The 121,896-nt window shown below is 40.3% G+C and overlaps 2 protein-coding genes across 12 annotated transcripts; both read right to left on the bottom strand.

Moving 5' to 3' along the window:
- Nucleotides 1–3,330: 3,330 nt before the first annotated feature.
- LOC138941113 (large ribosomal subunit protein eL34) lies at nucleotides 3,331–4,506 on the bottom strand. 2 transcript variants are annotated; one of them, XM_070310477.1, is made up of 4 exons: nucleotides 4,456–4,506; nucleotides 4,220–4,291; nucleotides 3,657–3,854; nucleotides 3,331–3,475 (listed from the first exon to the last, which is right to left on the bottom strand). In XM_070310477.1, the coding sequence occupies exons 2-4, from the start codon at nucleotides 4,282–4,284 to the stop codon at nucleotides 3,379–3,381; spliced, it is 360 nt and encodes a 119-aa protein (XP_070166578.1). In that variant the 5' UTR covers nucleotides 4,285–4,291; nucleotides 4,456–4,506; the 3' UTR covers nucleotides 3,331–3,378. The 2 variants fall into 2 exon arrangements, with proteins under 2 accessions (XP_070166578.1, XP_070166577.1); XM_070310476.1 differs by having other exon boundaries at nucleotides 4,417–4,488.
- Nucleotides 4,507–8,125: 3,619 nt separating this feature from the next.
- Nucleotides 8,126–118,710, bottom strand: Eph (Eph receptor tyrosine kinase). 10 transcript variants are annotated; one of them, XM_070311046.1, is made up of 16 exons: nucleotides 117,642–118,709; nucleotides 78,444–79,085; nucleotides 50,714–50,793; nucleotides 22,240–22,525; nucleotides 21,460–21,996; nucleotides 21,079–21,239; nucleotides 20,687–20,951; nucleotides 20,377–20,565; nucleotides 20,191–20,302; nucleotides 19,910–20,013; nucleotides 19,352–19,369; nucleotides 18,607–18,672; nucleotides 17,481–17,657; nucleotides 16,868–17,337; nucleotides 16,424–16,761; nucleotides 8,126–10,906 (listed from the first exon to the last, which is right to left on the bottom strand). In XM_070311046.1, exons 2-16 carry the CDS (start codon nucleotides 78,577–78,579, stop codon nucleotides 10,642–10,644), a joined length of 3,204 nt encoding a protein of 1,067 aa, XP_070167147.1. In that variant the 5' UTR covers nucleotides 78,580–79,085; nucleotides 117,642–118,709; the 3' UTR covers nucleotides 8,126–10,641. The 10 variants fall into 10 exon arrangements, with proteins under 10 accessions (XP_070167147.1, XP_070167155.1, XP_070167148.1 ...); XM_070311047.1 differs by lacking the exon at nucleotides 8,126–10,906 and adding an exon at nucleotides 12,663–14,663 and having other exon boundaries at nucleotides 19,910–19,980; nucleotides 117,642–118,710; XM_070311048.1 differs by lacking the exon at nucleotides 8,126–10,906 and adding an exon at nucleotides 12,663–14,663 and having other exon boundaries at nucleotides 19,910–19,977.
- Nucleotides 118,711–121,896: the final 3,186 nt, after the last annotated feature.

Raw genomic sequence — 121,896 nt, 5'->3', positions numbered from 1 at the left:
AAAGTTATAGGGGTATGATGGCCAAAAGTTTAATAATTTACGAGATATTTTATACTTTATTTTATTACTTCACTTCGACATAATTTTACATAAACTATGAAATATCTCATAAAATTATTTATTCTGCAATAATGTTACCTTAATATTTTAAGCTCAAGAAATGAGGGACATCAATTGGTAAAGAAAATAAAACAAGATTGACATTGAAATCTCCGAAGCGTCTCCACCCAAGATCAAACTAATGGCACTATCTTATGACCCCCTTAGAACCGAATAACTTTTGTCCGAAACATTTCTTTCTATTTTGCTTTATTTTTTAGATATTTAGGTGTCTCAAATGCCCCACCCTGTATATATATATAAATTTTATTAGTATTATATAATATATATTATATGCGTCAAAATATTCATCGAAAAAGAAATTCATGATTGTAACAATTTTATTTTATCCGTAAATCTGAGATGTATTATATTTCAAGTGACAGAGAGAGAATTTTCCCGCGAATAATAATGATAATTCGACATAATGGGAAAGCACAGTCGATCTAATAATGTCGCGAAATGACAGGGATGCGTAGATTACGACACCTACCCACTTGTCGTTTCGCTAAACACGAATCCAGAAAATTATAGGAATCATGTGATGCGGCGCATCTCCTCTCCGAGAGCCGGCTCGCGCCAAATTATTCTCGATTGCACACTCGTGCTACGTTTTATAACCGTCAATTAAACACAATGACAGCGGACAATTGTTGTTTGTGACCGATATCTTCCCCTAATTCCGTGTGAAGGCGCAAAGTTTAACGGCCGCTTCCCCCTATGACGCGCATTGTTATTTATCGTGTATGCAATTTCAATCAAATCTTCTCGTCCGTTATTACTATTGATTAATTAAAAGAGTCAATCCTATTATATACTCAAAAAACATTCCATTCTTTTTCGAGACTGAACGATTACGTAAAACGTTATTTAAAATTTATATAGGAAAAAAAGATCTTCTTCCTCTTATAAACGCGTCTTCCGTCTTCGTGAAAAAGCGATTCAGCTTGATAGCCGTGATTCGTTTTAGAGCGATCAGAGGAATCGAAAAGTGCAATGCGCGTGAGTAGATAGGTATTCCAATCTCATGTATTACTCGCAGCTGCGGTGGTTGTAACGATTCCGTGGCAATTGAACCGAGACGAAATGCTATGCCGACCACGGCGGCTAACCGCAGTCGTTATTTTCGATATAGGCTCGAAGGATGGATGCTGTCAGTAAGAAAGATTCTGTGGAAAATCATGGTTGATGTGCGCGCGAACCCCATGAGATCTCGTCCCATGAAATTGGATTAGCTTCACGGCGTCTGACTTTTCGTTGTTTTTGCACGACCGTCCTCGTATTCCCCGTATTCCTTTTCGTCCTTCTCGTCGCGGCAATTTTTAACTCGGAAAGGAAACACCGAGGTAATCACGTTCCAGAGTCGATCGAAACGAGATCGCAGAGATTGATCGCTCGATGATTGCGAAAAACTCGATTTCGGCCCTTTTTAAGATAACGTTCGAAGCGTTAAGCATTTCTCGTTTTTGTACCTTTTTTATTTCCATGGATCATTTCCATGAACGTTTGTTAAAGTTAATTAAATTTATGCACTTTTCTCCACTCTCTCTCTCTATGTTTCGATCTATTTGAATATACGAGATGTTCCACTTCTATCGCGTCATATATTTATGATAGATATTATAAAATCAATATGGAATCGATTCTTTTCAATGAAAACGTTCAAACAAGCATTATTTACAACGATTTTCTTCAATGTTACACATCTCTATATCAAAACATGAAAATATTCTGTTAAAATTAACTGTAGAATTATAATGAGATTTAATTGGCGCGCAAGGAATTTATCATTATAATATGAAAGAGTGAGATATGCGAAATATATAAGCATTCGAAAGTATATAATTTACAGCAATTTTTTTTTCTATCCGCAAACGGGTTAATGCCAAGCAAAAATCTGGCGAGTTCTTAGCCGCAATATTTTTCAGAAATAGCGATCGCTGTAAACGATAGGCATGGCGTAGCACGAGGAACGCAGGTATTTAATGCCAAGTCTCACTGGGCTGTCCGCATTCTCAGGTGACAAGCCCCTATATAGCTCTCACCGTAAGCGCGCGTTCTCCGGTGCGACGTTTCTGCGCCACCGTGGAAACCGATAGTGTGGTCCCAGTACGTATATGTCCATGTATAGTAGATATCGAGGTGTATTCAACAAATAAGGCACTTGTTAGACGCTCCGAGGCTAGCGACTCGCAATGGACATCCATATGGGACAAGTTTTGCGCGCAGTCCTTTTTTGGCAGCGCAATACTTGTCTGATAATAAGGCTGCACCAAAGTCATCGTTTTTGCAAATATATTGTCATATTCGATGAGCATACTCGAACGAATGCAATTAATGTCGATTCTTCTCAAATTTGTGAAGCAATCTAAAAACTGTCATAACTTCAATATTTAATATTTTGACAATTCAATAATATTATAAAATATAATAATATAATATTAAAATATAAATATCGATAAACGGTTGATATACATAAATATATGTACAATGTATCTATCAACCTTTTATTTATTAGCTAAAAACTATTCGTACTCTGATATTTTAAATAAAGTATTGATCTCACATTCAAATTACGTAAAGTTGTGAAGTATGCCCTTTTTCTTTAACTCGGTCATCAATAATTTTATAAGGAATAAAATGGCATTGACACGTGCGCCTGTCGGATGCAGCCACGTATGCACACATCTGGGATATATGCTTGTTTTGTATCCATGTGTAATTATTCCTACTCCTGCGTGTATTCGCATGTATTACGTTAAACTTTATCGCGCTTAATAATTTTTTCTAGGATAGTGATGTTTAATTGAATTAGAATTGTAAAAAAGTTCATATACATAAATTTTAAAAAATATGATAGTATCTTGAAAGTTACGCTTAATTTTATATAAGCGATAACGACGGCATTTAGCGAAGATAATTCTACAATCACAAAGTAGTAATTAAATATCTTAAATTCAATCAAACCTGAGCACAAATGAATATATATTATATACAGAAAATTATAGTTTCTCTCTGCACCTGATATTTCATTACATATATAAAATAATGCGTGCACACACATTCATATACAAGCGCGTATACATCTGCGATTAAACTTCTTTTTATACTTGCACGATGTTTAATTATTATAAATAAGATTTCACTATATGAATGTATAGTTCACAAATATGATGTTTCGGTATAATAAGTGGGTCTTGTTATACATAATAATATGAACAGTAATTTAAATTTTTTTTAGATTTATTATTTATTATATTTAATAAAAAGCGCGGAATTTCACTTCTCTGCTTTCTTCGTTTTTGCTGAAGCCTGTTGTGCTTTCATAACTTTATAGACAATCTTTTGTTCTTCGATCAAGAATGCACGTACAATTCTGAAAATTGCATCTTATTGTTAGTAATCTCTAAAGAGAATGAAATTTAATATAAAAATATATAAAATTAATTTGTTTCGTAATTAATAAATGATAATTTTTTTTTAGAAACATTAAATTAATATCTTTAGGCACAGATTATTCAAAGTTTAATTATTTTCAATAAACGTAACCTGCATACCTTTCTTTTACACATTTGTGACAAAGAACACCTCCGTACACACGTTTGACAGTCTTCTTACGTCTGCACATACGCGAACGTTCCATTGGCCTAGCGGGTTGAATACCCCTGAGTTTATCCTTACATTGTCCACATCTCGGAATCTTCTTAGGTTTCTTAAGATATTGGTATACTAACTTGCCACCTGGCGTACGTACACTATTCAACAACATTTCACGAATCAATTAATCTCAAAGTATTAATATTCAAATAGATCTTGTACAGGAAATTTATTCAGGATGAAAGTTTTAGATAATTTCAAGAGTGTAGGCTGACTATTCACCATAATGATAATCAAAAGAATATTCAATATTGATAAAAATAACTTTATTCATGTTTAATAATTATTTTCACTTGTATGTGAAACTTGTGCAACTTGAAACAAGACCAAAATATAACCTCCAAATTCTCAACAACGTTTCGCGATTAATATAAATCACTAAAATAAAAATTTATTGCGGATAAAAACTAATGAGAAAAAATATCTTGTCTAAAATTAATATTATTTGTAATAGCATACTTACACACGCCTCCTGTTGCTTTTTGTGTTGTACGACAAACGTCGTCGATAGGTTAGTCGCTGTACCATCTTGCTTCTGCAAGATAAAAGTTATTTGTTAATGTAAGGAATCAATCTATAATCTATCGCGACGCCTCATAACTTATCGTAGATTTTCATCGAGATTATATTATATTAATGCATTTTACGATTGACACGTACAGCGTGGATTTTATAAAATCTTAGAAAAATGTCACGAACCTTCTTCGGAATCAAACGGAAAAGGAAACGAGCACGCCAAAAAGAAATGTTTCCACGCATGCGTACTCAAGATCGGTGATGTTTGTTACCAGTCGTAGATAATCAAATGAGAGGTTCGAATCTTCGCTAAGTAAAGTTCGAATCTCGACGAAAGGTTTCAATCTCGACTTTTTCGCCACCGTTTTTCGAAACATCAATTGGATCCGTTTTAGAGCCAGCGAAATTACATGAACGGATTCACTTTTCGGTAAAACGGCCGATTGGTGCATATTCGCGTTAAATATATATATAATTGTGAATAAAAAATTCGGAGAAATATTAATGTTTTATTAGCTGCGTAGATGTATTTTTTGTAAAATATTTTGTAGCCTTCTATCATAATTCTATCAATATTTAAAAACAATGTTTGATAAAAATTTTCGACAAAATTGAAATTTGTAAATTACAATTTATAAAGATAAGTGTATTAAAAAGTAAAGATATTAACATAAAAAATTAGAATCATTAAATAAGTTTAATATAAAAGAACGCTTGCTATATAGAGACTAATTTAGAGTTTTTAATTACTAACATGGATTATTACATTTAATATTGATTGTTAAATAATTTTACAATCTAATAGCTTATTTTAGCATTACAAAAAACAAACACATAACGAGAAAGTAACGAATCGTTAACTTTTCAAGTAACGGTAACGGTAACGCGTTACTTTTTAAAATCAGTAACGGTAACGGGTTACTTTTTACAAAAAATAACGGTAACGGTTACTTTTGTAGAGTAACTTATACATAAAATGTATAAAACAATTTTTATACATAAAAATACTTCAATAATAATTTATTGTCGCTGTCCGTACTATATATTAGAATGACAAAACATTACGCATAACTAATAAAACATTAATAAATTTATATTTCGCATTTCATTCAATTTTGATTTACAATTATGAATTTAGTACGGACACGCACCAAACCGGTCATTTTACCGAAAGTGAATCTGATCATGTAGTTCTGCCGGTTCTAAAATGGACTTAGTTGGCGATTCTGCGTTAGCTAGAAAAGCGTCTTATTAAAAATGACAGCGTGATCCCTCTCAGGCTTTTCTCTGCCTATGATATAAATAAAGTAAAAATATAATTTGTCGATTTCAAATTTTAATTCAAACGCCTCGCATTTCTTGAGTTATACTTTCTTTAGAGAGTTTCGTTTATATTTTTATTAGATTATATATATACATATATTTTTGTCAAATGTGGATTGTCATCGAGAGCCTATATATGCATCATTGAAACGCAAGACTTGCAAAGTTCAATAAATAAGCTATGTGAAAGCATTATTAATTTTGCTGTAATTGACTTGGAACAACAAAAGCAATGGGTAAGCTTTTATGATAATTTTTCTGTAAAATTTTATATATTTTATTCAATTATTAATAATAATAATTAATATATAAGATGTTTTATTGGTATAATAAGGCGATGATGGGTAAAAATAAATCTGTTCCGTTTTTTTTTTTTTTTTTACATCGTATAAGGTATATTATTTATTATATCTTATGTACATTCAACATCGTCTTGACAACACCATAGGAAAAATGTTTTAGACATGTTCCAAAATTTGTCGACAGTAACTCTTTGCTTGCTTTTTTTTCTTGCATTTTCCTTTATACAATGAATCGAAGACACACGGAGGCGATTCGCTTAACCAATTTTATTGAAAACTCAGCTCGGCGAGTGTATATAAATTATTGTATGTGTGTATGATAGAGTGCGATGCGTGTATGACTGTGTGCGTGTGAGTGTGGATATGGTATGTACGCATGTTTCTGTGAATTCTGTTTAATATATGGGACGGTACCTGTTTTTAATATGCTTTTCTTTTTTCGCAGATTTTATCGTTTTCGTTTTTTTCGAAGCAGGTACTTTGACAGAGTTCGCTGTAAATAGACTTGTAGAAAATAAGGATAAAAAACAATGCGCTCGCGTAAATCATTTAATTAACGCTTAACTAAATATAATATAATATAATAGCTGCATATACACAAATTCGATACAACGATCGTATTTATCACTGTAGATGTAGCTTCGTTTCTTCTTTTTTACACGACAGAGTTTTCTCGAAAATTCCCAAAATAGGGAAAGAACGCGTCACTCTGCCCCATCCATCTCTCGTCGCTAAATAATAATAGATAATTTACGATATAATTAAAACGTTTTGCAATTTAGTCAGATCTCTAAACAATAAATAAGTTTCTTTTCTTTTAATAAATAGTAATATAATTAAAATTGATTAAAGAATTAAACAAAACGCGAGAGGCGATTTGACGATTTTTCCTGTTATCTTGTTCTCGCTTTCTCTTTATCAGAAGATCGAAAAAAAAAAAATGTATAAAAGAGCGGATAAAAATTCACCGCAACAAGGTGCATATTGAAGTAATTTTGATTTCCCAAGCTTTTTTCTGCCGCTCTTTTCTATTCGATCTCGTCTCACACACTCTTTTTTAATAAAGCTTTACGTGTATACGAGATAACCATAATATATACCAAAATATACGTGACATGTGAAGTACGATCGAAAGCTTTGAAAGTGTAACGCGTATATTTTTATGTAAAAAAATTTAATCTATATATGGTAATCGTGGGAGGGACCTAAGATTTTGGAGGGAAAGTCGACAGAATATAAAAAAAATCGGAGTAGTTGTACACGAGATACTTTCGCTATCGATTGATACATTCTCAGTTTCGCGTATTTTTTTCTCTCGCGCCTACACGTGGCCGTGTGTGTATATGTGTGTGATATTGATAGAGCTCTATGAAATCTAAATATCGATTTGTCGAAATTAACAATATCCTCAAAACTTCAGGTCGCACTCGCAGATTCATCGCTAAAACACAGATAGTTACAGCTTGAAAATTTTTAAGAATCTCGTTCTCTCGTCCGTGGAGTTCCGACCAAACTTTATTACAATTCATCGCGGCACGAATTCGACTTGCGTATAACTTTTTGTCTTCTTCCTCCTTTTCGGTCGGGACTCCGCGCGATCCCATCTTACGTTTTATCGTACTTTTTTCGTTTAATCTTTAATACGAACATTTAGGAAGATAGCGCTATAATTAATATCATCTGAAATTTGTTAACATTCTCTATATAAAAATCTGCATTTGCGTGTATTCACTTATTGCTTCTTAATCGTCGCCATTTTCAGTAGCTTACTCTTTCTCTCTCGCTTTTTTTTTTCCTAAGGGAGATTTTGCTCTCGTCGCACGCGCTTCCGTTTTTCATTTCGGTCTTTTCCTTTTTCGCAAAACGAACGCGGAAGGTGGCACGGCGAACCGAAAGACACTAGGACGTATCTCGGTATTTTTTTTTTAAATGCTACGAGTATGATCTCGAGCAACATTTTATGTACGAGGGAACGATCGAAACATCGTTGGATCGTGCTTCGAGACAGAAGCGAAATCAGACGATTTTAATCGGACCGTTCGGCGCGCTTCGCAGGCGCGACTTTCGTCTCTTTGTGATTAAAGATAGGGAGGGCAATATGGATAGAGAATTGGCGCTGGCGAAGCGCTACGTCGTTCGCTTTGTCGTTGTCCATTTTGTATCCTTGATTGAGCGCGAGATCTCGCCTGTTGAAGCGCGTCTTCCGCTTTTATTCATCGTCGTTTCGACATCGTCGACTATATATTACTAAACACGTTAAATCGATAAATTAAAGAATAAAAAGAATTTCTCCGTGGCTTATCCGTTTCACTTGGAAGCCGTTTTAATCTCACGCGCGATATTTCTGTGTGTGTATATATATTTCTCTCTGCCCTGTTGGTCTCTTTAAGAACAAATAGCCGGTAACATATGTATCCCGGGTACGTATCGTGGCCCGAGAAGCAGTCTTTACGATTAGCAAATACGGATGTAACGAGATACGATGAAGCAAGCTTCTGATTCTCTCTCTTTTTTTCTTTTATTTTCTAAGAAAAAGAAAAAGAAATTCCCATTATGCAAATACATGTATATTGGAATGGACGTTGCTTTGCACGAGGAAACTCCTCAATCGGGCTATGAAAATGAAGAAATAAAATCGTTCGATGAAAATCATCGATGATGCCTTTATTGTGCGCATCGTCTCTCGCGTATACGTATTTTGTCGCATGTCTCATACCGTTTACGCGTTTACGTTCTTTTTTTTACATTCTTCTCTTCTTTTCTTTAGTTTTTCTCTTTCGTCATTCGTTAGAATCCGCTAGGGAAGAATGATGAGAAACGGAGTCACGTCGACTCAAGATCTCGGAGCAACGATAAGTTCGTGTACGCAAGTCCTTTTCTGCTTTGCTCGCTTTGCATTCCGTATAATGTTGATATGTTGACGCATTGCTTGCTATAGTGGGACGCGTTCAAAACTGTTCTTTCATTTTCTCACGTATCGTGCTCTTTGTCTTCTGGAGCGACAGACATCCCTTGCAGTGTCATTAGGCGATTTCTCTTATCGATAGAGAGTATTTCTTCGTTCGTTCTTTCTGGTCGACACGTCTCGCGTATTTATAGTACAATAGATATCTTTATACGTATATAGAATAATTTCTCGTGATCGCACGCTCGTGTACATACGAATATAGCGCGAAGAGTTGTAGATTCTCTCAATTTCATGCACACAACTTACACAAGTTCACTCGCATCCTCTCGTTTACATCATGTCTCGCGCTAAAATAACTCTTGCACACTCGCGTTGGCACATGTTCGTCTTGTTCCTTTCGTCGTTCTTCTTATAATCGAAAGATATATCCCCATATAGGCCGCGTAATACGACATTCTTATATAGGTAACGCGAAGATAAAAAACCGCGTAATTTATCATCCCTCGTAAAGTTACAGTTAATAGACATCTCGCAAACACTCACTCTCATTCGCAATTCGTCCTTGTTCTGTCAATTGTGTGCATTGTCGAGGCGACGTACGATAGTGTAACGTATTCGCTACATTCGCTACACGAAATAATGAATCTCGGAAATTCTATTGCGGTCCGTTTTTGGTACAGTTCATGATACGATTCTCTACTTTTCTAAATCATCGCGTTGTTTCTCTTTATCAGACGCACATTATTATATCGATTGTTACGTAAAGAGAGGCATAACTTTAATGTACTTAGAAAAAGCGAGGCCCAGGAACAGACGTGTTCGAACGATATTTAGGCCGACATGTAGTTCGCCGTTCAATGCTTTATATTGCAAATATATATAATACGTAGTAAAAGGAGCTGCTATTCGATACAAAATGTCATAAAACGCAAGAGCGACGAATAAAAAATGCAGCTGTTAATCTCAGCGGATCTTCGAAGAAAAATATACAGCATATACAATTAAATGGTTTACACAGAGATTTTAAAGTAAAACAAAAGGCTGTTCACATTAGTGATGAAAGATTTAACATGAATTTCACGACGGTGATTACAGAGATGAGTCGCGCATCTCCGTTGTCAGTCTCATCTTACGTATGTCGATCACAAAAACAAAGATCTAGGAAACGAAAGACAAAATCGATGCTCGTTATTCGTACAAGAAAATATGTTACATTGATCCCGCCAAATGTATTTTAGAGCGATTTTTTACGACGTCCTGATCGATCTGAACATAAAAATGACATTATTCGTTATCATAAGTGTGATTCTTTTCACATTTATAGATATTACTTACGCGAAAGTTTCGTAGTAGGTGTACCTACGAGTTTGATAAGTCGTTGTATGTGATTTAAATGCGAGATAACGAATGTATGGTCCTCGTACTCTCTCGTTTCCTCCTGGCTTTGTCGAGGGGAGTTCTAAATGAATCTTTTCGATTCTTATTAACAAGTGGAATGTCTGCAGTACGAGTGTTTGGAATTTCTCGACGAGACGGCGTTTGCGTTGTTTCGAAGGTGTCATTCAGGAAGATTCACCTCAGTCAACCACTGAACTATTTTTACCGGATCTACTTGTGCGCGAAGAGATATTCTCTCGAGGACATTCTCACTCTGACTAGGTAATCACGAGTCCTAGATGATACACGGTTCGTCGTCTCCCGCGGTTCGTCTCACGGGACACCTCGGAGAAGAATGGAAATTCGTGAGATCCATGGGATAGTAAAGTTTTATGCCGATTGACCGATTCTTGCGTACGATCCCTTTAAAGGATTTGAGTAACCCTAATATATGGCCTATTACACGAGGAAACCTTGCGAGGTGGCCGACATTTGCGCCCGTAACGCCGTCACGCTGTTCATAATTTTCTTCTGGTGTCCCACGAGCGTTATGCCAAGAGCCGTGAGCTCCTGGACGGTGACACGCGCCGCAGCCTCCAGCGTCGTCACGCCTGCCTGCTCGAAGCTCTCCGCGTATCGTGACATCTTGATGGAAGCCAGCCATTCGCTGACAGAAGTCAATTGCGTTAGATCCACTGCGTCCGGCGCCAGTGGATTGGTGCCCCTGTCGACAACAACAAGTTAAGAAATGCTTCTTTTTATGAATAAGAAAAATAAATATGAAATGGGGAGATCGTGGGGGATTTGCAAGATTTCAAGCTTGTTTAAATCGTATCCTCTTGCTATGGAAATACATTCACATTCGCACAATTCATATGCATATTTTGTGGATATATTTGTTCATTTGCTATTGACTACATTACAAGTTGATGATAGAAGCTAAGAATGTGAAATAACGAAGATCATTATTGTTCGTCGTCTATAAATATGTATGTTCTATGTTTTTTATCATCATTGATGTATCTTCGCTATTTCGAGGGATATCGAAATACAATATACTATCCATAAACGCGATCTCGTTCTTTTATCGACAATAAACTCCTAAGCAGATCAGAAACAATTGTATCTTACTTCTATATAAATCATATTGTCAATATGTATTAACTTTTATCCGTTGTAAAACGAGACCGAATTGCTTTCTAGTTTTATACATGGGGGAAGATATGTACAATTGTTCGATATATACATATTCTAAGAGACATTTTATATATACGAGATTATTGTTGTCATAATTATTGGGAGAAAAAAAAAATAAATTAATCGAAACACTCGCAACGAGTCTACAGATTTTAAAATATCTATGAGAAACAATTATAAAATAATTATTCAGTTGGTGTAAAGTTTATTTCACAAGTTTATGGGGACATAGAGCAGGGGAACATAAAACGAGGATCTTAACTTAACTAAAAAACTATTTAAATATGTACACTTGACTCGATAAGTCGTTCCTTACGTATATTATATCGATCTGATATAAATTATAAATTATACGAGTTACTTTAAAAAAAATAAAATAAAATAAAATAAACATAATCAGTGTTATTGCGTATATGATTAATTCGTAGGATTTTGTGTATTCTCTTATCAGAGATATTACGTACACGCTAGAATACATTAATACGGATGCAAGCGTACAATTTCTTTTTGCTTCGATAATAGAAATTATAATAATAAATGAAAATAAAAATTAAATAATAATAAGTATCGTGATATAATAAAAATAATATTAATAGAGTAACAATTTGTGTGTATCAGTATAATACAAATAATAATAATACACAAATATTGTGATAAAATTAACATAAATAATAATCATAATAATAATAGTGTTAATACAATAACGACGCGATGACAATAATAAGGGCGGTAATAATGCTAATTATTAATATCGTCAGTAACGTCGTCGTTGATGAACGAGAATGTGCCATATGTAACGCGTTAGTGGTGCATAGTTTACAATTAAGGTGTATATACATGTGAATGGATTACGGTGCGTATGAAAGCAAGCAGTGCAACGCAAACTAAGGTTACTAAGCGCAAGGAATCTGCTATCTACGTGAAAGACGGAAATATTTAATTATCACGTCAAAGAAGCAGAGCAGAACGTGAAAGCACAGTCAATGCAATCGAATCGTCGAAATGTTAAAGGGCGAAGGAGCTTTGTGTTATTTAGGGCGTTGGACGAAACAGAAATGATTGCGCTTTGTTCTTCTGCGCTTCTTTTTTTTTTCGCTCGTATCCTAAAAAAGGAATTCGGTGTGTGGGTGGATGGGAGAATGCTGCGCTTTTGATTCTTTTTTTTCTTTTTCTTTACCTGTTTCTCAAACGCACGTTGGAAGATGCCGACGAGACGGATGGGGGCGGGGTGGTTGGTGCACCCCTTTCCCTGATTCTGACAATTGTTAGCATTTGTTAGTGCGATGGGGATTATTACCGAATGTGTGTTACTATCTGCAGGCTATTGTTTCACCTATATGGCTTTGACTCTCGAGCTTGACTTCTTCCCTAACGCGTTGATGCAAATGCCCCTTCACGTTACCTTTCATAAGCAGCTTTGAGTAATTTGAGTTTTGAATAAATAAAAGATAGTTTATACTCGAACTTAGAGATAAAAAATAAAAAGAATTCTTTCTTCATCAGTATTAAAAAAAAAAAACCACACACACATTTAAAGGAATTTGAACGAATCGTCATTGTTATCGGGTAAATGCTCACCTCCGGCCTTTTGATAAATCTTCACAAAGTTACTAGAAACTTTCAATATGTAGCATAAAATTGATAGAAAGCATAAAGAGAAAGAGTTTAAAATGCGAATCTCTTGCAATCTCGATATGCCAGTACAATATAATGTAAATCGGTCATCCGTTTTAAAATGGCGTGATTTCTTCATCACACTTCGCGGAATATTTTAAAATTTAATATTACGATTATATATATATATATGATCGATTTATCGATGCGGTAATATGAACCGACATCGTGCACGATTAATTATATCGCGTCTTTTTATTTTTCACACACATTACGTATAAAAATACTATTCTAATATGGCGAACCGATTGCACGCGCGTGTATTGTACATATGCTGATAAATCTTTGCCGCTTTTGCTAAGATAAAATCGATGGCTTTAATAAATATTATACGATAAATATTTATATCAATTTTATGTAAATGATATAGAGGGTGTCAAAGAAGCTATGTTCTTTTTTTATTTTTTTTTTATTGCTACAGTTCTTTTTTGAGCAATTTGAGCAAATTATCTTTTTCGTATCAAAAGTTTCATCTTATCGAATTTAAATTGATCAAAGAATTCGCAATTGAAAGAGTAAAATGATATTAATTCCGGGACACCCTCAATAAATTTGAATGTGTATACATATATATGTATATACTTTCTTTGTCATTTCTTCTTTTTTGCGTATATATCCATAAAAGTTATAATCACTAATCTAGAAATATCTGAAAGACTAATTGCTCTCATGCACACCACGTTGAATCGTTTTTTTATTCTCTAAGCTTTGAATCGTGTATATGTATTGCTATATTCGATGATTGAATTTATCTTCTATAAAATTTGGAAATTCTTAAACGCTCAATTTATATATCTCGCTTCAATTTATATATATATATATAAAATTGATAATATATGCTCTAACTTTTTATATGGTAAAATTTATTGCTCAATTATGCAACATAGAAATTCTCTATATTTTCTAATATCTACGCTATTTATTCTCGCGTTTGTCGATAATTTGTAATAGAAAGACTATATAAGAGATTTCTTTACGACGGTACTACTCTCTTGTACATACAGTCTATGTCTATAGCACTCCGATGATATTCCTATCGATACTGCGCCTACCTATATTCGTTACATCCATTATTCCGTCTGACAACTTGGATTACACGCTTCTACTATTTCGCTGGAAGAGCGCCTACAATTTCCCTACGACTAGCGCGATCGTGAAAAGTAATACAATATAAAACCATAGCGATACAGAATGCAGTCTTTTGAGATTCAACGTCCGGCGTTCCAATGCCAAGCGTTAGTTTCGACGGTTAGAAAGACGGGCGGAGAAACGATGCTTTTGCTCGTTCTAATCTTTTACAAACGGGACCCCTCTCTCAGTTAAAATGGGAGAACGGGACCCAATTGGGATAGGCGAGCGGTGATTGTTGATGTGGCAGTGCGTGTGTCGCTGCGTGTGTGTGGTAGTGTAAGCTACGGCCGGCTCCTGGTGGCATTACTGGAACGGCAATCGCTGACTGGGCTTGTTGATGGGCCTGATGGCCGACTATGTCTACGAACGGGCCCGCCGTGCTCGCGGCTGGGCCTGGTGGCATCGCAGCCGCCACCGCAGCCTGGACGGCAGCCGTATGGCTTGTGACATAGTACGGATTGTGTGCAGGCGGCCTCACGCTGTAGTTGGTTGTCGTGGTCGTGGACGATAGTTGTCGCAGTTGCGTTGCAGTTGCAGTAGTTCGCGTGGTCAGGTACCAAAGGACACCACAAAACCAAAAGCACAAAGAATTAGCCCAGGAAAAAGAGGCGGATTGGAAGGAAAAGGAGAGAAACCAACGAGATTTTCCAAATGCAAATACAGCGATCTCATTGCCATAAATCATTTCGCGATATAATTATTTCGTCCATGCCAACGGGATATACTCAGAGATTTTATTATAAGGAGATTTACCCCTTCCCTCCCCTCCCCTCTCCCGATTTTTCATTGCGATTATAAGTTTCGATTCTCGTATTAACGCGAAATTTTAAATTATATTATTATTACAAAACTTGCATTATAAAGAGAAATTTTTGTCTTGTATTTTTTTTATTTTTTTTTTTTTTTTTTAATTTACTTTCGATCTCAGCAAAATTCAATTTTATACAAACCCATGAAAGAAAAGAGCAATACATAGATAAAATTAGCTCTTATTACACATAGCTGCATCTCGTAAGAAATAATTGCGTAAAGTGCGAACCATAGATTGAAGAAGTGTATAAGCGGCGAAAGCGATTGTGAAAGCTCTGCTAAAAACGTCGCGATCTCGAACGTGGTAAAAGGCGCGGTAAAAATATTCTACGCAACTAAGACGTAGACTTTCGTCCATAAATTAATTTTCCCGCCAATTGACGCAGGAAAGTAACTTTTTCGGCCAAGCAGCGTGTTTTTTCGAAATATGCGAATGTGACTCTCTTCGATATAAAGATATCGAAATTTTTTCGTAACAAAAACGTCGAGACATCATGCGGAAAGTGTGTGCTGTTGCAAGAAGCAAGAGAGATTCGAATTCTTCAAAGCGAATCTAATGATCAGCTTGTCCTTTCTCTCGTGCATATATCAGAAAATAAATATCGAAGTAGCGTATATATGATAGAAATAAATTTTGACGATTATTATCTAGAGGGATTATTGCACCAAGAGAACATCAAGAAAAAAAAAAATAAAAAAAAAACAGAAGAAAATACGAGAACAAAAGCAATAATGACAGTCCAGTATGTATATGCTCGCTTCCAGTAATGCCAATCAGGTCGAGGTATCACGACGACACGAGCATGAGTATGCACACATCCCTTTTTTTTTAATCGCATATATGGGCACATAATGTATGTGTACAAGACTGTGTGCTTGTGCGGAACATTATACATCAATGAGCCATAATGTCAAAGCCCATTGTAAGTAGCGTGAAACGGATATAGCACGACATAATCTGTGCGTGAGCGTTTCGGCGAATGAATGAAAATAAGTATTAGCTGTCGAGAGAAATTAATTTATGGACACAATATATATATATATATATATATATAAATATATATAATTCCATAGCATGCGGCGTGATTCTCATTAAGATATTAATAAACAAATGACTCAACAAAGATATAAAAAAGAGAGAGAAAAAAATGGTGATAATGCCAATGAAAACTATTTGCAAACGAAGCACTTAAATAAATTTCATTCGTTGTATACCGATTATAATTTATGTATTCCGTCGTATATGTTTTCTTTACGTTAAATGATGATGATGGTATTGTCCGTTAGACAATTGATTCGCAATATAAATTTTCTAACATTGTTTTTACGATTAATATATCCTAGGGGTATTGTTTCGTAATCTTATCACGTATCAGCATTTGGCGATCACTACTCGTGGATGAAACAATGACAAGTGGGCGCTTCTTACCTGTTCTGAGCAATTTTTCTCAGCGTGTCCGGGCTTCGTATGAGCTTGTCCAAAGTCTGCGTGAGATTGGCGAAGGTTGGTCGATGGGTGCGTTCCTTCTGCCAGCAATCGAGCATCAGCTGGTAGATAGCCTCCGGACAGTCCATTGGCGCTGGAAGCCTGTAGCCCTTCTCGATCGACTTTATCACATCTTGATTCGACCAGTTCCAGTATGGCCTCTCGCCATACGACATTACCTCCCAACACACGATGCCCATACTCCAGACGTCCGAGGCGCTGGTGAATTTACGGAAGGCTATCGCTTCCGGTGCCGTCCACCGTACCGGGATTTTACCGCCCTGAACATAAGATAAATAAAAAATAGATCGATATTAATCATAGTCCGTAAACATATTGATACGTGCCATGCAAATTTTGATTTCGCAATTCGAATCTATCGCTCACCCTGGTCGTGTAAGCTCCCTCCGTGGCGCTCTCGATCTCTCTACTGAGTCCGAAGTCGGCAATCTTGCAAACCAGAGCGGCGTTCACTAACACGTTTCTCGCGGCGAGATCGCGATGCACGTAGTTCATCTCCGCGAGATACTGCATACCGCTGGCAATGCCGCGCAGCATCCCCACCAATTGAAGCACTTGAAACTTGCCGTCGTTAGCGCGCAAGAAAGTGTCCAGGCTGCCGTTTTCCATAAACTCCGTAATGATCATCACCGGATTGCTCTTTGTTACAACGCCTTGCAAGAATATCACGTTGGGATGCTCGAACTGACCCATTATCGACGCCTCTGTCAGGAAATCGTTACGCGCTTTATCTGCAGAGCCCGGCTTCAGCGTTTTTATGGCCACGTCTATTTCCGTACGTCCATCGGGTGGTAGCTTCAGTTTCCCTCGGCAGACGTCGCCGAATTCTCCGCCACCTGTAATGGTAAAAAAAATTATCAAGAGGATCTAATCAAGTACTAAAATTATCTTAAAGATAGATTATCAACATGGTGATATTACATCAATTGCAGTATATGCTGATAATCTCGCTCGTGTGATAATATATAGAATCGCGTACCTATGATTGCCTCTATCGTGATGTATCCGGCGTCGATCTCGCGGGCGAATTCTCGTACAGCCTGATTCGGATCCTCGTAGGTATGAGGATCCACGTAACTCCTCGCACCTGCACCCCCTGCGCCGCCTGCGCCCGCCGCGGCGACCCCCACTGCAGGTGTGAACAGCGGCGTGGTCACTGCAACGTCACGAAAACAGAGTTCATTATATTAACACGAGGGCCGGTGGTGCGAAATTTTGACAGAACTTTAGACCGCGCGTCTCAACATTCTTTCTATCGCGCTCGTCCAACCGTATCAAATACCGTGTGTCAAAGAAGTAACACTCACACATTCTCCCTCGTTAACGAGTTTGAAATTTCCAAAAAACAAGACACAATCAAGAAAGCCAAACGCAGGTGGATTCTAACGATAAGATGTATTCTCCTCTTTCAATCCCACTTTACTCAATCAATAAGAGTCATCTTTTACTTGTACGTGTTTATCTATTTTAAAATCTGGTCTGTTTAAATGTCGAACGGCGGTGTCTATGTACGCTAAAAAAAGAATTTCGCGCGTAGCCACGTGCCAAAGTGCATATTTCTTCATGCCTGCATGTCAAATTATTTCCAAATTATTATTGACACATTCGCAAAGTCTAACGATTAACATTGTTCGTTCTGGATACTTCAAACGATTCAAAAATAACTTTTTCTCACAATATTTCTTTTTTTATTCAAATCAATTTAGCCTCTATTTGAATCGTTCCAAAATATCCAACTTTGCTCATATCGATGCAAGAAGAAGAGCGATCTAAAAAAAAAAAAAAAAAAAAAAACTGGATGCAAGAACTCAATGATGCTGCAATTACGTGCAAGATACGACGAGGCCGCGACATGCTTTTATTACTTCCGTACTTTTCATCCATATCGCATATCATCAGGACAGTGAAGAAAGAATAGAATAGAGTGTAGAGTAACTATAAAGCGAAACTATAATAAACGTGGAGAACTCGGAGTGAGTGTGTGAGAATGTCGATGCGGTTCGGTTATGTCTTCAATATGTCATACGAACGTGTCTGCGCGAATTTCGCGGTCGCGAATAAGAGTTTTGACTTGGAAATCGCTTTGTGGGTAACAAAGGACTTACGCGAGGACTTGCTCTTGTTGTTGGTATGGGTTGTCACAATCGGTGAACTGTCCATTTTGCAGTGCACTGTGAACAACACAACAACCAACACACTAATTGACAAACAGAAAAACGAAAAAAAGCGGCGGGTGTTCAATCATGAATATTTTTTCTTTTTTTTTTCTTTTTTAATGACGTAAAGCGAGAAATGAAATATAGAAAAATCTCGATTCGATCACACAAATGAAGCCATTAAATATGTAATTGAATACAAGTGTGAAAACAATTATTTCCGATATTAGACAATCTGATGTTCTGATTTGGAAAAAAAAAAAATCCTTTCATAATACGTAGTTTTATTTTGTCTCTTATGTTCGTCGGTTATGTTCTTCCTGATTTGTTTTATGAATCAAATATATCATGATGTATAAAAGGCGATAATATAACATCGACATATACTAATAAACAATACGCATGCAATATTGACAAAGGATGCGATACAACATACGCAAGCACAATGCACGCTGAATACACGCACAATGTGTATTTAAGAGAATTAGGTGTCGTGCAAAATTGTTATGTGCGCGCGCGTGTGTGTACGTGTGTCTGTTTTGTATGCGTGCATATATGCGTAATATGTGAGTGCGTGTATGTGCAAAAGCGTAAAAGTCTGAAGGTGTAACGCATGTATAGGGGTTGCAAAAATAATCTACACAAGATTGAGTTCCTAGAAACAAAAAACTTGAGGTGTTTGGAGAAGACTTACTGTAGGTCACAACTAGTCCTGTAGTAGCAGGCGATTGTGTACATTGTTTCATTGGGTTTTTTCATGGATTTTTCATGGAGGCAGGTTCGATAGATTAGGGGAATCGCACATGAAAAGAAAGAATCGAAAGAATTTGGTTAGAATAATCGCATTCGGGCCGCGGGCCAGATCAGTGAGAATTTTGGTACGAAAGCGATCGTTTCTCTTTCTGTTCCATATCGGATGGACGCATTTCAGAGTCCCCGAATGCTTTCTTATTGCACATTTTTTTCTACAGTGTTAATGTATAGCTATCTCTCTTTCGCTCACTTTCATTCGTAAAAAAATCTCTACTAAGGGTACTGTTTAATTGTATTATCGTGAGTCTGTTTGCATACGGGGTATAGCTTCGACACTTGCTGGATCTAAGAGAGGGGCGGGCGGGGCAGTGATTCCAATATATATATTAGTCACAAGACACGAGGGCGCAATGAAACAACTATAAAAGTGACAGGGGGTAGCAGCGATAATAAATCTTTAAAGAGGAAGAGAAACACTTTCAGCAAAATGCGAACGTACCTTCGCCGTTTCGGTACTCCAGAGTATCGCAGTCGCTGGGCTGCTTCTTGTTACACTCGTCCGAGGCCCTGCTGCAACGAAATCGCATGAATCGCATGAATCTGCTGCAACGAAATTGAGCAAAATAATTGAAAAAAAAAAGAAAAGAAAAAAAAAGGTATTTTTTCGCGCAGTAATATCCAATGGTTCGACAATTCGCAAATATTCCTTTTTTAATTATGAAATAGAAAATATATTTTAGAAATATTTTTTTTCTCCAGTATTGAAAATGATTCAATTACCTTCTAAGGATCAAAACGGTCATGATGATAATAATCACAAGAAGTACGACGACAGCGACGATTGCCCCTGCGATTATCCTAACTTGCATGTTGTCGTCCTCGCCGACGTAGTCTGCGCACAGAGTGCTCGTATTAGAGATATACGGTTGCAAAACGCGAATCTGAATGTCGTTCACGCTCGCTTACCTAAACCCATGGCGTGGGGTGTTTTCTTAAATACCACCGGCGTATACTCGCCCCAGCCGCGGGTGGTCTTGGCGCGAACCTGTATCGCGTAATCCGTGGAAGCCTTTAGGCCTTTGAACGTGGCGGACAGCTCAGACGTTTGAATGACGGTTGCATTAGTGGCGTCGTCATAGCGCGGGTAACACCTCACTAGTATCAGATATCGAGACGATTATTAATCCCGTTGCCGCGCGATCGAGTGACAATTTAGAATTGGGATCGCCGCGCATTGCTGGCAGAGCTTTGTATCACAGCTAGACTTTAGCTTTACCTTCGTATCGTTCGACGAGATCGCTGTCCCCGCCGACTTCGATGACTGGCGCGTCCCAGCTGATGCTAAGCTCCGAGCTCTTGACGCTCGTGATCCTGACGTTGCTCACTAGACTCGGCACACTAGCTTCTGTTGTAACAGTAATATCGACGTATTCCTTCTTTTGGGTCAGCAACGATACGCCATTCTGAGCGAATACTTGAAAGCGATAAGTGGTCACCGCGTTCAGACCGGTTATCGTGATTTTTGTGTCGTTGAAGGTTTCCTATTGCAAAATCAAGGCAATTCCGCGTGAAATTTCTAATCAGAGAATAATTTATTCTGTATTTTTATGCAATCTGTGTTTTGCATACAAATGCGTACACACATGTACGGTTTTGAAGAAAACTCACAGTATTAGGAATGTATTTGACATCCGTGCTGCAAGCATCGCAAACCACTTTATAAGTCGTGTCGGACCTGCCACCTTGCATATGCGGCGCGTTCCAGGAAAGGATCACCGTGGACTGATCGACAAAGTTGACGGTCAGGTTTTGCGGTGCCGAAGGTGGTTCTGCAAGAAGTGTATTCTTCAAGATTTTCGCCCTCCCTCAAATTCTCTCAAATCTCCCATAGTTAATAATAAGCAATTATAAAGTGCGGAATTCGAACATATTAACGACAATATTCCGGAGAATCTTCTTTTCAAATGTTTTAAAATAATTTTACATTTCACGATTATATTTAAATGTCGGCACAAAAGACGTTCTATATAAAATTCAATTGATACTTACGCGTACAAGGCATATTCTTGGGATCCTTTTCCGCCCGATAATAGCTCGGGTCGCAACGACACTCCGTAAAGCCGTAATCGGAGGCTTTGCTGTGCTCCGGACATGGTTCGCAGGTGTGGGAGCCCGCCTCGTGCTTGAACTTGCCTATTGGGCACAACTTGCACTGCTGCTTCTCCACGTCAGCTTGATAGCCGGGTTTGCAGTGACATCCACCCGTCGGTAGATACCATTTGCCGTCTCCCTTGCAGAGGAAAGTCGGCTGGGCGATTTTGACGGCATTCTCCACGCAAATACCGAGAGTTTGTTCAATGAGCGCGACTTCGCGACCGGTTGGCGTGGACGGGAAACGGGCAAAATTCACCGAGATCTCGGGACAATTGATGTAGTACACCTTGATGGCCAGGATTGATATGCAGGCGCCCTGATCGCGAAAAGCAAAGTAGACGCCCTTCTTCGTCACCGGAATCGACTTTACCTCTGTGTTTATTACCACCTCGGCGTTCGTATTGAATCTACCTTCACCCGCGGCAATGCGACCTGTAAATATGTCAAGTATGTCAGCACAGAAAAGCAGATATTGAAATCCTCGATCAACTCAGTCAAGGAGGAAGAAATAATCTATATATGTATTTTAAAAAAAAACAAAAAAAAAACGCAACTTATGAATTCTACGATATTTAAATTTTTTTCAGTAACTATTCTTAATTTCTTTTTGCTAAAAAATGCAAGCTTTTAAGCTCAAAGATAAAACTTTCAACAGTTACGCCCCATTGCGCTTACCGATAAGTTTATAACTGTCTGGCTCCCATGGAGGCGGTTCCTTAGTAGCAGCATCAAACTCGTAGTACAGCAGACTGAAGGTCTCTTTACAGCTGAGAGCATTCCCGGGGAATAGTGAGCAGTCGCGGGTCGTGAATTTTATTTCTATGTACATGCGGTTCGCCGGACCCCTCTCCACGAATGGCGTCCACAGCCAATTGTTCACGTTGTTGTACGCTACGTCGCATACAACGTAACTCCGCCAATTGATACCCTTGTCGAAGTTCGTGAAGGATTCCTCTACCCACTGTAAAAGAAATTTTAAGCAAAACGAATGAAGAGAGATCACGTTTTAGATAGTTTTCTTTTTTTCAATTTTTAACTAAAGTTAATGAGACCGATGTATTGTAGATGGAGCAAGGAGGATCCTATTTCAAAAGTATCGAACATCCGTTGTACCCGAAGCTTTAGGTATTCTCCATAGTTAAAATTCGCCATTCTCTTCTAGCCCGGTTCTACGAATTATGCCACGTAATCGCGACGAGAGCGAAAGAGCATCACCCCGTCGCCGTCGTCATTGTCGTCGACATCGGCCGTAGAATCCTCCCTCGGTAAATGATGAGGCGGAGAGGCCAGGTCGTCGACTTGCGACAAACAGACCGCAAGGAATTACCGGCGCGCGTTACCATTAGTTTTATTGCCCCCCTCGGCTCTCGGGCTCGGTCCCGAGAGCGACCGCAAAAAGTTCCGACCGGGGCAAGAAGGATCCATCGTCGTCTTCGTCGTCGTCGTTGTCGCCGTCGTCCTCGTCCTCATCGTCACCGGAACCGTCTTTCCCTTTCCCCTCCCTTTCCTCCATTCTCTCCTCTCTCCTCGTCGCCCTTTGCCCCCTCCCCCCACCCTTTTTTTTTTACGCGCTTCTCCGCTCCCGCGTATTTCATACTCGGACCAGGAAAGACTCGGCAGGTAAGAAATGATAAAAAACGGTAGACCGAGGTGGAGAACCGTGAGCCTCTTATCCAGAAGATTTCCTCACGGACGTGTTTCCGGCAGGCGGGCTGCAATAAATTCAAGCCGCGCCGGCTACCCGGTTGCAAAAGGGAAGATTATTACGGGGACGATGACGAGGTCGAAAAAATTTCATTAAAGCGCTGCCGGGGAAAAAAAGCTTTTTCGGCGATCCGCACGCTCGAAAGTACCCGAGCAGCCGGGGAATCCCGGAGAACCAATAGTTCCGCAATTCGCCGCCGTCCGCGCATCGAATTACGATCCGGTATCCTTCGCACGCCTCCGATCGCAATTAATAGTTTTTAGCGAGGTTTGCGAAACGGGATTTACATCGCTTTTAAAGCGAGCATACCTATCGCGTATATTCCTTTAACGATATCCTAAAAATATATCCTCGATAAGAAATATTAATTAAATCAACGATGCTGTCGTCGCGAATTAAAAATAAAAATTCGCAATCCGCTTTACGTCCTCTCTTTTTATTCGACAATTATTTTTTTCCTCATCCTCAACCTCTCCCCCTGCCAATCGACATTCACGTTTCGCCCGAGGATTATTAATGAAATGAGAGAAAACGCGTTACCGCTATCATGCGCGTGTTTATTCGGATGTCTCCGCCGAGATTTTTTTTTTATCGTCGGGGAAATTTCATTAGAGCTGAAGTGAAATTCAGCCTCCTTTTCGCCCGTCGCTCCATGAGTCTATGTCTATTCCCTGCTGCTTTTATCCCGCTGCGAGCCGCGAGAAAAAGGCGGAGGAGAGGCCGCGCGTCGTTAACGTCGCGCGGCATTTAATTGGATCGCGTCGAGAGATCGCGTCCTCTTTTTAACGCGTTGCGGTCGATTTTTCGGCGAGGCGGATTTTCCGCTCGGTGTGACCGTCCCATGAAATTATTCATCGCATGGAGGGTAAAAAGAAAAGACGATAACCACTGCCGTATCTCATTGCGATCTTACTTGCGGTCGTTTTCGTCAGTCGTGCACGCACAGATGCATCCAAGATGGGAGGAGATATTTTTCTCCCTTTGCCGTACAATCGGTTTAAAGATCGCCAAATTTTGTCGAATGAATATTCTCTTATATGTGCATGTTCGTAAGTCAGATTATATAATTCAAGAAACTCACAAAAGTATATTTGTTGGCGCAATTTATGTTAATCATCTTTAAGAAATCTTCATATTTTGATAAATTATTACCAACTTTCTTTCCTCTACACAATTGAAAAATTTCTGTTAAATTTAACATATACCGCATATCCTAAATGGTCCGCACAAATTTAACAGATAAATTCTGCCACTAATAATACGGAATATATCTGTTGTGTGTAAAATTAAAAATATGCGCACGTACGTATTATTTTGACACTCTTGTGTTTAAATAATCTTGTGTTTGAGTTTAATTAACACAACAATATGTTAAATCAATATATAAATGTATTAAATATTTAACACGAAAATTTTTAATTTATATATTTTTTTTAACGAGGAGACCCAAATTTTCCAACCGTGTAAATTAGGAAAAGCGTTACATAACGCTGGTACGTGAAAAATATCACATCGGCATTAGAATATCACGATGGTCTTTTTCCTTGAGCGCGTACGGTTGCCCGTTTGCATTAAGTATAACTGAGAGATGGCGCATCGATCGATGTCTCGAAAACTATGCGGTTAGCACTTTGTGGCCGAATATCGATCGCACGCCTTCGCTTCGTCGTCTCGCAGCAGGTAGATGCGTTTCCCTATTTTCCTCGCCGAAGGCACGGAGCGAAGCAACAGTACGTGCGAATCGTTGGTATCCCTCGATCTTTATTTTCGACACTTAGCGATGCTACCGCCGGTGATGATAAATCACAAACCGAATTAAAGCGTTACATTTCGTTTGTATTATTTTCCGTATCTTTGGATTGAGACAAAATTCATCCCTCTGTATACCGTAATCCTTTTGTTATAAAAAATCATAGCAAATATACAAGAGACTCTCGACCCGACCCCAATCCTTATTATTCGAAACCAGTTATTTGTCTTGTTTCTTCACGGTTAAACATCTATAATTCGTTGGGGAAAGGGCCAACCGACAAGAGATAGTAGACTTTGGGAGCCATGTGGTCGGCGTGACCGAGGCTACCTGCGAGCCACCCTGCTGGTGCACTTGCCAAGAAAAAGTATCATCCGCCCATGGCTTTTCCCGCGGATCAAGCCGCGGCAGTAAATAGATACGAGTCGATGGCTCGGAAGTAAAGCCAATAAGCTCGCGCGCGCACGCTTCTGGGTGAAGAGAGAAGGAGGAACGGAGAGACTTGGACGGGAGGATGCTGCCACCCTTGCGGATGGGGAACTGCCCCTGCGCAAGTAATATCGCCACCATAATCGCAATTCCGACGGCGTAGCTCCGAATAGGGAGGTTAGCGAGAGTCTGCGGGAAGACTTGGACGCGGAGGAGGGGGCGTTACGAACTTTTAGTCCGAGGGGTTCGCGGATCTTAATATATATTGAGCTCTCGTGTGCCGGGGGTTAACCCTCGCCCTTGGGGTGAGGTTGCATCGGCAGGCACGTAGGGGCTCTCTCCTCCGTCGAGCTACGTGCATCCGGCACGTTATGGTCCGCTCACGACGGACACGTACCGCATCCAGACGCGATCGAACTTTCCCCCGTTCTTCTTCTTCGAGCCGACAACTTGCAAGAACTGACGTTAATTGCGTTCATGATAAAATTATGAAAAAGAATGTTATTATTAAAGTTTGAAAAAATATATTATATATTTTTGATATTATTAAATATTAATATTATATTAAACTCTCTTTAATATTACGATATATAAATATTGATTATTTTCTCACCCTCTTATATATTTGATATTATTAAATCACACGAGTGTATTAAACGTACGAGAAATACCAGGTATATAAATATGAAACCGGAATTTTTGTATAGAAAATACACGTTTATTGTATGAAAGTGATAAAAAATATTTTATTCCAAGTATTGCCCATTGCTAGCTATACATTTTTCCCATCTCTCTGACAATTTGTCGATGCCACGCCAAAAAAAAACTGTTGCTCCTTTCAGGCAAACCAGTCATCGAGCCATTTTCGTACATTTTCGTAAGAAGTGAAGCGCTGCTCGGCAAGTGCGCGTCCCATCCATGCAAATAAGTAGTAATCGGATGGAGCCAAGTCTGGTGAGTAAACCGCATGCGAAAGTATTTCCCAACTAAAACGCCTCAATCGTTTCCTTCACCGGTTTTGCTGTGCGTGATGGTGCATTATCATGAAGCAAAAGCACTTTGTGTTGCCTTTTTTTGATATTCTGGTCGTTTTTCACGCAAAGCTTGATTCAAATCGATCATTTGTTGTCGGTAGCGTTCAGTATTAACGGTTTCGCCAGGTTTTAGCAGCTCTTCAAACTTTTTCGATGGTCTTCCACATTCTTCGTTTCTCACGGCAAAATCGCCACTTTTGAATTTTTTAAGCCACTCAAAGCACTGTGATTTACCAAGAGCATGCTCACCGTAAGCTTCGACAAGCATTACGATGCGATTCTGCAGCAGTTTTCTTCAAATGGTAACAGAAAATCAATGCTGTCCGCGAATCGTAGTTTCCAGGCACAAAATTCGACATGTTCAACGCTATTAAAAACTATGCTGTTGTATGAAAGTTGTATTGTTGCGAGTTGAAAATCTTTATCAGATGTCAAAACAAGAAAATGGCGCCAATGACGCGATTTGACGGTAACTACATTGACAGCTAAGGTCATCTATGGACAAATTCCGGTTTCATATTTATATACCTGGTAAATCTATTTTAATCCATTTGGTGTCTCCTCTCGTATATATTTTTGCATTTAGTGTGAACAAGGCCATATCGTAATTAGAATTCTAAAGACACGAGTATCAATTTTGCGGTAGAGGAATGTATATAGAGAGCAAATACGTAGAGGAGTATATATAGAGGCAAATTTAATAGGGAGTCTGCGCCCCCGGTCATTATCCTGTCGTAGGAAGTTCATTAACTCGAGCAGGCCCGACTCGCGAAATGGTCGCCGCTTTAAATACAATGGTACAGATATCGCCCGCGATATAATACAGCGTCCGGCCGAGGGTAGTCTGTCCGTTACGGGCGAACAAGTGCACATATGTGTATACCCGAGCAGGGGAGGGTGGGCAGTCGTCCCTCGGACATGGTATGGGCAGACAGGGGTAGTTACGCCACGCGCCAATCGAAAACTTTATGTAACCATTTATTCCGCGCACCCCAAAGCCGATATAACCGTCTTTCGGGGCGAAAGATTGGCAGGAAGACCGTTTAAGAAGCATTTCCACGGTTCCTCGACACTTAACCGAGATTCCCCCCCCCCCTCTCTCTCTCTCTCTTTCTTTTTTTTTTTATAGATACGCACATACACGCAAATATATACGCGTATATATGCGCGTGCGAGGGGAGAAAAGATCGTCGGTGAAATAAGAAAGTCGAGGGAGAGAGAGATGGTGTCGGGTGAGAATTTATTTCCAGATTATTCGGGCCGGGAAACGGCTCCGGGGTGGGGATCTTCCTTCCAGAAAAGGACAAATCGTTTTCCACCGCGGGATCGAAACGCTGCCAGGAGAAGCAATTTCCAGCCGCGAGATTTACGACGCGAAGATCGACTCCTCGCAGGGGATCTCGCAAAATTCGGCTATAGCCGATATCCGACACCCGATGTTTCTATTTGCCGCGCGGGGAGAGATTGTATCGGGGATGAGATACGTGACGGTACCATCAGTAAATGCTAGGAGAGAAGATTCCGTCTCTCTTTTTTCAATGATTAAAAAAAAAAAAAAAAATATCTTCCCGATATATGAATAATGATGGAAGAAGAAGACATCGACCGGCGATAATTCTCGATTTATATATTAGTCGTTGATGTATATCTTTTGAGAATTTATGATCATTCGTCGCACGTAGTACCGCGTTTCGTTTAATCGGGAAGAATCTGCCTCGCGTCATTTGACACCAGATTATAATACTTAATGACCGCGTGTTATGCCAGCCTCATTAAGTTTTTCGACATGCTGGGAATATCTCTCTCTAGGATTCACGATTATTTGAAGGAGAAACGGGTTTTCGAACGAGCTGCCCTCCCCCCCCCCCTTTTTTTTCTTTTTCTTCCCCCGAAATCCGTCGTCGATAGACTTTGCTACGGCGGACGGCCGACGACAGCTCGTGTGCCTTACGATAACCACCCATCCGTAATGAGCTTAACCGTCGTCGTAATATTTCGAGTTAGCGTTGTGCACGTCCTCGCGTGTCAGAAGGGCTGAACGCCCCTGACGAGACAGCGCACGTCATGCGGTAACGAGAAGGGTTGAACGGTGCCACGTGGACGTGGACTGAATCAGGCTTGAATTTCCCCGCACACAAGTCTGTCCGTTCGAGAATCTTTTAGAGATTGAAATCGATATCATCTCGTTGAGAATCCAATTATCGATCATATAGATATGAAAAAAGAGAGAATATGTTTTTAAAAAGAATACTTTATACAAGGTGGGGCATTTATATTGAGACACCTAAGTATTTAAAAAATAAAGCAAGATAGAAAGAGATGTTTCGGACAAAAGTTGTTCGGTTCTAAGGGGATCATGAGATGGTGCCATTAGTTTGACCTTGGCTGGAGGCGCTTCGGAGATTTCAATGTCAATCTTGTTTTTTTAAATGAAAACACCCCAATTTTTTTACATAAATCGATTCCTTGCAATATTCCGTATAAAAAGTTATAGGGGTATGATGGCCAAAAATGTAATAGTTTACGAGATATTTTCTACTTTACTTTATTACTTTACTTCGACATAATTTTACATAAACTATGAAATATCTCATAAAATTATTTATTTTGCAATAATGTTACCTTAATATTTTAAGCTCAAAAAATGAGAGGCATCAATTGGTGTGAAGAAAATAAAACAAAATTGACATTGAAATCTCCGAAGCGCCTCCAACCAAGGTCAAACTAATGGCGCCATCTTACGATCCCCTTAGAACCGAACAACTTTTGTCCGAAACATTTCTTTCTATTTTGCTTTATTTTTTTAGATATTTAAATGTCTCAATATAAATGCCCCATCCTGTATACAAATATCATTTCCAAGTATTATGAAATTATCATCCCGCTGTTTCTACGATGCATCGCAAATGCAGTTTATATATTTTAATTTTCCAAAATGATTTTTATATTTTATCGAAATAAATATTTTTTTATCATTGCTCCGTATTAACTTTGCCTTTACTCCATCTCGCAACTATTAGTTAGGGCCAATATACCGCACGTTGAATATGCAATTTTTCCTATCATCTGGCCAAGGGGTTAGCATAGTTCCATTCAAACGCTAATTCAAACGACCCCCGTTTCATCCCGGGTTAAAAGATGAAGGAAGCGGCAGCTTTATAAAATCGTCACGAATTAGCTGGAGGGTCCACCGCGCTCTCTCGCCCAGGGGTTAGGTTTAATATCGAAGGACCCGGTCGCGCGCGTCGAGCGGCGGAGACTCTCGACGCGCGCCCCTGGAACTGTCAGTTTGACATATCGCAGTCGCAGGAATCCATTATATAGTCAATTACTCCTCGTGATAGGGAACGCGACGCGCAACGTACTGCCGCTCTCTCTCTCTCTCTCTCTCTCTCTCTCTCTCTCTCTCTCTCTCTCTCTCTCTGACACCTTCCAGTGCATTCACGTCGCACATACATGTACATAAATTCGTTCCACGTGCGCGGAACACGCGGGTCAAGTCGAGGATGCGATCCGAATGCACCCGCTCGCCGCGTCGCGAATAATTATCAGCAAATCTGAATCTAGTCCCGATGATTTTCAAAGTATGTATTTATTGTTTAATACAATAGAAAGAAAAGAGCTCTGTTTTTTTTTTTTTTTATATATATCTAAACTTTGACTTGGATTGTGTTTCTTGTACTTTATCTAATATTGTGTGAAATAAAATAAATGAGAGTATTTTAAAGATATTTCATGGCTTTTATTTCACCTCTAACAATAAAGTTTTTTAAGCAAAAAATCTTATTAAAGTTGAGCAAGAAATTTTATTTCACGACAATATATTGTATTAAGATAGTTATACAATATATCCAACAAGGGCTCTCCCAGTGGGAAAGATTTAAGTTGCTATTTTATTTCATCAATAAACATTATTATCTCTCTACTATAAATCATTTAGTATAAATATTGAAAAGATAGGATTAATATATATTAACGGAGAAATAAATCGTAGATTATTAATCTACCAAAATTACCTTAATTCATATATAGTGTAATACAATACTTGCTACGAAGATCTATTTCTATAGATAAAACTAACAACTGTGATGATCGTTAATAACAAAATGTTACCGTTTTTTATCATCGGATGTGAAATCAAAGAGTCTGGGACATTGACGTGCGTCCTAGGAAAATCGTTTAGATCCGTCCAATTCGGTCCACCATCCCTTATCTTGTACTTTTCTCCGTCGTGACATTTCAACGGCTATGTCTCGCGGGAAAGTTCGGCCAACTTTAATAAGACTTAGAAACAAGCCTACGGAATCGCACCATCGTCGTTTCTTCTCGCCCACCCTTCATTTTGTACCGTCGATATATTCCGCTGCCTTCCCTCGAGTCCATTATCTCTGATCCGGCGGTACGAAATTCTCGTGGAAAGACGCGTGTGGCACCGTCGAGATTTCAGATGAAAGCGCATTAAGCTGCGAACACGCATACACCCACACACCACGCACATCTTGACACACCATGAGTTACACGGACAGTCTTGTATCTTACCGCACACGGTGAACGGTACCAAGGCATCGGGGAGGAAACGAGGAGCAAGGAGCCACTCGAGGACTCGCGTCAATAAACAGAGTCTCATCTAACGACGCGGTCCGGATGACGGATATACGGATATCTGAAAGTAGTAGAGGAAGGAAGAGAGACAGAGGGTATGCACGAAAGGGGAAGAGAAGGAGAGCAGCTGTGCGTGCAAAGAGAGAGACCGCGGCAAGAACAAGAAGAAGCGGGCGCGAGAGAGGTAAAGAAAAAGAGAAAGAGAGAGAGAGAGAAAGAGACAAGGAGAGAAAAAGAGAGGCAAGGTAGAAAGAGAAAGGAGAAGGAGGAACGAATGCGGAGGCAACGGCCTGCAGAGGCCCCGAAGGCCGTTCACATGAATACCAGTCTTTCCATTAGTACTCGAATGGAGCGGAGAGCTCAAGAGCTCCGGCCCAGGTCTCATCTCGATGCATGATCGATACTCGCTGATCCAATCTTACCCGGGCCTCGCGGTGCCGGCTGGACCACCGCGAGATACGATGTAACCGGGGGTACACGCTTAACCCTGTGTGTTACTCTCGTTGTGCGTGTCTTACAGGTAGGACGGTATCCGGGCGCGGTAACCACTGGCCGACCGACCGCTTCTAAAAGGTCGTTAAACACGATCTCCTTAAGATATCTTTCTCTCTCTCTCTCTCTTTCTCTCGGTCCTCGCTCGGTCTATAAACGAACATGTATCGCGATACCGATCGGGATATATCTCTGGTCTAGATGAACTTCTTTCTTTGTAGCTGATACAACGTACAACGCGAACTTCTTACTCGAGAAACGCAGCGGGCGAATATAGCACAGAGTTTCGAGGTCAGCAGCGAAGGCGAAGTATAGTACACCGTAAGTAGAGATATTCTACTGACAATGAGGATGATATCGTCCCGATGGTATGTACTAGAAACGATTCGTTACACGAGTATCGTTTAACTATACTCGAAAAGATTACTGCTTCATTGATGCGTTTACGGACTATTTGGTATAGGATGATTAGGGATCCAAAGTTCGAAACAATATCTCAAACATGTTAGAAACCGGTTTCTTTAGCGATAATTACAAATATTTACGATTAATAGTCCTTGTCTAATTTTTTTATATCTCCTAAACATTGCATTGTATAAAAAATTCTGTTACATCTCATTCGCAATGTAATTTCAAATTCGCTCCATCTCTTTTCGCGAGCTTAGGATTAGATCTCGCTTTCGGGTGCGCAACAAGCTGACGTAGACGTAGAATGGCTTTCCCCGGATAAGGAGGGATCCGATACGTGTTGTGTCGGTACGACGGAACGTCGGGAAATGGTGAAGGATCGAGCGAAGGCGGGAGACGAAAGAAGGAAAGGTCGATCGACGTACCCGACGTTCGTTTCGAACTCTTTCTGTGCTCGCACCTTCTTCTTTTCGGTACGCTCAGTCAGGCTTTTTCAAATTGACTTTCGCTCCGACTGTCACTTCTATTCTCCGCTTCCTCCGCACGACCCTCGGCACGACCAAAGAACGCTTGGTATGCGCGTCTCGCACCGAAGGAAGAAAAGCTGGTAGAGCACTACTTTTCTCTCTCCCTGTCTCTCCCGTCGCTCTCGGTCGGTCGACTCCTTATTTCGGAGCAATGCTGGTTCCCAGAGACGAATCATCGATCCTGCGTGCGTGCGTGTGGATTTTCGTCTCGTATACGAGCGGCATACCAAGAGCTCGGGATAGTCGGCGTGGAGTTCTCGTGCTGGAGGTCCTTTGAGGGGGTAGCGAGAAGTGCACGATGCGGATCCTGCCGCTCGACCCTCCGACAAATTGGCAATCCACCATCGCCGTGTGAAGAGAGACCGAGAGAGATTCGAGGGGTTGAACGGCTGTGTTTCGATCCGCTCGAATCGTTACGCTTCCTCTCTTGTACGTCGCGCTAAATATTGCTTCGTCAATTATTATGTATTGTATTACGAGGCTTTCATTTGCGATTCGTATTGTTTGACTGCATTAAATTGTAAAAGATCGTATGTGATTAAAGGCCTCGACGTTATGGTTGTATTGTAATAGATGTATAATGGTGTCACAATTAGTAGCAATACCTATAAGAATTAATAATGATATTAATTAGTAATGATAGTAATGTCCGTAAGTAGTAGTTCCTATTCGACATTAAAGTATCTTTACTACAGTGTCTGTTCATATCGAGATCGTTGGATAAGCGAAAAAAGAATGTATAATCAATTCCGTCGGCTTCAAAGCAACACCGTCTTCGTCGACAATCGACCAATTCAATTGCGACAACTTGGACTTTGCGCTAACTCTAAAGTTTTCCGATGAACCGTCGCTCGCACGTGAAGCTCACACGGTTGCTCTAATCGTTCCTTCTCTCCGTCTCGCATCTTTGTATCCATTTATTTGTCATCCTCCCCGCATACACGACGGGGTCGATGAAAGGCAGACGGGGAAGGCGCGCATCGTTCGCTGCGCCCATGACACTACTCTCGTGCCTCGTCGTACAATCCCCCTTCCCCCCCCCCATCGCACTTCCACCCCTTTCTTTTCGCTGTTTTCCCCGTGGGCAACGTGGTCACGTACCGGTCGTCATGGAAACTCGCCACTCGCGCCAATCGAGATGGAAACTCAACCGTGGCACTCTCTTCATTCTCTCTCTCTCTCTCTCTCTTTGTTCCTTCTATCTCACTTTCTCCGCTTCTCGTCCTCTCTCCGTCCCAACGTATTCGCATCCCGCTTTCTCTCTCTCTTTGTCATTTCGAAATTATCTCTCGCCCCATCATGCTCCTTCTTACTACTCGGCGGCCTCTCCGTGTCCTCTTCCTCCGATCGCCCCGTTGCAAAACCCTCCTCTCCTCTCCAACCCTCGCTTCCCAGTCGCCCGGTCTCGTTAGTTTAACCCAACGCGCGCCGAATCGTAATGGGAAACGTACAGATGCATTAGGAGAGGCTTTGCCATTCTAATAGATATCTGTTCGGTAGGCAGGACGCGTTCAAAAAGAAGACACTGTCGGTCTCTCGCATCCTTTCCTGGGCTTTCAAAGCTTTTTACCGATCTTTTTCTTTGCGGCCACAAAGGGGTTGAAATTACATCAGAAATATCGGTGCTTCATTTCCATCGCAAATTTTAAATATTTCATCTACGTACTTAGATATATATCCTTGTATTCAATATTAATTTATCAATCTCAGTTTATATATGTACATATACTTTATCGATTTATTCATTAATAGCAAAAACTTCCTCATTTCTCTTTTTATCGCGTACAAATATGGATTTAGCGAGAGTGAATTAGAGAGAGACTGTCCGGGAGCATGGCTGCACGCTTGTTCAATTCAGGGCAGATCGATAAAGACGACACACGAGCACGTGGTAAAGAATGCATGTACACCGAAGGCGACATCGACCGTGCAAGTAGAGTCCGCAACCTCACGTACAATTGACATCGTAAAATGCAGCGACAGACTCTCAGCGAGATCCCCCACATCTCGGCCCGCGTTTTGACCTTTCCACGACCGAAACTCGGTCGTAAGCCGCGACGCTTCGACCTCTTCTCCCTACCGTATTCCGCTCGCGAGCCCATTAATTTATCATGAATTCATGGAGATCCGTCAGAAAGGAACCGGGGCATCGTAAGGGCGGATTTATGCCACTGATGCGACGCGGACAGCTTACCTGCGACTGCATTTGCCGCTACCTTGCCTGGGAAACAGATGGTAGCCCGCAGATTTCGTATTCACCGTAGTCGCCGTCTTTATGATTTTAATTCCTAGAAACTACTTTTCGGTCCAAGTGTGCCGTGCCTTGCGAAAGCAGCCACGTTTCTCAAATATGATGCGAACTGTTCGTGGCGAGGCCGCGGCTTGAAAGTTAAACTCGAGAGATCGAGAAAACACTCTGATTTTTTGTCGCGATGAAACATTTAGATGACAGAAGACAAAGAATATTCCGTATAGACGGAAAAATATTATTCTATTGTTAAGAAAAATGATTACTCAGTTTACTTTACTTCTTTTAAGTAACAGTTATCTTTGACAAAGAATATTTTCTTAATAACAGTCTTAAAATAGACTTGTAGCAAATTTTAGAAAAATTCATTTTCTTTTGAAGAATATTCGATTTAACGTAAGAAAATTTATTAGGTCAGAAAATTTTTTAGCGTATTTCTTTCAATTGTATAATTTAATATTCCTGATTAAATTTCCTAGGATTCAGAATACATTTTGAATAGATCTAACGCTTATGATAGATTTGCGGATATATAAATAGTATGTATTTTTCTGTGTGCAGGCTCTCTCTTTTACAGATTCAAAATAAGAAAAAAATGTACGATAATATTTTATCGTTTTATCACTCATAATTTCTATATTTTCCTAGAATATTTTCCTCGTATCTTTTCTTCACTAAATAAAGTCTAAATTAGTATAAAATTATTTCGCTTTAAAGAGAGTGTGGTAAGTGAAAAGGAACCGTGCGAAACAGACAGAATTATTTTATGATTAGACGTGTTGAGAGAGAGAGAGAGAGAGAGAGAGACGTAATAATCGCAAAGCGATTTTACGGACACGATATTTGTCATGTCGCGCTTGCGACATGACAGCTCAATGACAGTATCAAACGCCCAAAATTCTGGTCGTTCAATTTCAGGGGGCGATAACACCGGGAATCAATATTTACACAAGACGGTCTATATACAGTTCTCGCCGTTGGACGAGGCTTTTATTAAGCCTCATGAAAACGGAAGGCGCCCGGCAATGGTGATTGACACGCGTACATAATGCCGCGTACATAATGCCTGCGTGGTTCCCAGGAACCATTCGGTTGTTATGCAGCCGTCGTCGGTTTGTGACTACTTGGGCTAGGTCAGCATTTGTCCACGAAATTTTGACCACGAGGAATCGATCCATTAACAACGCATAATGACTTGAAGTTTCCTCCCCCCCCCCCCACAAAAAAAGAATTCTATTCAAAGAGACACCGAGTTCTCGTGAAACAGATCATTACTCTTTCATAGAAAATATTTGACCGTTCCTTAATATTTTAAATAGATTTCAATCGTGTTCGTACCGCGGGTGATAACTTTTCGTCATCTCGTTGTAAACAGCTTTGACGTGCTTTCTTCAAATTGAAATTTTACGAAGATCATTTATATACTTTGTGATTGCAAATATTTGTTCGATAGAGAACGAATCATTTGCCTGATCGAACGTAATCGTTGAACCGCATCGACAAATCGTCTCGTCGAATCTTCAACCATCTGTCGCGAAATCTCACCCCTGTATATAGGAATAAACAGCGCTGGATAGATGGATTGCGGTCATAGAGAACGGCAAACGAAGCACAATCACGTTTCGCAGGATGGCACGTGTCTCGACAATCATGTAGATTCGTGCAGGGCGCGAACGGTCGTGATTTAAAAATTAAATCTTAATCGGACGGAATTCAAACCCACACGCCTCGCGTTCGTATACACGGACACGTATACCGTACACGCACGCAGGCAAGCATATAGAGAGACACGCATATGGTTGGGACTGGCTAAGGCTATAGATCTCTTCTCGTTCCCCTCCCTCGTTCTCGGCATTTTCTTCTTGCCGGTTCGCTCGCCTGAAATATCTCAGCCAGTTAAAACGCTATCATTTCTAATAAACGATCATTCGTCTGTTTCGTTAATGTCGAGGGAGGTAAGGATGAAAGAGGAAAAGTCGTCCGATCTTTTTTTAACTTGCACAGTCACCCGATACGCGAGAAGGAGAGAGAAAGAAGGAGAGAGATCGGTCATCCAGATGCTGAGATAGGCGGCGATGATCCAACGAACGGGCGCGATGACGATCATCGCATGGGTCAATGTCACTCACGATAAATAAGTAACACCGCGAGAACATGCGCGTGTATCGGTGTGAATCATCCGAGTCATTCGCGTAGTCAGCAGATAAGACGATCTCCCGTTACGGGAACAAAGGACGATTATAAAGTATCGAGATTACGAGGATCGCGCGATTCATTAATACGGCTTAATCTCACATGCCCCCGATTCGGTCATCGCGCGTTATCGTGAATTTAACATGATTTAAGATAATCTGAGATTCATATTACGTACCATACCAGTAATTGGATGCGTAAAATGAAAATTTTGGCGAATTAATATTTTTTAAATTGGGAATATGATAAAACGGATATAATACGGTTTGATTTTGATCTTTCAAAATGAATTTTTTTCAAAATTTTGCGATCTTCGTAATAAAAATTTATTTGTTATTATTGCAAAGGATTTAATTATCGTTGTGCGTGCAGCGACTCAAATTATATTAGGTGTACAACTTTGCTTCCGCCGTTTTTTTCCCCCGAAATTCGAGGCTTTATTGTAAAAAACTGGTTATACATTTATGATTCAAAGTATTGTCCACTCCCAATGATCGTGCCAATTCTTTTTGACTTTGACTCGAGTCTTCGTTAAATAATGCCTCCAATTCTGCATCTTCGAAAACCTTCTCTCTTCCACCGCTATGCCGGTCTTCGACGTGAAAATCACCGTTCTTGAAGCGTCGAAACCACTCGCGACACGTTCTTTCATTAATAGCGGCTTCACCATAAGTATTTGAGAGCATTCGATGAGCCTCAGCCGCACATTTCTTCATATTGAAGCAGAAAATTAAAACCTCCCGCAAATGACGAGAATTTGGCTCGTAAACTGACATTTTCAATCGAGAATAACTTTATGACGCGGACACAAATCGACTAATGTTTCTATGGGGTTATGTTGACAGATGCCCAAGTTTATCGCATGACATCTATGATCTATTTATTTCGATCACTACTTACCGCTAAAGCCATCTATAGGAAAACGGCGGAAGCAAAGTTGTACACCTAATAATATCGCGGATGTTACAATCAAACTAGAGCTGCCGTTAATCCCGCGTGATACGAAGAATCGATGGTGTCGATTGACATTTGTCAGCTCTCGCAAAACTCCGGAAAAAGAAAAAAAAGAAAAAACCCTGTGAAATGCCCCGTGGGCGGCCTCATCGCATGAAAAATCGTGCATTATTTGTCAAAGCGCGTGGTGACGCGCTTTCGTAAAAGTCGATAGTAATCCACCCGCGAGGTCATAAAATGTGGAAAAAAAAAAGTCCCACGATCGAGGCGGAAAAGAAGCGCACCGGGGGTGGATTAATCCCGTGGAAACGGCTCGCTGCGCGGCTCGTGTGACCGATGGCGCGTACCAGAATAATCCAACCTCCATTCAATCATTCGGCTCGTGGGATTAATTTCAAGGGATTAGCATTAATTTCGTTCCGCGCGCATTACTCGCGCGAGATCAGTCGACTGTCTCCGAGATTCGCCGGGATGGAGAGGCGACATCGACGAAAGCGAAAACGAAATTCCAGACATTTTCTGACCGTTCGGAATGGCGATGAAGACAACGAAGATTTCGTCCCTCCTATAGTCTAGGTGTCATCGATAAAATTCGCGTCCGTGTTATCATGGAACGCGCAGATATTGCGTACTCGATGTATATAGAAAAAGATTTATCTTATTATTTCGCGCTTAATGGTTTCGTAAGAGGTAGATCGCATTAAGATTCTGATCTTTTAAATTGCGCAACAAAATGAAATGACGATTATTGAGATAGTTACTAAAGCAAATAAATTTATCATTTCATTTTACTATCGAACATACGTGATAATAGAGAATAAAAAGCGAATAAAATCGCAATGCTAGAAAAAATATCGACTTTAAATAACTTAACTCCACTACTACGTATATGTAGTGATATGAAGCTTTTCATTATACCTCGTATGGTTAAATCCCTTGTTCGTCGATGCTGCTTTTTAGCCAATGTCGATCCCGTTTCGCGCGCATACGAAGAAATTTACGAGACGGATTCCCGAAGGTTCGCGATTTTCTGTGTGCGCGGTCCCGGATAAATCGCCCTCGGCCCCTCGGAGGATGAGGGCCGCCGTTGAGAGTAGCCGGCAAAGGCAAATGATTGGATTGGCTTCCGTATAATTAGTACGCAGAATTTAACGAATGTGAAAAACGTGACTGGTTTGGGAAGTCGTACGCACGCTAAAGTTTATTACGCACTTCGCGTCACGTCTCGCTCCTTCCTCCCTTTTGCACTTTTGGCCGGTTCTTCCTAATTAAAGTCATACTGCACGATTATTATCTCTCTTTCGTGTACTGACGGCAAATTCGTTGCGGACGAATGTACTTTAAAGCGGCTGTCCATATTCAGAATTGTTGTGATTAATTTTTAATAGATAAGCCGACGTTTACTAGCTACAAGAAAGTTGCACGTAAATGAGGATCTTGTTCAACTTGTCCTTAATAATTAATTCAGAAATGAATTAACGATCGTTTTGCGAAGAAACTCGACTTTACGACTGGGGCACATGTTACTTCAATTTAATGATTCTACGTTAAACGGAATCAATTCTCTTAAATTATCTGATGTAAGTAGTCAAGAAAACGAGTAAACCGGATAGAAACAAATTTGTTTTTTTATGACACAGTTTATATTCTCTCATTTATGATAAAAAATTTTACTCAATCTTTATCTTATCTCTCTCCTTTCTTTTTTCTCTCCACAGACCTGTCTTGTTTAAATGTGTGATGGCATGACGACTTCAATACCTTATCCTAACCTAACCTCATAAATGAATCCATATTTATCTTATATAAATAAAATTACATTTCCATATAAAATGCAAATACTACAGATTATTTTATAAATGTTGGATCTTTCCTGAGATCGTTTTCAGAACAGTTGACAGACGTTTAAAAACAGGAATTTACCATTGTTGCAACTTTTACAAAATGTGCTTTGAGAAAAGTGCAATTAAAAAGGGGCAGACGATTTATTTCTGCTTCGCCAAAGTTCAATGAAAAATCTCCGTAATCGATACTTTTCGTTCAATGCGAGTTTCGCCTGCATGCAAAGGAGGTTCTTTGATTATACGGTGTAGTCCCGGTGCGCCCGGCCTCGGTGACACTTTACGAGAGGCGGTGCGCGGCCGTTTTGCAATTCGAGAACTCGCCGACACGTTTCCATGAGAACGAGCTTTACTATTTCCCGCGCGTTATTCGCAACAGTTTGCGTTCCAGACGCATAAATAAGATGATGATAAAATATGCAAAATCTTATTAATAATGAAAAATATAAAATGACTAAATTTTGGAAGAAAAACTTATTGAGAAAATAGGATTTAAATGTTTCTAATATAATGATTTTGTAATGTATAATTTTTTGTCGATATCAACTTAAATTTAATTTTAGAGGAATGTCATCTTATCGATTAAAACCAGACATGATTCATCAAAGAGCGGTATGCAGGATCACTTCGTATCGTACAGTTGGCGGTTTTATCGTTCGTACGATAGCGATACGGGGAGATAAATCGAGGTGAAAGGGAATATCGAGTCACGTCTACTCGGAAGAAACGGATATGCGATTATATTAACGCGAAATCGAGCGTCTCGATTGGCGAAATCGACGCCGTAAACATGCGTCGCTTCGTGGGAGACACGATTCGGAGGAATGGAATACGAATGACAAGTGTGTGTGTGTGTGTGTGTATGTGTGTCAAATTTCTGCTCGAGATGATAAGCTTCCGAATGGCGAACAACGGTAGAAGTTTGCATCCTTTTTAATCGTCATCAGATATTAAGTTAGGAAGATTCAGGAATCCGGCATCACCGTCCTAAAAATAACACTGTTCAATAAAAAAATTACTTTTTTTTCGAACACCGGAACCGGACTACCCGTTTCTTTTTGGACGCTGAACACGAATCCGGTTGTGAAATTGCTCCATCGCGTCAGAATTTTGAGAAATTTGCAATTCAAGCTGCAAAAAGAGCTATTTTCACGAACTTTGTCATATTATAGCTACAATATGTGACGTGCTGGAGAAGTTTTGTTACAATCAAAATAAAGTATGTTGTTAGGACTTTCAACTCTCGAAAGGAATTTTTGGTGTCGATTATGGTTAATAAGATATCCGTGGTTAAATATGGGGTGTAGAATATTGCAGAAGTTAGGTTAGAAGTTAGCTGTGACTTAGGTCATTGACGATTTACCAAACAGCTTTCAATTATATTTATTTAAACTGAAGAATTTTTTAGATCGCTGAATACGAATTCAATGTCAAAATTGTCAAATTCAAAATGGTAGACACAATATGACGGATGCCAAACCTTAAAAAATGTTTAGATTGCGATCTAAACATTTGAATCCATCATTTTGAATTTGACAATTTTAACAATTTTGGATTCGTATTCGACCTAAAAAACTCTTAAGTTTAAGTAATAATTGAAAGCTATTTGGTAAATCGTCAATGACCTAACACCTAACAATAAGTTACAGCTAACTTCTGCAATACACCCTATATTTAACTATGGGGTAAATATGCATAAAAGGTTACACCTCACCGATTTTATCGCCACTTAGATATGTTGTAGGGGAGGTTCTTCTGAGTAATTCGCCGCAAGAAAAATATAGGGAAAAGAGCATTCGTTTAGAAGATATGACAAATTAACCCATACAGCACAGAACGTTGCAATTACATTGCAGCAATGTTACAATCTTGCAAGTTGCAATGAAATATTGTTGAGACATTATTGAAATATGGAATTGTAATATTTTATGAGAATGTTACAGCAACATTTCAAAAATATTACAAAAGACAGTTTTTGATAATCGCTACTTTGTTCGTTTACCACTATGCGACGCGCGTTGTGTTATCTATCCCGTATTTAAGTTTTAATCACGATAGTTATATAAAGCTTGCAAAAAGCGGTTAGTAATATTAAAGGTATAATAACTATTTTTATCAGATTAATTTGTCTGATACAATCCCAACACAGGAAATTCAGATATTGAATTGAGTGTTCAGAAATCGGATAAATAATTATCCGAAAAAAGTTAAAATTATCCGTTTATTGTCTACTTAAGATATGGAGTTTAATATTTATATAAATAAAATTTTAATTTTTATGAATTAAATAATTTAATCATTATCAATTTCTTAAACTTGTAAATAATTTATAAAATAGCGTTGTTAATTAGATAACAGAAAATTGTTTAATAGTTCCCATTTTTATATAAAAGCAAAAATTTGATAATAATTTTTTAATATGCAAAATGCTTCATATTTAATAGATAACTTGGAGAATATATAAAGACATCCACGAGAGACGAGAAAAAACTCGTTGTAATTGCGTAAATTCACAATCTTTTTTCTTAACTCTTTTGGATGTTTTTATATGTTCTCAAAGTTTATGTATTAAATTTGAAGCGTTTTGCATATTTGTAGCAATGTATTTAAATATTACAAATACATTGCACCGTAACATTACTGTAATCTTACATTGAAATATTTCTGAGGACGGACATTTCAACGTTGCCGCAGGCTTGTAGTAACATTGCAGAAACATTTCGCAACTTCTATGCAATATTACAATGTTTCAATGTAAAATCTATGCAACGTTTTTGCAATCTTTCGGTGCTGTATGGGGAAAAATTTCACAGTTTTAATGCTTTCTCTCGGGTATTATAAAGTAATATTAGAAAAAGTGAAGTTTGTGTACGTTGTATTTATTGTAGGATAGATATGGAAAAAGTATTTGTTTACATTTACAGGATAGATACATGATCATAGATATTTTGTCAATAACCGGTTTCACCTATTTCTCGCAGTTCGTTAACAGCTTTCAATATGCGACTACATGAATTTTTGAGTCGTGTCTTCAATTTTACTTTTAAAACTGAAAATGGGTTTGGATTAGGTTATATCTTCCGGAAGTGGAGCCCTCCCGTAGGAGGAGGCGGAACCCACTGAGTCCACGCATGTACTTTGCAACGCGAAGTGAGGTCCACCCCGCAATTGTTGTGTGGATGGAAATGTATATGAGTGGATGCAATGGGTTCCGCCCCTCCCCACGGGGGGGCTCCACTTTCGAAAGATATAACCTAACCCAAACCTATTTCTGATTTAAAACTAAAATTTGGTTTCGATTACGTTATATAACCCATCTATGACCCTGTACTGATCTGGTAAATGTAAACAAAAACATTTCCTACGTCCTCTGCAAGAAATAAAATGTACACAAATATATCACTATTCCTAATTTTATTTTATAATACTTCAAAGAAAGCATTAAAATTGTGAAATTTCAATTTATTATATCTTCTAAACAAATGCTTTCCCCCACTTTTTTCTTGCGGGAAATTACTCAGAAGAACCTCGCCTACAACATATTTAAGTGGCGATAAAATCGGTGAGTTGTAACCTTTTATGCATATTTACTCTTTATTTTGATTGTAATAAAACTTCTTCAGCACGTCACATATTGTAGCTATAATATGAAAGTTCGTGAAAATAGCCCTTTTTGCAATTTTAATTGCAAATTTCTCAAAATTCTGACGTAATGAAGTCATTTCACAACCAGATTCGTGTTTAGCATCCAAAAACCTATAAGAAACGGATAGTCCAGTCCCGGTATTTTTTTGTTGTTGTTGAGCTGTGTAATCAATCCCATGTGCAGTTAATTTCCTCGGTTAATCGTGCCACTGGTAAGAGATGAAGATGTTTTTTAAATACTTAACGATGAGACAATGTCGATGGGACGCGGTCGATGGGCTTTCGTAAGCGTCAAACGAGAGAGGGGAGAATAAATCAGGTGCTTATCTAGCTAATAAATATTTAGCTAATAGTCAGTTAGAGTCTATTCCAGATACGGTCCGAAAGTAACCTGATATTTATTATTGCCGCTCGACGTCGTAAAATGTTCGTAGCTGCGTCGACTATGCTCTTCGATTCAACATGCTTACACGCGCATGTTCCTTCTTTTCACGTGTTATCAATAAAAGATATATATATACATATAATATAATAAATAAATATAATATAGTTGAGATTTATATATAAGTCGACAAAGATTGGAAAATGCTGACCTAGGGCCTTAGAAAATTGCATTGCGCGTACATTATGTTCTCGTTGGAAGCGATTATGTTCCCGCGGGCGTTATATCGCATTCCGGGAAGATGATCTCCAGAGGACGCGAGTGTTCAGAAAAAGACACGATTACTCGAGTCACATATCACTACGTGAATTTCGCATTCGGGGAGCGTATTTAGATGGAGATACGGGCGCGATTAAAGAGCGGCAGTGACAGTAAAAGAGAGAAAGAGAGAAAGAAATAACGAGAGGAGAAAGCTGGTGGTATAAGGGACAGAGTAAGAGGGGAGAGATAAAAGAAGAACTAAAGAGAGGAGGCTACTGGAGAGCGTAGGATGACGAGAAGGGGTGAAAGACAAGGATGGATGAAGATGAAGGAAGCGGAAGATGAAACGGTCAGATAGAAGCCTGAGTGCCACGTGCGAACCGAGGCAAGCAGGTCTTTTCGACGGAACTGCGACTGCGATCAGCCACGTTTCATCAGCCGCAAGATGAACTTGACTACTATAAGCCTTCAACGGAAGCGGAATGACGACGAGGACATTTTTTTTTTTTTTTTTTTTTTTTTTTTTTTCAAAAAGCCGTCTGTGAAAGATTTGAGTACTGATCTTTGTCGCGATTTCATTGCCGTATCGTGGAAATACAATTGCGAGAGATTCACTGAATCGCATTTTTACTCTCGCGTTACATTCACGCGAATATTCATACATGTAATACCATGTTTGTAATTACAAGTTTCGTAATGACAAATATAGTGTTATATACATATATTAATAACAGTTCGCGTACGATTTGAAAACGCAAGTGATATTTTAGCCATAAGCTTTGTCACATTAATATGAAATAAATTTCCGAGTATTTTCAATAATCGATTAAAAGTCTAAGAATCATCGGGAATTAAGCCTGGATTTAATACTCTATCGGCTCATTTTATTTTCTTGAAAATAAATCTTCCGGCGCATCTATTTGAAATTATATATACTAATTTTCCCTCGATATCCTCGGAAATCCGGACTTGTACACGCCGTACGTCGAGCGTTCAATATTTTATTTTTAACGAGAGACATTGAGCATAAAAGTATTACACACACAGAACAATATTTCCCTAAAATTATCCCGTCATCGTTTATTAGATCTTCTGAATGTCCCCATCTCCTCCTCCTCCTCCTCCTCTCTCTCTCTCTCTCTTCCTTACAATCGATCGTGACATTAGAAAACGAGCTCGGCTCTCAGTAGGATGACGATAAATTTTTCCGGATAAAAAGGACAGCAGAGATCTCCCAGCAGAGAGCTAGTATGTAGCATTCGCCTTCCGACTATCGACGGACGCTCGTAGAAGGAAGGGACCGTTCCGGACCGTTCGGGACCGTTACTCTCAATGGACCAATGGCCTCTGTGTTTCTCGCCTTCCCATTAAGCGCGCGCGATCGCATCCCATCCCGCGTTTCCCTATTCATAGAATAAATTCGACGAAACGCGAGACGAAAATCTATCCGATTTCAGTGTCGTTATTGGAAGAAATCCGACTCGATGATTTCATCCCGTCCTTCGCGAAAATATAGCGAGATATCGAAAGGTGTCGCTCGTTGCGAAAATAACTGGACCGGAGAATGTTTCTCCTCTTCTCGCGAATCGCTCGGCTTCATCGAATTTCAGCGCAAATGCAATATCGATATTCCTAAAGGGCGAGCGAAACTTCTTCATTTCGACGATCATGATCGGATTACGACTTCTTAAGTATGGAAATTAGCATGAAGTAAAGCGGCGAGAATGAAATCAAACAGCACCGTCGTCTTTCCTATATAACTTGGAACTTTTCTAAGAAAAGTTTCCGAATTCTTCTCTTTCTCTATTTTTAAGATCCCAATTACTGATATATCTCGATCTGATAAATTCGATAAGTTTCGCGTATCTTCGCGGCGATTAAGAATAATGGGGGAAGAAGAGAGAATAGAGCATTTCTCGTATAGTTTTCGAAAATCAAGATTCCGATTGTCTATGTGATATTTATTAAACGTTACGTTAAGAACTTGAAACGAAATTTAAATCAATTCAAAGTAAGCTACAGAGTCGAAAGAACGCTTAATTAATTCCAGCAACGTTCTCTCGCATCTTTCATCGAAAGTCGTCGCGGTCGAGGGGGCACTAAGATAGAATATATAATACGGCGAGCAAAGAGAGGAGAGAGAGAGAGAGAGAGAAAAAGGGGAGAGACAGAGAGGGAGCATATAGTGTATCTTCGATTCTTTATGCGAGTTTTGACCCTCGCCTCCAGCGTTAGCATCAAAGCATCTTTTCGCTCTCCACACTCGCCCCGCCATACTCTTCCGCCGCTGGCTTGTTCAAATACTTGCAGCTAATTCTGTTTACTCGTATATTAATAACCGTCTCGCTATCGGCATTAAAGGCTACCGCGTATTTATCGTGGAATATTAATGCCAATTGGAGAAGAGTGATTAAAGTGACGTAAGAGCAAAGTATGCCGCGATTGCACATGTTTATTTTTCTCTTAAATTAAAATATAGGTGTAATTAAAATATAGATGAGCTTTTAAACTCCCCCCCCCCTCCCTCCCTCCGTCCTTCCTTCTCTCTCACTGTGCTTAATTAAGAATTATACGAAGTATCTGAGTATTTATAAAACCATGCATTGATTAAGCGAGAATGAAATCAAAGAGCACCATCGTTTTTTTCTAAGTAGCTTGTGTGTTGAATTAGAAATATTTTTACGCGCTTGCAAAAATATCACCCTCGTGTTAACTAATATAATGGGTTTCGGATAAACGATGTTCGACTAATTAGACCCGCATCTTCCCAGATAAATTATTCGTTCTCGATGATAAATAATTCCCGTCATGTATATATGATCGAAGCTAATGGCGTGCGCGAGAAGGCACGCTAATCCCTGTCCGAGAGAGACTGATTAGGTCGTGGTGCGAGAGCGTGCCGTGAAAACACTCTCGTTTTTATCGATCTTGCTTTTGGGTAGCTCGACCACCTTCGAAAAAGGGTCGGCCCCGGAAAAGCGGATCAACCTAAACTAGCCTAATTAAGAGGATTCTTCACTTTGGCTCAGGCGTACTTCGGTAAGGAAAGGCGTATAAATTTCTCAATCCGAACAAGAAAATTTATTCAATTTTCGTTATTGATACGGTAGATTCGCGAAATGCGCGAGAGGTGGAATTTCAAAGGAGCATTTTTGTCACGATTATAAATAAATGAAATTGGGGAGAAATAAATGGTGCTCGATTTGAAACTTTGTCTCGTATTTTAACGCACATCTAACGCTAAACGTGACGATCGCCTGCGCTTGAGTTTTATTTGCCCAATATGAGGAAGACGTTGACAACGTCAATAGGCGACCACACAGAATTCTACGGACAGTAACACTTATGTTACCGCTAAAGGTGCGGCGGGAAAATACGGACCTTTGGCTTTCGGGAGGAACTTTAAAGGCTGGTAGGTGTAACTAATATCGCGGTCGTTTTTTTTACGAGGAGCACGTGCGCTCGAGAGTCCACGAAAGAGGAACAGAGAGAGAGAGAGAGAGAGAGAGAGAGGGAGAGAGAGAACGTGTATTTGAACTTCCAACGGACTAGATGGAATGGGAGGTGCAAAGTGAACTCGAGTGGTTCACGGAGGACGAGGCGTGTAGCGAGAATGCTCTTTTTCGGGTCATTCCAGAAATAAAAAATGATGAAAAAAAAAAAAAGATCGGACTCCCGTGTATGGCTCGTCGGCGCGCATCCATCCCTCTTCGGTTCAGAGGGAGGTGCGCGTTGAACGTTTAGCGCCCAGAAAAATCAACAACAGCCTCAAAGAACCTTTTCAAACAGAGCGTTACGCTGGCCGATTAGCGCCGCGACGATCGACTCTTCGAGAAAAAGAAGCAGGAGGAGAAGAAAAGGAGGACGAGCACGCAACGCACGCAACGCAACGCGCGCTATTTCCGTCATGTTCAATTGTTTTTCATAATGGAGGCAATGGATATTTATAATAATTGTTTTTTTAATATTATAATTAAAAAGAAATATATATAGCAGGGTTGGGAAGTAACGCGTTACTTGTAACGCCGTTACCGTTACAGTTACTTTTTTTCGGTAACTGTAACGGTAATGGCGTTACAAATTTTATTTGTAACGGAAAAAGTAACTTCGTTACATTTTTCGGTAACGAGTAACGAATTTAACAGTTACTTTTATCGTTACTTTTTTCAAATTTTTTCATTTATTTAAGATATTATTCTTGCTATTGTGCGTGATAAAATTTTTATCTTAACCGTAAAGCCGTAAGCAAATCGACCAATTAGCATTCTTATTATGTTGTAATCTCATTTACTACCAGTTCTAAGTACCTTGCAACGAAAATTAGAAAATCTCAATAAATCTGACCTTATAGATTGCCATTCATTAGTTGAAGCTATTCAGCAAGGTTTAAATAAAAGGTAACTTATTAATTTGATTAATACATATGTTATTTAATTTTAAATAAGGATTTAATTGAAAAATATTATTTTATTTTAAACTATTGATTCAAAAGTATTAATTTCAATGAAACAAACAATGTCGCTTAATTTACTATATTTGATTTTAGATTTCTTACAATATTTGAAACAAAAGAATTAATAATAGCAGCATGTTTACATCCAAAATTTAAGTTAAACTGGTTAACCGGAGAAAAAAGAAAACATGCTGAAAATTACTTGGAGGATTTATTGGGAATCCGATCAACTGAAAATTCTTCAAAAGCTGGAAAATCTGACGATCACGATGATTTTTTCATTTTTGAGCAAAAAACGGTGCAAAATGAATCTGAACAAGAAGAATTGCAACGGTTTTTAAAATCAAATAATTGTAATATAGAAATGTTAAACGACTATCCAAAACTTAAAAAACTTTTTATTAAATATAATACAGCTCTACCAAGCAGTGCATCTGTAGAAAGAATGTTTAGCATCGGTGGCTCTGTATTAACACCACAAAGAGGGCATTTAAATGATGATACTATGGAGCAACAAATTTTATTAAAAATTAATAAAGAATTTCGATAAAATTTAATCATTTATTTTGTAATAAACCTTGAATGAAATCTTGCTTACAATTTTTTAAAAGTTTTTCTTATGCAAAATAATTTATTAGTTTGTATTGTAAAAAAGTAACGGAAATTGTAACGACTCGTTACTTTTTAGTAACTGTAACGGTAACGAGTTACTTTTTAAAATTAGTAACGAGTAACGGTAACGAGTTACTTTTTAGAAAAAATAACGGTAACGGTAACGAGTTACTTTTATAAAGTAACTTTCCCAACCCTGATATATAGTAACTATGTATTATTATGACAAGGACAAAATTATTATTGAAATCTTGGTAATAATGAAGAACATTTTACTTTTATCTTGCTTTTCTAAAAAGACCGCTTTTGCTGTTATATAACGCATATAACTGAATAGAAATACTAGTAATGCATACATTGAATAAAAATAAGCGTGAAAAAAAGAAAAAACCAGAAACGGGGAAGGTGTAATAAAAATATAACGAAAATAACGATGAGTTTTTCGAGAGATCCGACGAGTTGCCAGAAAAATCGCAGCCGTCATTTTATCGTCGTGATCGAGGCGAACGCGAGATATCCGACCGACACCCACGTGGGGTCAAGGAGGAGGATGTCCCCTTTGCGCGAAACTGCACTCTCGGTGCCTGCGATATTTAAATAAACATCGCGTGGTCCCCCCTTCTTCCTCTCTCGCCTCCCTCTTTCGACCGGCATCTCTGCCGAGCTGGCGTGGCCGTATCACTAATTTGTCCGTTCAAACAAAAAGCAATTTGTTACCCGGTCGGACTGACTCACGAACCGAACGGTGTATATGCGGTTCGCTCGAGAAGCGGGAGGTGCCGGGAGGAAAGAATCGGCAGAGAGAGAGAGAGAGAGAGAGAGAGAGAGAGGGGGGGAGAGAGAAGGAATGTAGAAGATGAGAAAAAGAGAGAGAAGTGGAGGCTGATTTAAACCTGTCTGGAGGCCCGCTGCGCGCTTAACAACTGAAAAACAAACATGGCGCCGAGAGAACGCATCGACCAGCGGGGGCCCATGTATGCGCGCACCGAGACTATAAAGTGCTTTTGGTACCCCCGGAACCCGGCCGGTTAAACCAAAAGAGATTTCTTCTTCGCGAGAAAAAAAAAAGCAACCGAGAGAAGAAAATATCGGGAAGCCCTGGAATTTTTTTCTTGTTTAGGCCGCTCTTCCTTCCCTTTGTTGCAATCGTCGGGGGAGAGAGAGAGAGAGAGAGAGAGAGACAGAGACAGAGCTTCGGAGGCCATTCTTGAACAGCGAACGTAGCCACTTTACGCGAGGGAGTATTAATTTATGAGACATTTTTAATATTTTTCTTTGGTCTCGCGGAAAAGGATGCCGCGCGCGCGTGCGAGCAAGCGAAATTCTTGCATCGGCGGGAATTTTCCCGTATTACCGTTGGCACGTCGAATATTTCCGAGAAAATTCGCCATATTTAAGAAATTGTTTCGTCCTTACGTCGAGAAAGGCCGCCAATCCGGACTTACCTTTGAATTCTTGATATTATCATCGTTCGAAGGATCGAAGATATCTGAACGAAATAGTTTCTCCCTTCTTATCGTATCGAAAAGAGTAAAAATGTTTCCGTAAATATAGAAAGAATTTTGATCCCTCTTCGATGCATTAATAAGCAATGAAAAATTCAATCTACTTACGCCGGGAGTGCTAGCTTGAGGCCCGAACGGATATCTCGTCCAATCCAGTTTCTCCTCTGTCGTCGTGTCCAAGAGAACAACTGCAATGAAAAATGAAACGCGATTTGAGTACACGATTATCGCACAATAACTTGTATTATACAATATTTAATGTAGTAATATCACTTTTTTTTTTGCTCGCTTTTCTTTTTGGACAAATTGTAAAATTAATAAATTTATTTAATTTTACAAAAAAAAAAAAAAAAAGTAATTTTTTAAAGAGAGAGAGTATCAAAAGTTTTTCTCTTTTATATTTTTATCTGCTTTTATAATGCGTGGTCCTTTTAATTGGCGTTGCCATGTAGTCGCAATATATTTCTCGCAAATATAATTACACACCATATATAAATATTATATAACACGATATGTGATGCACAAAATTAACACTGATTCAGACTGATAATGAGCTGATCGTGATAAAGACAACAACAAGTGCGTATCAAAGTCATTGTGAGCAAGTCGATCGGTCGAAGGGAGATGGGAGCAAGCTATCTCTCAAAATGGCGGATCGTCGAGAGCGCATTGCGAGGGGTGAAAAAAATATCGGGAGGCGAAGGGAGAGAGAAAGGGATGCATAGAGAGACAGGCACAGAGGGTCGGAAGAAAGAAACGAAAAGATCTCGTTGCGTATCGGGTGCATATACGTTAGGGGACCAGGTTGCGTGCCGAGGTAGAGGTGGCGACTCTGATGTTGGTGGTAGTAGTCGTATCGACCGGGTCTGGGCTGCTACCAACCCTCGACTCTCCTCGCTACCTCTTCGTTTCGTCGATCCGTTCCTGCTCTTCTCGCCTCTCTTCTACACGCTCAGCGCATTCCTCTCTTCTCCGTTCATCCGTCTTTCTTCTTTTCGCGTCGCGTTCTTTGTATCTCTTGCGCCTTTCCCCTCTTCAGCTTTAGCACTCGTCCGTCCTTCCTTCCTGCATCCTCCTCCTCATCGTGCCGTTATAATGCTCCTTCTCTGCTTTTTTCTCTCTCTCTCTCTCTCTCTCTTTCTATCTGTCGTTATTTCGCTTCCCTCTTCGTTCTCATCCATTTCGCGATATTCGTCCGAATATCGAACCGAGCTGGCCGCGTTGCCACCTCCAACAACTAGGGTCCTCGTGAATTCTCTACGTAGACCTCAGGTCCTCGAATTTCTAGACTAAAGCGCCCCAACCGATATGGATGCAACACGCCCATCTATCCATTCGTCCCGGATGCGACATCGGATAGAATCTCAAAGGTGAAAACTGTGCGCTGTAAGATCTATCGGATCTTTTTATCTGTCCCTTCTTTCCTCCCTCATAGTTCCATTTCCTCGCCTCTTATCGATCTCCTATCTCATCGATCCGTTTCGACAGAAGTACTTGCGCGAACCGCGATTATCTCGTTGCATCCAGATTAGAATAAAAAATACTGCATCAAAAACTATCATAGCAATAAAAAAAGTAATTGTAATTTCGAAATTATCTAATCCGGGATAAAATTCTCAAACGTGATGCAACAGAAATATCAATTTTTAAGCGACCTTAATCCACGTTGCGAAATGAGATATCTTCTTTGTCTGCAATATGTTGTGACAATTTTTATTCTTCGTTTAAATAAAGAGGGAGAAGTACGTTTAAAAAAAATTAAGAGATAAATGTATTCCAAAATCTCGTGCCCATGAAAATAGTCAGTTTGCAAAGACGAAAAGGCTTTACCGGATATGTATACTTTGGATATGCGAATATTTGATAAGGGCGAGCATCGGTATCGCGAAGGGATACTCAATTTCAAGCCGTAGGTTCAGTTGACCTGTAAGCCGTCTCATTGTGAAGAGTATCTCGTAACGGAGTTTGCGATGCAAGCGTGCCGGTCTAATTCGAGTGCTCTCGTGAAGAACTTGGGATGTATAGGCACGCGCTTCCGCAACCGAATTCACGGAGTGAAGATCTGCGCGAGAGAGTTCTCTTCTTCCCCTTCTCCGGATCGCTTCACTTCTATCACTCCTAATAAACTTCGTGGAAAGCCTTGGCGGATTGACCTCAGGATTATTCGCCGACGCCGAGATGAGATTTACTCTCGACGAATTCTCAATCCGCGGCTTGATAATCGCGTTTCTTCAAATTTGCATTTTAAACGACGCTATTTATATTTTCGTCGCAAGATATTTATCTCCCGCAATCTCTCGGATATACAAAGAGATACAAAATGAATTATGGGATGACAAACTCTCCTCAAGTCGATTTGATATTCCGAAGCAACGCGAATGAATTTCAGCCACGTAAGAAAGAATCGTGTCTCTAGAAATTATATGTATCGAGCTTACTCTAGAATAGCTATATATTGTCAATCTATATATGTACAATGTACATGGCTGTTAGATGCTCTGTACCAGTTACGTGTAGTGTATATATATATATATTAGATGTACAACTCTGCTTCCGCCGTTTTTTTCCCGAAATTCCAGGCTTTATTGTAAAAAACTGGTTATACATTTATGATTCAAAGTATTGTCCACTCCCAATGATCGTGCCAATTCTTTTTGACTTTGACTCGAGTCTTCGTTAAGTAATGCCTCCAATTCTGCATCTTCGAAAACCTTCTCTCTTTCACCGCTATGCCGGTCTTCGACGTGAAAATCACCGTTCTTGAAGCGTCGAAACCACTCGCGACACGTTCTTTCATTAATAGCGGCTTCACCATAAGTATTTGAGAGCATTCGATGAGCCTCAGCCGCAGATTTCTTCATATTGAAGCAGAAAATTAAAACCTCCCGCAAATGACGAGAATTTGGCTCGTAAACTGACATTTTCAATCGAGAATAACTTTATGATGCGGACACAAATCGACTAATGTTTCTATGGGGTTATGTTGACAGATGCCCAAGTTTATCGCATGACGTCTATGATCTATTTATTTCGACCATTACTTACCGCTAAAGCCATCTATAGGAAAACGGCGGAAGCAAAGTTGTACACCTAATATAATTCTGGGACAATAGATAACTATAGCTTCTCTGCTATAGACGACCGCAGAAAGAACGTACTAAAGTATCATCTTATCCAGTGATAATTTTAATGAATACACAGTTACGGAAATAATTTCAATTGATTACTAGAATGTTTTAGTAACTGTTCAACTGTATCGTTAAAACAGTTATTAAAGGAATCGCAAGTGTGCTATTTCCTTGCTATAAAAAACTTCATCACACTTCCTTTATCCACGATCAATTTTAACGATCAATTTCGAGTCAATCTTTCTTTATCAAAAATTTAATTAAAAAAATAAGATGATTACATGTTAAATACAAACTCGTATATAATTCCCACTCCAGCGGTCGGCGACCTTGTACGATTGTCATAAACAAACAATATTTATGTTTCTTGAGCCTTCGTCTCGCGGGAATATAAAAATCATTTTATTCTTATAATTTTCCTATGATAACAAGATATTCGCGTAGCCTAGTATTTTCGTATTTTGCGTGGATCTGATTTAGATCTTTCGTATGATATCGTATGATATCTTATATATATATATATATATATATGTGTGTGTGTGTGTGTGTGTGTGTGTGTGTAAGATGTATTTCTGTATCTTTCACATACTATTCAATGCAAATATCCGTGTCTAAAATTCGTTCTAGTTTCTTAACATCATCTAAATATTTCTGGGAAAACGAGCTTATTTTTTGTAACTTAAAAAAATCTGTTTTTATCTTAAAAAAAAAACTTAATTTAAATTGATTAAAAAGTATACATAAAATAAAAGAAAAATAATTTTTGGAGAATTTTTAAAAAGACGTTCCATACATCTCTCTTTTATATATGTATTTTTTCTTGCTGTGATTTATATTTTAATATACCTTGATTTATATACTTTAGATCTTATCTTTCGAGGGTTCATTTTAGGACCCACGTAAATTCTTTAAGACTTTCTACTAATACCGCTACATGTCGTAAAATTGACGCGTGTCGCAAGTGAGTGATATCACGAGGAAAAAATAATCGGGTAATGGTAACGATTCAAGGATTTCGCGTGCCGCTCGGCTGCATCATCTCCCATGCAATCATCGATGGGAAAAGAGAAAGTGCAGCCACACACACACACACACACACACACCCGCCGCGCCGGTACGAGACGGCCGGTGCATGCAGTCGCTACGCATCGCGCGTGCGACACGTGCATTATGCGCCTCCGTTCGTCGGACACGTGTCACGTGACGCGAAGCACTCGCGGCGTGTGTCGTCGTGGAATGTCGGGGATCGGAGCGAGACAAGAACGAGAGAAATTATGTTCGAAGAACGGATGTGCTCCTCTCTCGTATCTTAGATCGACCGTAATCGAGGAAAAGACGATTACGCGTGTTCGGTAAAAGTTTGCGATCCTAAACGAACAGGAAGAGAAAACGATCTCGCGGCTAATATAACTGTTATTTCGCAGAACATTATGTGATTACCGTATGATACCATGTAAGTTTATCGTAATGGAGTCATCGTTTAAAAATTCAACGTGTATACATCAGATAATTTTGCATTACATTAGAAAAATTTTATGCGATAGTACAGAAAGTAATCGATAAGTATGTTTCTTTTAATCGCTCGCATCCGTTTCTCGAAAAATATCGAGATTATGAATTATTATTAATTCGCGCGTTTACGAATCATTCTTTTAAACATCATTCAATCGATCCTAGAATCCTTTTTTCGTATAAAGTTACTTCTTTGAGAATAAAATAACCGTGTTTGACAGTAGCTGCGATGGTCGAGATTCAAAGCGAAAGAGCACGTTCGGATTTTTAGTTGACATACGAAAAACAAGCTCTCTCTCAAAGAGCATCCTTTTGCCCGAATTCAACGCAATCGTGAATCGACAGCAACAAGCAGACAAGACAATCATACACGACTCGAGACATCTTTACCAGTCGCGGGAGGAAGGGAAAGAGAGAGAGAGAGAGAGAGAGAGAGAGAGAGAGAGAGAGAGAGAGAGAGAGGGAGAGAGGAGGGCAAACGCAGGAGGTGAAAGGACACGACGCAGGGCCTGTCTCGAATTACTATTCCCGCGTGTGTTCACCGACGAGCGGAAACGACTTAACGGGCAGGTCGGTGAAAACGACATCCATCCTCTCTCTCTCTCTCTCTCTTCCTTTCGCCCCATTCCATCTTGCTCTTACAAATATTCTGATTCATCCAGGTTGCACAGGATATAGCTTCAACATTTACGAATAATCTGCATGAATATTAAAAATCTTTTCTCGAGGAAAATCTTATTAAATGCAATATCTTTTTCATAATGTCTTTGACGTGAAATATATTAATATATTTTAATATTATTTTTACATATTTTTTCTTGTCAAACAAAACTAATATTAAATAAAAAAAGCATTTAAAATTAAATAAAGCATAAAGTTTTACATTTCTCTAATTTGGGTCTTATTTTTATTTATTCCCAAATTTACAATGTTAAATAACTCTTTAATTAGACAAGATTTTCAGTAGAAGGTATTAAAAGCTATTTTGGAGCATCCTGTATACGCGTTCGCGTAACATGCATGGGTCTTTGTCTGTTGTATGCGTGCCGCTGAATGTGCGTGCGTGCGTACGTACATATGTGTATGTGTGTATGCGCGCGCGCGTGTGTGCGCGCGCGCGCGCGTAACCGGTGTACAACGTGGTCCCGTGAGAGGTACCGAATTTAAATTTCAAATTTGGAGCGTGTCGCAGGGTGTGACGGTATGCATAGCGTTGCCCGCCGGCTGTAACTCACTCCACCGATGATGCGTCTTCGTCCCGTTCCCCTGTTTGCCCTTTCCCTATGCTTATGCGTGGTTCCCCCCTTTTCCCAAGTCCACCCGGTATATATCCAACAATTCCTCCTATTCCTTTCATTTATCTATCTCGACTTTTCATATTATTCAAACAAGAGAGGAATCCGATCTTATCGTTCGGCGAAAGAAGTCTTCGTTCGAACGGACGTTCAAATAAAGTATTGTACAGAATATTCCATATCTACGCAGTATTTCAGTACACGTTAGTCAATTTTGTTTTAAGGAAAATTTGCATTTCGTTTTAAGAAAATTTTGTTATCCATGAAATAAATCGATCCGTCATATTTATTGAAAGTGAGTGGGAACTATCTAACAGATGCGAATCTACCGTTGAATGATGTACTTTGGTCAGATATGATAGTGCAGTAATTAGTGTCGGTGCCAAAACATTCGTGTAATATATGATGACATATAGAACTGACATAAGTGTAGCGTAGCATAAGATAAATTTACATTTCTACGCAATAAGCAATTCTCCGGGTCAACTCTTAAATAAATTGATAAAAATTAATTAAAATCGAAAAAAAATTAATCGTTAAAGTATTTAAAAGAGTATGTCGCATATATCATTGGTCTAGTTTCCACCAAAGTATTAATTCGCATCTAGCGCGGCGTAGAACCAAATTTAAGTCGATGGAAACACGTCTGACTGCGTTCATTTCACTCCAATTTCGATCTACAAGCTTTGTCGGAGTGGCAGCGAATTGACACGAAATTTAGTCGGTGGAAACGGTTGAGACTAAATGGTGCCAACTTTTATTTTTCATTATTTTATAACCATCAATATATAATCGATATATAATCTATATATCGATGTTCGTAACAGTTATCGTTTGTTCGTATTAATCATCAAAAGGGAAAATTAACAAAAAGATTGTCAAGGATTATGTTTATTTACATTCACAAGCAAAAGTTAAGTTGGCTCTACTGAAATATCAATTTTTCTCGCTTCTATTCTACTTTCAGTGGAAACAGTACATTAAATTCGATGCGCACCGAAACAGAATCGGATTGACGACTTCGGTGGAAACTAGATCATTGTTGAAATCTTCTTCTTCTCTTCTTCTCTGATATAGCTGGGAGACGGCTTTCCGAAAGGAATTGTCTATACACCATTAACTAGGTATAGGTATTAGATAGGATAATATATGATAAACCAATATAGGCATTATATAGGATAATGTGTGAAAACCTCTTTTTGGATCATATGGGAGGATGGGACCCGAGCGGAATCGAACCTGGAATCTTTCGATTACCAGCCTGCGACTCTACGCCACGCATCGCCCCCTCGTTGAAATCTATATTCACGAACGCGAATACTCGAAACTCATCAAGATTCGAGAATCGTGTATCGGAGAAATACCAAAATTATATCTCTGACATGCGGTGTTTTGGGTCAGGTTTGGGTCGCGTCGGTAGTTAACGAGCAAAGAGAATCGAGATCGATCCTCCTCTCTCGTCTCCAAAGTCCGAACCTTAGGGGATCTGTCGACCCTGAGCGATTGGCTCGGTCACCGATGTCGATTGATCAGCTTATCTCCCGCGACTTCCAATCGAGCTTGCGTAAGGTGACACCGTTCTGTCTTTCTCTCCCTTCCCTCCCTCGCCCTCCCCCTCCCCCCGGCCGTCAGCCATCGATCGATGCACAATGCATACCTTTAATCAGAGAAACGACCCGCGTGCACGTTCTCTCTATGATAGAAGAAATCGAATGCTTTCTCGCGACGATAAATCAATAGCCGAGGTCGCGCAATAGGAAGTAGATGGATGAGTGACGTAACGAGCCTGTTCTTACGATCTTCGTATAAGGAAAGGGGGACGGGATGGGGAAGGGGGAAGGGGGAGGGGGTCGACTCTCGCGCGCGCTATATGTTCAAAGAGACGGTACGATTGAATCGCGAGCGTGAGAGAACCTGTTGCCCGTCACGAGGACGATTAAGATTACGATTTTGTCTTCCGCGAGCGCACGAACGAACGCACGCACGCACGCACGCACGCGTGCACGCGTGCACGCACACGAGATCAACGGGTCCGATCTCTCTCACTCGGTATAATATCGTTACCGTTCTGCGATTATCGTTCACCGAATCCCACCCGCGGTGTCGACTCCCGCTAATACCCGGACTCTCACGAGCGGCAACAAAGTTCCATCCGCAGCTTCCAGGTTAAGCATCTTTCTCTCTCTCTCTCTCTCTCTTTCTCTCTCTCTCTCTCTCTTTTTCTCTCTGAGGAAGAGCGAGACTGCCGCCGGTTTCATCAAGATCGGACACATAAATGCGAACAAGCGACGTTACGCTCGCCGTTCTTTGCGTTTTCCATCATGCTCGCGCATCGAGGAAGTATATTCCAGATTTTGATACCGTTATCCAGATTTCATCTTTATCCCGGTCGATTTGCATTTCATACGTCGGAGCGTCGGGCGAGCGAGGCCGTTTCATATCTCGCCTCCATCTTCGTCATAAGATTCTTAGAGTTTAACGAAATATCCCGTTGGCCATCCCAATCCATTTGATTCTATCATTCCTTCGGCATCTTCGTATCTCATGATTTGAACAATGATATATCGTCAAATATTAAACATAATAATACATATAGTAGATAAGATCAAAGATGTAAACTTCCAACAATTAAATTCAAATATGAATTTTTTTTTTCTCTTTACTATTAAATAAATAAAAATTCCATTAATCATCCGTAATCAGATCTCTATATCTTAAGATCGCTGGTTAGAATCGTAACATTGAAGAGACGAGCATTATCGTGTGGACGCTGATGTGTCGAGATGGTAAATCGGGATCGCGCGCGATTGATCGGAAAGAGAATCGGGGATGTCCGGCTAATCTTCTTGAAGGAATTGCGATCTCGCAATTCCAGGTCTCGAGAAGCTCGCGTAAAGGTGAGGAGCGCACGTGCGCTCATCTAATAGCTGGTACATGCGTTAGCCTAGCTCGATTCAGAGACGAACGCGAGAATGGAGCGGATGAAGGAAGGACGAACAAACAAGAATGAGGATGACGGTAAAAGAAAGAAGGAAAGAGAGAGACAGAGAGAGAAAGAGATGTCGAAAAGAAAGACCACCTACGTCTTACGACGGTGTGTGTACGTTATTTCCTCCACTTTATTTCGGCTCTAAAAATGCCGCTACGAGTGTCACGCTCTTTTTCCCGCCACTTATTCTCTCTCTCTCTCTCTCTCTCTCATCGAGATGCTTCTCTCTCTCCTCTTCGATTCCAACGAGCGACGCCTCCGTGCCTTTGCTTTAACAGCCTTCCAATTTGTCAAGATCCCTGTTTGTCCCTCTCTCTCTCTTTCTATCGTTTATATATTCCTTCTTTGTCTGCCTTTCGTTTCATTCTCGATCGCCGCCCGCTGCCGTCCGTCTGCGTGCATCCCCTCTCCGGCATTGATGTAGCCTGTAGCCTATCGCACCTCGAACCATTTGCCAGGGTGTCATTGACCCATACGCGCTCCAAAGTATGCCCCAATGGGGCATCCAGAGGTTTACTGTCGAATTCGCATTGTGTGCGAAAGAGATTGCGATTAAGAATACAATCAACGTTTGTACGTATAGCTTCATGTGAGTATTATGAAAGCGAAATAACTGCTTTCTCTTCAAACACATTGCCAATAAAGTGATTAATTCTAGAATCTAATTATTTTAAGATTTGCTTAAATGGACTTATGTCATCTGTTCATCTGTCAAATTGATAATGAAAGGTAACTGGCATTATTTGGGATCCAATTTCTGTAAATTCCAGTAACAATTACATATCGCCATGCTCTTCTAAAATTAAACCTTATCCATAAATATACAGAAATAAGAAAAAAAAAAAAGAAAAAAAATGTTTACGTTCCTCGTAAACTACGTCTCGAAGAATTAATGGACAATCGAGATGCATCGGTACCGATGGCATATCAGACGTTAATTTCCATCGGAGAATTTATTCCTCAGTTTCTCTCGCGTGCGTCAAGACCTCGTCACCCCTTCCTAATCTTTCCGATCGTGGAAGTGGATCTTCGGATTTTCGTAGGCGGAATTATTACCCTCGTCGAATGATGGGAGAGTGAAGGGGAAGGTGACGCGGGGAAGTAAAAGGGAAGGATTCCCCGGGAGGATGAAAAAATATGAGGTGCCCGGTAACTTAACCCCCGGTTTCTCCCGCTGTCTCTGCGGGGTCCCGTAGACCCCGGCTCATAAACGTGCATCTGACTGGGCGGCATAAGAAAGGTGGCGGTGGCGGCGGGAAAGCAAAAGGGAGAACGAACGCGATGGGATGGGATGGTAGATGCGGTTATAAACTCAGCCTACGCCGTGAATGGACCAGCGTCGCATGGATGGAATTACCATTTACATAGTGTTATTATTATGCTTGCGCATAATGTATGTACACATGTTAAATCAATTATTTAGAGAATACAACTCTCTTCTCTCTTCTCGATATCGCGAGAAACCGAGCATTCCTTCGAAAAAGTACAGAGAAAGAAAGATAAAGAAAGGATAGCTATAGAAAGAGAGAGAGAGAGAGAGAGAGAGAGAACAAGAAAGCAATATAGAGTGTATACTCTCTCTCTTCCTCTCTTTCTATCTTGCAACTTCCTCTTCCATTCCTGCCAGCGGCGCCCTTTGCATATGGATCTTGAATTTCAATTGTGCTTTTCAAGTGCGGCCTCCATTCTTTTGTTTCCCGTCGGCTGCCCCAGCTCTTCCCAAACTCACCCTCCTTTCTCTCTTTCCAGTGATTTTTCTCTCTCTTCAAATTCGTCTTTCTTCTTCATCTGCCTTCTTTTTTTTTCAGCGCTTCTGGCATAAGAAAAAAAAAAAGAGAGAGAAAGAGGAGGAAAAAGGACTGCATTTATTAACATTAACACTTTAGGATGAATCCTCCAACTAAAATTGTATGCGAGTGACGTACGTGACAGAGAGAAACAGTTTCTTATCATATTTAAGTAGTTAGAGAGAAACATATTCAAATGCAAGATACAAAAGATACATATTGTTAATGGAATGAAGAAGTTGATTATAAAATGCGACAATATTGAATGAATAGCTTTCTACACCAAGCTTTTTAAATGCAAATTAGCTATGCGTTTATATCAAATAAATATAAAAGTGAATAAGACCAACACAAATGAAGAAGAAGGGAAGAAAGAAAGTCGGGAGCCAAGATATATCAATCATTCGTGTGTTGGGATAGAGCCAATTCACCGAAATGTGTATTTATTTGTTTTCATGCATCGCGATTTGTGCGACTGAATCTGAATAAATAAAACCCATCATCCTGCCCCTTTCTCTCACACTCTCATCGTCCACCCGTTCATAAATTTTCCCAACGATATTAACGACGAACGATATGCGCGGCAGCGATGATGCAGCATCGCGGTATGAAACGAGCTTTAATTTATCTCGCCTGTGTACGTGCAAGAGAGAAAAAGAGAGGGAAAAAGAGAGCGGTTTCTGTATTAGCATGTAAATCACCGAGTGGGGTTTTTTCGAATAGAAACCTTCCATCCAAGACGCGACGGCGATAATCGAATTCTCTAATCTAAAACAACGAGGAGACGCGTAAGTGGGGATTCGATGGTGACTACGAGAGACATCGTCTCTCTCTTTGCTCTTTGTTTTAGCCTCGATTCACCGAACATCTCTTCGCCGATATCCCTTTTCTTTTTTTTTTTTCACGGTCTTAAGCCGCGTATTACTATGTAAATTGCTATCAGATCGCGATAATCAAATTAATCATCCCAAACGATCGTCGGACAATGCTAACCACCGATCGGTGATCCCCGTTCGATCTCTTTGTTTTTCTCTTTCGCGCGTCCGCGTCGTCACGAGAGAAAAATAAATTCGCTCGACAACGTGCGCTCCGGCCCGATTTTGCCGATCCTGAGATCGCTTCTCTTCCGTGTTTGCATCGCGCTTTCGGTCCGGTTTCTCAAACGGTCGAATTTCACATCACTATGTAAATTACCGCGTGATCTCTACAACGAGGTAGATCCTTATACCGTGATCGCGATAATTAAATTAATCGGCCCAAATACCCGCCGAAGAATCGTCCTCTGTTTTAAAAAAGGGAGAGAGAGAGAGAATAAAAGAGAGAAAAAGAGGGAGACAGGGGAGCTGACTCCGAGAGAGATTCGGGCGATTATATTTCTCGTTATTCTTTTTAATTGGCCCGGCGCGATCTCGCCGACGCGACCGACAAAAAGAGGATAAATATCTCGTTAGAATCGGGTGGGCCATCGTCCCCCCCCCCCTTCCCCGTCGCTCCTATACGTTTTATTATTTTTTTTTCTACCGCGCCGGTCGATTCGCCGAAGCGATCAACGAGAATCATCGGAAAATTGCCGCTGCTCGGCGCCGCGACGCGATGCTCTGCCATAATCGGAGATTTATGCGGGTCAGTAATCCCGCATATACCGATAATCTCCATGCAAACAAAACATACGCGATCGATATAGAGATTGTATATATATTTCTTTTTTTTTTTTTTATGTATCCGGCTTATAATCAACAATGTCGAGAAAAGACGATTCTTGATCTGCACCTAAACATGGGATATACATACCCATACAGCACCGCAAGATTGCAATAACATTGCAGCAACATTTTTCTGCAAGATTGCAACATTGCAGAAACATTGCGAAATGTTGCTGCGACGTTGTTATGATATTGCAGCAACAGTAAAACGTCCGCCTACAGAAATATTGCAATATAATATTGCAGCAACATAGCAATATAATATATATGCAATAATGCTTTATGTATATTTATCGATATAATATCCTTAACATATGAAAAAAATAATAAGAAATTAGGCCTATAAGAGTCAGGATCTAGCGTGTATACAGATTTTCTGTATTATAATAATAACGAAATTATAAAATGTAAATTTTTCAGTACACATTCGACTTCCTTCAGTGACAGAGAATATCTAAGAGAAATAAGAAGAAACTCAATTTGCAATTGCGTAAATTCACAATTTCTTTGTATCCGAAATATTCAGATATCCGGATGCAAAAAGATTGTGGTGAATTTACGCATACAATGAGTTTTTTCACATCTCTCTTGTCTTTATATAATCTCAAAATTTATTTATTAAAATCTGAAGTATCTTACATATTAGAAAATTATTATCAAATTTTTGATTTTATATAAGAATAGAAACTATTAAAAGAATTCTTAGTCCAATGTCTGAGCCCCTGTATTAGGGTCATATCATACGACTTAAATTAACAAAAATAGTTATTATATCTTTTTAATCTTACTTGCCGCTCTTTGTAAATTTTATATAATCATCATGACTAAAAATTAAATGCGGAATAGATAGCGCAACATGCGCCGCATAGTGGTAAACGAATGAACTAGCGATTATTGAATACTTTTTTTGTAATATTTTCGGAATGTTGCTGTAACATTGCTAAAGTTATATTGTAAAATAATGTCTTTGCAATATTTCTGCAACATTAAACTGCAATATGCAATATTACAATGTTGCAGCAATGTCGTTGCAAGCTTCAGTGCTGTATGGGTATAAGGCAGAAAGGAAAGTAACATGTGAAAGGCAATGTGCGGGAAACCTGGGGCACGGCCTGTATATTTTCCTTAACGCGATTTGTCAGCCACCTGTCCGATCGGCAGTTTCTACGGCTCGATAATTTCCACATACCGAGAATATTAGACATCGAGGCGTTCCTGGCTACTACCGCAATAGAGTCCCTGTAACAGAGTCCGACCATACGATGGCAACTTTTGATTGGTCCGCCATTTTTTGGCAACTCCCGCTGATATTTGAATGGAAATGGCAATAATAGTAAATTGTCGCAGTGGAAATTGAAAATATACGCGATGAAAACAATATATACATAAGAATTTTCACTGTACAGAAAACGTGAAGAATCAACAGTTTGAATAAGAAAATAAAAGACGAAAAAAAAAATAACAAAAATATTACAATAGTAAAATTTATTTATTATATTAAGACACTTATATTTAAAAAAAAAAAACATTGCAGAATATATAATAAACTATATAACAATATAGAAATATGGAATATGTAATAACGAAGAAATCATTTTTTTTTTGGTTTCATAAATTATTAAAAGAACAAGATATATTAAAGCACGAGAGAGAAAATATATTATGCATAGCCATAGATTTGCTATCATATCTATTTTTACTAAATATAGTATTTTTTCTCTGATAAATAATATGATAGAAAATATATATTACGTTATATGCAATTTATATAATTTTTATATATATTTTATTTGCATTGTCTCACATTGTATTGCAATAAAATCAGAAATCATTACTTAAACCTCGCAGAGACATGAATTATTCGTCGCTGTCCAATTTTCGCGTTGAACATTTCGTTCCCATAAAGCTCGACGTTGCGAATCTCTGGGAAATATTTTCACGGTATAACCTTTTTTTTTGCAGAATTATTGCAAAAAGATGCAGCACACCTATCCATTCTGCACGATTATTCTTCAAAAATGTTCAAAATTACTTCGGATCACAATTCTGACACTTTTCATAAGCAACAGCGGCAGTACTGTCATGCGCATGCGTTCGTGTTTAAAGTAGGATAGCGTATATTTCTATCTCTCTCGCAGAATTTTGCCAAAACTGTCAAGTTGGCCAGATTCTGTTACAGGCACTCTACTATCACAATACGTGTATGTGTGCACGTGACTATATACATATAGTCGGTGCTCGATCGCGACGTGTCACGATTTTGCACGTGTCTTGTACGCACCCATATTAAGTTAGCCCCTCCACCAACGCCAAATTAAATCAAATAATTTAGTGCTAATTATGTGCTAATTAGTTGCCGTAGTCCGAATTTTGTTGCTCAAACCGTTTAGCAGGAATTTACATTCAAAGTGGGGGGTGCTAGCTTGACATTAAGCCAGCCCCCCCCCCCATAGTGAAAAAAATATATATAAAGCTCGAATCAAAAAATAAAATATACTAGAATTTGTTGCTATTTTGTTGCTCTAAAATAACATAAAAATATTTTTAAAAAAGTATATTATTTAATTAATACCACTATATACTCAGTCTCGCCGCGCCGTACCATTCACTTGCGCGAAGTAAAAGTAAATAAAAAAATGTATCGCTCGCATGTATTTGGTACTGAAATAATCTGTGGACAATATACTGTCGAAATATATGAGAAACTGAATTTGTTGCTCGTCTTAAAGTATTAAAAATCGATACTTTGTCGCCGCGGACCCTATACGACGCGCTATTATATTATATAAACTAACTAAAAGAATTTGTTGCTCAAATGTATTTGGTACTAAAATAATCTGTGGACAATATACTATCGAAATATATAAGAAACTGAATTTGTTGCTCCTCTTGCTTTTTTAAGAATGACGCGTTAAAGATATATGTTAAGATTACAGAGTGATCAGAGTTAAACAAAATATAATCGTATTAATGATGATTTCGAATGCTAATAAAATAGTAAAATTAATGCGCTCAACGATTATAATTATGAAATCATTAATAATCATCAATGACGAATAATAGAAATAATGAAGGCAAAGATAATATGGTCAGTTTTAATTCTAAATATTTATATGATTATCAGATTATAAATAATTAATCAAAAAACAACTCGATTTTTCAATATCATCGTTTCCATAAATTAAAAAATAAATTGACATGCATATTGTTAATTTCGTTAATGCACATGTTTGATAATTTTCATTCTCTAAAAATGACGCGTTAAAGATGTTAAGATTACAGAGTGATCAGAGTTAAATAAAATGTAATCGTATTAATGATGATTTCGAATGCTAATAAAATAGTAAAATTAATGCGCTCAACGATTATAATTATGAAATCATTAATAATCATCAATGATGAATAATAAAAATAATCAAGGCAAAGATAATATGGTCAATTTTAATTCTAAATATTTATATGATTATCAGATTATAAATAATTAATCAAAAAACAACTCGATTTTTCAATATCATCGTTTCCATAAATTAAAAAATAAATTGACATGCATATTGTTAATTTCGTTAATGCACATGTTTGATAATTTTCATTCTCTAAAAATGACGCGTTAAAGATGTTAAGATTACAGAGTGATCAGAGTTAAATAAAATGTAATCGTATTAATGATGATTTCGAATGCTAATAAAATAGTAAAATTAATGCGCTCAACGATTATAATTATGAAATCATCAGTAATCATCAATGACGAATAATAGAAATAATCAAGGCAAAAATAATATGGTCAGTTTTAATTCTAAATATTTATACATGAGCTATAATCAATACTATTGTTTCCATAAACTAAAAATTATATTGACAATTTTAAATGTTTAATAATAAATTCTACTGACCGACCGATGCACCGCCCTTGCATGTCTCACTTCTTTCCGCATCTGGTCATCGCGAGATCCTTTCCGTTTCCGGTTGCTCCCTTCGCTTCAAATTGAGACGAGACAGTCTATCAATTTGTCCACTCGTGCATAATCACTATTCTCATAATCACTATTTCACTCGTAGTCCAAAATCCGCCATATGCAATGACGCGGTAAAATTATTTCCATGCCGATTATAAACATGAAAGAACATATAATCGCGTATTAATAAATGGACGGAGACGATTTTCCGTGATTCTAATCGACATTCCCGATACTCACGACATCCACTTTATACACGGGATAAACTTGTGATGGATAAAAAAAGGCGAGAAATACGGAAAGAATATTTCAATCTCGCACGCTAATGCGATACGACGGTTACTGTAACGGTTACGGAAAATTTAGGCAGGTTGAGTAGTAGTAGATGGGGAGGGGGGAACGCGTCGTCGAATATCCGTTCCAGGAAAAGGAGCGAGCGCGTCTCTTCCAAGAAATAAACCGTACGCGAAAAATCCTGCGCGAGATAAATCAAACTAGCTCGAGCGACGCTCTTTTGCGATCTCGATTTATGAAATTGTGAATATAACTCTGAAAAAAGGATTACATTTGAAAACAATATTAAAGAATATTAAAGCAGAAACGTGTGGAACGCGACGCGCTTATATTTTCAACGCAATATTATTATATACGACAGCGAGTAAATTATTTCAGCGCCCAAAAATATATTAAATAATGTATTCATCGATCGTTGTATCGCATTATAAAGTCGATATATCAAAACTACAAATTACTCTCGATTCGGATATTTCGAATATTCGTTCGGATGCGAAATTCATTTTCGATAGATAAGAGATGCGTGGGAAAAATCTTGTCGTTTGCGAGTATATATATATCGAAAGATGCCTTAATCACGATTACACGGGTTAATATATTACACTCGGATAATCGCCTGTTATTCGATACAAGACCCCCCCGACACTCGTTCGTACGCGGATCTCACTTTCGACGGATAAAAAGACGCGAGAAACACGGAGCGCGACCGTAATTCGTCTTGAGACTCGCGCTTGTGCGAAGGGACTGACACGATTACGGAAAATTTAGGCTGGACGGGTTAAGCGAGGAGAGGGGAGGACCGCGTCGCCGAACGTCTCGGTACGGAAGCGTTCAAAAAAGTTGGATGTAAACATTCAGATATAAACAAAGAAGCGCGGCTCGAGAAAGAGAGAGAGAGAGAGAGAGCTTATATTACAAAATCTCGATCAATTTTCATGGCGAAACGATAATACAACGAGAATAATCGTTGAATAGAATGTGTAAGATTCGAGGAGGAATATATCTGAAAAGCAGCTCGCACACCACATATGAACATTCCTAATAAAATATTCTTATTTAAGAGAAAAAAAAAAATGTGTTCGGTTAGTCGACTAATTTTACACGTCAGGTTTAATAATATTCATGGTTGTAAAATTGACCAATCACGGTCATTCGATTCTTGATTGGTGATTGGTTAGTTTTAAAACTATGGATGTTACTGAAATCCAATTAAGGGTGACGTGTCAACGTTAATCGATGTCTCTGAAATGCCGCGAGAAACCACGAGTACCAACAGCTAAATGAGAAATTTTACAATTGGCGAAGCTTCGCGTCGCGTTTTTCACACGTTTCGTATTTCAATATACTTAAATATTCTTTTAAAATATATGATTCTTCTTCAATTATATGTATAATTTCGCCAGAAAATAATCGCGAGATTGTAAAAGTATCGCTCGAGCTTCGTTATCTTATCCTTGTTCGTATCGCGAAGGTTTTTTGGCGCACGATTTTTTTCTCGCAAAAAACTCGCTCGCTCCTGTTCTTGGAAGAGATATTCGACGACATTCCCCTCCCCTCCCCCCACCTATCCGTCCAGCCTAAATTTTCCGTAACTTTAATACTTTAAGACGAGCAACAAATTCAGTTTCTCATATATTTCGACAGTATATTGTCCACAGATTATTTTAGTACCAAATACATGCGAGCGATACATTTTTTTATTTACTTTTACTTCGCGCAAGTGAATGGTACGACGCGGCGAGACTGAGTATATAGTGGTATTAATTAAATTATATACTTTTTTAAAAATATTTTTATGTTATTTTAGAGCAACAAAATAGCAACAAATTCTAGTGTATTTTATTTTTTGATTCGAGCTTTATATATATTTTTTTCACTATGGGGGGGGGGGGCTGGCTTAATGTCAAGCTAGCACCCCCCACTTTGAATGTAAATTCCTGCTAAACGGTTTGAGCAACAAAATTCGGACTACGGCAACTAATTAGCACATAATTAGCACTAAATTATTTGATGTATTTGATTTAATTTGGCGTTGGTGGGGGGGCTAACTTAATACGGGTCTTGTACGCGTGCATAAGTAAGCGCAAGCGTCCCTTCCTTGCTTCGTATATACACGCGGCGCGAGCGCGATTTATCTTAAGAAGGAGGAAAAGAGAGAGAGAGAGAGAGAGAGAGAGAGAGACTGCGAGGTTAATGCGTTCCGAGAATCTATTATCGGGCTGCCAATATTATAATTATTTTATTAACGATTCGCTCATTATATTCCTTTTTACAGACGAGCAACGGTGATTACAATTATTTTTCTCCGCTCTTTTCTTTTCCTTTGATCCCTTTTTGTCCTCACCCCTTACATTACTGCTCTTCCGCATAATGACAGCGCCTACCATTAAAAGTATCCGCTTTGTTGAAGAATGTATTCTTGGAATTAGGAATAAACGCGTTCGATTAATCGTATGATATTCCGCAAGGAATTGTTATATAAATTATTTCAATGATATATCGTCCCGCGCGTACGTGACGTCGAATATAATTGAAGACTTGAAAGAATGAGAAACAGACGAAATTAAATATGTACCTTTAGATGTAAAATCGCGAGATGTTGTTGCATGTGTGAGAAAAAAATCTCGCGCGATAAATCAAGATTGCAAAATATCGCAATTTCTACCAACGACATAGGAATTTCATTAGCAGCTTCCGAAATAACGAGATAGATTTAAATAGACAAAGATACTGGTATAATTCGTAGAAATAATTATATTAAATAGAGTCGCGGCCGCGCAACCATTTGCGAAAAATAATTTCCTAAAAAACGTGATATTGATCAGCGCGCGAAGACCGGCCGGTTTGTTCGAGAAGTCGTTAATCAGCACGATGAGGGCGATGAGAGGGTTCATTAGCAAAGCGTTCGCTCTCGCGGTCGAAGGAGATATTTGCGGTTTCTCTATCTTTCTCTCTTCCTCTCTTTCTTTGGTTCTTCTCTCTCTCTCTCTCTCTCTCGGTCGACCGCTATTCCCAGGAATCTTTCAATTCCAGTCTACAGGATGGGGTTGTATCCTCGCGTGCGTTGTTAAGACCGAGATTTTATGACATGATCCAAAATAACGAGGAACCTGAGTCAGTCACGCGCATAAGTTATCTCGTTTCGTTTCTCGCCCGAATCCGACCAATCGTGTTCCGTCCGACGGTGACCCCGGTGGTCCATGCGATGAAAATGGCGAACCGTCTTGTCAGAATGCGCCTAAAACTCGGGTCATCCAAGATATTCCGACGACCGATAATCGATGACGTCGTCGGGGCGCGGCTGTTAAAGAATCCTTGCGACACATGCTCGAAAATACATAAACCGAACGATAAATGTCGCACTTCCGAAATTCCGTAGCGTGATACGGATTTTGTGGTTTTGCAAAAAATATCGTTTCAATGTCGACGTGTTTTTGTACGAGATGGTGTAAGCTTAGAAAGCCATTTTGAGCTGAAGTCTCAACGCTTAGATAGGGCTTATGATTTTTTTTTTTTTTTTTTTTAAACTCCTATTCCCTTTACAATCTGTCTCAAGAGAGACATTTAATAAAGTATGTGTTAATATATATGCAATGTGATGAAGGGTATGTGCTCAACAGCTCATCCCTATACTGCGGCTTCCTAATATAGAAGGTCTTGCGGGATCTTCCTTTTCAAACGTCGTTTAGGTTTTTCCTTCCATAAGATTGGCGGCCAGTGAGTTAGGATGGGCTGGGCTTATGATTGGGGAATTTGAAATACGACCGCGTGTGCTAAAATTTCGAAACCGCATTAAATTCATCGCTAACGTGTGGTACCATTAAACGCGATCTTAAATGCTTCCTTCGCGTTAGATGCGAGCCCCGTGTGAATGCAACAACACGGCTCGCCTTCTAACCGCTATCTTAGAAATGCACTTACGCGCACACCTGATCGTGTTCCGCACGAATACACGACGTCAAACTCGTTCCGACACACGCGAGACCTTCGTGTGTACCTGATCCGGCTGTTCCGCTTATTCGTCGAACCCGAACCTTATTTAGTTATATATCGCGTTAACGTAACGCGTCGCACCTGATCGCGTAAATTAAGTTTTATCGCGAGAACTCGTTGGAGACTCGCGTCAATTTTTCGCAACGGGAAATACCATTTGAAGCATCTATGCTCTAAATCGCGACGTAAGTTGAGACATCTCATTGCGAAGATATCGCTACTCGACCGTTAGAAAAGCATTTCGAATTATTTAAGATTGTGCCAAGTGACTATAGAGTCACAAGTCTTCCCACCTGTATCGTACATGTTCATTCTCAAGTACCGTTGTACGAAAAACGTCCGTCTTATACATCACGAAATATCTTATTTACGGTGTCGTTATAACGGCGTCGGTCGCGTACGAAAGAACGCAAAAGACGCAGAGAGATAGACATGGCCGCAAGAGGAAATAGAAGAGATCCAACAGCGGTGAAAAATCTCTCCTTTCTTTTTCCGACTCTTCCTTTTTTCACAGGTGCTGCTGCTGTTGCTGCTGGAGGGAAGTCACAAATTTTTTCATTAATATGCAGCGAGACACTCCTAACTCCCTGCTGCTCGGAAAAGGTAATGTAGTAGCGGGGGCAAAAAGGGAGAAAATGCGGAGCCCGCCCGGTATGCACGTGCAACCGTCGAGACTCGTGTGTGTGTGCGCGTGTGTTAGCCGCACGCGCGCGTAGGTGTAAGAGAGAAATAATGGTCTGCTAGGAAATGTAACCGGCCGACGGGCTCACGCCCTCGTCGCGACGCCTCGAGAGACTTTACGGAGGGATGAAGGAAGAGGAGGAGGTTCTCTCCGCGAACGGAGACGCGCGGAGAGAGGAAAACGCGAGAGAGCTAGACGCTAGACGGGGGCGCGCATGGGGCTGTAAAAACCGGGAGAGAATACGTGTGTAAAGTGCCGGGTGTACACGTCGATATACGCCACTTTCGAGAAGCAATTCGCCTCGTTTCATCCCCGACATAATGTTTTCCTGCCCAAGAAATTTCTATCCGCCCTTCGTTTCGTAATAAAATTATTCAAAATATCATTCTCCATGGGATTACTTTGCTCGTGCAGAAGTAACTTTGCGCCATATATATGAAAACGAAACTTAGACTTAAAATTTTATACACACACACACATATATATATATATATATATATAAAATATACGACGTATCGAAATAGAAATATATTAATTACAATTTTTTTAATTAATAAAATTAAAAAAATGTTTTAATATGAAACTCGTTGGCAATATATTTAATATATCTATAAATTTGTAAGAAAGCATTCGTCGCAAACATAAAAATTGACAATGTATTTAGCAATCAATTATAAACGAACTGAACTTTATGACGAATTATGCAAGAGGATCGAGTTTGATCACTCGTGGCCTACGCAGCGCATCGCAGCTCGAACTCACGGAAATTATACCGGTTTGAATACCTGACTGAAATGGGGAAACACGTAACACGGGGCTACGCGAGTCCTTCGTCGTTGGCGTACTTCGGGCCCCCGCTATTCCAGGCGTTTTACCGAACGGCATGCCAAACTCCTCTATATATCTCTATGCTTGTCTCCTCCTCTTCTTGACCGGCGTCCCTTCTCCCTTCTTTCCTCTCATTCTCCGCCTCACTCGCGAGATTTTTCTCGACGATTAAAATTTATACTCTCTCGTGTACCCGGTGCGTGTCGCGTATCGCGTTTCGTCTCGCGCTCGTTTTGCGCCGGGTTACGTTCAAAGCATTTACACACGTACACAGATATATGTCCCGAGATATCATCCCGTCTTTCTCTCGCGTTTTTCCCACCTCGCCCTGAGTTTGACAAGTTTATTTGCCTCTGCGGCTCGTGATCGGGCCGCGTTTCCCCGTCGTCGACGGATGGAAAATCTACGAAGAGAAAACGCGCGCGACAAGGGGACCACCGATAACGGTTTCTTTTCAACGAAATTGCGGTGGTTCCGCTGCGGAAAGCTCAGCTTGCTATTTATAGAAATAAGAATGGTATTAACAGAGAGAGAGAGAGAGAGAGAGAGAGAAATGGACGAGGGAGAGGCGTGTTTTCGTCCAATCATCCGACGAGAGAAAAAGCTTCGGGATAAAAAAAAGAAAATACTGATTTTTATTCCGGCAGGTTATACCGAAGCGACCCTTTGTGACTCGTGCCACAGCTTGGGCAGATATTGCACGTCGCCGATGATATTGAATATTTAAATCGCATTGATATTCCGCGAGAGGCGAGGGAGGGTGCACGACAACGTCGAGTTAAAAATATGAAGTTTTTTTCGGCGCGCCAGAACCCGATTTGAAAGATCGACCGGCGGTGTAATAACCAGAATCCGTCCCGTCCTTCGGTATCGATAGAGTCAATGTCTTCCGAAGATATATATAAGTTAAACGTCGTATCGAGACGTTGACAGGTTTCCCGATAATGACGCCCGATAGCTCGAATATATTAACTCGCCGAACGCGTCATTCTCATTCTTAATTGATGCCGAAATCGTACAGGTGATTCGCGTAAATTTCTCGCTATCGCGCATCTCCCGGTCTTCCCGAACACCTTAAACGGGGATCATCCTTTAACATTTTTATTTACAGCGAGAACGTTCCACGATATCTTTAGTGATACTAAATACAAGATAACGCGTATCTCCCTCCGTGTTGCGTAATGGACAAGAGGAGCGCACCCAGTACTGAGATGGGAAGATCATCAATTTCGCGATAGATGCATTTTCGCGGCGATGCATCTGGGAGAAGTACCATCGCGAATTCCTCTTCCTCTCGCCCTCTTTTCTCTCTATCTCTCTCATTTAATTTGCGATGCTACAGCGTTCTATCGGATACGATCAATGAGGGTAGCCTACATTCGTGACGTGATCTTTTCCTCGGATAGGGGGAAGCGTACCTAGGCCATAAGCCCAATCTTCGCATACACATGAGAAGAGACAGACGCGCGTAGCCCTTCCCTCTCTCGGCCTCCCTCCCTCTCTCTCTCTCTCTCTCTCTCCGCTTCCCCCTTCAATTCTCAGACGATAGAGGACAAGTCCTACTCCGTCCTTGTCGGACCGATAGGATGCTGCCAGGTTTCCCTCGCGTACAGTCGAGGCCCGGGATCAGAGTAGTAGGTTGTACAGGTATGCACACGGTGGAGGAGGGGGCGAGGGTTGGCCGGGGGCATTCCTGCGGCGTTGCCGCGTCTCTTACTCACCGTGCCCTGAGAGAGAAAGGAAGAAACGAGAGAGAAAGAGAGAAGGAGGACAGCGGCTGGAGAGAAAGAGAGAGAGAGAGGGAAAGAGAAAGGAAGAGACAAGGAGCCGAAGAAGGAAGGAATAAAAGCGACGAGCTGGGGCTCTCGCACGACCACGAGCGTAGCTCGAACGAGTCTTTCTGCCTTTTCGCGGAGGCAATCGAGTTTGCTCGGCAAGAGAGCACTGCTTCTCGCGAGACCCGTTCCCGGCTCCCGATATCCCGATGTCGCTCCCTCGTCGGGGAATCGCTAACTTCTTCCTTCGTTGCTCTGCCCAAGACGACCGAGGAAACTCGCTCCCGTCAAGAGACGCTAGAGACGTTCGAGAGCTTTGAAAGCTCCCTATCTCTCTAGCGCACGCGCGCGCGTCACGCGATGAGAGACAGGACGTAGGATCGCTCCTAGAGCGGGATTAGCTAAAATTTAATCAACGACTCTCGGGCCGCCCGAAGACAGCTGCGCATCGAGTGAGCGGTATCGATTAATGCGTTTACGGTAAACGGATCAACGGAGAAGTTAGCGAGGGACGCAATTATAGGAGCGACGAGACTTCTTCTCGTCCGCGCTATCGTAATTCCGATTCGTTCGTCCATTTCTGATTTCGCCTTGGCTCCCGGCTAATGTCTGTTAACGTACAACGGAATCGAACGAAAGGAAGTTTCGAGCCTTGGGTGGGGTCTCTATCTATCTCTCTCTGGGCGATCGCATCGTCGGAGAGCAAAACGATGGACTCGCTTCTGAACGGTAAATGAGTTCACTAGTGGACGTTGGTGGCGAATGTTCGTAGGCCTTACTTCGAGAAAATAATTAAATCTCGACCGCCACATTACACCAGATTCGGTTCGTTTCAAATTCTCGAAAGAGCTCGTTTGCGATCGAGAGAACGACGATTAAACTATACACGATAAATCAATTTCTTTTTGTTTGTGTTAATGAATTTGAAAAAAATATCAATATAAAGTGAATATTTCTATCACTTTGGTTATTTGAAAAATGTAAACCAATCGAAATCATAATTATGATGTTAAGAAAATAATTAACATTTTATATGCATTTATCTTATATTTCTTTCATAAGTAACTGTCAATATTTTTTATATCGATAAGAATTCCTTTTTGTTCGAAACAAGACAAAAAGACGCCGATCTATCTAGATCGATGATTCATATCGAGGGGGGGAGAGATCGATGGCATGCGTACATCCATGATTCCACCGATAGTTTAAGAATTCGATTTCGCGAGATGTCACGCGTCGATGAAGAATTTTAACTCTCGGTATTTTGCAGCCCAAGCTCATTCATAGCGGTGCCATATTCCGGCGGTGCTTGTACCTAACCTGTAAATTTGAAAGTCCGCGAGCTAAAGTAATGGACGCGCATCTTTGAGATCACGGGTGCGATCGAAGGATAAAGTTCGCAGATGTTAGTGGCAACGGCAGCGACGACGGAAAGGTGAGGGAGAGCGGGAAGGGGGAGGGGGAGGGGGCAGGGGGGCAGGGGTCGAGAGGAATAGAAGATATCGCGGGGACAAGGATAACGAGGAGCTCGCGTTTCGTACGAGCCGAGGGAAACAAAGTTAGCCGCCTCCATCGGCAGACACGGTCCACTGGGAACGGATCCTTGGCAAGTTCCATTAAACGCGTTACGTATCGAGGAGGGGGAAGAAGAAATCTCGAGGGGCCCCACCGGAGAAACTTGCCGCGGGTACACCGCGGTGGCCGCAATCGCAGGATATAACCCGGAGATTTCGAAACCGAATCAGCCCCGAAATGCGTCAGGTGTAAGGAACACGTGGGTTGGTTAGTCTCGATTATTATCTAATCGATTATACCAGGTATATAAATATGAAACCGGAATTTTTGTATAGAAAATACACGTTTATTGTACGAAAGTGATAAAAAAGATTTTATTCCAAGTATCGCCCATTGCTAGCTATACATTTTTCCCATCCCTCTGACAATTCGTGGATGCCACGGTATATAATAAAGCACAGCGCGGATAATTCTATATGCTGGAAGATATAAATACACACATGTGTTTCGTGAAATGTATATACATATAATGATTTATCAAATTATACACTTTATGTATTACAAATTATGTTTTCATTTTTTTCCACGAGATCAAAAGCATATAATAGATATTTTAGTAAAGAAAAATTAATAAGTGTAGAAATGAAAACTTTATTAGCGCACACACATGCACATTTTCCACATTAATAGAGTTTCTCGTCAGAAATATGTATAAGGATTCTAGCCGTTTTTTTTTTATGCATCTTATTTTTCATGAAACGCTCAAAAATCGCATCGTATAAAATAAAAGACGGGATGCCGCGAGTTTGCTGGCCGAATTCGTGGAGGCGTCTCTGCGTCTCGAGCAGCCGGCGCGCCGATCGTCCTCAAAAGCGCGACGAAATGATCCCCTTTTAATCCCCGAACGCTAACCTACCAGCACCTCGGACGATCTCGCAATTCGGAAGATTGGTCGGCATTACGAAATTATCGTTATTCCCCTCTACGAAAGGGGGGAATGAGAGGGGCCGCGGAGAGGGCGAGCCATCGAGATGCCCGAGGCGCCAGGATTTTTTTCGGTTAAAATATGGAAAACGTTGCGGGTAGCCTGTGTGGATGATCTTCAGAAACGCATAATGGGACTGGAAGGCCAATCTTGGCTACGTTAAATCACGTTCGCAACGATCGGGACGAGGGCAGTGCGCACAGAAGAATTCTTTATCCGAGCAAACAACATCCATCGCCTCGAGATACCGACTCGACGCTTATTAGAAAAAGAAAAGACGAGGGAAGAAGAAAAAAGAAAATTAAAAGTGCGTTGCCGTGAATCTCGATGCGACGAGAAATTATATCGCGATTAAGGGTGGACAAGAGACAAAGCGCGTAGTTAATGTAAATGGATCTGAAATTTCTTCCCGTCAATATATGTACATATATTTGGCCTTTCGACTTAACTTGAAGTAAAACGAGGTATTTTAGGCTGGAAAAAATTACCGAGTCAAATATTTTGCTAATTTATAATGATAGCTCCCTTTATAACCTAACCCGTATTAAAGCCACGACGTATAAAGAGCCGCGCTGTATTAATCGTATACAATATTAGAAGAAATGCTGAATAAGAGTTGGAGAGTTACTTTTGTTTCACGAGAAAAAAAGAGGACGGATTATATAAAATAATAGCCTAACGTGAGTTAAAGTAGACGAGAAACTCATAGCCGCCACGTGATCGGTCACCAGGATATTCGTGTGGGTAAGTATAGCGGTGCGTACGTAATTAGTGTCGTGGCAATTTGATCGTTCTCCCCCTCTCTCTCTCTCTCTCTCTCTCTCTCTCTCTCCTTCGTATTCAGCGTCTCCGCGCAATAAATCACGCGGCCGCCGCTTCGTGCCGCGAAATTACGACCGGAGCGTCAGGAAACGTCGACTTGATGCGAACTAACGTGTCCCTTACGTTCGCTTCTCCGTTAGGTCGAAAGAAGAATGTTGTACCAATGTCCTGGATCGGGACAAAAGAGATATTGCGCATATTACTGTCGCAAATTACTATTCGTATCAACATTTATCTTCGCAGTAATGTATATATGTCGCGTTACTTTTCGTCCTATCCTATGTTCCGAAAGTTCTTTTTCCGGAGATGTTCTTGTATTGCAACAATTAACAGGAGCTAAAAATATTTTAATATTTTTGTCTAGTATAAAAGCAGTCACATTGGAGATAATTAGGTCATTCACGATTAACGATAAACGGTTATCGAAAAAATCCGTAATTGGCGCGATATATCGACCCGAGGTGCCTCCGCGTGGACTGTCATCTCGGTTTTCGATTAGCCGTACGTAAATACGTAGACAGCAGAAAGTAAGGTAAAAGAGAAGGCAGGCAACTCTGAACGGTTACCGAGCGCTTACCTTGATCCGCCTGAGTCCCTCGCGGGCAGATTAGCAGCAGCAGCAACGGCAGAAGGTGGGCAGCGGAAGCAGCAACGGCGGCGCAGGTGGCTAGAAGGCCCGCTATGCCCGCCATATTGAAGGGGGCCATTCTCATCGCCGTGTGGGCCCGACACTGCCGCAGTGGACGGCCGCCGGTCCTCTCACGATCAGCGCGAGGATGCAGTGTCGTCACTCTCGCCTCCTCATGCCTCCTCGAAACCTCGCTTCGCGTCCTCTTGCCCCTCACGATCACCACCGGTCGCCACCGTCCAATTATTCCTACACCCTCTTCGTCACCCACCACCTCCGCCTTCTTCACCGGCCACGGCTTTCCTCGCCCGCTTATGCTCCAGCTTCTTATCGTTCCGCGGCTTTTCACTATTCCCAGAATTCTTTCAGCGCACTCGCGGTGCTGATCATATATTCGTTAATGATACTTCTTGATTCGGAAATAACTTTGGATAAATAACAATGATATGGCAAACGGCAACAAATTTTTCACGTTTACTTTACACGATGATACAGTTGTATAGTAGACTCGATCTTGCTTTGCCAATTTCGACTCTTCGATGTGGATCCAAGTCACTGATAAACGAAGAGCAGTTTTACTGGCTGCTAAATCTGAAACAAATAAAATTATCATATTAATTAAAATCTCATTTGTTTTCTTGTATTATCACGCTATTTACTATCTTATTTCCGAAATTTCGATATGCGTATACAGATACAAGCAACATGATGTTTATCGCTTGCGCGAATGAAAAGGCAGAATTACATTCATTAGTTCTCTCTACTCTTCTGATAACTTGTCGTAAAGACATGATATTATTTTCTCATTAAAAAATATGTTTTAATTATACGGTCTTCATTGATTAATGTAAAATATTTTTTTGTTGTTCCTTTAAAAATGTTACTTTTTAGTATCTGATTCGGCAATGGTGAAAAAGATATATGTCATATATGAAAGACGAAAAGTAAAACACCCTCGAACGACGTATCTCGAGTTCAAGGTCAGCTTGTATTACATCGGCGAAGGGTGCCGGTAATTTCGGAATTTGTTACTACCCAACGGTCAATTACCGTGCGTGTGAAAAAGGAAATAGTAGTAGTAACGACAGGATGCGAGAATGGTGAAAAGAGAAAAAAAAAATAGGAAAAGGGGCGAAAACTCGGAACACAAAACTTTAGGGTTCATCACGATAGTGGAAGGGTGTCGGGATAAGGTGCGACGGAGAGGGAGGGTAAGGGGTTTTAGGATCAATACCATGCGTTTATCCGTCTCCTTCTCATCTCCACCATCTTCGACTTCCGTTCTTCTCGTGCTCGTAGAGAACGCAACACAGTAGGGGGAGAGAGAGAGAGAAAGAGAGAGTAAAGTATCGACCGTCCCTTTTCGGCACATTCTGTCTTTCGCTTTCGCTCTGGTAGGCTTTAAGGTCTGGCCCGGCATCTCACCATTCTTCGATGAAACGAGAGGAACAAGACAGAAGAGAAGAAAGACAGAGAGTGCCGCGTGCGAGAAGGCGCGGGCGCGAGGATCTAAGTAGGAACGAAATTCTAAAGTGCCGAAATGCAAAGAGGTGGAAAAGAGCAGGAGTGTCAGAGAACGAAACAGCGAAAGAAAGAGACGGAAAGGAGAGAGAAAGAGAAAGAAAAAACAGAACAAGCGAGAGAGAGAGAGAGAGAGAGAGAGAGTAGGCACTCTTTAAAAGTTCTTCTAAAGCGGGCAAAGACCTTCTCTCGCTTCTTCCCCTTCTCTTCGATTCTAGCCAGGTCAGCCAAGATGCATCCGCGAAATTGCAGACTTCAGTAAAACGCCGCCATCGCCGCTGTTGCGACTCGGCTCGGCTCGGGTCGGTGCGCCAGGTAGCGCCTCTTAGCTCGGCTACCAACCGCTTGTGGTACCATCCGTTTCCTACTGTTGCCCGACGAGTGGTCTCGTCAAAAATTTAACATGTCCTCCTTCTCCTCTAGCGCACCTCTTCGGGCCTCCTCATCGTCCTTTCCGTTTCATCCCTTCCCACTTGAAAACGACTTCCTCTTCGGAACGGATTAGAAATCCGTAGTACTTTCTTTCATCCGTTCTGCTTTTTCACTTTTTTTGATAAGACCCGCTAAAAAAATTGCCGAAAATAGCTTTGCTCGTCTCAAGTGAGAGTATGAGAGAGAGAGATTGAAGTATTAATGGGGAAGGAGAAAAAGAAGAAGAAAGACTGCACGGTAGGCGGGTATCTAGAGTATCTCTGAGAAGAGCCTCTATTTTCCATTTTTTTCCCTTGTCCAATCCCCGCGTCTCCGGTACTTTTCACTTCCTTCGAAAAGCAGACGTAAACACGACGAGGATCGCTTCTCCCGCTAGCAGGTCGTCCACTCTGTAGGTGGTTGGCCACCTCCTTCAACGAGCAAAGGCCTCTTGCCGTCTCTCTCTCTTCATCTTTCTCTCTCCTTCTTACCTCGCGTCCTCTTCCGGGCCAGACCTCTTTCCGCGTATCCGCCACCCAGGTAGGTAGGTAGGTAGGTAGGTAGGTACGCCAAATTGCAGATTTCGGGAGGCGGAGGAGGCCCTCCCGACTCTCGAGTGGCTCGTGAAAATTTTAAGCCCTGCCTCTGTGCGATGCCGCGTCTCTTACAACGAGTTTCGCGTCAAGCCGCGATACTCGCCCGTCACAGGGGGGTGCAACCGAGAGAGAGAGAGAGAGAGAAAACGCGCGCCTCTGATACATACCCATATACTGTGTACAATGCCTCTCTTTGACTTTCGGGGATATCTTCGAGTGCACTTGCCTCCTTTCAAGGTGAAAAGCTTTTTTCCCTCCCCCTCTCCGGCTCTCGTGACGTCGCGCTCTCGCGCTTCCATCCATCCGCCGCAAATCCTCCGACTATTCCTCCCGCACAACTCTGCGAAGAACTTTTGCCGCAGCCAGGTTTCTATCCAGATTAAGATGTTCCCTGGCGCTCTTTTACGGAGCTTATCCCGTAAAAGTTTGTTATCCGAAAGAAAGTCTCTATCTCCGAAACATGATGGATGACAGTTTGATTGTCACGCTGTACACGAAGATAAAAAATATCCAATCACGCACACATAACGGAAGCTCGCCGTTCAATTTATGGTGATTGATCTTAGGACGTGTTCTACGCGGCCGATAACGGCTCCATCGTAAGGCATTATATTTTACTACAGGAATTCTTTTTAAATTTTTATCAGTAATCTTTACGCGTACAAAAAATAAAATCATAAAATATCCGTGTCCCGTGAACGCTTCACTTCGTAAATATGATAATTGATCTTAATTTCAATTAACGGGATAAAGGTTTGTTGTCATTTTTCTTACAAAACATATAATTCTTTATCTTTTCGCCGTCTAGAGAAAGCATCGGAATAATTTCGCCGAGCCGCGTGCAAGTTTTCGCTCATCTCCTTTTTCCTCTTCTTCTTCTTCTTCTTCTTCACCGCTACTCGGGCGGGCTCTCGCTTTCGTTCGACTCCTCTTGTTTCCAGCGTTTCGTCAGACTTTCCTCGTGGCTGGCTCCCGTGACCGCCCCGGGACAAATTCTATTTCCGGTTGAATTTAAGACCCTCCGGAATACACGGATTTATCTCACCGGCATGCCGCGTGCGGACGGAGAGAGATAGAGGAGGAAGAAGAGGACGAGGAGAAACGCGAGCGGGAAGAGCGGCGTGGATCCGAAGAGGCTCGTAAACGTAACAAAGAAAAGACTCGGGAGAAGAAGCAGCGCAAGCATGAACGAGGAGCGGAGGAAACCGTGCGAAGGGTGCAGGAGAGGTTCCTTGAAATTATTATACCTTGAACGATTGCCACTCTCGAGGCGATCCGGGCGCTATTATTTTTCCGAAACTGTGTCTCTACCCGATCTCTCTCGTCTTTTTTCAACACTCTTTTTCCGTCTCATCTTTTACAATAGTAACGATCGTCCGGTTAACGAGTGACGGATAGACGCAAGAAACGAGACAACTTCCATTCTTGATAAACGAGAGAACATCGTCGTTAAGAGCATCGCATGATCCGGGTCTACTTTTTTGAGAATCTTTCTATCCATGATCTTCTTATCCGAGATTTTATTGCGATGTTTGTAGCGATAAGAATTTTAAAACAACGCTTCGAAACCTTATTACGTCGTCTCCTTTTCTTTTACATCTTCCTCTCGTTTGTTTAATTTGATTAGCTCCATTATTTATTTTCGTTTCTTTAACTCAGGCCGCTTGAGTCTATCTTCTCGATTTCAAGATCCCGCGTTTACGCCGATGAAAATACAAATAGAAGAAGAAAGATTTTCTTTCAACACACATCATCGCCGTTACTTTCCTGTCACTTCGTTTCATAACATGATGTGAAAAGTGCCATTTCTAAATTATATCGTACATAATAAATTAATTATTTTCCTTTTTTGGACAATTATTACGCCGCGCGTTAAATATTGATACGCAATTAAAGAAATAAAATATAAATAAGATTTAATTGTTTCTACGCATACATAGTAATGTCACAATTTTATCAATTGTATTATTCGTGCTTAATTCATACACAATTGGCGACCGTGGTAACGTATGCGTTAAATACTCGCGTAAATCGCGCGGTGAATATAGCGTGATTAGATTTGCAATCGCGAACAAATCCACACACTGTCGATACATAAAACCGCGAGAATTTCGCAATTGGCTCGGTCGTTTGTGCCAGGTGAAAGTGAGCCGTGCGAGCTGCTCCCGTAACGCTGCATCGAGCAAGACCGAGATTCGATCAAAAGACGCAACGTATATCGATTCTCTCGTCCATGTTTAATTAAGATTTCGTGCAATCGAGAATCCATTGTGCTCGGATCCGATCCTCGTCAGGAGATCCAATCAGATTTCTCCGAACACTGATATATTATCGGAAAAATTTTTCATCCCTCGCGCAAGCGATAACGCATTCCTTTGATAGATAAAACATCCGGTTCTATTCGTTACGACTGCGCGCGAGAGCTGTCCGTATCGAAGTGATTTAAATACAAAGACGGTACGCGCGCGAGCGCGCGCGTGCTGAAGAAGATTCGCACGATCCATAAATAGCTTTCGTGATTGAGGGTCGGAGAGGAGATTATCTAAACGAACCGTCCGCGCAAAGGAAACTGACGTTTACGCGAGCGCCTGAAATATAAGAAATAAGACTCGCCCCATTCGTTAGCGTTCCGTTGTAATCAGCATTGGCATTCCTGATTACATATGTTTTTACGCTTTCTCGTTACTAGCTTCAATCGCTTCCTTGCTACACGCATGAATATCTTTCGCACATAAATTAACGAGAAATCGTAATACAGAGAGAATAATAAAGGAATAAAAATATATATGAAATAAATAATGGAAAACTTTTCTTAAAAAAGAAGGCAAAAAAGAAGAATTTCAATGTCCTTAAAATTAAGGAGAAGCTCGATTGTATTTATTCGATATACGTGTAATGTATATGTGAGCCAAAGAATGCCATTCCCGAACGATATATTGTGAAACTTAGAGAGACAAATATGAGTCGTTCAGGCGGAACTAAAAGTAACGAAGAAAAAGCAGTACGTTTTTCTTATCGTGCGTCGTCCAGCATGCAACTGGACAGCCGATGATAAAGCTAATGGCCTCCGCGGAGTTCATCAGTGATCAGTCACGCGATCCTGACCTCCATTCCTTTTCTACTCACGGTAAAGAATCTGCTTCAACGGAGTCGAGCGAATCTTTATCGCGTTTTCACCAGAGGAGAAAATCGAGGTATAAAGAAAAACGGAGGGAACGAGAAAGAGAGAGAGAGAGAGAGAGAAGAGATTTTCGAAGAAGCGACGAGGAAGACAGAATCTGGGATTGCCGCCAGGTGATAGCCTAATCCACGTTCCTCCGTTTATCCCTGACGTGTCGTGACAAACGTTCTGTACGTTGTTCGCATACGTCAAAATAGTTCGACCATTAGCGGTCTCCTCGGCTTTTCTCGAGCCCCACGCACGGCGGATGGAATCCTCTTTACGAGGGGTAAGGAGGGAGAGGCCCTCCCTAGAGTTAGAAAAGTGAGAAAGGAGAACATACGCACGCGGATACGCGCAGGATGGTGCTTACGTCGTAATTTATATGTCTCTAATTCTCGACGATAAGCTCCTCGTCGCGGCTTCGCGTCTCCAGATTGCGTTAAGTATCGTTAAATGATACACGCGTCTTCGTGCGCGCACGCGGAACGAGATCCTTGGTGCGTGCACACGCACGTGTATCTCCATATCGACGCGCGAGTGCGCGTGCACGATGAGATATACTCGGAGTCTTTTCGGGCAATGGGCTCTCATGAGGCCGCTCGCTCTCTCGCGTGCCTCATAATTTTACTCGAGGGGACCCAACAGTTCTATATTTCACGAGGGCTCGAACGAAACTCCGAGAGTCGTTGTTTGTTGCCGGCGCTTCTTCCGTTGCTTCTTTCGTAGCCACGCGCTATGTCTAGGGCCATATGGCTTTCATTTCTTCTCTCTCTCTCTCTCTCTCTATTTAGTTCTCGCACTGTCCCTTTGTTGGGGTATCTCTCTCCTCCCCGTTCCTCTTCCCTCTTCCTACGCAACACTGTTGGATTGTCTCTTTCCGCTATATTTAGTTTTATGCGCTAGCTCGGCGCGCGAGGTACAGTTCATCATTCCCGAGAGACATTACACAGACCGTGTTTCTTTTTTTTTACGAATGAAAGAGATTTCTGGATACCGTATCAACTGGGCAGATAACTATGATGTATACTTGACAGAAATAGGCAAATAACTATGACGTGTGGTTGGTAAAAGAAAAATTTGTTCCCTTTATTTTTTTTTTTTTTCTTTCCGCGCGCATCCAATTTTAACTAATTCTCAGCGTGTTTAAAAAAAGCTTTCCGAGAAATCGAGACACGGTCTCTCATCGCGTTCGCTCCTTCTTAATAATTAGGGGCATTAATACCCCAAGTTAAATTATAACTGACTACAAACGACGGCGGGGGTTGAAGGGGGGAGCTCGTATCTTCCGCCGTCGTCGTTGTCGGCGAAACGATGCGTACTTACCTTATCCAATAAATAACAGGCGCGGAAGACGAAGTTCTCGACTGGAAAGTTTGAAGCTTCTCATGGGCTAAAACGCTTTTGTCAGTCGCCGTCGCGTCACTAAAAGAGAGAGAGAGAGAGAGATTTAAGTTCTCTCCCTCGGAATAAAATTATTCCTCAAAGGACTACATCTCTGTTTTGTATCCTCGGGGCATTATTAGGCCTCTCTCTCCCCTCTAGTTCTGTCTGCTCGAGGATACAACGCGAGTTATACGCGAATCCTATAAATTATCGCTTCCTTCTCGAAGGCGACACAATTTGCTGTTCCGCTTCGTTCTCCTCGTTTTCCCTTCGTATCTGAATGATCTACCGAGCAATGAAGGAAAAAAGGAAAGGAGAAAAGGATGTTTGCTACGTAAAAAAAAAAAAAAGAAAAAAAGAAGAAGCTATGTATTTCTAGCGCGCAATTCATAGCGTATACTTCCGGCTTATCCGGAGTTTTTTCTCCTTTTCTCTCCCTCTGTCCGCCTCCCCTCATCTTCCGCCAGAATCTCCCATACTCCCACAATTCTCCCCGCATTTTTGCGCAGATCGGACCATGTCCCGACATCAGGGTAGCATCGTCCTGTGACATATGGAGGGTCCCCGAACGCCCTGTTTTCCCCACGCGGTCCCTCGAGGCTTCTCTCGGGATGTTTCTCCTAACTGACCGAGCAGATACTTCACCCTCCTATCTCTGGTATGTATACGACCTCACGCTCCTGCGAGAAATATTTTCATTCGCATCTCGTCTCCGTTTACTTTCCCCCTCCTAAGACGCACCATCGGTTACGACTGTGGTTTCGCTTGTATTCCGACTCGGGATTTGTACGCCCTTCGAACGAATTGAGACGGTCTTTCCGACGAAATTCCAGGTTACTTCTTTAATATCGCAACAAATAAAGGAGGTATCCCTTGTATTGAATGAAACGAGTTTTTGTTTATTCCGTAAAAACAGAAACTACAAGATTGTATTACGTTATCTCTTTTACAATAACGTATCGGTGAAAATCACGCAGAGGGATGTTTGGTAAAAGATATTTTACTTTACACAAAAAATTCAGAATGTATAGAAATTGTAAATCTAAATTCGGCAGTTCGGACGATACGAAAATAAAAATATTTCCTACGAGGGGGCACATTTATCATAGCTGTCGCTAACATTGTTTTATCGTGTATGTATAATAAAAATAAATGTAATAACTAGAATAAGGATGTCATCGAATTGCTAGTCGAGATAAGTTCTATTTTTCATACTGTACAAAATTACCTGAACAATAATAAATGTAAAATTACATAATAAATATAATAAAGAAATGTTATACATTCTTACTATTTATTACGTAATTGTATACTTGTTTTTCATGTAATTCTGTAACATTTTGTAACAATATATTTTCTGTAGATTCCTTAATGCGTTTTAAAAATGAACAAACATTTAAAACAATGTCAACAATCTTATCTAAACTCGTAGTTTTATTTTTCCAAAATGTATATCGAAACTAAAAGATTATAAAAAAAAAAAAAAACAGTCGAAACGTTACTTCGAATCTGTAAACAACCAGTCGCTGGCGAAAAACAATCGGTGTTGGTTAATTTTTTGTAATTAAGCGACGAAACACCAACGGGATCAACATTTGTGCGATGCGATCGAGGAAGAGAGAGAAAGGGATTCGGGAATCAGAGAGGGGTTCCAGACAGACGCCCAGGCTGACGTCGAGTTAGTCCCAGAGGAAACGAAGGCAGCATGGGGTTTCCGTTTGCAACCCCACACGCGGTGCTACGGATGATCCTCAATGGGGGAATAGTTCCATTAACGAGTAACCGTTCGTTAGACATGCACTCGATCGTAATGACCCCGGCGAGGTTCGCCCGCCATTTTAGACTATAGTGCAACAGTGTCCTCTTGCTACATCAGTTTATGGGGATACTTAAATATAAAGACATATATGTATAACCCGTAAAGCTCGCAGATCCCCGTATATCGATGAAATAAAATAGATTGAAGAGAGAAACTTTATATTTCGCGAATTATAGAATAAATATGAAAATTTAAATTATAGAATTAATGAATTAATTAAATGCCTCGTAAAATTACGAGATATCAACGAGTGACGTTACTTAATAATAAAGATGTACGCGAAATTCTTATTGATATTAAAACTGTTAAATCAGTTATATTGATCGCTAGGTACTTTTTAATTAGTCATAAAACCAGTATATTTCAGAACTTTTAATTAATATTGACAGATTATATAGAAAATTGTGTAAGAAGAGAGGAAAGGATATAAAGTTTTTCATTGATCTCGGTAGTCAATCCTTACTCTCTTTTATACGTAAGATAGGAAAATCTCTGTTAAGAAACGGAAATAGAAAGGGTCGACGACGTCCCGGAGGAAATTGGCCGCGAGTAAATTTTCCTTTGTCTTTTCTCAATTTCGTCTCCCTTTCGTGCCGATGCTGGCACACTCGCGTTCCCCGACATTCACTCGTCCGCTCTGTAAACGCGGTGTCTATTTTTCTCGTTAACCGCGACCTCGCCGGTACCGAGGCGCTTCCGGCGTCGTCGCGCGACAAATAACAGTGATTAACGACCTCGATTACCGGTACAATCAGAACGCCGCAAAGAGCGCAGGGCCAACGATGACGAAGAAAGGGGACCGGTGCAAAAAGGAATCGGTGAAAAATGCCGAAGGAATGTTATCCAGCTCCGGTGTCCGACGGGCTGTCTTGGTGAGATACACACACACAAACATATACCCAGTGTACATGTCGAAATCGCGCGACGGCAGATATCTGCCGGTCGAGGAGATTGTGAGAATATCGCCTGGATTTAATCGCCCAAGGACAAAGGAACGACGACGCGTGAATAGATGATTAATTTCCCGCAATTGAGAAAGGAACGTGTGTATATATATATTTATAGATATAACGCAAGTATTAACGCGCGATCGCGTCTGTAAAGCGAATCTCTCGGCAAAGTATCTTCCGGACAGTTTTCAGTTAAATCCGTCGTGCGGTGTGTCTCTAGGAAAACTTTCACTCGACGGCGAGATAAAACTCTATTCCGAGTAGAATCGCTCGTCGATCGAGTGATGACGGAAACGAACTTTCTACTCGTCGATTCTTACGAGAGATGTCACGAGCACGGTACATTCCAAGTACAGCTCCAAGTACACGATACGTTCCGTATCATGCGATTTTTATATAGTCGAAATTCTCATTCAAATCTTATGACGTCATTATTTTTTATACGATCCATATATATTCCCTTTTACCGCGGATCTATTGTTTCCACCAGACAACTCTATATGTCCGAAGAATTGAGGCTAATTGTATCTAAGCGATAAAACTGTGTAATCGTATTGGATGATTGCATAAGTTCGTGCCCGATTTTCATAGATGGCATTAAGTTACTGCATGGCGGAGTTCTATTGTTTTCGCGTGGTAATTGTCGCTTACACCGAATAGATGACGTTGTCTTATGTCAATTTAGCGTCAGACATTGTTCGGATAAGTCCATTTGTGCATAAGAGAAATCATTAAAAATGGAGAAAGAAAAGGTGCTTTTGCGGCATGTAATGCTATATGAATTTCGGAAAGGCGTGAGTGTTGGGATTGCAGAAAAAAATATTCAAAGCGTTTATTTGGACCCGCGCTCCTGCTCTCCGAACAGTCAAAAAGTGGTTTGGCACATTTCGAAATGGTGATTTCAACATGGAGGATCAACCCCCCGCTCTGGACGGCCTTCTGGCATCGATGATGACATTGTGCATGCCTTAGTGGAAAGAAACCCAAGGATTACAACTGAGGATATTGCTGAGAGGCTGAACATCGATAATTCAACCGCTTTTCGTCATTTAAAAAAGCTTGGATATATTTCCAAGCTTGATACGTGGGTGCCGCATATCTCCTGACTGAAAGGAATAAGCTGCGGGAAAACTGCAGGAGTTGCAATGGGAAATTCTGCAGTACCCGCCATATTCTCCAGATATTGCGCCTTCAGATTTTTATCCGTTCCGGTCTTTGCAGAATAGTTTAAATGGCAAGAATCTCAATTCCGAGGAAGCTGTCGAAAACCACCGTACAAACTTTTTTCAAGAAAAACCAAGTTCTTTCTTCAAAAATGGAATCGACAAGCTTATAGATGGTTGGAAAACCATTGTAGAAAAGAATGGAGACTATATAATTGATTAATAAAAGTGTTATCTTTAAAATATAATCCATTGAAGTTTATATTTAAATCGGGCACGAACTTATGCAATCACTCAATATAATTAACTGCATACAATACTGATTATGCATCAATTGAAAGAATATATTAATCTAGTTACTAAACGAATTATTGTCTATTTGAAACGCCTTTGCGATAATTATTCCAAAGAAGATATCAGCTGACGGATCAACCCGGAAAAAGAAAGGGAAAAAGAGAGACAAACTAGATATCTATGCGCCCAATATTTCACAATCCTTCCATCAACGCAAAGGGGCTGTCCCTGAAGAAAGAATGAGCGCGTTTCCTATCCTCGTCACGTCCAAATTTTTCCTTCGCTCCGCATCTTTTTGTACGAGGGTCGCTTAAGACGCCACCTGCTACGTTCGCGGCCGCCTAGTTTATATTTAGTTTCCCGAGTTTGGAAAACTCTTAATGGATTCTTAATGACCCTGAAGGGCCGCGGTATGCGCGCGGCGAGACGAGCGAGAAAAGTCAGCCGGGCAGAAGACAGAGAGAGGAGAAGCAACAGCTGATATACCCGCGCTACGCTTCTTCTCCGAGGACTGATGACGGCCGCGATTACTGGATCGTGACGGGCAGAGACCTTATCCAAGTCTCTCACGCGCGCGATACCAAGACGACGCGAGTTTGCGACGTCGTACTCGTGTCACGATTAATCCCTTCCATCGAAAATCTTTGGCGACACGAAGGGTGAGTCTCGGGGGTTTGAGAAACTAGTCCCTTGGGCGACAAATTTTTTTTTCCTTCCACATGTATCCGATCAACTTGTTACTCACGAGTTTGTTCTTTCGATGGGATCTTGGCTCAAGCCAGCCGGCGTTAAAGGAAAAAGCGTAAAATTCTTTTTAGAATTCATTATATGAAAAACTACGCGATTTTGAAACGTTCTGCTTTATTTAAAATTTAAATAGATAACAATAATGTGTATGATATATCATTATAATGGAGTTTAATAAATAATTAAAGAAATAAATCGTATTAGAGTAAACTGTAACTAAAATAATTGTTATTTCCGTGTAGTTTAATTATTATCGTATTGTTACGATCCTCCCCTCCGTCTCCTGCCTCGTGATCTCATTTTTTTACATTTACCCATGCGCGGCGCGAGTCCCCTTTTCTCTCGGTTCCCCCGTTGAATTCATCGTATACAATATATGATCCAACTATCGGTTACCCACTGTGTCGGCGAGCGATAAAAGAGAAGAAAAGGGAAGGCAAAAGAAAAGGGGATAAAGCGGTGGGTAAACGTGCGCGCGGTTATTCACGCGATACAGACGGTTAAATAATACCGGACGATTGACGAGACGCAATTCGCGTCGGATGCGGTATCGAATGCGATATTTTCCCCGCCAAAAAAGCCGAAAAACTAGCTAGATGTCGAAAGGGAGCGGCGACAGGAGAGGGCGGTAGTGGCGGATCGATCGAGCAATTATCGGAAATCGAGCTATCGTTTTGGCATCGCTCAAGCCACCTCCCTCTCTCCCGATGGCTCATGGCCTCGAAATAAATTACAGAGAGACTATAGATGACTTCGCAATTTAATTCGGCCCAAGATAAGAATAAAAAAAAAAAAAAAAAAAAACCCTGTAGAGAACCACCGTGGGCACGGATCACGCGACAGCGTATTCGTGCATTCAAGGAGCCCGAGATACGAGGGATGGGAAATAATGCAAAGCCCGTAAGTTATAATTTGCAGTTGGAAACGAGGTCACGACAGTCTCGGTCGGGTCTCTGGTCGAGCGAGCGCGGTTTCGCGGCGATCTCCACGGCTCGATAATTAATGGTTTCCTTCGAAAGTCAGGTCCGTCGTTCATTAATAATAAATCATCGAGTTTTGCGCGCACGCGCGCGCGCGAAAAATCCGATCGCGTACAGCTACGGGAAAGCGCTCGCGACGACGATTCGTCGACGTTACGCGCCTCCTTTACGCGCGCGCGCGTAATCGCGGAGAAAATTGCATGCGAAATTTTTATGTCGCGTATCTCGACTCTATGAATACCGCTCGTTTGTGGAATTAACATAAACGTGAATAGGGGGCGCGACGGATCATCGCGGGAAACCGCGATACGCAAAGCCTGTACTAGTTGTGTACTGAAAAGTATGCGGAAATTCTTCTTCGGAAAGAAAGAGAGATGGAGAGAGAGAGAGAGAGAGAGAAGGAGAGAGAGAGGGAGAGGGAGAGGCTTAGAATTCATTTCCAACATTCTTCATTAGGAATTCCGCTATGTATTTCTAACTGGATTACATGGCGTTCGTAGCGCGAATTTCTTTGAAAAATCCGCGACGAATTTGCGCTTCCCCTCGTTTTGTCGAAATATTTCCGTAAAGAATCATCGCCGGACGTGACAAATACGTTTCTATGTAAAATAAAGCGAGACGACACGGAGGATCGCTCCTCTCGCTATATCCGTCATCGAGAATATTCGCGACACTATATAACTCGAGCCGCTAACCTTGGCATCGCGTCGGGTCCTCGAGAACGGAGGACGACGTAGAGGGTATCGTCCGTACGCTCCGCTTCTCCCGCGACTTATAGAACGAGGAGAATGGGAGAGCGTGTCACGCCAATTACGAGAGGCATCGCTAGCGGAAAGAGAAAAGTGGCGAGGAAGAGAACACGGGACAGAGAATGAGACGTAAAGGTGCGTTCGCATTTATCGCGAATGAATTTCTCTGGCAACGGTCCAGACGTTTCCCTTATTCCAAATGCATTGTCATGCTAAGAAGATCGCATCTTATTCCTCAATTATCGCAACTCGGAGATTTTAAAATTTTATTGTATTAAGCTTCAATCGTAAAGTAGAATCTCTCTCTGTCTTTCTCTCATATACAAGTTTATTTCGTATTCTTCAATTAGATGCAATAGAATCAATTATCGTTTATGTATTCGGAGTTTCAGTTTAAATATATAAACTTGTTATCGTTATTCTACAGGATACGAATAACATTAACAGCAATATATATACATATATATTAATATAAAGTTTATCTATTAACATCTTTAATACGGATGTCGTTAATAATTTATTAGCTTATCGTTCTTTTACAATGGAGCAAATTCGTTCTGCCTTAATCACATCTCTATTCATGCGCTCGCATGATATAAACGCACCTTTAGATAGAAGTGAAGGATAGCGAAACTGCGGGAGAGACCTCGGCGACTCAGGTAGAACTGTAAGTCGGTTAGGGCGAAAAGGACGGAAAGAGGTGGAAAGAAGAGGGTGAAGGACGGGAGGGAGGGTAAAGAGTAAACCGAGCGAAACGAGAGAGAAGGATGGGTGGAGGTAAGAGAGGAGAGTTCGCCGGTCAGAGAGAGGAGACGCTGGAACGCAGCGAAGAGGAAGAGAGGACGGGAGAAGGCGAAGGAGCGACGAGGAGAGAGCTAGGCGGAGAACGGAGGACGGAGGACGCGACTCGACGAGGAAACAAAAAAAAGAAAGGATCGAGCTGCTCCCGACTCAGCGGCTCTCATATTTAATGATATACTCGGCCGTACCGGAGTCCCGCTAATGCACGGACATTACAATATGCCTCTCTCTCTCTCTCTCTCTCTCTCTGTCCGATTCTCCCGGCTCTGCTTTTTCCATCGGGTGGCGGCGTTCTCCTCTCTCTCGGCGTTTTACGCATCGGGGCGAGCTAACGAGCCATCGAAAGTCGCGCGCGTCTCGTGAAAGTACAAGATGCATTATATATTAATTTATGATCCGCATTCGAGAGATCGATATCGCAAATGCGCGCGCGAGTGGCGAATGGCTAAATCGGACATAAGATGGGGGGGAAAAAAAAAAAGAAAGAAAGAACGCGCCTCTCGAGAGATAACGCGATTACGATCGTGCGCTGTTGAAAGATCTCTCTACTCGCCGTTCTCTCGTTTCCGTCGATGCGCGTGGTAAGGGAGTACGTAACGAGCGGGATATTATTCTTATCTCGATAATTATTAATTATTATACTTGGCGATACGTACTCGATCTCGCCGCCCGTACCGGAATTAACGGTACACGAGAGCGAGAGACGGACACCTCGTACACCTTGAACGAGATTCGAAGATAACACCTTCGATTTAGCTAGTCTCACCATCCTATACATTTTCTTTTCCAAACAATTTCGCAATTTCAACGGTAGAATGAACTTTTCGAATCGTTCTCTCCTTCTCTTCGCGCCCTGACTTCCGCGAGTCTTACCTTTTTCGATCTTTTACGCTGTAATGGCCCCCCACGAATGAATAATCCTGACAATGAAACGCACTCCGGGCGATAATTAATCGAGGCCTCTGAGAGAATAGTAGCCCGGCTGGCGTGCAACGTGTACGAATTTTTTAATTACCGGCAGGATAAACCAACCATCTTCTTCCCATGCCGTCTTTCTTCAGTGTCATATAGCCTTCCCCCCCCCCCCATCCCCCAATTAAGAGGATCGACGACCGGGCTCAAGCTCGGAGAAACTATGACAAATCGGACCTCTTAAAATTCCTTCGGTATTAAAACACCTGGGAATATCATATCCCGAACTCGCATTTCGTTCTAGCGTATCGAGCACAAAAAGAAACGAATCGGTTTTTGTCGGGATGTCGCAGTCGGAGATTAAAAGAACGAAAGATTTGACATTCAATTAATCAGAGATGAATTACGTTTGCGTGGTAACGTTCAATGGAGACTTGGGAAAACGAGGTAGCACATTTTTGCAAATTTGCATTCTAAATCTGCTAAGGAGATTATGTTAGGATAATGTGGAATTTTAATAAAATTTGAGATAACAGCCTATTATATTGGGTGATTGCATAAGTTCGTGCCCGATTTAAATATAAACTTCAATAGATTATATTTTAGAGATAACACTTTTATTAATCATTTATATAGTCTCCATTCTTTTCTACAATGGTTTTCCAACCATCTATAAGCTTGTCGATTCCATTTTTGAAGATAGAACTTGGTTTTTCTTGAAAAAAGTTTGTAAGGTGGTTTTCGACAGCTTCCTCGGAATTGAGATTCTTGCCATTTAAACTATTCTGCAAAGACCGGAACGGATAAAAATCTGAAGGCGCAATATCTGGAGAATATGGCGGGTGCTGCAGAATTTCCCATTGCAACTTCTGCAGTTTTCCCGCAGCTTATTCCTTTCAGTCGGGAGATGCGGCACCCACGTATCAAGCTTGGAAATGTATCCAAGCTTTTTTAAATGACGAAAAGCGGTTGAATTATCGATGTTCAGCCTCTCAGCAATATCCTCAGTTGTAATCCTTGGGTTTCTTTCCACTAAGGCATGCACAATGTCATCATCGATGCCAGAAGGCCGTCCAGAGCGGGGTTGATCCTCCATGTTGAAATCACCATTTCGAAATCTGCCAAACCACTTTTTGACTGTTCGGAGAGCAGGAGCGCGGGTCCAAATAAACGCTTTGAATATTTTTTTGTGCAATTCCAACACTCACGCACTTTCCGAAATTCATATAGCATTACATGCCGCAAAAGCACCTTTTCTTTCTTCATTTTTAATGATTTCTCTTATGCACAAATGGACTTATCCGAACAATGTCTGACGCTAAATTGACATAAGACAACGTCATCTATTCGGTGTAAGCGACAATTACCACGCGAAAACAATAGAAATCCGCCATGCAGTAACTTAATGCCATCTATGAAAATCGGGCACGAACTTATGCAATCATCTAATATTTAAAAATATCACGTGAAACATATAAAATATTGCTTAAAAATCAAATAAATTGATCATGTTCCCTCGTAATGAAGAATTACAAAAGACGAATAAGTTTTTTAACGTCTGCCTTAAGAAGTCGTACGATAAATTCGTAGGACTATAATACCAGGTTTCTCTCCTCGATTAACATGCGCGTCGATGCTCGCGTGCGCGTTTAAGGAAGAAATGCCGGAACGAAAAGAAAAAGTAATCGTAACGGCGCGATGCACTACACGGGAGTGCACTTTGGCGCTGGTCGAGAGGGATGGAATTTCGAAAATAGACCGAGTCATCGGGGAGTGATCGCGTATACGTGGTTCGAATTGCTTCTGGTCGCACAAACGTACATACCCGGACACATTGTCGCGTCGCATCGTCCCAAGAGCACTATAAAAGACACTTTTAACGTGTATTTTACGGAAGCCGATGCATCCGTAATGTCAAAGTTGTAAAAGTCATGGAAAGAAATCAATGCACTTGCAAGAGGATGTCGAATCATGGAGAAATAAATCTCAAAATATGCGGTGCAACGTGCATAATTTATATTGTATAATTTATCATAACTCAATATTACAATATTATGTAAAAATGTTGCATTCTGCTTATTTCCATATTTCAATTTTAAATACTTTGCAAATAATCTCGTCTTACTAAATAAAATGATTTTTTATATTGTTACGTGTAAGATAAGTATCAAATCTTTGTACTCAACATACTCAAATGTAATTATATGATAATGTATGAAGATGTTAAAATTTTTGGGAATGAGAAAAAGTCGATACAAAAATTCGATATTATCAACATTTGCGTTTTTTGATATGACTAAATTGTACGGTTAGGTTTTTTGCCATACGCATGATTCCATGAATTCTTTTCTCTCTTTCATTAAAGGACAAACGAAGGTAAAGACGTCGAAGTAGTAACTCCACTCGTCGTTGTGACGCGTTACGGTTTTAGCGCCGACCGGCTATAGTTTTTACGACTTTTACCGAGACTTTTACGAGTCGTATCGTGCCTCCACGATTTCTCTTGCCATCCGTCCCTTGTTTTCATTGCACACGCGTTCCATACCCGCGCCAGTTAACCCCAAGCAAATTTTCGGCGTGTGTATAAACTCGAGATAGATATTTCATACAGAGCATCTCCTATCAAGTTTCGAAGTCACAGAGAGAATATTTTGCTGCCGACATCCCTTTTATTCTTTAAATTTTATTTTCTCCTCCCTTTTCTTAATTTTTCCGTACATGTTCCACCTATATCGTTCACTGAATTCAATTGACACGAGTAGCTGGCTGCTCCGCACAGGGAGATCTTGGCGCAGAAATGAAAAACCGCTCCCGGATCGTTGATCAAGAGTGCGCATCGTCGCGCCTGGACGCCGTTAGAATCACACGGTCGCCCTAAGGCAGGAAGAGGGCTCGCTTGTAGACTCTCTCATAACTACGGGGACATCGTGTACAATGGCAGGTTGCTTTACATACGAGATTACAGTCCGACGCGTGACACGTATATCTCGCTTCACTTGGTACGCGACATTGCCATTACGTTTTATTAGCCTCTACTCGTTACAGAGAAACAAATTATTAGTTCGCGCGTCTCAAAGTCCGGGGAGAGCAGGGCACACGTGTGTGTGTGTGTGTGTGTGTGTGTTTGTCTTCTTTTCAGACAGATTGTGAGAAAAGAGAACGAACGCGATCCTTCGTCTACTAAAATGTCGCGTCTCACGCGAATAACGAGAAAAGTGCGCGAGCCAGATTCAAGAACGATAGAGATTACACTAATACCCGTATTCATAGTCCGTCCTTGAGGAATAAGGATTCCTTGTTCCTCGTTCCACGTTTCATAAACTTTCCTTGACCGAACAAGGAATCTTATTGGCTCCCTTATCTCAAGGAAGGTCACGAGCTTCCTCGAGGAGTGGATGCGACCTTTTTAGCAGACGATACGCAGAATATAACCAAATATAACCTCCAAAAGTTAGTTTCGTTACATTTTAATCTGTAGTTTTGTGGTTATTTGTTGTCGTGCTCTCAAACTGAAAGTGTATAAAGGAAAAAGGGATAATGAACAATGAATTTTTAAATGATTCTGACGATGGATTTGAAGACGAAAATCCAGAGAATCGGATTCTGTGGCGGATTCCGAAAAGATACATTCGCGATTGGGAAAATCCCGTGGAATTTTTTGAAGATACGAAAAAGCTTTCATATGTATTATATGAAATTAGTTGCAGGCAGCATAAAACGGTGCTGCCTCCAGTCGGTCACTAAAAATCCCTAAAATATTCCTTCCTTCTGAAAGGGAGACTCGAGGTCCATCTATGAAACAAGGTGGCCTTGCGGATTCAAGGAATCCTTCATGGAGGCTTCCTCCGTCCTTAAAATAAGGAAGGACTATGAATACCGGTATAACTCTCCGGAGGAGTGGCTGCGAAAGGCATCTTTCTCGCATCATCCGTCCATTTTTCATTCAAGCTCAATAATTGGTACATTCACGCGCGGTCGGCTCTCTCGGCGCGCGTATTATCGAAGTACTATAAAAGATGAGCAATACTAATGACTCGCGCGCAAAAGGCCGATCCTCGAGCCGAGGTGAAAATAAAAAGTCACGTCTTCGCTAGTATTATAACGAGTTACGCGCGTAATCACCATTATTCCCACCAGAAAGCGATAATTAGTGATTTCGCGCGCGAGTGAGTCCTCCGATGATTCGTGAGGTTTCAAGGAAAATTGAGCTTCCGATAAAGAGTAAGCGATTTTTCAAAGGAATTTCTCAAACAAAAAAGATAACGTTATTATTATCAGGCAAATTTATTACTTTCTCCATGTATTATTTTTCAAATATTTTACTTATTCGTATTCGATGACAATACACGTATACCCTTGTAATTGTATATGGTGGACCCAAACGTTCCAGCCAGACTTTGAGATCTTGTAGAAAATAAAAATCTCTGATGCAAAGGAAGAGCAAATGGTGAAAAGAAAATTAAATAAAAAGAAAATGAAACTTAATAAATTTCTTAAAAAAAAAAAAAAAAAAAAAAAACGATAAAAATAAAAAATAAAAATCTTTTTCTTTTATGAAAATAAAATAAATTTTTTTACACTAGAATAGCGCGTAATAATAGAAAATGAATAAGGACGTGAAAAAACTAATTGTTCTCAAAATGTCCCCCCCACCCCCCACCCCTAGCTCCAATACACTTTCGGCATCGAGTAATGATCAATCTGGTCGCTTTACGGATTTCCTCCTGATTCAACTTTAATCGATCAAAAGTCGTATTTATTTGTTGGATAAGCGATAACTTCTTAAGGAAGCATTTTTCGATCCATGTTTATAGGAAATTTTTTGTTCAGAATTAAATTCCCTATAAGATTTCAAAGTCTGACTGGAACGTGTGTTCGGGGCCACCCGAACACATATATCTTTCTCTTTAAATATAAAATTTTAAATAAATATATTTTAATAAAATAAATATATATTTCTCATTATTACTCGAAATGTATTAATATTGATCAACACATATAATCACTCTTCCGAATTTCCTCTTCGCATACAAAAAAAGTAGAATAATTATTATAATTCCACACGCGAATGGTCTCTCAAATGGAATCTGTCGATGCGACATTGGTCTTGTTTAAGTAACGTACGGTGCCAAAAAAAAAAAAAAAAAAAAAAAAAAAATCGGAGGCAGTAGTCAGTACTCTGGCTCGTGTGACGAGACCTCGCACGTACCGATACCGATATATACCGAGACAGCTGGAGATCCGGCGGGGCATTGGCGTGCCTGGATATACTCAGGAGCACTTAACGCTATCTACAAAGGCTAATGTAGCCGCCCGATAGGGAAGGAAAGGTGGACACGTTCTCCGTATATAATCTAGCCCAGATGGACAGCGAAAAGAGAGGAGAACCGGGGCAAGAAGGGGGAAAGGGGGAGAGGAAACACGCATACGGCGTGCGCACGTTCTTTCCTTGTACACACGCTCCTGATTTCTCAATTTTCGAGAGAATCCACTCGGATGCCGATTAAGCGTTTCACTTCGTCGACACGTACAAAGGATCGAGATGATCGTCTGTTGAGGCTAATCGAGAAGTAGAACCTAGCTAATTAAGAATTTATACATTGATTTCCGTAATTCATTACATATACTGATCTTTCGCTCTCGTAATATACAAATAGATTAATATAATATATTACTTTTACATTTGCATCGAATTTTTGAATTACTATTAGGTGTACAACTTTGCTTCCGCCTTTTTTTTCCGAAATTCGAGGCTTTATTGTAAAAAACTGGTTATTGCTTGTCGAGTCACTCCCAATGATCGTGCCAATTCTTTTCAACTTTGACTCGAGTCTTCGTTAAGTAATGCCTCCAATTCTGCATCTTCGAAAACCTTCTCTCTTCCATCGCTATGCCGGTCTTCGACGTGAAAATCACCGTTCTTGAAGCGTTGAAACCACTCGCGACACGTTCTTTCGCTAATAGCGGCTTCGCCATAAGTATTTGAGAGCATTCGATGAGCCTCAGCCGCAGATTTCTTCATATTGAAGCAGAAAATTAAAACCTCCCGCAAATAACGAGAATTTGGCTCGTAAACTGACATTTTCAATCGAGAATAACTTTATGATGCGGACACAAATCGATTAATGTTTCTATGGGGTTATGTTGACAGATGCCCAAGTTTATCGCATGACGTCTATGATCTATTTATTTCGACCGCTACTTATCGCTAAAGCCATCTATAGGAAAACGGCGGAAGCAAAGTTATACACCTAATAGAAATATTCGGAAAAATTTTAAGCAAATTCTATAATATATTCACGCTCCGATTGGACCAAGAAATTTTTAATAAAATCGACAAGTTTAAAAAATTCAATAGTCATGTAATGGTTATTGGTCGACGATGTGGATATTGAATAAATCGGTATTTATGCCTGTTTTCATTTACAAAAAAATAAAAAAAAATGCAGACTTTGTACAAACGTGCACGAATGATTTCGGAAAGCATAATCTCCGGTGGATTTAAACCCCTGAATTATTCGTTATAAATAATCGAAGACAACGCGGGGCTTTATAAAATTCTTATATTGCCGGCGCGGGCGAGCCGCGATCGCAAATAACCGACTCGTTATAAATACACCGGATCGAATTATTTATGATGAACAAATCGCCGACGGATAATTCTTTTTTCTGGAAAATGTGTCGCGAATTCTAACGCGCGCTTTATATAATAATATGTAACGGCATATAATCATAAATCATATTTAACGAAGCGTCGGGATTTCTCTTCGATGCGAAACCTCGATCGCGCGATAATTATTAAACAAATAGGGGAGAGACCCGGGTACCGTTACAACCATGAGATGACGAAGACTCGCGTGCATACTTAAATAGCACCGAGATGTGTATATGTGCTCTCTCGCGCGTATAAATACGCAAGCTTATATATTTTTCTTTCATCTTTCTTTGAGCGACCGACGAGGCTTGAAATCATTAACCTTTCGAGAGAGTCTGCTTGTCGATGAGTGGCCACTATCGCAATCATCGGAGATCTTTAAAGTTCGGACTTGTCGGAAAAATAAAAGAGAGAAAGACGAAAAAAGAAAGAAACAAAGAGCGCACACTCATACAGGTCAATTAAAGGAAATTCAGAGAAGTAAATACATCTTTTTAAATCATCCCTCCTTTCTCGGACATTGAATTAACCCACTTTTGCAAACGCGCAAGCAGCCAAAGATAAGAAAAAAAAAAGAAAAAAAAAAGAGAGAGAGAGAGCGGTAGATCTAATGAATTTTGTTTCTTTTCACCAACTACTTCTCTCTCTCTCTCTCTCTCTCTCTTTCGTTTCCTATCTTTTGTAACGTTAATGATAATAAACATGATAAGAGAACCTGATTACTCTATAATTCTCATCGATTCTCGGAATTAATAATACCGCGTCGCAGCGATGCGCGATACAAAAAGCTGAGTCATCGGTCCTAAGAAAACTCGTGGCGATGAGATATTAATCTATATCCAATACCAACACGCAACCCGAGTTCGATCCTTGCATCGAGAACCATTAAACCACTATTGTTTGATAAAAAGGTAATACGATAAAAATATCGTATCTCTTGATAAATTCCAGTTAAAAACTAAATTCTATTGTAATTTATGCGCGTTCGCATTCTTACTTTATTCATCTAACAATAATGACCTAACCTCTTTAATATATCTTTATAACCTATATAGTAAAAAAATATTAATAAAATTAAACTGATATATCATTAAATGACCCATCTTTTTATTCATTTCGAATTAATTTTAAATATTTTCTAAGAATTGCTATTAAAATATTTAAAAAAAAAAAAAATAGATAAAGTTCGCGAGAAAAGAATCAAAGGAGCAAGTTTTGAAGAGCGAAGGAGCAACGTGTATGTGAAGAAACAGTTCAGCCCCGAAATGCACAAGATCGATAATCGGTGTGTATCACGCGTTAACTGAACGGCGTTGTAACATTTGTTCTCATGAGGAGAACGTTACACGGCATAGAGTGTGATACACGCACACCCCATGAGCTCTCTCCAAATCATCCGGAGACAAATTGACCCGCCTTCTCTTTACTCTCGATCGATCGGCTTTTATACGAGCGAAAGGACAACGGTTTTCAATACGAAGAGGTGTCGTGTCGGCAATGTCGTCGTTTCCGAAAGAAAGAGAGAGAGAGAGAGAGAGAGGGCCCCAGGTGTCCTACGTCGAGGCATAAAGGTCCTCGGATACGATATATACTCCTAAGCTGGCATCTTGCTAAACGCGCGTCGTCGGCATTTCCGGATGACGTGCGCGCGCGCACGATCCAAAGGTTGACAAAGGGAAGCGATCCGCTTTGCCGAGTTTGCGCGTTAAACGATGCTTTCTCGCACACTGCTACCATCGGGCAGGTGACGGACGATCGCGATTGGTTAAACAGCGTGAAATTTCGGCCAAATCGCTCGATATTCTTCTCAAAAGAATATCATCGCTCCCGCCGCGACGCTTTTTCTTCCCAAGTGTGCGCCGACCACGTACACCACGTTTATTTCAACTCGATGCTTTATTTATCAACTGCACGTGACCGTACTGGTCATTGACTTCTATGTATCGAATCTCTTTTAAATGAATAATTTATTCCTTCGACAGAAGATAACGGAATTTTTACTTGACTGTCGTATGCGAAAAGTCAGACGAGTCCCCCCTCCAAAAAAAAAAAAAAAAAAAAAAAAAAAAAAAAAAAAAAGCTTTTGAAAATGTTAGAAAACATATTATATATTTTCATTCGTCAATATATTTTTAAAAAATATAACCTTTTTCATTTTTCGCAAATTTTCCTAGATGTACCTATATAATGAAATAGTATTAAACAAATATAAGCAAGGATGCTATTATTGTTGACGGTGCGTTAAAGGGAAGCTCGATTCATTGCGTTCGTAAAAGGAGGAGTTTCCGTCCTCTGATTACCAGGTGGAATTTCATAATGAACGGTATCTTCGCCGATCCCCGATCGTTTGTTCGGCGTTTCGGAATCCCATCGCAGCTGCGCGCGATCGCACGTCAAATATTTAGCCAAGGGATTCTCCCGAGGCGGTAGAAAGTCGGAAGGTCCAGCCCAAAGGGATAGATAAAGGGAGATAGACGAGAGAAGCTGACACACATGTTACGCATCAAACGTGCGCGATCGTAAAAAGGAGAAGCGAAGACGGAGTACCGAAAGCCTTCGGATCCTTCTATTCGAGCTCCTTTCATCGCGCAATAGACGGTGCGAGCAAACTACGAGGAGCTAGCAGCGAATAAAGATCCCGAACAAACATACGAGCGGCGAACTCGGGGCTCTTCGATGTCGTGCGGATCGATTAACATGCCGTTTGATCCGTAAATTTACACATTCGGCGGAGCTTGCAAAGTAAAGAGAGCGGCGAGTGAATCGCGGAAGAGGAAACGACAAGAGCGATGTTTCCTCCGAACAATAACGATGGGTGCTCCTTTTCATCGCGCGATCGTGAAAATAATCTTTCACGCGAAAAAAATGCCTCGCCGTTGCAAAAATCCCGCTCGAGCGAGATATATATTCTTATGGTAAATATTTACCCGCCAAATTACAGAGTATTAAGATGCGCGAGAGAGCCTCGTCCTCGAATATCATGAACGCGATCTTCGTCCATTTTCTCGAAAATTACGCGTCGCAAGAGAGAAGAGGAGAAACGGAGAAAGAAAAAAAAGAGAGAGAGAGAGAGAGAGAGATGTACAAGGAAAAGGATATGGAAGAACTGGAGGAAAACGTACGAAATTAATCGCAGGTGCCTGTCGGACGACGAGGTAGAGATTAACCTCGACCCGAATCTTTTGATCCTCTCGACGAGATAACTGTCCGCGCGCGAGTATGAGGCCGGTAAGAGGAGAAGAAGGAGGAGGAGGCGGGATACAAGCACTAGTTCTAACGGTTCCTACATCTCGTATAGCCACGTCCTTCTTGCGCAGAATCCTTCATCAAAATACGGCACGCCGTCGTCATTCTTCAATATCTATTTGCCACCGAACAGTTAGAACGACTATCGGTTGGCTATTGGCAGCGCGCTACTATTAACCATAGACGGCATAAATAGGTAGCCGTTTAAATCTTTCCGGTTCAACGGCTGCGTTCGAACGTTATATTCTGACGCGATGATCTTTTTATTGGAAAATTTCAGAAAGCGGAGCGCGAGCTGGATCGATCGAAACGCGCGCGCTCCCGCCATGGAAGCTTTAATACCCGTATTCATAGTCCGTCCCAAGGAATAAGGATTCCTTGTTCCTCGTTCCACGTTTCATAAACTTTCCTTGACCGAACAAGGAATCTTATTGGCTCCCTTATCTCAAGGAAGGTCACGAGCTTCCTCGAGGAGTGACGCGATCTTTTTAGCAGACGATAAGCAGAATATAACCAAATATAACCTCCAAAAGTTAGTTTCGTTACATTTGTGGTTATGTGGTTATTTGTTGTCGCGCTCTCAAACTGAAAGTGTATAAAGGAAAAAGGGATAATGGACAATGAATTTTTAAATGATTCTGACGATGGATTTGAAGACGAAAATCCAGAGAATCGGATTCTGTGGCGGATTCCGAAAAGATACATTCGCGATTGGGAAAACCCCGTGGAATTTTTTGAAGATACGAAAAAGTTTTCATATGTATTATATGAAATTAGTTGCAGGCAACATAAAACGGTGTTGCCTCCAATCGGTCACTAAAAATCCCTAAAATATTCCTTCCTTCTGAAAGGGAGACTCGAGGTCCATCTATGAAACAAGGTAGCCTTGCGGATTCAAGGGATCCTTCATGGAGGCTTCCTCCGTCCTTAAAATAAGGAAGGACTATGAATACGGGTATAAGTCTCGAAAGCCTAGATTCGTAAAGATGCCGAGGTAGACACATGATTTATAGCGGCTCAGACCTAATGTCACGCGCCTGTGATCGCGATTAATAGGGCGATAAGTTGAGTGACGTCGAGCCGCGGCGAGATTGCTATTCGTGAGTTTATAGGAAGGAAAATTTTTAGAAGATAAATATTTAAGTAAAATTATTTAAATAATTATTCTAAAATTTGACTCCCTTTCTTACAAACATTTTTACGTAACGATATATTTAATACCTGATAAATTTATCTTCGCGGCAGCAATCGATAGATTCGATTTTCGCCGCATTTAATCGTTATCACGTCGTGTGAAACGCAAACGAGTTGTCGCGTATGTTTGAGCGCGAAAATACCTCTTCCAGACGACATATAGGAAATGCCGCGTAGGGATGTTCGATTCCGATTCTTTAAAAGATCGATTTTTTTAGTCAAAAAATCGATTTTTTCACTCGATTCTTTGCTATACGATTTTTTTGCGAATCGATTCTTTACCCTAAGAATCGAAGAACTGATTTTATTTTTAAAAATGCTTCGAAGCATTTCTAGCGTCTTCCCGACCGCAGCCTATGTCTACACTCTTTACAATCTATATAGTCTAAGAGCCAATTTCACAATTTTAACAGATTCCAGGAACCGACATTCGCCCGATCATCTACAACAACTATTATTTATATTTTTTGTAAATACTTTTTTAGTAATATAAAATTTTTCAAAAATTTAAAGCTTAATTGTTTAATTAATTATTTCCTTTATTAATTTAAGTTTTAAAAATTAAAAAACTAATTGAAATTTAAAATTAATTAATTAATTAGATTTATGTATGTTTCAATTATATATAAATAATTTTGTACGATTTTTTAGATCGATTTTTGCAAAATCGATTCTTTGATTCCGATTTTTTAAGAGAATCGATTCAAGAATCGATTCTTTTAAGAGAATCGAACATCCCTAATGCCGCGTACCTCGGCAGGATCAGGCATCTATACATGCGTGCATGCGTGCGTGCGTGCGTGCGTGCGTGCGTGGCACAGAACAGGTGGGGATAATCCGGTCCTGTACCTGCACGCGCTCGCCGCTCGCGCGAATGCAGCTTCGGCTCGAATTCTCAGCGAGCAAGAAGCGAGACACAGGACGGAACACAATGGACCGAAAACCGGAAAGAGGTACGCCCACTTCCCCAAAAAATGGCCCGCCGATGGTAAGAGAACGAAAGAACACAGCCATATGCGCGACGCAAGAAAGATTCGAAGAGAGAGAGAGAGAAAGAGAGATTGGCTAGATTCCCATGAAACTCGAGCAGCGTTGAACGAACGAAGGAGGCGAGACTCGTTCATTGAACGGCGAGCCGTCAACAAGAAAATAAACCTAGATCTATCGTCCCTCGACGAACGAAATCTTGGTAATTATCGCCGGCAATTTGTCGTGTAGTGTACCCTCTCTTGGCGCCGCTTTTCTCAGGAAATACTATACTTGCCATCTTAATCCTTTCGTCATTAGCAAGTCGTACATATGTGTCCCTGTTATGTATTTCAATGCTGGAATTGTGATTCGCGCGAGCGATGGCGATATAATTTTTTATTCTGCCTTATATAAGCACAAATATATTTAATAAAATTGCTAGTGGCGAAAAAAATATGTTTCATCGATATTCTGTTCTCCAATAATATAATATTTTAAATAAACAATTTTTTTTTTTAAGTAAGGTGAATATTTATCGAGAGATTTATGGTTATACCTGACGATTCATGGCAATTTCCGAAATAAATTGATGGAATTAAAATGTAAAAAAAGAATCGCATCGTTACATGCGCGTAGCGCGAAGGGAATGATATCGATAATCGGAGCCAGACTTCCCCATTCGTCGCGACGGCTGCCACATTTATCTCCTCCAGTGACAGTGCGAAATTTATTCTTCACCTACCAACGTACGGAGGAGCTCCCTCCCTCTGCAACCGCTATCGAATAATAATGCAACGCGAGGCCCTCCGTGAATCGACGATCGGATCTTCGTTTCGGCGAAAGACGAGAGTCGAATATTTTCTCGCCGAATTTATCTCGCGAGATCGTTATACTTCAGCTCTTAATTTAGGAAAAGAGACACGAATCTGACTTCTTAATCTACCTAGGGTCTAGGTATCCTAAATCTACTTTTATTTCCTTCCTAATTGATCTCTGCTTCTTCCCGTCCTTTCTCCCGCCGCTCTTGAATGAAATGAAATGAAATTGAAATGTTACCGACACGATTTCATTATTCAATAAAAGAAAATCAGATTAAAAAAGCTTATCTCGCTAGAATCGGCCGCTCCTAACAACTGCCTATCTTCCTCACGTGTAAATCTATCTCCGACAATGCTCTCGATCATCAGTAATCATTGTCAAAGGGATGCGCGTGTCGATCGTTAAAGCAAAAGGTCGGCCACGTGGACACAATGAAGCCACCGCCGGTTTACCCCAGCGAGAAATTCATGAGCGAAAAGAAGACCCAATCTCTCCCGTCGATCCTATTCGCGCGTGGGGTGACGAATGACTCTTTCGCAAAGACGATAACGATCGCTTTATCCCCCCCTCCTCCCCTCCCCCTCCCCCTCCCCCAACCCCCGGTGCTGGCGATGATCGGCGCGAGAGAAAGTACGTAATACCCGATGAATAACGGGGAGATGGGAGGGCGGTCTATCGAAAAAGTCGAAGATAACGTTTACCGACATTCGTATCCGTCCGTCCGTCCTCGACGTCGTCGTTCGCGGCGACTAATGTATGTAAATTGCTAGCCGGCCCGCGACGAGAATCCGTTTTTATAAAGCGCCCGAACGTCGAACAATTAGGTCGACGAGAGCATTTCGGTCACACGGCCGATTTCGCAAATTAATATCGACGAGGACGAATATCGGCCGTCGCCGCCGATATCGCAAAAGACGTCCGTCCGTCCGTTCGTTCGTTTTAATTGAAACGAACCATCCGATAAACACAAACCATCTGAGAATTCCCAATAATTTTTGTCGACTATCCGAATTGTGAATTGGTATATGTGCACGTATATACGCGCACATGCAATTGTCTGATCACGCGACGTAAGGTTTTTATAGATATCAAAGCGGAAAAGACCTTTCCACCTCGTGGCGCGCGGTGTGTCGCGATATCCACGGGGTGTTTCGTAATTTAGCGCGCGCGCGCTCATGTTATACTGTCGTAATTACTATTGCTGTATCGCGCACAGGTGCTCTCTCTCTCTCTCTCTCTCTCTCTCTCTCTCTCTTACGCTCCCGAACGTTGATGCCCGCGGAATCGATCGCCGCGGCACTCAAGGCGACTCGAATCATTTCCACCGCCTGAAAGAACCGCAATCTGACAAACGAACGAGTGGCAGTAACTCAAGAGTATTTCGACATACGCGCGCGCTGTACATTAAAAGAACGAAAAAATTAGCGTCTCTCTTTCTCGACTCTCGTGACACCGCGCGAATAAAAATCACGAATAAATCAAATTACGTAACGCCCAGTTTTTGTAACCGATACTTTCCTCTCTTTTATAATCGTCGGATTCGTTAATGCGATGAGTTTTGTAAGAGAAATTTGATATCGAAAGCGAATATTAAGAAAAATCATTCGCTTGAACGTGGTCGAGAGTATCGAGAGAGATAAATCGCGTTGATCTTTCGCATAATCTCGATAAAATATTTTTGTTTTAGATAGGAAAGAGAATCTCCCGCTGATCTCCCCTTTTCTCTCTCTTTAACGGAATTTATTAATTCCAGTGGGATAATTATCAATTCCACCGTCGCTTGTGTAAGCGAACGAGTCGCTCGATAGGAGGTAGTAAATCAGTCGATGGCAGATGTCATGGAAATATGCAAATAGCCATAGCGGATCCATTAAAAATTCCGGTAGCTATACAAGGAGAATCTCGTATCGCGTGTAATTTGTAGACTAAGAAGCGAAAAGACGCGGCCATCTCATTGGACGCCTTGTCGACTCTCTCGTAAGCAGATAAGGTGATGTTTCTATTCGTCTCGTTTGAATGGCCATGAAGAAATCCCCGATATCAATCATGTAAAAGATCTAACGATCATCGTGAGCGACCGTGACGTATAATTTTAAACGATGAAGATTAGCGATATATCGAGGATGTAATTAATCGTTCAAGTGGTATCCAATGACTTTAACAAATGTACGAGTACGCGCAGATAGTGCTTGCGCATATTAAATTGTAACTATGCTCAAATAATCGTCTTTTTTTTTTAAATAGAATTTTTTTAAATAGTATATGGCACCGAGTCTGTATCGCGTCTTTGATGAAGAGAAATCGCAATTAAAAGAAAATACAAGTATTATTTTAAATGGTATCAGTATCTCGATGCAAAAAAGTAACGTCTCTAATTAAAAGTCATATTATAGTCGCGAATTCTTCTCATATTAGAAATGCGAATTTTACTCTAGAGGATGGACGTGTGAAGTTAGCACCCCGACATAAAAATTTTCTAGTTCCAATGTTAGAGTTTCGGCTTCCTTTTGAAGAGTTTTAGAGTTCTTTAATAATAATTTAAAAAGTTCCGGCGATTTACGTCATTATAATAGCATTTAAAAAATGGGGTGCTAACTTCACACTCGATTTCAAGATCAAATAGTTCTGAACAGCTCATTTGCTGCGTTTTTACGTCCTTTTTTCCTCTTCCTTTGCATCAGAGGTTTTTCAGCGATAACTTCTTAAGGAAGCATTTTTCGACCCATGTTAAATTTTCTATAACATCTCAAAGTCTTTCTGGAACGTTCGGGGCCATCCTGTATATCGAAATCTTCATAAATATAAACAACTAGCAAGCCGATTCGAAAAATTGAATTTTCACAGGCACGCTCGTTGAAAACAACGCAACGAGATTCTATCTCATCTCGTAGATACTTTCCGCGTCCGGTCGAAATTGAGTCTCGCGAATGATATAGCAATATCCCCCCTAGATGAACGTAGTTGCATAATGCACTCGTCTGACGCAGGCGACGGTCGCCAACCGGGTAACCCTAGATCCCAGATGAGCGACCGAGATTACGCATGGTTGCAGGAGGACCTGTCGGCGTGGTCGGAAATGTAAGGCAAGATTATAATCGGCCGACCTGTCCATGACGACGCATTTGTAGAACTTTCTTAATGTCCTGCATAATCCTTGGATTGTTCCGAGATTTTCGAAAACCACTATATTATGAATATATCTCGCCCTTTTAGAGGTTTAAACGGAAAAGAGATGAAAGTAAAAAAGAGGACAAAAGCAACCGATGCAAAGAGCGTCTAGTATATGTATCTGTATATAAAATAAATAAAAGCGTTGCTTTCATTTTTTTAAGTTTGCAAAATCGATTATACAAAGGGATTGCTAAAAACGCGGCGATCCCTCAAAGCCTGTGGATGCTGTTCCATTCGCGCGCATTGATGGAGCTTCTGTCAAGAGAGCGAGAACGATCTTCTTTTGTCGGAGTGTTTGAGAAGTTCAATCCTAGCTTGCATCTATCTCGCGGGACTAGATTATTGCGCATAAATGGCGAAGGTATATACGAGCTGCAGGTTTTCAAAAGACGAGCCAGGTGGCTGGTTGCACTACTTTCACTACAAGTCTACAAATCCGCGGTCGATCGAGGGACGACGCGACGCGTTTCCACGGAGTCGACGAGGATCGGCTTTGTAACACTTTCACGATGCAATTACACCAGCGTGTGCGAGAGCGATTGTACCATATGTACGTACGTGCACATTCAACGAGCGGAACGTCGCAGCAAACGCACCTCGCGCACGCATACGCGTCGGCCGCCGATAGATACACCAGTGCGCGTCTACTAATAATACCAGTAATCATAATTAATTGCTCCGATCCTCGCCACGCCGATGAGATTGCCTCTCAGGAGCGCGCAGTGAAGTATGAGAGCTGTTCGAAGCGTCTGGGGATTAATAATTTCTGGTACGTAAGCAAATACACAGACGCGCGCATGCCCTCTCTCTCTCTCTCTCTCTCTCTCTCTCTCTCTCTCTCTCTCTCACATTGATGATTATATTTATAAAGAAAATTATTCTGTGAAATTGTGAAATGCTTTCAATCTCTAATTTGTCTGGAGCTTTCTATATGTAGGAAAATTAAATTATATCTCTACGACTCTCGTACACGATTAAAATTGATACGACAATAAAAAAGTTCAATGTCACTTTTCTACCCTAATTTTAGATCATATCGTAGCGCTCGCTCATTTTATCAAAGTAAAATGAAGGGAATAATATTTCGGATAACGTTTCGCCCCGAGTGTTATAAAGATGCCTATGGGGCTCTCTTGACAACCGAAGCTTAGGTTTCATTAATTTTCACGCAGATTCGCCCCTGGGAACGTACGTATGTACGCGAAGCGAAGATGAAGAGTGAGAAAAGAAGAGAGGGTATAGAAGATATAGGTGGCGAGAGAGAGAAAGAGGAGGGGGAGGGGGACAACGCGATATCTCAGAGTCCGCGATCGTTTTCGTCTAACGGTCCATCGACGATTATCGGACAAGATCTTGACGATAACATCGCGGAGACAAACATCGGGGATTCTCGTTCTCACGTTGCTGGCGGACTCTCTCTTTCTCTCTCTCTCTCTTCCTCTCATCATGTCCGCCATGTGAAAGACGATAGTTGCGTCCGTAGACGCATCTGGGACGGAAAAGAAAGAGGATACGGGACAATTAGCGGCCTTTATACGTTATACAGTAAATTGAGGCTAACTCGCGAGAGACAAACGAGGGAGAAGGGGGGACGCCGAAAATGGAATTACGCCCTAATGACGGAAGCGGGTCGATTCGTTTATGAAATTGCGTAAGCCCTCGGAGTCACGTCGGCGTAAATATGAGGAAAAACGAGGGACACGATTATATTCTACGTGCACGCGCGATTATACCCCTCTGATGCATCTTGGGATTTAAGATCGCCCGGATATATCTTTTGTATAATTGCGCTATCACATAGATACATTTTAGTTTACTAAATTCCGAATTTTATTCCGATTCGTCTGATTATATAGCTTTTCACTATAAGCAATATAAAATTTATCTTCATTATATAAGAAAATATACTTATACACAGGGTGTCCCATTTTAATCTCCTCAGGCAAATATCTCAAAAACGAAGCCCGGAAGAGAAAAATGTTTCGGACAAAAGTTGTTTGGTTTCGAGGGGGCCATAAGATGGTACCATTGGTTTGACCTTGGAAAATCATTTGAAGGTCATGTGAAGGTCAACTTTAAAATCTTAAACGGAAACCCCCATTTTTTATTTAGTATTCTTGTAGCTGACATCGAGAGCTTTCCAAAACACTATAATAAAGTATTTTTTCATTAAGTACTTTTTGAGTCATTTTATATTTTAATCTGACATATTTTGATATAAAAAATAAAATATTTCGTAAAATATTCAGTTTTCGATAATTTTACCTTAATACTTCTATGTACAGAATAATAAGACAAATTAATTAATGCCAAAAAAAACAAATAATTGTTTAAAAAAATACATTGTAAATAATTTTCTTAAAAACAATTTTTTTTTTTATACTAATTGATTTGTCTCATTATTCTGTACATAGAAGTATTACGGTAAGATTATCGAAAACTAAATATTTTACGAGATATTTAATTTTTTATATCAAAATATGTCAGATTAAAATATAAAATAACTCAAAAAGTACTTAATAAAAAAATACTTTATTATAGTGCTTTGGAAAGCTCTCGATGTCAGCTACAAGAATACTAAATAAAAAATGGGGGTTTCCATTTAAGATTTTAAAGTTGACCTTCAAATGATTCTCCAAGGTCAAATCATCGTCACCATCTTATGGCCCCCTTGAAGCCACACAACTTTTGTCCGAAACATTTTTCTCTTCCGGGCTTGGTTTTTGAGATATTCGACTGGACGTATTAAAATGGGCCACCCAGTATATATTGTAACTTTTTTACATAAAAAAAGCTAAAGATATTTCTTTTAAATACATAAAAATTATGTGACATATTTTTGTATAAAATGTTTTTTATATAAATAAGACCATAATATTAGAGAGCATAAAAGAAATTAAAAATATTGTACATACGCGATATTATACTTAACGCTCGCGTAAACATTTAAATCTTATTTTACTAATCTTGTTTTCTTGTAATTAGAATGTATTCGTGGATCGCGAGGGGCAGTTCAATCGTTACCAAATCGATTACACTATTATATCGCAAAACGAGGCCACCGTCGTTCAACGCGCTTGCGATCGAAGCGGAAACTGTTTTGAAACTGTCGCGTTTTATCAACGCGCGAGAGCGCGATATTGCACGCGAGCCGCTACATGTTGCGAATATAATAGTTAATGGAGAGGTTAATGGTTAATAAAATAGGTTGTCGTTATTTCGCGCACCGTGCATACTTCCTCCGTTTAGCCCTTCAATTCTCCGATTAATTCGTAAAACGAGAAACATTTTGCAACGAGCATATTAAACAATTTATTCTTTCTCTACTCTTACACACGTTTTTTTTCTTTTTTTTTGTTAAACAAAGATTTCGCAAATGTAGAGATTGTTTTCACAAGAAGAAAACATTTTTTTTATTCGCAAAAGAATAGTTTTATCAAACGTGTATCGTATTTAAAAATAAAAAATACCAGTATACCCATGATAAAACTCCATGAAAATAGAAAAATCACACAATTTTTCATATTTAAAAATATTTATTCATTTATGCTTTTCCAAGCCGCAATTTCAGCGTAGATGAAATAGAGAAAATGGCAGATTTTATCATTCTTTTTTTAAAATTCATACATGTTATCAGAATTCATACAGACGCGGGAAAAAAGGTTTCGCAACTATAGCTAATCATGGTTTGCAAAATAAATTTCTAAACTGCAGCAAAACGGTTTGCTGTTGCACATAATAAATATAGGTATCGCAGCTAAGATGTTCGCTGTCCATATATTACGATTATCGAAATCTAGTTACCAAACGCATTTTTTAGCTACGGCAGCTATTTTTTTTCCGTACACACGCACACATATAGTTGGCTATATTTCAATCCTTAAAGCCATGATATATTTTAAAGAATATATATTTCGAGGATGTGCGTAAGTTTCGAACTAACGATAAAATATATTTCGCGTCAAACCATCCAACCAACCGTCGAGAGATAGATCTTTTGGTGGAAGAGAGCGTTATTATCACGATTCACAGTCAAAATTTTGAAAAGGTTACAACACGCTCCGCATGCCCGAGGTAAACCTTGTGTATAGGATCGGTCTTACCTGCAACCCAGATCAACAACAGGTAGAAAAGCGGAGGGTTGTGTGGCCTGTTTCATCTAATAGCCTGCCGAAAGATTACCACACTCCTACCTAAACGTCCACTGTCAACCACGCGATAACAATCGGTTCGTTCAGCATATTTGTGATCGTGTCACGAAAATCCATTTCTCTCCGTCCGATCCCTCCAACATTTACGATCGTTTTCTGCGTCAGTTACGCGGATTTGTTGGAATTTAATCGGGTCAATAACTTGTAGTCGATGCATAAATCATTTTTTTTTTTTTGTTATTCAAGTTAAATTTATTGCATATTATTATTTATATAATTCTTTAAATATCGAAGATTAACGATACATATCGATAGATAATAATATAACATACAATTAAATCTGTATGAATTAAAGGAATTTATTTCATTTAAAATGTATAAAGTTAATCATTCAATATATTTATTTAAGTAAAATTCAAACGCGAGTTCCCTATTATTATACACAGCGCGCAAAATATCACGAAATACATCGCCAACTGGTAAAAATAAAAAAAATGTGTAATGACAATCGTAAGACAAAATTGTTAATAACGTTTGATCTCGTTTCTAATTTCGAGGAAAGTGCAAAAAGGAATCTCCGCGTTCTGGCTCCCATTAGCCCGCGATTATTTGAAATTTGTAATGTCACACGAGAGCCTAATTTCTTAAATTTGTTAGTTTACGCCGGTTGAAAGATGGCGTTATTAGTAATAGATAGAGCGAATGAGAAGTATCGGTGGTGTGGGGTCTGAATAGCTCAGAGGTAAGAGCAGTCGTCCGGCAAGCGAAAGACTCGGGTTCGATTCCCGATTCAGCGACTTTACCCCGATATCTTTTCTCGCCTTCGTTTATCCAGGGGGGTAAAGAGGGGTTATTATAAATCTCGAATTGAGATTATTTTTAAAAATCTTGGTATAGCACCAAGTAAATTTCGTGCCCTGCGCAAATATTCAGTTTCATAGAAAAAGTTATTTTTCTATGAAACTAACGCGCACTACTATCCGCGTTCTGGCTCCCATTAACCCGCGATTATTTGAAATTTGTAATGCAAAAAGGAAATTTAATACTCTATATGAAAAAAATTTTACGGTAACCCCAAACGACCATTTCGTAAAATGGTTCTACACGGAATTGCGTTTTGACGTTTGACGGATTACGTAAGGGAAACGAGGAAGAAAATTCTCTCGCCGAACGACGCGCGAGGGAGAGGAAAAAAAAGAGAGAGAGAGAAAGAGAGGAAACGATACGATCCGTCGCGGCGAGTGTTTGCCCGCGTAAAATATTTGCGCGTAGAGTCGAGCTCAAACACGTCGGCCTGTCATTTTCCGTGTGGTACGACATAGCGCGTATTTGTGCACCGCACGTTCTATGCCGAAGGCGCGTTCTTCGGCACGTTTCGGCGCGTGCGAAAGCGCGCGCGCGCGCGTAAGCCTGTGCGTATACGCGTATTACCTATGTACACGCATATATCGCGTGCCGTTGCGTGACCCTCGTTGCCCCAAAATTTCTTCGCATAAATGTATAAATGACGTTAATCGCTCTTCTTTGCCCGTCTCTCCGTAGTATTTTACAGAAAATTAACAGTAAGCTTCTAAGTTTTCTCCCTCGTCGTTTAATTATGTTTTACATTCTCTTATTGTAGTTATTACAGAATTATAAATTTGATCATTACTAATTAATGAATTTAAAGAGCCTAATTCTAATCGAATAATTATACTTATTGAAGATACAATTATTCCTGCTCAAATAGCGAAAAAGAGGTAAAGAATTCCAATATCTCTTTATAGTTTGTAGAATATAATCATTTATTCATATTTAATAAAAATATAACATAATATAGTATTATGTCTGAATAAGGTAATAAATTTTAAATTTATTTATGAAAATAGACAAATTTTCTAATACTAATATATTTTAATTTAAAAAATATTATTTTATAGTTTAAATTAAGAAGAATAAAATATACAATGCATCCTCCCTTATATTTTTAGACTGAAATAAATTCGGGAAAATTAGGAAGATGAGTAAAAAAATTTTGCTAAGATTATAATTCCAAAAAAATCACACACGTGCTATTTGACGATTGAAAAAATGACGCATTAATCGAGAAAAGTTTATATAGATTGGATCTCGATATACATAGAAGAAGATTAAGATATTTCAAAAGGAGAAATAAATTGAAAAAAAGATGCAAAAAGTTAATTAAATGCATTCGCTTAGGTGAAAGAGAAGCTTCGTTGAATTTGTGTTTTACTTTTTAAATTTTACGACTTTAATTTTGCAGAACGTAGAACGTAGTGCAACGAAATGCGCGAGAAAATGCGAGAATCAACTAGAAGTGTCGAACGAACGAGAGACGCGAATTAATACCTTTCACCGTGATAACGATCGTTAATACTTCGCCGTTACGCGAGTCGTCGTGAAGTTGTTCTCTCGCGATTCCTCGCGATTCCTCGCATCTACATTCTCGTAATTGTCTCGTAATATAACGGATCGCGTATAAAATATACCGTCTCGGAATTGCCGCCTTACAATAGCTAGACATTACTGCGAGATGTAAAAAGCCATAGATTAACGCTCTTTATCGCGATTAATATACAGGGTAGCCCCGAACATTCCCCAGCCAGACTTTGAGATCTTATAAGAAATTTAATTCTGAACGAAAAATTTCCTATAAACATGGGTCGAAAAATGCTTCCTTAAGAAGTTATCGCTGAAAAACCTCTGAAATCGTAATTGTTTTACACATTTTTCCAAATATCACGGAAAATGTGCGTCTTTTAATAAAAAGTATCGAAGCAAAAGTTGTAGAAAATTAAATTATCTTTCAAATGAGATCAAAATAATTGTTGTACGTTCCATAGATTTTGATATAATCAGTTTTAAACGTACGAAAAAGTGCTTTTGTTACTTATTGTTAGATCGATTAAAGTTGAATCAGGAGGAAATCGTAAAGCGAACAGTTAATTTTTTTCACGTCTTTATTCATTTTCTACTATTACGTGCTATTTTAGTTTTATAAAGAAATTTATTTTATTTTCATAAAAGAAAAAGATTTTTATTTATTATATTTTTATCGTTTTTTTTTTTTTTTTAAAGAAATTTATTAAGTTTCATTTCCTTTTTATTTCATTTTCTTTTCACCTTCTCCTCTTCCTTTGCATCAGAGGTTTTTGAGCGATAACTCTTCTTAAGGAAGCATTTTTTGTTCAGAATTAAATTTCCTTTACGATCTCAAAGTCTGGCTGGAACATTTGGAGCCACCCTGTATATATATATATATATATATATATATTGACCTTTAGTTTACGACTATCAGATTTTTATCACAAGACTGTCTCACGATATCATCGCTTTCAACACGTTCACGCGTAAAGAACGTAAAATTTGGCAAAATTCACGTATGAAAAATGTCGCACGAGATATGAGCAGCAATCCTTAACGGATTATCGTAGGAATGCAACTTGGACTCACCTAGAATTCACTCCGTCATCGACAAGCACTTCGCTCCGAAATTGCCGTTTTTGATAGCTCCCGATGTTCTCTGGCACTCGCACACACATATACACAATCGGTATTTCGCGCACGGTACCCCGACGGTGGAGATAAAGAAAGGGGCACGACGATCACGACAACGTCCGATGATGGGATCCTCGGATGCGGGGGAGGAACGACGACGACAAGTGACACACGGGATGTCGTTGATTCCCTCAGAAGGGCCGCGGCGAGCGATGCCGACGCGATCCCGTCCAACAGTTCGTCACGGTCGATAGAGGTGCACGGACGAAAGCAAGCGCCATTTTATCCCGTGCATTCGCGGCAACGCGAAAGGTGGACGGACGGCGGCGGTGCACCGCGCGCGCGACGCGACGAAGAGGGAGGGGGGGAGAGAGAGAGAGAGAGAGAGAGAGTGTACGCGCTCCTCTCTCGCGTGCGCTGTCTCTTCTTTTTCCCTCCCCTTTTCTCTCTCCTCAACGGTTCACCACTCAACTCGTACCGACGCGAGTCGCGAATCGTTGCACCGTATAATCGGCGAGAAGAATTTATCGTAGATGGGAAGCGTCGCGAACAGATTATAGCCGCGCACTGAATTATCACCACTCTCACATTGTAGACTTCTTCGCTGCGAAGTTGCCGGGTGCGATTGACGACACCTTTGGAGCGACTCGCGTTTCAACTCCGAGCATGAATAGAGAAAAACAAACGACGATCTCTCGACGTACAGGCACCCGTCGCGCTACTGTTCCGATGTTTATTTATCGATTCGGATTCCGCGGTTATTTTTCTCTCAACCGCGATACACGAGTCTCTTCGTTCTCTCCTTTCCGTTTATCTCTCTCTCTCTCTCTCTTACACGCTTTTACGTTTTCTCCCTTCTGTTCAGTTTGTATTCCAGGAATCAGGAACGACGCCGGCGCGACCGCACCGTCGTGTACAGCGAGAGAACACGAACTGAAGCGCCGTGCGACGGTGTCGAATGGTGGAGGTTGCCCGGCTGGTTTCCACCGCGTATACCGCTATTCGGCCGTGTTACACTAGCGCCGCCACCCGAGCTGCACCCTCGTCGCGCCGGCCATCTTCTCTTCTCTCTCCGCTCCGCCGTTCTCGCGCTCTCTTCTCCCCTCTCCTGTCCCACGTGTCGTCGTCGTCGATGCCAGCGAGACGCGTGTCATCGCGCGCGTGCGCGCGCGCGCGACACGGACGTTTTCTCTCGATAATGAAGCGATCCTCGCGTGCGAATCGCAGAGATCGATAAGCGTTATTCGTTATACATAGACGACTACGACTGTATTTGGCGAGATCGCCGCCGAGGGGGAGAGGTCATTGATTTTTTGAGCCCGTCAAGTGTAATCCGCGCACATGCGCACTAATACCTCGGCGGCGTGACATCGGCCGGTCGGTCGTCCTCTCGTACTCCGGAATGTCCTAGCCCGCGCGAATATATCTCGCGCGCGTCGCCGACTTTCGCCCTTGGCACGGCACTCGCCAACTGTCGTTCGAAATCCGCACGAGTTTCCACTGCCGTGAATACCGCCGCGTTGAGATCACGTGATCGAGACGCAAGGCTGCCCTCCTCGATGATAGATTAATTTGGAAATGCCACTTCCCCGTGTAGAATGATTTCATAGTTTTATAGAGATTTTATTTTATTGTAACATTTTATTATACGTTAAGAAATTATTATGCTTATGTAGTAGGTTATTAAAATGTTAATGTAATATCCATCATTGTTGCATTTCACTTTAGTATTTTTATTTGGAAAAATGGGTACGTTCAATTAGTAACGTCAAAAAGTATTTCTATTAAAAATCGATGGAAATTGAGATTAATTTTTTTCAATTGTTTCGACTCGATTAAAGATTAAACTATATTTATGTGACGTATCGTTTGAGAGCGCGATTTTCAATTTTTTTCAATCCATAAAATCAAACTATGATCGCGCTCTACTTTTAAATCGAGCGGCGAACAATGCGCAAGCTTCACTTCACTCTTTCGAGTCGGAAAATTACGGGAAAGGATAAAACGCAACAGTGTTATCACTAGAATTATCAGATTATCGATGAACGATCTTGATAACATTATCGCGTGAATTTCGATTAGCTTCATTAGTAGTCAGTGTATGTACATGCGTTGAATATGTGATATTGACGCGCGTATATGTATATCGAATATAAACGTCACATAACCATATATTATACACACATATCGAATATAGAACGCGAATGTTGTATAATAATTTTTATGGCTAATTATTTTAACAAACGCGTTGCAATATTCATCAGATTGACTTATTACTATTCATAATATTTTAGATCGCATGATGTATTCGTATACACTAGTAAAAATCGAGAAGATTTCGGACCAACTCTCGATAATCTAGACTAGATAATATTAAGCGAGAAACTATGTTGACAAACATGAGGGTAGAGAGCATGGAAGAAAAATTTCAGGAGCATGAGTCCTGTTTTGTTTACATGTTTACAATACACGCAGCGCGCGAGTACAATTGTTAATCCGTTCAAAAATGTAACGATGTAAAAGGCATCACGTTGGGGGTGATTACGATAATTACGGACCCCTATTTGAAAGGTCGTAAGATCTATGCTACGTTTTTGCAATCTTTCGGTGCTGTATGGGAGAATAATCCAAATCAAATTTTTGTTTCGAATCTAACCCAATCCACCCACACAACAATTATAGGGTGAACCTCGCTTCGCGTTGTAAAGTATATGCGTGGACACAGTGGGTTCCGCTCCCCCCCCCCCCCTACGGGGAGGCTCCACTTCCGAAAGATATAACCTAACCTAAACCTATTTCTGATTTAAAACTAAAATTTGGCTTGAGTTACGTTATATAACCCAAACCAAATTTTTGCTTCGAATTAAACTTTAACTTTAAATATCTCAAAAATTATAAGAGACCGCCGATTAAGTTATAAGGAAAAGTTACTCGGGATCATGATCTTGACAACATATGTTAAGGTCAACATCGTTGGGTTCGTTTTTCTAAAGTTTTATTATCACGTTCAATATTTTCAAGTGACATATGTCTCGAAAACTATTGGTCGGAAAATTTTTTTACTATTTTTCTTGTGTTTCTCTCTTCAAAAATGCTTTCAGAAACGACCTTTCAAATAGGGGGCCGCAGTTATCGTAATCGCGCCTCACGTTGAATAATATCGGCAAAATATTTCCTCGTTTAATATTATAAATTTTTCCTACATTAAAAATATCAGAAGTGCCACAAATGTGAAGCATTGCGGAAATCGCAAAATTAATTGGTTCGTATCGTTTTCGAATAAATGTTGGCTACGTGAAAAATATCGAGAAGTGCATCTATAATATTGAATATTCTGCGGCGACGCCAAATCGCGCGCGCGTCGGTAGTGCAACGTACTAAATGATATAGGGACGCGTCCGGACAACGTTTCGTTTCGTTTCGAATGCGAAGAGTTTAAAAGAAGTGGATAAAAGTGAATCTCCCGATACTTTGGGTCCTGCATCGGATCGCATCGTTGTACAACCTTGGTTACGTCGATTCGTTACATCGCAAGGTATAGTATCGTAGGACATCGATATTATACGAGTATATATATATATATATAATCTGTGTTTTGAAATCGCCATAATTCCCGCAACTTTACAACATAATATTCTATATTAATTCTTTTAAATTTCTGAATGTTTTTCAGGATAATTTTGTTTCGGGGTAACAACGGTTTTTTTGGCATCATTGAGGCAAACTAGAAATTTATACATTATATATATTATCTTTGCAACAATATATCATCAAATGTGAGAAATTTAAATTCGCGAGGTATCTGTGAATATAATTGCTTCATTTTTTTATCTCATCTACAAATAATCATAGCGAGGTATTTTTTGATTTATTATATTTTTGAGCGTCACAATTATATAGACTACACACAGAAAATAAATAACATTTATAAATTCTCGTTAGTAGTGGATATCTCGGTGTCAATTAATGTTTCTATAGTTTCTTTAAACCAATATATTCTATATGTTTCATTTAATTATCGTTTATATCAATAAATAATGAAATATTGAAATAAACAAAATAAATTTAATAATCTTGTTTCGTATATGTAGAGTAAAAAAAAGATCTTTGAATTTTTCTTACTATTATAATCTGAGAGAGAGAGAGAGAGAGAGAGAGAGACGCACACAGCATTATAATTAATTTATCATAATTAAAAGTTGGCATTCTA

Source organism: Polyergus mexicanus, unplaced genomic scaffold, assembly GCF_030449975.1.
Source record: "Polyergus mexicanus isolate NDT 795.1 unplaced genomic scaffold, iyPolMexi1.0 SCAF_18, whole genome shotgun sequence".
Taxonomy (NCBI): Eukaryota; Metazoa; Arthropoda; class Insecta; order Hymenoptera; family Formicidae; genus Polyergus; species Polyergus mexicanus.
This window is presented reverse-complemented; position numbering and strand designations above follow the sequence as displayed.

Excerpts from the sequence above, each read along its gene's own strand:
- Eph (XM_070311045.1), bottom strand. The coding sequence starts at position 78,579 with ATGAGAATGGCCCCCTTCAATATGGCGGGCATAGCGGGCCTTCTAGCC. Across the intron at positions 20,014-20,190 it reads ACCGTTTTGATCCTTAGAAG|CAGATTCATGCGATTCATGC; the intron begins GTAATTGAATCA and ends ATTTCGTTGCAG. Across the intron at positions 14,664-16,423 it reads AGAAAAATTGCTCAGAACAG|CGTGAGGCCGCCTGCACACA; the intron begins GTAAGAAGCGCC and ends AACCAACTACAG.
- LOC138941113 (XM_070310477.1), bottom strand. The coding sequence starts at position 4,284 with ATGGTACAGCGACTAACCTATCGACGACGTTTGTCGTACAACACAAAA. Across the intron at positions 3,855-4,219 it reads AAAAGCAACAGGAGGCGTGT|TGTACGTACGCCAGGTGGCA; the intron begins GTAAGTATGCTA and ends GTTGTTGAATAG. Across the intron at positions 3,476-3,656 it reads CACAAATGTGTAAAAGAAAG|AATTGTACGTGCATTCTTGA; the intron begins GTATGCAGGTTA and ends TGCAATTTTCAG.